Source organism: Stegodyphus dumicola, chromosome 11 (assembly GCF_044657685.1).
Source record: "Stegodyphus dumicola isolate Sdum_Otavi_A_Nest chromosome 11, ASM4465768v1".
NCBI classification, from domain to species: Eukaryota; Metazoa; Arthropoda; class Arachnida; order Araneae; family Eresidae; genus Stegodyphus; species Stegodyphus dumicola.
This window is the reverse complement of record NC_140778.1, coordinates 20,101,809-20,245,987: the sequence shown is the minus strand read 5'-3', so window position 1 is coordinate 20,245,987 and position 144,179 is coordinate 20,101,809. Positions and strand designations below refer to the sequence as shown.

The window sequence follows — 144,179 nt, the reverse complement described above, 5'->3', positions numbered from 1 at the left end:
ATTTTTAATTCGGAGATCTGGGAATTTTCGCCAGTTTTTCTTAAACATTGTAACATTTAAAGATTTCATGAAACTAATGGTAGTATAATGAAATTATAGTTCAGAAATAGTATTAAAATAAAACATGTTTAATTTTCGCCGTAATATTACAAAGTAACATTGTTTTCTATTTTACTGACTTAATATACAATATTTTGAATCTAAAAAATAAACCAGGTAATAAATTCTATGAAGCATAATTTACGAAATAATCGAAACAATTGATAACAAAAGCAAAATAGCTAATTAATTAAACGTAATTAATTAAAAATGTCTTCTTTTAAATTTTTTCATGGTAAGAGTTTTTATGATATAATTGTGTCAGAATATGCATCAGTGTAAAGATCGTGACTTGTAAAGATCATGACTTGTAAAGATCATGACTTAAAGAGAACGTGAAATATAAATAATAGGACAAGAAATTGCATTTTACAGTGTGGCAACAAGAAGAAGATTCGGAAGATTTTTATATATTTTGTTTAGAGTGTTTAAGATTTTTAATATTTTAATAGTTGTAAGAGTTTTAACTGTAGCAGTTAAGAGTTTAAAAATTTTAATAGTTAAGAGCTGATGCATTTATTTTTTTGTTCTGTTCAAAAATTCAAATAAAAGTATTTTGTTCATTCTGAAAATTTAGCTTTGTTCTTCCTACAAGGTTCAATATCCGTTATATTGAAATAAGGAAAGGATTTTTACTGGCGCAGTCGACAGGATCGGGGTTTCCTCGCATATAATAACGAACCAAAATAACTCAGGTGAGAGCTCAATTTACCTTGTAAACGTAAAATAATTAATTAAGATTAGGAAAAGTTAATTATTGTTTCCGTCATGGAATTCCTCAGCAAATTCCAAAATATCTCAAGAACAGTACACTTCAAGATACAATTTACGTTCTCAAGAAAAGACTTTCAATGTTGGGGACAAAGTCCTCGTGTTAATGCCATCATCATCACATAAATTGCTGAACACGTGGCAAGGACCAGCTACCGTGATCAAACTTACCAGGCCACACTCTGAAAAATCGAAATGGAAAACGGAAGTATTAGAGAACTCCATATAAATAAGTTAAGGCCTTATATTGCTCGTGTAGATCACGTTGGTATCATTTTTGACCAAGATGAAGAGTTTGGAGATATCCACTATGCACCAGCAGATCTTATGAATAAATCTGCTGATGACCCATTTACAAAATTTGAAAAACGACCTAAAATATTACCAACAGGAAGGATTATTTAAAGTACTAAAATCTTATGTAGATGTTTTCAGTAGCAAACCTGGTCAAGCCAATGTTGATGGTCATGACATCAAGGTTACAGAAGAATGTAATCCAAAAAGATTGAGGCCCTACCGTGTTCCTGTTTCACTTCAAGAGGAAGTCGATCGTCAAGTTAAAGAACTGTTAGAATGGGATCTTATAGAACCCAGTGACAGTGACTGGGCACATCCTATAGTATGTGTTGCAAAAAAGAATGGCGGCGTTAGACTGTGCATAGACTTCAGGCTTTTAAATAGCTTCACAATTCCGGACGCCTATCCGATGAATATTGCTAAAGATTTACTATTCGAAATAGGGAAAGCCAAATTCATAACAGTTCTCGATTTAACCAAGGGATATTGGCAAACTCCTATGAAAGAAGAAGCTAAACCCTACACAGCCTTCATCACTCATTCCGGCCATTACCAATGGAAAGTTCTCCCTTTCGGTTTGAAAAATGCTGGAAGTACCTTCCAAAAATCGATGGATAAAGTGCTTGCAAACCATAAGAACTACTGCCGTTCATATATTGATGATGTGGCAAAATTTTCTGAAACTCGGGATGGCCACCTCTATCACATCGGCCAAGTGTTTTAGACAATGAGAAACGCAGGTCTAACCTCAAATCTAGAAAAGCGTGATTTCGGAAAGAGTCACGTGAAGTTTAAGACTTCTGACTTCTTTTTTAGTGGTAGGCTTAGACAGATTTCTGATGACTTCTGCCTTCTCAGGATCTGGAGAGTGATTGCCAGAACCTATTACATGTCCTACTGAGAAGGTGAGAAGTCATCAGAAATCTGTCTAAGCCTACCACTAAAAAAGAAGTCAGAAGTCTTTTAGGGCTAGCAAGCTACTATAGGGATTATATCCCAAATTTTTCTGAGATTGTTTTACCTCTAACAAACCTTATAAAGAAGAGTGTTCCAAATAATAATCCATGGGACTCTGAAAAAGAAGCAGCTTTCAACAAACTTAAAGAAGAGTTGATTAAAATGCCATCTCTGCATACTCCGGACATCAGCAAGCCCTTTGAACTCTATACGGATGCATCTGCTTTCGCAATTGGAGCGTGTTTAACTCAAAACGACGAACATGGCAAAGAAATGCCCATAGCATTTTTCAGCAAGAAATTAACGCCCCGTCAACAACGATGGTCAACCATCAAACGAGAAGCATTTTGTGTCATCGAAGCCTTGAAAAAATTTGACACATGGATTTTCGGTGGCAAAGTGCAAATTGCGTCTGATCACAATCCCCTCACCTACTTGAACCAAAGCGCCCCTCATGGTGCTAAACTGTCTCGTTGGGCTTAGCGTTACAACGGTATAACATGACTGTGACATACCGCAAAGGAAGTTCACATGGGAATGCTGATGCTTTGTCAAGGTTAGCTGTTAACTCTCTCTCTCAATGAACTCTGAGCAGCATTGTCTCTACGGTGACGAATGTGCTTCTTGTGGGGGGACTTATAAAGATCGTGACTTAAAGAGAACGTGAAATATAAATAATAGAACAAGAACTTGCATTTTACGGTGTGGCAACAAGAAGAGAATTCGGAAGATTTTTATATATTTTGTTTAGAGAGTTTAAGATTTTAATATTTTAATAGTTATAAGAGTTTTAACTGTAGTTGTTAAGAGTTTAAAATTTTGATAGTTAAGAGCTGCAGTATTTATTTATTTATTTATTTTTTTTGGTTCTGTTTTAAAATTCAAATAAAAGTATTTTGTTCATTCTGAAAATTTAGCTTTGTTCTTCCTACAAGATTCAATATCCATTATATAGAAATAAGGAAAGGATTTTTACTGTTGGAGAACCTTCTGGAACGAATTATTAACGGTTTCGCCCAGAATGTTCCCGAACACAAGCCGAAATCTATATAAACCCTGCTGGCCTGCAGTCAGTTAGTGTGTGTCTCTCATCAAGAGTGTGTCTCGTCTAGCGAGTCAATCGAGTTGCCAGCCGGGCAGCGCGTGCCGAGTGGGTCGTCGAATTCATCGAAGGAGTCTCTTAAGGGTTTGGTCTGGACACCGGTCGAGATCGATATCGGAAAACTTAAGGCTCCTGTATATCTATTGGTAATGGCAGATATATCATTGGTAACTTCCAGAAGCATAGAAGTTTAAGGCACAGAAAATCTGTTATATATATATATATATATATATACATATATAACTGTATAAATATATCAACAAATGCAGGAAAGAAATTGCAGCACATATATATTTATACCCTTTTTAAATCGATCCCACCAGCGGCCAGTAAAATCGCTGAACACTAGAAGTTCGGTCCAAGGTTGGAATCCCGCGAACGGGCTGCTTGCATGGACGTTTTCGTGGTTTTCCCCGTGTGTTACGTGTATACGAGCTAGTTTTCCTTAGAATGTCCTCCACGAAGGCAACCCTCACTTTAGGCAGATATCCCTCGAGGCTGTGCGTAATTACATAAAACCAAAACTAAGCAAAACTGATGTAATATCTAAAAATAGACCACATTAAAAAATTTGATAACTAATTATAAATCTTGCATTATAATATTGACAAGAATTTAACCGAAAATTATACAGGAATTTAACTTGTTTTATTCAGGAGATTCTAGAAACTATTGGAAATTGACATTGATATCGGTAAAGTTAAAACTACTTATATAAATATTTTAACTCAAAGCAATTTAATGTAAATGTTGAATTTAGTATGTGCATAGTTTGAATTATATACTGCATAGTCTTTAATGCATGTCTAATGTATTAGATTTTTATATACTACAAATTCAAATAAAAGTAGAGGAAATACATTTTAATTTAAAACATAAAATTTCAAAAGTCATAAATTACTCATCAAAACATGAAATTAAGTACATTGATATACACATTAGTTTGAAAATTACAATTTTAAATTAAAAGTATGCACACCTTCTTTATATGGGAAATAGGAAAACACCAAATATATTATTTTCACTAAAATTTAATTAAGGCATTGGTAATGTAGAATAAATAAATAATGTAGAATCGTCAGCATCAAATGCGTTATTTCTATTGCGAAATACTCGAGTTTTTCACAAATCTTAAGAAATTAAAATATCTATTACGTACACTTTCAAAAACAATCCGTGACATCCGCCGTCCTCAGATTAGCTCTAAAACGACAGTCAGAAACTTAAACGGCAGCTGTCCAGCTGACGGAAAAATTTCTGACGCGTCGATCTCTGTAATGATCGAAACGATGACACAAGACTCGCTCTCTGTCGAGTAGATCGCAAAAAACGACCCATTCTTCTATCTCAATGGTGTCCAGACTAGGGCCCTTAGTGTATCGCAGTTAGTGCATCGTCGAGAGAGCATGTTGAGCTCCGAGAACGACTGAACCGAAAAGTCGGGAGCTGTTCTCCTGTGTCGTCGAGTGCATCGCGAGTTGTAGCGTGGAGAGTCTCGAGAGTACGTGGAGTTCCGAGAACGACCAAGCAAAGTCGAAAGCCGTACTCCGGAAAGCAGAGTCGGGTGCTTTGCAGGAAGCTGTCTCCACCGTGATAGCCTGATAACCTGAAGGCTGTGTCGTTGATCGTGTCAGCGTGTTTACGACTGTAATCTTTGACGACTGTAAAATGTGTTTTGGAGTTGTCCTGACAATACTGGTAAATAAAGTGTGGTTCGATACTTCACCAAGTGTTGTCGTTATTCACTCCAAATCCACACGAACCCCGTACGAACGTGAAGGAAGAAAATAATGTAACGACTGGTGTCAGAAAAGAAAAGAAAGACGCAACAATATTATTTTTAATTTATAAATTTTAAATTCATAGAGTTTTTATAGAAGAATTTATAATGATAAGCTTTTTTCTCTTTATATATGTTCACATACCTAAGGTAAATAAAATCGAAATATTTAATTTATTAATTTCTGTGCTTCAGCTGGAGAGGAATGAATTTTAGAGCAATTACAGTCGAAAGTCGTTAATCCGGACTCGTCGGGATTTCGGCGATTCCGGGTTATCGATTTTTCCGTATTATAGACCATCAGTTTAAATCTGGTAAGATGGCATGCAGAAATTATAAAATTAAAAATATGAAACCGTAATATATGAAATAAATAAAAATTATGATCTAAGGGTATCAAAATTTACAACAAAAAAAAAAAAAAAAAGCTTAATATTTACTTGTTTGCTTTATTACACATTTCTTTCAATGTAAGTTGTTTAAGATGCTTCGTTTTATGTGAAAATACTTTCTCTTTAATTCTATAAACAGACATAATTTCTTCTTCAGTTACAAAGTTCCGCTGTTCAAGTCCTATAATTGCTGTGTCGGCAATACCGACTAATTTGTCAATCGAAATTTTTTCGTTGTCAATAACCTCTGTGTCACTTTCTTCACTATCGGAAGCGGATTATAATGACGAGGAATTTGATTTAAATCATATTGTCATTTCTAAAATCCATAGTTCTATTTGGGAGAGCTTTCGATCTTTATATTCGATTCAAATCAGTACTTCAATTAAGTCTTAATGACTTTTATTTACACACATCTTTTATATTACAATATATACATAATTCGAGATTAATTTCAAATCAAAAGATGGGGATTATCCCCCCTTCGTATCAAATTCTATCAAGAGAAACAGACTGAACGACCGCTCTCTTCCAAGTTCGTTTTTTGACTCTCCGTTGCCACTGGCTGAAGAGAAACTTTCGCTCTTTTCGCGTTCGAGTTGTAACATATACATTATTCTTGATAATGAACTATATCAGTATCTCACGCAGCCAGCCATAAAATTTTGTACACATGTCTTCCTGGTTAATGTTGTATATGTGTAAAAAATGTCTAGCTGCTGTATATTTAAGGGCTATACTTAATAAACTTGTTTTTTTTGCTTAACTTTATATGCATATAGGTTTAAAATTGTATATATACCTCATTGAACTCAGTTCTGAAATTCTTCATTCTGCTTATTTAATTCTGAAATCTTTGTGCATCTAATGCTGTTACTTTCAAAACTTTGTGTGGAACTTTCTTCTGATTAATCTGCAATAAGAATGCTACATATGGATTTATGTCATGTAGGTAATGCATCAAGATGGCACTCATGTGTATGTGTGCTTAATAGTGTAAGGATCCTAAGTTTTACTAACGTTTATTTTGTTTTAAATCTTTACTATCACTTCTTATTTTCTACTTCCGGCCAGAATTGAAAGCTTTAACTTATTTATACAAATTTGTCTTGCTAACGCCAAGTACTTAAGTTGTGGCTTTTTGCCAAGCAAGAGAGAGGAAGGAGTTATTAGAAGCAGGCTGCTTGCCATAGTAGTTTTACTCGCTTGCTGGTTGCCTTCAAGGCCAGAGGTTTAGTCCTCTTGATAATTTCAAACGTATCGTAGTTTTAGCAGCTCTCTGTATTACATACGGGTTTTGTTAAATAACGGCCAATCTTGAAATTAGGCACTTGTATATTAATCCCAAGTTAGTTTTAGTTAGAGTTTTTAGTTAGTATTTTTATATTCTTACGTTCAGACCACAAATGGTTGGTCTCTGTATTCCGAAGTTCCGGAAATCGCTGTAAAGATAGAAAAATAAAGGGTTTTGTATACCCTTCCTGTGTGTATTGTCTACTTCACAATTTATTGAACATAGCTTGAGTAAGCTCCCTGTTCCGAGTCAGGACAGTTCATGTTTTCCAAGGCAAGTAAAGAGGAACGCAAGTTCTGATAGTGGCGCCCGAGGAAGAAGAATAACCATGGTTGAGTTTCAAGAAGAAACTGTAGTGTCTGCAGAAGGGGCTCAGAATCCAGAAATGCCAGCTGCCGCCCTGGAAGGATTTGGGTACATCGTCCAGACCATGCGCGCATCGATGAAACCAGAAGCAACATTTAATGGAAACTCACCAGTAACCATTTTTTTTTGGAAAAATTGGTTGACCACTTCATGCTGTATCCAGTCCATGAGTTCCAGAAAGTCACCTTAGCTACCAGCGCTTTGAGGGGCCAAGCGCTTAATTGGTTCAAATGTATAAGCAGAAACCTCTTGGGTCAAGCGGGAAGCCCCACCTATACTTAAGAAAATTTCAAGACTGCCTTAGTAAAAGTCTTCCCTGTCGTAAGAAATCGTTCAAAATTAGAAGCGGAACTCTTGAGCATATACCAGCAACGAATTGAAAATCTCTCAAGCTTTATTTTAAGAAAAAATTCACGTCTTTAAACTCTTGTATGGAAGCCGTCCGGATCCTGAGATAATCGGGCAAGGAAACCTGAGTATCCAAAAACAACCGGCGAACGTCGACAGTTCAATAGTAAGCCAGAAAAAAGTCTGAAGGCCAGCGGAAAAAGAAGGAAGGCATGGAAAGGAAGAAACAAAATTTAAACTAAAACGGATTTCTGCTGACGGGAAGGTGCGGAAATCCGAAGGCCAAGAAAACCCCTCTTCCTTCAAGTTAAATACAGTTATTGTGAAAAATTTGACTCTTCCAAAGATTGAAGTTTTGGTGAACAACATCACAGCCACCGCACTCCTGGATACAGGCGCGCAGTGTTCCTGTGTGGCAGAAAATTTTTTTAGGAAGTATTTTCGCAAATATCGCATATATAATTCGGATAGTACGACAGTGTTACCTGCGCAAGGAGAAAGATGTAAGTGTATAGGTAAATTACCGCTGTATGTCCGTATCAAGGACAAACAAGTAAAGGTTATGTTTTTCATAGTAAAGAATCTGCAAGCACATATTATCTTAGGAATAGATTTTCTTTCAGAGGCAGAAGAAACGCTGGATTTTAATGAAGCGTCCCTTAAGCTGACGATGAAACCAGTTCGAGAAGAAAAAACGGAGCCGCCGATGTTAAACCTTGACCACCTGCCTAATGAAGAGCAACGAAGAATCCGACAAGTGGTAAGTGAATTTGCTTCGTTATTTAGTGATATTCCAGGATTTACTCAGGTTACTCACCATAGTATTGACACCGGAGATTCAATGCCAGTTCGCCACAAAGCATACCGGTATGATAAGAATAAAGAAAAAATTATAGAATGGCACATTAGCGATATGTTACGTAAAAAGATCATAACGCCCATCTCAAGTAGTTATGCTAGCCCGGTGGTTTTATGTAAGAAAAACAATGACTATCCATTGACACATCCAAAAAGGTGGCGTTTCGCGATTGACTATCGTAAATTAAACTCCATAACTAAATATCCGGTATATCCGTTACCTATTATTGAAGAAATTCTAAGGAACATAACGTCTACCAAATACATGACGACTTTAGACTTAACGACTGGTTATTTTCAAATAGGGCTTAGACCGGAGGACGTGCCTAAGACTGCTTTTATAACCAAGTATGGCACTTATGCATTCCTGCGTATGCCGTTTGGCCTTTCAGGGGCACCGGCAACATTTCAGCGATGTATGGACATTGTGCTAACGCCTGTTCTAGGAAAGACCACATTTATCTATTTAGACGATATCATTATTACTAGTGATAATCTGGACCAACATGTACAAGATTTAAGACAGGTGTTTTCACTATTAAATGAGGCCGGTCTGAAAGTTAATGTCGAAAAGTGCAAATTTGTAGCCCCTGAATTAAAATATTTAGGTTACAAAATATCTCAGAAAGGAATCGAGACGGACGAATCAAAAATAATCGCTGTGCAAAAGTATCCGCCGCCAAATACGGCGAAGAAGCTCTCTTCTTTTCTAGGACTTTGTTCATATTATAGGTCCTTTATAAAAGATTTTGCAGCTATTGCTGAACCATTGTTAAAATTAAAAAGGAAAAAGGCAAGATTCTCGTGGACAGCCGAAGCCAATAGTGCTTTCGAAAAATTAAAGCAAGCATTAACGCAAGCCCCTGTTTTGAAATTTCCTGAAAACGATGAGAATTTAGAAATTTCAGCGGATGCTTCGAATTATGCGGTAGGAGCGGTACTTTCGCAAAATCAGCAGCCCGTGGCATTTTTTAGTAGAACTTTAAATCAAACACAAAGAAATTATTCCGGGACTGAGAGAGAGGCACTTGCAGTTCTGTTAGCAGTGCAAAAGTTCCTAGTCTATTTTGGAAAGGCGCCAATAACAGTGTATTCTGATCATGCGGCGGTAACTAGATTGTACTCAGGGAAAAACTTATCCCCAAGGTTAATAAGATGGGCACTCAAGCTACAAGAATATAATCTGGTAATCAAGCATACCCCGGAAAGGAAAATATCGTAGCAGATGCCCTATCCCGAATAAAAATAGATGAAAAAGGTAATACTGTAAAGGTGGCAATGCTCACAGCATGTACAATAAATTCCCGAGAAACTGTAATAACCGAACTGGGTAAGGATCCTGAGTTTGGAAGCATTTATGAGTATTTAAAGGATCCTGAAAATTTTAGCCACCAAGATATTGTGGCGATAAGAAATAGAGCGGCCCATTACGAATTAATAGATGGTCTATTATTTTATACAAAAACTACAAATTCCAACAACGAATTTCGACCTGTTATCCCAGCTAGTCTTAGATTAAATATCCTGCAAGAACTCCATGACAGCCCTTTAGCTTCTCATGCTGGTATTCGAAAAACTATCCAACGCGTACGCGAGGCAGTCTATTTTCCTGAACTGCAAATGTTAACAAGGGCGTATGTCCAGTCCTGCCCAACATGTCAAGCAGTTAATTATATTAATTTCCGCCCGGCCGGGTTTCTAAATAGTATTAAATCCGAATTTCCAAATGAAATAATTGGCATTGATTTATTGGGCCCTTTCCCAAAAATTCAGTTAAATAAAAGTCGCTATCTCCTTGTTATGGTTGATCATTTTAGTAAGTGGACCGAAATTGTTCCCTTAAAACGAGCCTCCGCGAAATTAGTTACTGATTCTATTTTAAATAAATATATTTTAAAATACGGGGCGCCCCTAAAAGTTATATCGGATAATGATCCTCAATTTGTAAGTAATATATTTGAAGACATGTGCAAAAAAATGGGCATACGTCATTTAAAAATGGTCCCGTATCGGCCGCAATCAAATATAGCGGAACGGGTCAATAGAAATATAGTGATGATCTCTGGAAGGAACCAGATTTCAAGTAAGAAACTCCTGTTTATAGATGCAGTACAGATGAAAATTACTTGTCCATGGAGTTGATAATGTAAAAACGACTTTTTAATTTCTAGTTTCTAGAGAGAAATGTTTGTAAAAGATTGGCCTCGCGTTAGATTTTAGAACTAAAAGTTTTCAACAAGGTCGTTTTAGACCTCAGTTTCAAACTAATTAACTCTGGCGGGAAGTATGCAAGGATCCTAAGTCTTACTAACGTTTATTTTGTTTTAAATCTTTACTATCACTTCTTATTTTCTACTTCCGACCAGAATTGAAAGCTTTAACTTATTTATGCAAATTTGTCTTGCTAACGCCAAGTACTTAAGTTGTGGCTTTTTGCCAAGCAAGAGAGAGGAAGGAGTTATTAGAAGCAGGCCGCTTGCCATAGCAGTTTTACTCGGTTGCTGGTTGCCTTCCAGGCCAGAGGTTTAGTCCTCTTGATAATTTCAAACGTATCGTAGTTTTAGCAGCTCTCTGTACTACATACGGATTTTGTTAAATAACAGCCAATCTTAAAGTTAGGCACTTGTATATTAATCCCAAGTTAGTTTTAGTTAGAGTTTTTAGTTAGTATTTTTATATTCTTACGTTCAGACCACAAGTGGTTGGTCTCTGTATTCCGAAGTTCCGGAAATCGCTGTAAAGATAGAAAAATAAAGGGTTTTGTGTACCCTTCCTGTGTGTATTGTCTACTTCACAATTTATTGAACATAGCTTGAGTAAGCTCCCTGTTCCGAGTCAGGACAGTTCATGTTTTCCAAGGCAAGTAAAGAGGAACACAAGTCCTGATAATAGTAATAATATTGTTTTGTGAAATTCAGTAATTTTATTTCATGTATACATTATTCTTGATAATGAGCTATATCAGTATCTCTCGCTGCCAGCCATAAAATTTTGTACACATGTCATTCTGATTAATGTTGCATGTGTGTAAAAATGCCTAGCTGCTGTACCTTTAAGGGCTATACTTAATAAGCTTGTTTTTTTGCTAACTTGAAATACATATATATATCTAAAATTGTGTATATACCTCATTCTACTTAGCATTGTGCGCATGTGGGATGGATATATTATTTATATTCAGCCATTACAAGTTTTCAAATTTTATCCTTGATATATAGAACTGAACGTTTTCTTAAGTATATATTGTGATTATGAGAGTTATTATTTTTTGTGTGCTGTTAAAATATAGTTTATGATGTCTGTGTCTGTTTTTATTTATAACAAACAGATTGATTTGATCAATAGCTTTATCAAAAATTTCATTATTTTCATTTGAAAAATTGAAGTTTCTTTAACACTGACAATGTAATTGCTGCAAAGCACTTAATTCAATTACTAGTTTCTTAATGTTAACATTAATGAAATTTAGAATACAAATGAAAGTGAAGAGAAACACACCTGTGTAATATTAAAATTAGTCAAAGAAGCAACTTTGGGTTTGAGTTTCATTCAAAATCTATGCCACAGTAAGACTTTTTTAGTCCAAAGGGATTTCAGTCCCAAAGGACTATTGCTTTCGTTTTGGCATTTTGCGTCGGAGTCATAAACGTCGGTTCACTTTTCCAACTGTTGCCACAAAATGTTAGAGTCCTGCATTATATTTGAAGAAATTAAATAATGAAAAATCTGCATAAATGATTGTCTATTTCTCGCATTGGGATAAAACAATGATACATAGAGCCATGGAATTTTGAATGACGAAATCCTACTGCGAATATGGGCATCTGAAATCCCAAATTTGGAATTTGTTTTATTATAGATTTTATATTTTGTAAAACTTTAACGAATTTTTGATTTACAAACTCAATGCTTTAAAAGCGAGAAATGGCAACGTTATATAGAAAAAAAAATACTTTTATCTCCAGCTCGCGAGACTGTGTATATCGGAAATTCTAAAGATATGCTTAATTTAACATTATTTTGCGATATTGCTATTGAACTGAATTTTATGGTTTAAGTGCAAAGAACATGATATTTAATAAATAAAGGTAACACTCAAAACGTTAAAAAAACGCCCCTTTGGACGTAATTTAAAATCTGAAAAATTTCAGATTTTATTTATTTATTTATTTATTTTTTGCCTAATAATTTTAGAATGTCTTTTAATATCTGCAATGCAAATACTGCACAGAGATTAAAATATGCATTATTTAAACTTTTATTGTTTAAGATTTTCTAAAAATAGTTATTTAATAATTTTAAAATATTCTTCAGTATGTAAAATTTAATCTCTTTAAGTAATATTTTTAGTCCTATGCCGTGGAGACAAATATAAATATTTTAGATCACGGTGTATTAATATGTTAATTACATCTTTGATAGGGGATACTAAATTATGTTTTGGCCCAGTACAGCCGATAGAAATATTTTGAAAAATTTTCACTGAAATAGTACATGATTTGAAGCTATCTGTTAACTTCTTACTATATAAATAATTAAAAAATAAGGTGTATACTCTGAATTACCTTTAAATTAGAATAAATAGTTGTAATGCGTACAATTCAGAATAGCCCATGTCTAAATGAAAGCAGGAATTAAAATCGAGATCAAATAGCTGGTGTTTATGTGCATGTGACATCCTTCCCACATAAGAATCACAACCTTAATTGACTCATTCACGCTAAACTGACTCTGCGGTTTTACCACCCGCGCTACATCTTATAACGACACTGAACTTGACACCCCCTTTTTTCGCCGCCGCTAGTGCGGACCTCACTCTCTTTCATCCGCCTTCCACACTCCTTTCACCCTACTCTTTCTCCCCCCACTCGTTCCTTACCAGAAGTCGAGTATAAAGATGTTTCTACATCTTGACACTCGAGAATAAAATACGATCTGTGTGTGTGTTTATGTGTAAAAAAAAAAAAAAAAAGGGTGAGATAGCTTAAAATTCCATGCTGTCCTTCTAATTATAATATTTTTACTAATAAGAAATCAACAATTTCTGACTACTATGGATTAATCGTTTTTAAACTTTGCATATAACAAGACAGAATTCGTTTTTGGTACTTTTCCGATTTTTGTAAACATCGCAAAGTGTAGCAGAATTGTAGCGTCATCTTGCGATCAGTAGGTATATCACGTAGGCAATCGAAAACACAAAAGAATATTGGCCTTGGGGGCGAATTCAAGTGCAACGCTCTGATAAATTGCAAATGTTAGCTCGCAAGAGGCGTTCCTGCTATCGTCTGCTAAAGTCGAATTCAAGTGCAACGCTTTACCGCTCTGGTAACTGATGACGTCAAAATTGCAATGGTCAGCTGGTTTGCTCTCGTGCCAGGAGAGCTTGTCCGATAAACTACATCAATATCCAATGAGACTGCGTGTCGATGTAAACAGAAAACATCAGTTCCTATGATTTCTCTGAGTTATGGTCAAGTGTTTGCTGCGTTGTAGTGTGGCGTAACGAATTGTTCCAGTCCTGAAAACGAAAGAAATATACAGACATGTATATTTCTTTTAATGTGTACAACATGTATTTAATGTGTACAACTTTATTTACTTTATCCTATAGAAAATTCCCTCCAAACTAATCTAGAGCAACAGGTGTGTGTAAAATATATTTTACTTTTCAAACAAAAATACTTGCTTTTTCAAATATAAACCACATTTGTTTTCCCATTTTCAAATTACAGCATTTGGTTTTAATTCTTCTAATAGTAAGTTTAATTTAAAATTCAAATTTGTGTTATATTTTTATTGTTTAATGCAGATTCTTCAGTGACAGTAGGCATGTTTACCATATGAAAATTAACTAGTTCTTGAATTATATAGTAATTAATAAGCCCATCTATCTACAAGCAGATAAGCCTGCTGAACACCGCTATCCCAGTCTCTCTTTAAATCCAGGTGAAAAAGGCTGGCTGCATGAGTGTTTTCTTCATTTTTTCAATGTATAACATGAATACTAAGTTTTCCTTAGTCTTCCATGCAGGCATTCCTTCCCTTAGACATTCATTATGTGATGAAACAGTTAAGAGCAATTTTTAGATTTATATTGTACATCGTTGGGAAAATATAAAAATGAAATTAAAGGTATTTCAATGTAATACAATAAATAAAAAATTATATGAAACCCTGATAATTCTAATGTGATATTAATGTAATATATACATCCAGAGTAAAGGTTAATTTATAAATTATGCTTTGTGTTCTGCTCATTATATTGTGCATTTACAGTACACTTTCTGCTTCTTAAGTGAAAGTTTGGACCCATTCTCATTTGATATCAGTTATGTTCAGATTTATTTATTTCATAAAATTTCAAAAAACAAATTTTGGTTATTAAAAGCTACAAGTGCAGAAACAAAAGCTTAATTTCTTTACTGTAACTGTGTCATGCTTCTCTGCTGATAATGAAAGTCGTCTTTTAATAAGATTTCTTTCATTGCATATATTAATTATATCTTTTACCATACTGGTTGCCATCTTTCATTGTGCATTCTTCAATATTTTTTTATACTTACATATTAACACAAACACCTGGATCAGTTTGGTGGTCTTTATAAATGAAAAGAGAAAAATACTTATCAGGAGAAGTACGTTGTTTTTGCAGCTTGCTTTTAGCATAACCAAACTATCAATATTTATCTAAGTTGGCAAAATGTTATCAACATATCAAAGGAAAAAAAATTTAACAAATTTTAAAATACAAATTTGAATTATTAAATAAAAATTATATGATAGTTTAAAAAAAATACATTTTCCACAAATTTTTTGTCTAATTTTTTAACACTTGTGCCAAGTGATCTGTTTTCACTTAAAAAAAAAAAATCAGAGAATTACATAAATTTGATACTGCATGCCTTGTCTATGTACCAAATTCATCTCATAGTTGTTTCCATTAGAAATTTTGGTACTAAAATGTTCTATTCCTGCAGAACTTTTAACACAGCTTCGTCTTTTGATGGTAAGCTCCACAAGCAGTATTTTAAATCTGAAATTAATCTAAAACAACTATTCGTATCTAAAATCGATTGGATCTTGAAATACAACATAAGAAACACATATGAAAATGGTGACATTGCTTGAATGAAAAATTGTCATGAGCATGTTATCTGAAAAATTTTGATGCATAATCGTTGCCAGAGTTTGGCACATTTTTAAAAATTTGGTAACCTTTATTAAGGTGGTTTCAATAATATGCAAATATCTTTTATTCTTATGATTGCTTCCTTGTATACTTTTTTTCACAATACCAAAAGTTTTCCAGCCAAATGCGGTATGCATTTCAAGTTTCTATACATTTATATAAATTTTAAGAGAGTAAAATATTGACAAAAACTGCATTAAGTTTTCAACTCTTGTTTTGTTTTTCATTAAAAATTTGCTACCATTATGTATAATTCATTTTTTTAATGTAAATGTTTTTAAGCATTTGTAGGATAAAGGCAAATTACACTTATTCATTCTTTCTTTGATATAATACATGTAGCTCTTTACCTGAAATCAATGTTTGTCAAATTATTGTGCATAAATTAGATGTATGCATGTTTAAGTCAGTTATGTTTCAGGAACTATCTTTAATGAATTGTATAGAAAATTGTGGACGAGGTGTTAGGTGTACAGGAACGTGGTATATTATAAACATGTATAGTATCTCATAGTATATAAACTCATAACTTTGATTATGCAGTATGCTTTGTATATTGTATGTATATTATTTCTAAAAGCATGTATATTTCAATCAAGATTGTTGAGTAAACTTTTCTTACTTTATGCTATCTCTGAAAGCATGTATATTTCAGTCGATTGTTGAGTAAATTATGCTTATTTTATGCTTTTTTCTTTTTTACATTAGAAAATTCCACACCTTTATCACGAGGAAATCTGCAATGGCATTTAGGAATGACAAGTTTGTATCTATTACATAAAATCTAATGTTTTCTGGATTCTTCTTTTCCTTTTTCTCCCAATAGAAAAACTTTAATGGTATAAATCAGCGGTTTTCAACCTTTTGACTGTAGTGTACCATCTAAGCAAAAACTGAAAAACATTAATACCACCACTAATTTTACAATGATTATTTTTCAATTCCTCAATAGAAATATTAAAAATATATATATATATATATATATATATAATGTTGTTGCCATTTGCACACTCTTTGTATTAAATATGTACACATAAAAAACTATTAGATTAAAAACTGATGATTACTTAATTATCAAAATTAAATTAATTATTCAGTTGATTATCAAAATTTCAGTTATAATACTTTAATATTTAATTTCTTTATGTCTGCTCTTATTTCATTTAATGGTAAATTAGGATCCACTTTTTATTTTGATGAGTATTTATATTTCAAATTTAACATGGAAAAAATCATTTTTCACACAAACAGGTTGTGCGAAAAGACAATACAAATTTGATAGCTTTATTTGAAATGCCTTTAAATTCTTTTTTTCGGTTCAGCCAAAAGTTAACAAGTGTGTCATTTTCCAAATCTTCGAGTCAATTTCGATCAAAGGAAATTTCTATTAACTATTCTTTTCTTTATGAGATTTTTGAATTTAATAGTTAAAAATACTTTGTTTCTTTGCATACCACCGGCTGAGAACCGCTGGTATAAATTAATTATAACAGATGTAAATTAATATTTCTCATACAAAAGTTATTTCAATTCTTTATTGCAAACATTATATACAGAGTATGTCTTTTATTAACAACAAGATTTTAAGAATTTAAAGTAATAATCATTAAATCCTCTTGATTTATAAACAGTCTTAAAAATTATAAAGGGAAAAAAATTGAAAGTTAAAGAAACCAATATTATGAATTGTTCCTTTTTAGAGAAGTTTCATTGTTTAATTAATTATAAAAAGTGTTTTACATTATGAAATATAAAAATTAAGAATATTTGAATTTGAATGAATATTTTAAAATTTTCCCTCAGATAGAAGCTCAACTATTCGAAGCAGGAGACCGAAGAGAAAAAAGGAAGAGAGATGATATTACAGCTGCAGAAAAGGGAATAACTGAAACGCAGAAGAATATATTAATGTACTGTGTGAAATATGTGACTTGTATAAGCAATCAGTTGCAAATCAGTCTGCTGTCATAGAAAATCAAAATATAATTATTGATTTATTAAAAAAATAAATCATGCATTTCAAATATTACAGTGTTTTCATTCTTGTATGTATTTCTGCAGTGTGGGATTCAGATTTTAATTGTAAAATTTACTACTTTCTTAATTTTATAAAATTTTGTGATTATAAAAATTATTTAAAAGAAATTCACAGATCCATTATATGACATAAACATTATAATAATTCTAATACCACTATTATAAGTCTCGTGAAAATATTTATGCATTTTACACAGCAGTTATCTTTTTCCTAGAGGAAAATGGGAATAAGACCTGTAAGAATCTTTAGTCAATGTATTACAAATTTTAATTTTCAGATATAACACGAAATGAATTAAATTGTTTTTCAATTATGTTAATAAGTTATATGAATGAGATGTGGTATTTAAAATTTCATTTCTTTTTATCATTGAAGAAATAACATTCGATATCCTACAGCTCCATAACAATGGCAGATAAAATTGACATTCTAATTTCGAAGTTCTAAAAATACAGAGATGACAACTATTAAAGTATGGCTAATGTCTAGTTTACAATAACAATGTTGAGTCGCCTACTAAAAATGAAGTGAATCAAACTGTATTAATTTTCCCCCTTCTCTTTTTTTGGCTGAAAAACAATTTATTATACACTCATGATTTTACTTAAATGTATTTCTTTTAATGGTAAACCCACTGAGGTAAGTATGCAGTAAGTTATTATAGTGAATGCGTAATGATGATATAAATCTAAATTCAGCAAACAATCTTTCCCTTACTTTAATGTTTTAAAATCTAGAATTAAAGGAAAAATGTATGTTCCTTAAATAATACAAGAGGATATGGAGGCATAAATCATAGGCTGTTTATTCTTTACATATTATGCTAATCAGGAATTGGATCAAAACCCTGCTTAATCGAAGAATACGCTCACAGGAATGGTGGAGGAAAATTGAACTGTCCAATATTTGTTTTGCCCACCCCCAAGAAGACATAAACAGTATAGAGTAAACATAATACATAAACAGTATAGAGTGAAATAATTGTTTTTAGGAAATACATTTAAATATCTTTGACAGAATACGTCAGTTTTAATTTGTACTATAATAAATAAGCATGAAGTTCTTATGCTATTAAATGTGTATTGTCATATGGAAATTTTCTATCTTGTCCCACGGAAGGGGACGAAAGGGAAACATTTGACTTTTTGGAAGAAACTGAATTTCGATGCAGTAAATCTTATTGCTAAGTTTAAGATAAATTAAGTGCAATGCTAATTTATAGTGACTTACTATTGTAAATCATGACTGGCATACCAACACTAAAATATATATATATCGAGCCTATTAAGTTATTTCTGGTAGTCAAGAGTTTTTAAACATAAATGATGGAAACAAATTCAGAGGGAAGAACAATAATGATAAAGGTTGTCAGTATGCATTTGAAACCAGGACTAATAAAATTATTTAGGATTATCATTATCAATTAAAATCATTTAGGGTTGTGCATTTAGTTACAGGTTTAAATATAAACCATGGCTTGTGGGTCCCCAAGAATATATTATGAAAGTAATTTTTTTCATAATATATTCTTTATTATCCATGAAGGGGGTTTCACCTTTGCCAGAGGTTCATTGTTGCCCACTTTGGGTTTTTATTATCAAGTTTCAAAATTTAAAGATATGCATTGTGCAATGCAATTTCAACATGCACTGACTGAAAACTTTCTGAAGGTACCAATTCATCAATTTCAAACACATCAATCTCAGGATTTTCAACACAATACCTTAAGCATATATTATGTAAAATGGCCACCAGATATGACCATTTTACATATTTTGCTTTGTGAATACAATAGTGTTCCACCAGTATCGGGCAGTACCCTAAATCTTGATTTGATCTCTATAGCTGCACGAACTTTTCTGTGCTTCTCATTATAGAGATACTCCCGTGATAAAATGGGAATATAATCCACTATCTCCCAAAGATATGCACGATGCGACAAAATACTTTCTAGATTTTGTTTCAGTCCACTCCATATAAATGCATCATGAGTATTTCCTGGCCATTGTCCTATAGCATATAGAACCCTCAGACCAGCATCCCATACCTAGAAAAACATAAATCCTAAGTCAAAAGAAAGTTTCATCTGAAATTTTAATACACAGATTTTTAACATTAAATATAGTTGATATATTAATAAATCAGTCTTTTTAAGGAGTTTATTTTCCATTTTTAACAAAAATATGTCACTGTAAGTTAATGTAATATGTTTTTTCATTATTAAAAAATATGCAATAAAACATTAAAACAAACACACACACACACACACACACATACAAAAAAAAAAAAAAAAAAAATTACAGCTATCCTTTTTTTTATTAAATTGTAGTAATTATAGTAAATAGGTGATTCTAAAATTTATTTAATATTTTGTATTATTTAATATCTATACTTCACTATAATTATAGTATAGATAGCTTTTTGTTATTATTATTTGAATAATAATGAAACATTCTTGCAGTAATTTGAAATGACTATAATATTATACTTATTATCATATATTTCTTACCTTTTCACCATTAATGGAAAATTTATTTTTCTGGTTAATGAAGACAAAACAAAAATTAATATCACCACATTTGCAACATCTGCGGTTTCATTTGTATGTAACCCAAAATAATTCTTGGTAAGCTAGGTAGAATCACATTTGTGATTGCACTCCAGTTCTTTTACAGCTGGTCGAGAGAATTAACATCTACTGTATGTGGAAATAGCGAACAAAACAGTAAGAAATTGGAACAATTACCTGTAGACAACTTGTATTCATAGCATTCTAAAATGAGCTTTTGGTAAAATTTCACCGCAAATAAAACGGTACTAATGAACGAATGTTTTTCACGAAGTGGGTCCAATACTTTCACAGCAGGGTTATTTCATGTATTCTGCAGAGAAACTGATGTATGGTTTGTTATAACTGCTGTATACAAATGTCTGGCTCAGAATTCCACAGCAGTAATTAGCACAACTTTCATAGTTGATGGTATAATATGGAGGTACCAAAAATTAGTATTATCACAGTAACTGCAAGATGGCTTATATTTCTAAAACTCAGTTAACACATTTCATGCAGAAAGAAAATATTATCCAGTTTCATACTTAAATCAAGGTCACTGAAATGTGGTAAAAGCAATCTGCTTAAGAAAACAGATGCCTCTGTAGAAGAGTTTCTATGGAAAACTGGCTTTCATTCCCATTATACATGGGCAAAACCAATGTCGTGTAATATAATAATCTATTAGTACAGTAAATACATTTAATTTCTTTGTATTTATTTATGTCATGCTGCTTTTCGTGTAATTTAGTATGATAACCTTATAAGTTTATTTAATTCTGATCATGGTCTATGGAAGTAAGGTAAGTCACCTGTTGCGAGAATATCAAGTTATTAATATTTATGTGAAAGTCTGCAATAACTTTTCATATCATAAGAGATTTACGAATGTGTATATAACTTACACATTATGCAAGATCTATAGAAAGTATCCAAAATTACCATGACATTAATCACACTGTACGAACAGGCAAGACATTATACATTAGGAGAAAATTAACTAATATTTTGGGGGATGAAATACTATTTTACACATGGGAACTGTTTAAACAGCTGAGAAAAAGTCATGCTTTTTCCCCCTACAGTTACAGAATATATATATATTGTTTCATAAGAATAAAAAGTAAAGTTAAATTTAAATAATTCTCATGCGCCATTGCTGCAAAGAATGAAATTTAAATTTAACAAATATTCTCTATTCATATAAATTTAAATTATGAAATTTTAATTGCATACATATCAAAAATTAATTATTGTTGCAAACTAATTTACTATATCACTGAAATTCTGAGAGCATATGTAAATTAAATGCACGTATCTAAAACCATGAAAAAATATATAATATTCCAAAAAACTAATCCCAAATATATACATATATATAAATATCTCAAAGACAGGCATATGCATGTTATATATGTAACTGTAACTGTATCTATTATTATCTTAACCATAACTGTAATATAGAATAGTTGATGAGTAATGTAGAATAAACGATGTTTGTGTTAACTTGTAATCATCACTGAGCAGTACCCAACACATATAAAATACAACACATGGCGCAGCCCGTGGTTGATTAAAAAAAGAAAATCTTTTTTCAAGAACCATGCAGCCTCGGTAAAGATGTTCTAAACAAAAACATCATGGGAAGTTGTTTACTGTGAAATCGAAACTTATATCGCTGGTAAGTGAGTTGTTTATTTTTATTGGAAGTGGCTAAAAATACGTATATATAAACTATTTAATGTCCTAAATTAAATATGGATGGATTAAAGCCACCAAGTAATCTAAGTTTCGAAGGAAATTTAGGCGAAAATTGGAAGAAATGGAAACAAAAATTCCAAATTTATATGTTAGCGTCTGGTGGTATTACTAAATCACCTGAAATTAAAGTAGCTATTTTATTGCATATAATTGGTGAAGAAGCACTTGAAAAATGTAATACTTTTAATTTAAGTGAAGAAGATAAGAAGGATGTTGACAAAGTAATTGAAGCTTTCGAACATTTTTGCATACCGAAAGCAAACGAAAGTGTTGATAGACATATATTTTTCTGTCGAACACAACATGTAGGTGAATCGTTTGATGATTTCTTAACCGATTTAAAGAAATTAAGTAGCAACTGTGGATTTGCAGAATTAAAAGATAGTTTAATAAGGGATAGAATAGTAAGTGGAATTCTAAATAAAAATCTCAAAGACAGATTATTAAGGGAAGATCAGTTAACATTGGAGAAATGTATTAAAATGTGTAAAGCTTCTGAATTAGCAGAACTTCAGCTGAAAACTTTAACTGAAGAAAATAAAATAGAAGCTATCAAACGTAATAAATTTCGACCTTCAGAAGAAAAAAGTCAGCCTTGTAAGAAAGACTATCATGTAAAACAAAGTACTAAATCTTCTTCAAACTATCAAGGAAATAAGTACAATAATCCAAAACCATGTAGAAAATGTGGAACTTTTCATAAGTTATACAACTGTCCTGCTTATAATAAGATTTGCTTGTACTGTAAAAAGAAAAATCACTTTTCTAAAATGTGCACTTTTAAAAATGTTAATGTTGTACAGAATAATTTAGAGCATGAGTTATATAATAATGGTAATGAATATATTTTAGGGTCAGTAGAAGATATAAATCCATTTTCTAAAAATAAAACCGAATGGTTTGAAAAACTAAAAGTAAACATATCTAAATATTTATTTGTTAAGTTGGATACTGGAGCTCAGTGTAATGTGCTACCATTGCCTAAATTTAAACAATTAAATTTAAGAGAGAAATGTTTGACTAAATCAAAAGTCACTTTAAATAATTACAATGGTACTACAATTGATGTAGTTGGAAAATGTAAATTATTATGTGAAACATCAAAAGGGAACAAGGATGAAATAGAATTTCAAGTCGTAGCATGTGATAAAAATGTTCCAGCTATTTTAGGGTTACCTACATTGCAAAAATTAAACCTAATACAAAGGATTTGTACAGTAAATCCTGATTCTAACGAAAAGTTACCAGAACTTTTAAAAGGATATCAAGATTTGTTTAAAGGAACTGGGAATTTAACTGGATATACATATCATATTAAATTAAAACCAGGAGCTGTTGGTAAAATAGAACCCTGTAGGAAAATTCCACTTAGTTTATTAAATCCATTAAAAAAGGAATTAGCAAGAATGGAAAAAGATGGTATTATAAAGAAAATTAACCAACCAACAGAATTCGTGAATTCATTAGTGGTAGTAAGGAAAAAGGATGGAAATTTAAGAGTGTGTTTAGATCCTCAGCACCTTAACCAAAATATACTGAGAGAACATTATCACATACCAACCTTTGAAGAAATTTCATCTCAAATGACAAATGCAAAGGTCTTTAGTATTTTAGATGCAAACAAAGCATTTTGGCAAATTAAACTGTCAGATTCAAGTTGTGAATTTACTACATTTAACACTCCGTTTGGTAGATATTGTTTTTTAAGGTTGCCATATGGACTGAGTTCATCACCAGAAGTTTTCCACAGAAGTTTTTCTGAAATTTTTAGTGATTTAGAAGGAGTTCAAATATATATAGATGACTTATTAGTTTGGGGTAAAGATAAAAAAGAACATGATTCAAGATTAAAGAAGTTGTTGGACAGAGCCAGAGAAAAGAATGTTAAATTTAATTTAAATAAATGTAAATTTGGGCTGAATGAAGTGAAATATATGGGACATATATTTTCTAAAGATGGTTTAAAACCAGATGAAGACAAAATTAAGGCTATTCTAGATATAAAACCACCAAACAATGTGAAAGAATTAAAAACTTTCCTAGGAATGATTACATATGTTTCTAGATTTATACCTAATGTATCAGAATTGACATCATGTTTAAGAGATTTGTTGAAAAAACAAGTTATCTGGAACTGGAATGCAACACATGAAAAAGCATTTAGAAGACTAAAAGATGTCTTGGTAAATAAACCAGTTTTACAGTATTATGATATAAACATGCCAGTAGTTTTATCTGTAGATGCATCTCAAGAAGGACTAGGAGCAGTCTTACTGCAGAATAATTTACCAGTGGCATATGCATCTAAGGCATTAACAGATACACAGAAGAATTATGCTCAAATTGAAAAGGAAACATTAGCTATTGTATTTGCGTGTGAGAAATTTCACCAGTATATATTTGGAAAAAATATTACTGTGGAAAGTGATCATAAACCACTGGAATCAATTTTTAAAAAGCCATTAAATAAATGCCCTGTAAGACTACAAAGAATGCGTATAAGATTACAGCCATATCAGTTTGAGATAAAATATAAACCAGGAAAAGAACTTTTTATAGCAGATGCATTATCAAGATCATTCACTGATAAAGGATCTGATTTCTTTGAAGGAGAAATAGAAGCTCATGTTGGATTAGTTGTAGAATGTATACCAATGTCTAATGGTAAAATGGAAGTTTTTCAACTGGAAACAGAAAAAGATGAAGAACTACAAGTTTTAAGAAAATTAATTAAAACTGGATGGCCAGATGAAAAATGTATGGTTCCAGAACTGGCAAAACCATATTTTAACTTCAGAGAAGAACTATCAGAAGCAAATGGATTAATATTTAAAAATTCCTGTGTTGTTGTACCAAGAAGTTTACGAAAAGATATGTTAAACAGAATTCATTATGGTCATTTAGGAGTAGTAAAATGCAAGATCAAAGCAAGAGAAATATTATATTGGCCAGGAATGTCCAAAGAAATTGAAGATTTGGTACTGAATTGTCAAACATGTTTAAGTTTACAAAAAGCTAATACTAAAGAACCAATGATATCTAAAGAAATACCTAATGGTCCATGGGAAGTATTGGGAACAGACCTCTTTTACTTTCAAGGAAGGGATTATCTAATAGTTATAGATTATTTTAGCAAATATGTTGAAATTGGACATTTGGAAGATTTGTCAAGTGTAGCAGTGATAAAGCAATTGAAATCAATTTTTGCAAGACATGGTATTCCGAAAAATATATGGGACATATATTTTCTAAAGATGGTTTAAAACCAGATGAAGACAAAATTAAGGCTATTCTAGATATAAAACCACCAAACAATGTGAAAGAATTAAAAACTTTCCTAGGAATGATTACATATGTTTCTAGATTTATACCTAATGTATCAGAATTGACATCATGTTTAAGAGATTTGTTGAAAAAACAAGTTATCTGGAACTGGAATGCAACACATGAAAAAGCATTTAGAAGACTAAAAGATGTCTTGGTAAATAAACCAGTTTTACAGTATTATGATATAAACATGCCAGTAGTTTTATCTGTAGATGCATCTCAAGAAGGACTAGGAGCAGTCTTACTGCAGAATAATTTACCAGTGGCATATGCATCTAAGGCATTAACAGATACACAGAAGAATTATGCTCAAATTGAAAAGGAAACATTAGCTATTGTATTTGCGTGTGAGAAATTTCACCAGTATATATTTGGAAAAAATATTACTGTGGAAAGTGATCATAAACCACTGGAATCAATTTTTAAAAAGCCATTAAATAAATGCCCTGTAAGACTACAAAGAATGCGTATAAGATTACAGCCATATCAGTTTGAGATAAAATATAAACCAGGAAAAGAACTTTTTATAGCAGATGCATTATCAAGATCATTCACTGATAAAGGATCTGATTTCTTTGAAGGAGAAATAGAAGCTCATGTTGGATTAGTTGTAGAATGTATACCAATGTCTAATGGTAAAATGGAAGTTTTTCAACTGGAAACAGAAAAAGATGAAGAACTACAATATTCGGATAATGGTCCACAATATAATTGCAGGAAATATAAAGATTTTGCAAGAAGATGGAATTTTGAAACCAGAACTTCAAGTCCAAAATACCCACAGTCTAATGGAATGGTTGAAAGACATATTCAAACTGTCAAGCGAATGTTAGAAAAAGCTGTAGTTGACAACAAGGATCCATATTTAGTTTTACTGGAATATCGTAACTCTCCTATTTCAGATGAAATTAAGTCACCTTCAGAATTGATGTTTGGAAGAAAAGTAAATGGATTGATGCCTATAAAAGAGAATTTTGTCCAAGCTAAACGATATGAAGACCATAAACAACATTTACTGAAGAGACAAATCTTACAAAAAAGTTATTATGGTAGGAATGCAAGACCATTAAAACGACTGAAAACAGGAGATCATGTTTACATAAAAGAGAAAGGGAAAAAACTAAATGAAAGAGGGAAAATTATAGAAGAAGCAGAAAGACCACGTTCATATAGGATTATAAGAACAGATGGAAGAATTGTAGAAAGGAACAGAAGAGACCGTCTTAAAGGAACTAATCAGGAAGAGTTTGCAATACAAAACAACTATGAGAATGAAGTTATAGATGAAACCGAGATACATGAAAATAGTAGGAGCACTTCAAATTTAGATGTGCCTGTAAGTCCTTCAAAATCTAACAGAAGTGTTGTGTCACCAAATAGCAAAAGAAGTATAGTATCATCAAATTTTTCAAATGGACATAACTACGTCACTCGATCTGGTAGGACTGTTAAGAAACCTTATTATTTAAAAGAATATGTTTAATTTTACTACTATTATTATTTTTTATAAAAAAGGGAGATGTTATATATGTAACTGTAACTGTATCTATTATTATCTTAACCATAACTGTAATATAGAATAGTTGATGAGTAATGTAGAATAAACAATGTTTGTGTTAACTTGTAATCATCACTGAGCAGTACCCAACACATATAAAATACAACACAATGCATAATTTCTGTTAGAAAAACAATTTCTCCGAGATTACGTTTTAGAGTAATTAAAACAATAAATTAATGGTGATATTATTACTGCATTCCAAAATTCGCAGTAATTAACGATTTCGATCATTACTACGAAAAAAAAACGGGATGAAAAAGAAAGAATCCTGATACAATAACATTAAAAATTTGTGTGTTTACGTATAAAAATATATAATATTCTCAAATAGGTCATTTAAGCATAGTCTTTGATTCGGAAACATTTCCAGAAGTATTTCAGTTTTCATAATCTGAAGTAAAAACAAACCTGCTTTTGCAGAGAATATCCATTGGTTCAGAAAAGGTTTCAATTCATTGAAGCAAACCGATTTAATCTGAACCAACTGATGAATTCACGCTCCGACATTTCAAAAGCATTACGACTGTCTCTTAAATGCCAAGGAATTCGATCAGCATTTCTCCGATTTCTTAAACGTCTGAGCAAAATCACTTCAGCCATCTTGTTTACAGTCGCTGTTAAGAGTTTGCGGCAGGTCAGGAGTAGCCGCAAAATTCCTCTATGGTAGTGACGTATTTTCAGTAGGCGTGTCCGAAAAGCGTTGCACAATCCATAGTTATTTTCGAATCCTTTAAAACACGACATCTACGTATTTGGCGCCAGTGTTCAGTTTGGCGTGAAAATCACAACACTCCAACCAGTCAATCACGACAAAGTATACTTTCCCGTACAAATCTCGCGTTTGCTGTACATAATTGTGCAAACTGGCAAACTCCGAGATGCTAGTGTGTTTTGTTACTATAACTCAGAGAAATCTCGTAGCGTGAGTATCGAACTTATCTTTACGTGAACGAAGCGAGGATGGAGTTTTTATTTTTCTATCTGTCTGTCTGACATATGAAGAAATAAATAAGCTGTATATGCTGCAAATTAAAATGAAATGTTTTAATCCTAGTATCCGGTGCACACGGGATTTGGCTACTTCTGGCGACTTTTATGATAAGCAGTAAAAACGAAACATGTACGACAAGTAGAAACGGGTATTCAAAGAATATATATAGTTATACATAGTACATACTGTGTATATAGTAATAGTATATAGTGTACTTTAAGTATATATATAGACGTTCTTTGGGTCTATATATATATACTTAAAGTACACTGAAATTGTATATATGTAAAATTTTTTAGTATATATATAGACGTTCTTTGGGTCATTTTTGGGTGTTGGCGATACTTTTCAAAATCGCGCCAAGGCTGCACCGTATACTAGGATTTTACCAATGAAAGTTTTGTTTCTCTATAATCATCCACTTTGCAATGCAAAGAAATGTGATCATTATTTAGCATGTATAAGCAAGTGTTAAGCACTAGCTAAAAATTCTATAAGAGTCAAAACTTTATGTAATAATAATAATAATGAAGCATATATGATGAATTGCGTATATTAACACCAAATTATGTAAATATGCTTGAACGAGAAATGAAATTTCTCCCTAATGTAACAAATTGAATTGAAGTGTCCCTGGAAATAAAGCCAATCTTATGCAATACATTAGATAAATCTGGTGAACAATATGTAATAATATTTAATCCAGATAACCTCACATGTATGAACTAAGTATGAAGACATTTAGTGTAAAGGATAATTGAAACAAGCATATGCTTATTCACTCAGGAGAGAAATCTAGTTTATGTGAAGTATTTAAGAAATCATTTAATCAAAAAACTCATTTTAACATGGATATGTGTATTCACACAGCAGAGAAACTTTATATATGTGAAGTATGCCAGAAATCATTTAATCGAAAACATAATTTAAACGTGCATATGCGCATTCACTCAGGGGAGAAACCTTATATGTGTGAAGTATGTAAAAAGACGTTTAGTGAAAAGGGTAGTTTAAAGAAGCACATGCTTATTCATACAGGAGAGAAACCTTATATGTGTGAAGTATGTAAGAAGACATTTAGAGAAAAGGGTAATTTAAACCAGCATATGCGTATTCACACTGGAGAAAAACATTATATATGTGAAGTATGTAAGAAGACATTTAATGTAAAGAGTAATTTAAATAAGCATCTGCTTATTCACACAGGAGAGAAACCTTATGTGTGTGAAGTATGTAACAAGACGTTTAATGGAAAGAGTAAATTAAATAGGCATATGCGTATTCACACTGGAGAAAAACATTATATATGTGAAGTATGTAAGAAGGCATTTAATTTAAAGAGTAATTTAAATAAGCATCTGCTTATTCACACAGGAGAGAAACCTCACATGTGTGAAGTATGTAAGAAGGCATTTATTGCAAAGGATAGGTTAAACAAGCATATGCTTATTCACAGAGGAGGAAAACCTCACATGTGTGAAGTATGTGAGAAGACATTTGGTTTAAAGGGTAATTTAAATGTGCATATGCGTATTCACACAGGAGAGACACCTTATGTGTGTGAAGTATGTAAGAAATCATTTAAAAGTAAATCCGCTTTAAACGCGCATATGCATCTACGCAAAAGAAAAAAAAAAATTTGTATATGTGAAGTATGTAAAAAATCATTTAATCAAAAAATTCATTTAAACAGGCATATGCATATTCACACAGGAGAGAAACCTTATATGTGTGATATATGTAAGAAGCTATTTAGTCAAAAGCATAGTTTAAACAGTCATATGCTCATTCACACAGGAGAGAAACCGGCTTACATGTGTGAAGTATGTAAGAAATCGTTTAGTGAAAAGCGTAGTTTAAACAGTCATATTCTTATTCACACAGGAGAGAAACCGTATATGTGTGAAGTATGTAAGAAGAAGTTTAGTCAAAAGGGTAATTTAAACCAGCATATGCGTATTCACACAGGTGAGAAACCTTATAAGTGTGAAGTATGTAAGAAGACTTTTAGTCAAAAGAAAAGTTTAAAAAAGCACTTGTTAGTCCACACTGGTCAGAAACCTTATATATGTGAAGTATGTAACAAGATGTTTAGTGAAAAGTGTAATTTAACCAATCATATGCGTATTCACACAGGAAAGAAACCTTATATATGTGAAGTATGTAAGAAATCATTTAAGCAAAAAGGTCAGTTAGATATGCATATGCGTATTCACACAATATAGAAACCTTATATGTGTGAAGTATCTAAGAAGATGTTTAGTGAAAAGGGTAGTTTGAACAAGCATATGCTTTTCGACGTAGGAGAGAAGCCTTATACAGTCAAAAGTCTTTAATCAAGACTTCTGCGATTCCGGATTATCGGTTTTTCCAGATTATAGATCATCAGTTTAAATCTGGTAAGATGGCATGCAGAAATTATAAAATTAAAAATATGAAACCGTAATTTATGAAATAAAGAGCAATTATGATCTAAAAAGTATCAAAATTTACAAAAAAAAGCTCAATATTTATTTGTTTACTTTATTAAACATTTCTTTCAACGTGCGCATGCGTAAAGCATACATTACTCATAGTCGAAATTAGAAAATTGTAACCAGAAAACTATTTGATGTGTATTCGTGATATTTATAATGACGAGGAATTTGATTTAAATTATATTCAAGACGGAGTACATCGAGATGAAATACTACATTTAGTAAGGAATTATAAGCTGAATAAAATAAAAACATCTGTTCTGAAGATAAGTATAATGCTGACAGATCAACTTCCGGTTCATTGCGCGCTGCGACGTCCCGCCCCCACCATAGAGCAGCATGAAATTGATAAACAGATTTTGGAATGGTTAGAGAAACAAAGGATATGCCTTTATCCATTTTTTGCAGCAATTCCACTTTTTGTTTGATGGACATCGAAACATGCTTTGTAGATCCTTTGGCAGCTCCAGAATCAGAAATTCTTTTTGACATAATCGAAAGTTCAAGCTTACTTTTATAAAATTGCTCTAACAGTCTGCAAAAAATAATAAGCCGGATCCAATTAAAAGATTAAGGAACAACGCAATCTGAAACATTAACTGAAATCGATAATTAGATAATTTTAGCTTAGCTTATACCGTCCGTTATACATTAACCGCGCATGTGTAAACGCATTATGCTTTTACGCATGTGAAAAAGTTTGTAGCTTTGAGGTCTGGATTATAGATTATTCCGGATTATGGACGTCCGGATTAAAGACTTTTGACTGTATGTGTGAAATCCACCTAATCAAAAAAGTCATTTAAACATTCATAATACACATTGAATGTTTCATATTCGTATTCACACTTTAGAGAAAATCTTTGTGTGTGTTACATAAATAATCATTCATTTTCATAAAGAGGATTTAAATATGGATGGAAACATAGGAGAGAACTGTTATGAGTTACTTATGTAACAATCCATTTAGAGTGATGAAGAAAATGTATGGTTGATCTACACAGAAAAGAAGTCTCCAGTATTTTCAGCATATGTTAGAAACAACTTTTACTTACTTTTGGAGTAAGTACTTCTCTGTGCAGCTAGAAAATGTCATTTGAGGCCATGTCTGTATTTTCTAACCAGCTGACAGAGCCAATAATTTAGATATAGCAAATTTCTTAGAACCTTGTCTGTGCAGCTAGAAAATGTCGAGGTCATTTCTGTATTTTTCTCACCAGCTGGCAGAATAATTTGTATACAGCAAATTTCTTAGAATTTAGAAAGGCAAGTCTGAATAGCATAAACCCTACTTGTTACTCTGTGGAAGGAACATAGATTCTCATTTGATGAAAATAAATTATAAACCATTTATTTGTTTCTAAAAGATGAAATCTTTTTCAAGATATTTTTACATGATAATAAGTGTTTATAACTGCTGCATAATAAATTCTGGATAAGAACTTCAAAAACTGAAATTCTAAAAGGTGCCTAAATGTTTCATGCAATACATATGCTGTAAATCATATGTATTTTGCATTAAACTTAACTGTTTCTGAATTTCACACACAAATTACAGCTGTTATGATACAGATAGCAATACCATTCTTGGTGCTTGTCAAGAAAACTGTATTAGGTATTTCTACTCGTCATGAACAAGTATGGAGGCTATGCATATTTGGCTCCAGAATCAAATGTGGCAGTGTATAAAATTTGCAAAATCAGTACACCATAGCAATACTAGAAAGGCGAAATGAAATTGAAAATCCCAAGTGTGTATATTGTATAAGAAGGAATTTGGGAAACATCATTTCTCTGCAGGTAAGAAATCTGTGTATAATTGATATTTATTTTGAAAACTTTTATATTTTCTCACGTAATAGTGAAAGAGGGGTAAAATAATTCATTTGTATTTTCTGCCATATAAGATGAAATTGTTTTCCATTTTGGAAACTTACGAATATTTTGGCTCTAAAAAATAAAATAAAATAATAACTGTTTAAAGCAAATATTTAAAAAAATAAACAAGTTAATAAATGATAGTACTCAGTAGCTTTTTTGCTAGTTTTTTTGGATGTACTGAGCAAATGCAAAAATGTTACTTTAATTATTTTAAGATTAGTTTCATTTCTCTTCTTTAATATTTTTTCATGGTAACTATATACTGTGTAACTGTTTCTGTATATTTAAATGTGTATGAGTTCTCTCTGTAAAATTCAGTTTACACTTTTCTGATTTCTTTTTTTTCGAAATTCACAAGTTTTGTGTCTGTTTGCTCGCAGAATATTTGTAGGGATGTCTTTTCAGTTTTAGAACTTGCTCATTCAGGATTTAAAGGCATGATTCCTAGAAAATGTGACAAAATGATTAATTCTTCTTGATGTTATCATTTAATGGGCGGATTTTGTGAGAAATTTGTGATGAATAATTTATTTTTTCGAGAACTTTTGGAAGAACGTTGAAAACAGAACTATTTGAATTTTCTACTTTTGATTCTGACAGTTGGTCTCTTAACATGTTTATATTCTCTTTACTTTCTCTTCATTACACACAAGTACGGAAAGTTGCAAAAATAGTTCTAATTTTATTACATGGACAATTTTTTCTGCTAATAAAGTTATGTCAGTTTATAGTTGTCTCAGTGCCAACACAAGGTGTTTTTCCTCCTGGTACATCCGAGTTCCTATTCTAAATTCTAAAATTTTATCATCCCAGAATTTTCTTGTTTGCTGCTTTTCTAAATTCTAAAAATTCTCCTGCTGGCAGAAAAAAATAGTCTCTTTGATATATTCTAAATACATGTAGCATTTTAGAGTAACAGCTCTTTTAATTAAGTCTAAAAATTCTAAAATGAAGAAAAAAGAAAATAATTACTTAAAAAGGAAGAGCATTGTTCTTCAAAGTCACATTGTTAGAACATTAACAAATTAGGAGATGAAGAAGAAACTGATAGGAACACTCAATTTATTTATAGAGACAAACTTTAAAAATGTGCTAAAAAGAAGGGAACTCTAAATTAGATAAAATATTTGGAAAATTTTCAGATTAAAAAAGCATGTAAATATTTTACTGCGTTGTCTTGCTACAGAATACATGTTTTGTATAGCTTTTAATGTATAAGTATCGTAATATCATTCTAGAATCAATCTCATAAATTATGTGTAATGGTCTATTATTGTGTCCATTACTTTTGAATTGAATATAGTTTTAGGATCCTGACCTTGAGTTTCATCACATACTGTGTAACGTAGGTTTCGGATGTTGCAAGGGAGGAGACAAAGCGTAATGTAAAACAAACAGAGCTTATCTGTTTAACTCGCCACAAAATATAAACGTTTGTGTTTCTGATATCCTTTTTAATCCTTTTTTGTTATTCTTTTCCTACGCACTAGACTGAAACCACGAATGAAAAACATCCTTTTCCGAGAGAAATAATTTTATTGGCATAGGCTTTATTTTGCAGAAATTGATGTTCTACATATATATGTTTATAAATAACAAAAAATAATATGCATATGTTTATAAAAAACAAATGCATTTCACTTTTTGATCATAATGCAAAGCAGAAAAATTTCAGTAACAATATTAAGCTATTGTCCTCGGATAGGATTCCGAAAATATTGTTCATTTTCTTCTGGTTCATTTACATCATATAATAATTTAGATTCATGGCCTAAAATTTTAAAATGATGGTTATTCATTTTTAGAGAGTGATTTTTACAAAATTCTTAAAACTTTTTTTTTTTTTTTTTTTTTCCAGTTTTAAAACTTCTACTCATTTTTAAAAACAAAGTAAGCATCTAAAAATAACACAAAATGTAGGCACATACTCTTTGCACTTTTTTTTTTTTTTTTTCTGTTTAAGAACAAACGCATGTCAATGAATAAAACCGAGATATTTTACTAAATTTCAGGAATCATTATAGGAGCCCCAATCAGCTCTTAGGGATAAACTAAGAGGGGTCCATCCAATTTAATCATGAGAAAGTGATAAGTAACGGATCGGATTTAACATCTTCAAAAGTTACTGTGTTTTCCTAGAAATTTTGCTGTGTGTTGTGTAATTGGAAGTAATGCTTGAATTTGAGTTAATATAAATTGCATAATACAGAAAACCTAGAGAAAAAAAGCATGAATTAAAAAAAGTGTAAAAATATTCAGTGCTTCTTTTCTACAAAAAACTTGTACATTTTCTAACGAAGTGAACTCTACTGGAAACATTTCTGTTTAGGGAAAAAAAAAATAAGCAATCTTTCCTACTCATTTGTAAGTTCTCGCTATTCTATAATTATAGCTATTTTAATAACAAATAAAAGAATAATAAATAAAATAGCTTTTCTTGCCATTAAGTGGTAAATTTGTTCAATTATTATTACCTGTGGTTATGAAATGTACTCAAAACATTGGTTTCATTTACAAAAATCTTAATTTTATTTAATTATAATATTCAGAAATATTATCTTGCAGATAGTTAATGCTTCCTGTAAAAGTGCAGAATAGGTTGCATCAACAAAGTTTAGTATGCGGAGCTGTGTGACGTCCATAAATGGGTGGGACTAAGCTTATGACGTCACGATGTAAGTCTCGCATTTACACTACGCCTACTCTCTATTTTCTCTTAAAAACAATAATAATAAATTGTTTATTTTTGTAAATGAATATCAAATTCTTTACTTTTAATTTACATTTATAACATTTAAGCTTAGGCGTTACTGATAATAAATATAATAAATTGTTTATATTTAAAATTACCATGATACAGTGAGCGAATTCTACCAATTATTAAAACAATAAACAACGTCGCAGTCTCTAATACTTGTAGAGCTTCAATATTTTCAGAGATTTTTATTAAAGCATTTATACAAATAAAAAAAAATTGTTTAATTTAAATTCATATTGTGGAACATTTCAATTTTACCATTTTTACAAATTACCTTCTTGCTACGTAACGACATAATTCCTGACATACCAATAATTAGACAATTTTCATTATTTTCTAAAAATTTTAAACTATGTATTAATAAAAAAAGAAGAATATTTTTATTGCATATGAACATCATTACACAGCTTTCATATCAGTTACTAAAATTCCTAAATCGCGCCATATTCTGTGTAGGCATACTAGAATTCTACGCATTGATAAATAAAAAAATCTAATTTCTCAAAATGAAAGAAAATAATATAATAAAATAAATACTACAATCTTGGAAGCAATACTTCACATACGCAAACGTACACATATTATCAATGAGCTCATAATATCAAGTGGAATTACGATACCAAACACTACGTATTAAAATATGAGGTAAAACGTTATTTAAAGGGTTAAAGTTTACAGTTTTGCCATTGTTGAGTAGATCGTCGGGCTATCGATATATGTCGTAAGTTGGAAAGCGTTAAAAACATATCAAAGCCAAAAAATTAAAAATACAATTTAAATGAAAAATAACGTCTTAAATATAATTCACAATTAAAACAACAATACAAATTTAAAATACACTAACGATATGTTAAACATTGCACATAATAAAGTTACATTACTGCTCGGCATCACACACAACCTCGTTTTCTCTTCTACACAATGATCAGTATTCACTCGAAAAACATCAAAGAATTCCAGAAACTCGATGTCCATGTGTTCATTCATCTATTTTCACTTAAAGAAAAATCAGAGAATTGCTCAAACTCGGCATTGCGCACCACATTGGCTTTCCCATGTTGATGCTAAAGTAAAGTTTAAAGTTTAAAGAAATTTAACATTTAGCAGTAGTAGCAATAAAAGCTCCCTGAGATATCATGTTGTGCAGACATTGAAGACAATAAAAGATTTTGAACTTAACCAATTTATTAACAATAAAATAAAAATAAAAACACAAATAAATTTCAACAATATCAGAGTCTTAGGAAAAATATAATATAACCATCATTCATCAAATAATATTTTTACCTGGTCTCCAAAACACTGGCATTCAATACAAACAAAAATGTCCTAAACATTAATTATGCGGCCTAAAAATGAAGTTGGCTACACATTCAAAACGTCCGTGATCGATGGTCGAGAAAAACACCTGAAATTTAAATCAAGTTCTTGAAAACACTTAAAACCGGCCTAACTCCGTTTGCACGAGGAATCGCCGCTCACGTGTTTTAAATGCCGCCTTCATTGAAGAACATGGATGCCGCCCACAGCAGTCACTCATATGGTAGCCTCTGGAACCAAGGAACTTTATTCTGGAACAACCATCTTATGGATATGAACCAAGGAACTCATTCCGAAACAATCATCCCGCGGACAGGCACCAAGGAACTTGCTATTTATGGCAACCCTAAATTTGCTTTGCGGGGAAGCCATCTTACCGTGCCTGTACATTTCGTAACACTGCCCCCTCCTAAGGACTGCACGTCTCAGGCAGTACAACTCTGGGTAAGAAGCCAAATTCAATACAATCAAATCGCTTTAAAACATACAGATAACATGACTAAAGAAACAAATATTTACACTATGTACAAGTAATATACACAAATTAAACACATAACAGTTTTAAATTATACAAAGTTCAGAATGGATCTCATTCTTTTCATTATTTATACCTGGGTAAAATACTTTTCCACTGCAGTTCTCAGATGCATTTCTGTGTTGCATATAACAGTGTGAAGAGTCAGTTCTTTCAGGCTTTTCATCCACAGAAAAATCTAAAACAGTTTGTACACCACTCTGTAGTTTATTCCCATCATGTGTACAATTCTTCTCAGTAACTTTAGCAGTTAGTACTTACTTATTTACTTCTATTTCCTGAAAGCCAGTTCCGATGTTTGCACGAGGATCGTGAATAGAATCCGATCCCTTTATAAGCAGAAGTATCCAGGTTTAGAATCAAGTCCTTGTCTACAAAATCTGCACTATGAGACGCACACCCAGTTTGCGAAGTGGGTGAATTTTCTTGCAGTACTGGAGCGCACTGCTTTAGCTGCACATCAGCTTCTCCCATCTCTGCATCACATGCACTTTCAGATGGTTCAACACCTGCTGCCTGCGACTTTGTAACTTCACTATCAGTTTTGACGAACTTCACTGTCAGTTTTGACGTTAACAGTCACATTTTCATTTTCTTCCTCTTTAGGTACTTGAGAATCAAAAGCTTCTTTGCTGTCTTTTATTTCTTCATGTTTTAGTTCTTTTTCTTTAATCCCGTTAGATGTTCATCCTTCATTTCTTGATCTTTCTCAGGCAATTCATTAGCTACTTCCTTCTTTTCTTCATCCTTTGATTCTTCAGATGCCACTTCTCTTATTTCCACATCATCTTTTATGCCTCCAGTTTCTTCTGTAAGCTCCAATTTCAGCTGTTGGAGTTGCTCTCGCAAATTTTCTTGGCCGCCATTTATCTCTTCTCATCGCCCTTTCTTCTCTTCTAGTCAGGCCTTTAATCTCTTTATATCCAGTTTATATCTCTTTATATCTAGCTTTTATCTCAGCATATCCGGCTTTCAACTTCTCGCTGTCTGGCTTTCATCTTTTCTTGGAATTCAGCAAAGGCAGTTGCGAGCTGTCTTAATAGATCTTCTGTTGGTCTTGTCACTGGCATTCACCCTCAAACCCCACTCCTGACACCAGTTGTTACGTTATTTTCTTCCTTCACGTTCGTATGGGGTTCATGTCGATTTGGTGTGAATAACGACGACACTTGGTGAAGTATTGAAACACAATTTATTTACCATTATTAATCAGGACAGTTCCGAAATATGTTTTTACAGTCGTCCATGAACTACTATAAACACGCTGACACGATCAGCGTCACAGCCTCCAGGTTATCAGGCTATCATGGTGGAGACAGCTTCATGGCAAAGCACTAGAGTACAGCTCCCGACTGCTTCGTCGTTCTCGGAACTCCGCGTACTCTCGAGACTCTCCACGCTACAACTCACGATGCACTCGATGACACACAGAGCACAGCTCCGGACATTTGGGTTCAGTCGTTCCCAGAGCTCAACACGCTCTCTCGATGATGCACTACAGAAATACCGAGATACTACCGCAGGGATTGACTCACGAGACACCAATGCGATACTAACTATCTCGCACACTATACGAGGCACTCACTTTCGCCCTTTCAAAGAGGAACACTAACTATCTCGCACTCTAGACGAGGCACGCACTAGCTGCGGATCAGCAAGGTTTATATAGCTTTTGGCTTGCATTCCAGAACATTCTGGGCTAAACTGGTAAGAATTCGTTCCAGAAGGTTCTCTATCTGTCCATGGCATATCGCCAAGTTTATCGCCAAATGGGCTATTTACTGCCAAATGTGGCAACCCTGCTGTCTCTTGCCATTTTATGGCAACCCTAAAACTGCTTTGCGGGGAAGCTATCCCACTGCACCTGTACATTTCTTAAAAACATGTTTGTAATGTAATAATTAAAAATACAATATTTAAATGCAGTTATCCATAATTATGTTACATAATTTTAGTATTGATAAAATTTATACAACAATTCTTATATTAAGATAGTTATCATTAGGATAATATATTCATCATGTAGTAATTATCTATGTACTTGAAAATATTGTAATAGGTAAAAGAATAGTATAGCCATTGGAGTGGTAGTGTCCACCCCAGCCGTATTTTGAGATGGCTGCACCCATGCAGTATCATTTACAAAATCTGCTTCTTGTATATGGAAGGAAATTTCTGATATATTTCTCTTATTCAATATATTTAACACATCTGAATCATGTTAGTCTGTGATGTGAATATAAAGGTTACCATGCACTTTTGAGTTCAGTTATACTAAAAAATTTTTTAGACATCACTATATGGACATTTCCTTATGCTGACGTGTGTTAATTGTCGTGTGGTTATGAAAGCAAAAAATAATGAATAATGATGGCTCAGCTTGGCATCAGTGCCAGTGTGAAATTAGGAATTACTCACATGTTTTATTATGAAAAAATACCAAATCAGAAGAAAAACAAATTCTTAAAAAAAAAAAAAAAAAAAAAAAAAAAAAGGCGGGAGCAGAAAACTGTTAATTATCCAGAAATTTGGATTTTGGATCATTCCGGGTATAGGATGTGTAGATTTTGAACTGTGTAGAGTATGCTCAACAGCACTAAAATATTTAGTGTAATCTGCAAGATGAGGTAACTGTAAAAGTACAATTGACTCATTGTTAATTATGAATTTCATTATTTTTGTAAGAACTTAGCTGATATTAAATTACTACTTATAAAATGAAGGTACATATAAATTATTTTATCTTGTCGATTAATATTTAAAAAAGATCTATACTTTAATTGACAAGATAAAATTTCTTTTAAAAAGATAAAAAAAAAATTTCTAAGTAATTATGTAACTTTTTACCCCTTGTTATGTGCAGAAATTGATTTTGCTGTAAATTAAGAACAAATCCTGAAGTACAATGAAATAAAAACTATTTTACAAGTATATTTACATGCAGAATTATAAATCCAAATGCAAACATGTGTAACAAAGAAATATAATATAGGATTTAGAATATAATATAGTAATATAATAAAAATTAATATAGAAATATAATATAGGACATGTTAGATGAGAAGCTTGACTAATTACAGACTTAAAAGCAGGGCTGTAGAGTCGTAATTGGGCAGATTTTGGGATAAAAGGAGTCGGAGCTGGAGTCGTTAAAAACAGGTCAACTCCAGTTTTCGTTGAACAGTTTGAATTTGAAATAAAATTAAAAAGAATTGAAAAAAAATAATGGCAAGCTGAGTTATTATTTTTATTTATGAATTCTTTACATTAATAAATAGTTATTTTCTATTTTATTGACCTATTAATAAATAAATATAAGGGAGGAGGATGGATGTGATATTTGCCATTAGTGATTAAACTGATTCATTTAGTTACAAATCTCATTGGTAAATTTAGGTGAGCAGCAATAGCAGCAAGAACTCCTAAAATTGATGCCATTCTTAGAAAGCGAGCAGGAAAAGGAGCAATTATTGATCAAGCAATGCGATAAGGAACTACATAAATTATGATAAAGAGGTTTTTAGGAGATGTAGATAACCCTAATGTTTCACTAACAGAAAGACTGTGAAATGATCTTGCAGAATTAGAAACTCTTCTTTCTATACCGTATATAGCCACAAAAAAGCTGCAATCTGAAGAATTGACAGGAGGTGAGAATGGGATGTTTGTTCTTTCTGAAATGAAGGGTTATTGCAGAAGGAATCATTTCTTCAATGAAGAAAAGAGAAACTAGTTTGCTAGATAATGAGATCTGGTAGGGTTAAATATATGGAGATCCGAAACTAGTTTGCTAGACAATGAGATCTCGCTGGGTTCAATATGGAGATCCGAAACACTGAAATTTCTTGGATGATGAGCAAATTAAAAAGGCAAAGTCATCTATGAACTTTCATTAAGAATGAAATTATTCTCAGAACAATTGGAGAATTCAAATCAGGACAGTCAAACTGCAGACATTGCAATTGAGTCTCTATCATCCTTTTCCATTGATGAATTAGATTTTGAGAAATATTTTTGGATAATATTGAAAAGTCTAAGGCAAAACGAATGAAAATAAAAAACAAGAGCCTTTAGATATAAAAATGAAAAAATACAAACAAAATTTCTACAAGGCCTTTGAAGAAATATAGAAATGTTATTGCTCTTGCAAGACCCCTCTTTTAGAACTTATAAAAATCTATCCTGAAAAGTTAAAAGTAGTAGCCCTAACAGTAATAGCTCTTCCTCCTACTCAAGTTAGTGTGTAAAGACTTTTCTCAGCTCTGAAGTTTATCAAAAACGGATCTATGGCCCTCCAATAAAGAAAATTTTGCCGAAGCTATACTGTTTCTTAGAAATAACTAATGCCAGTTTTTCCATTTCGTAATAAATGCTAATTAATATAAATAATTTGATATGCCATCAATTTTTTTTTTTTCTGTAGCATCTATTACTTTTTTGTATTAAAAAAATAAGCTGTAACCCATGTGTATATGTTTACATTTATATATATATACACGGGAGTCGGAGTCATTAAAATTCCAGGAGTCTGAGTTGGTCATTTTCCAACTCAGACTCCTGCTTAAAAGTTATTAGTGGTGTTGTGTTTCTGTCACACTTAGAAACGTGGCAAAATATTCATCATAGTAAGATTTTCTATGCTACAATGGGAACTAACATTCTAACTTGTAGAGAGAAAAATGAAGCTAGTGTGAAGCTAAAAATAGTGTTCCTTATTCTTGGTTTTAATAACATGCTGAAAAAGTCTGAGGAGATAACCTTTCAATATCATTGATGGCTATATGTTAAGATATAAGTTAATTAGGTTAAATATAAGGTATTTAAGTATTAATGCAACCAGTCTGGGGCAATCTTCCGATTGTTTTACAAATCAAAAGATAAAAGTCACTTATCGGGTGCACGTTAGTCATTTTCAGAAATTTTTTACAAAAGTACCAAAAATAATGCTATCTGATATGTATATTTCATTTTACATTATAAATCATATTTAAATAAGTAATAGGATGGGGTATATGAGTTTAGGTAAATCAGTCTAATTTGATTTTAAATGAATTACACAATTTTTTTTTTAAAATTTCATTTAATTAAATGAAACTCTAGAGTTATTCAAAATGTTATTCATCAGTCCTTTTTAAATGTTCTGTTTCAGCTTCTTTTTCTTGTTCTATTTATTTTTTATCTATTTAGAAATCTGTATTCTTAATTTCCACCCAAATTCCACTTATTATTTAGGTAAATATCCATAAAGTGCATAATTTCATACTTTCTAGTGAACCTTAATAAAGTTTTATTACAATTTTGTGTTTCTGGCAAGTTTAATTCAGAATTCTATTGTGTTGTGTTCCAGGTTAAAAAAATTAATTAAAAATATGTCTACACCAATTTGGATAATTTCTTGACTTTGTTTGTTTTACGTTGTGTTCAATTTTAAAAATTCAATTAAAACGTTAAAAGTAAGTTTATTTTGTAATTCCAGATATTTTCTTATTTGTATTTACAGTTTGAAAGAAATGGCATTGTGGTGATTAGTATAAAAGCGTAGTTCAGCTAAAGTTTCACAAGAACAAAAGTCATGCAGTGTGAAACATTTGAAGATTATATATGAGAATCTCCTTGCAAAAGCAGCATTTTTTAATACGCTCCTTAGATAATTCACGCATGCATGCAAATTATTTATTCCATGTAACATTTTCATGAGAGTAAATAAGCACATGTATTGCTAAATGACCTTTGAATTTAAATGAACTGCTATATTTAGCAGATGTTTATAATTTATCACCAGTGTGGGTAAAAATGTGTTTGATTCTAACACACATTTAACTGTAAATATGTAGTTACAAATATCACATTCATGTCATTTTTCATTGTTATTGGATAAGTATTTGTCTCTTTAATGCACTTGTTTGTGCGGATGATTTACAAACATTGCATTAATGTAGTTTGTCTGCAGTGTGTGTAAACAATTTTATTTTAATGATGCCTGCATGCAAATAATTTATCACATATAACTTGTTCGTGTGTGATTAAGATGTATATTTAAATATGACTTTTGAGTAGAAATGGCATGAGCACACTGATGTTGTGTCTTACTTGTGTGGAAAGCAATATGTGGCTTTAACACACTTGCATGTGCAAATAATTTACTATATATACCAATCTTATGATTTCTTATCTCATTTCTTATGCATGTCTTTCTGGAGTGCATTCCAATGAAACTGGCATTTATGTATATAAGTAAAGTTCAGATTTATTGCATAAAAATGCAAACCTGAAAAAACAACTTTACTATCCAAATAAAAATTAGGACCACATTGTTTAGAATTTGAAGATTTGGTAGAAAAATGTTCATAAAAAAATTATTTTGGAATTTTTTTTGATAAACTTATTCCTATTTATCTCAAATCCACAACCAAAACAAACAAAAATTAAATAACCTTAGTAAATATCAGTGTGTTGAAATATAAAAAATTGACTGTGTTTTTGGAATGTGAGGCATCCAGTTTATACACTTGGTATTTGAAGAAGTCATCCAGCTGTATTCAAGCATTTTGCATTGAATGATCAATATAAGTGTTCTTTTAATTAACTTGTAAATTGGAATTTTTAAGACTGAGCATTGATGATTATTTTCAAACATCACTTATCTCTAGTATTTTGTGATTTGTTTTAATTTAAAAATGTTTTCTTCTATTACATACACTTTTTTTTTTTTTTTTTCTGTTGCTGTGAAAAGTAAAACATATCATTAGAAAAGACATTTTGTCTTTATAGGATAATTTGTGAATCCTTTTTTCAAATCTTCATAGCTCTCTACTGGATGGGTAATTTTTGACATGAATTAAACATAGGCCTTTTCACTCATACTGACGGTTCTCTCTTTTGTATTTAATACAAATAACTTCAAATGTATATCTTTTCTTTCTAATAGGAGCTTAAAATATGCCCCGTTAAACAAATAACTTGCATTTCTCACATGTAATTTTTTTTTATGTGAAGGGGAGGTCCAAATTGAAATACAGATCACCTAGGTAGTGACCAGGTTACATAAAGCTATACTGTATTTACTTGCATGTTCTCCCCCCCTCCCCAGGTTTTATTTTTTCAGAATATGATTTAAAGACTTCTGATTGATAGTAACAATGTAAAATGACATAAAAGACTCGTGTTCAAAAAAAATAAGCAACAGACTCCAAAAGAAAAGGTACGAATGTAAAGAGGGAAATTAAAATATACAGTTCACACATGAGGTAAACATTGCATCACAGGAGGCAAATAGAACAACCAAAATTAGCATAAAACGCAATTCTGGGGTCATACCAAAATTACTAAAAAAGAGGAGGTATTCTGGACCTATGCGTCAGCTTGCAAGCGGTGATACCATTACCATTATCTTAGCTGCATGTCCAGCTTCAGCCTTGCGGCTTTAATGTGATCATCTTGAAAAATTGAGTCGCAGGTACTTTGGATAAAAAGGACGAAGCACAGAGCCACCTAAAAGCCGAAGATTAATCATAAAAAATCATTATGAGATGATAAGTAGTCATTGCTTAAATTTAAAATTGCAGTTGAGAATGATATATAAAATCTCCGATAGTAAGACTTTGCATTATTTACAAAAACATAAGGCAGAAATAAAAGAATCTTGGATAGTTAGTTGTACAAATAAGCTTGTTTAAATATGCATAAATAAAAATATGATACAAATCAGAGAAAAAGTGGGACCTCAAACTCTGGATCTGACAATTCGGAGGTGAGAACTTAATGTGCTGTGCTAAGAGAGTGTGGAGGAAAATTGAAAATTCAGGGTAGTCATTCGGACTTTAGGTTCAGTTACAATGTACAGTGAGAGGTCGTTTCTACCTCTGCATATCTGTGTGGTCGTAATTTAACCCCTTCGAGCCGGGTAGCGAAAACGCACGCTTATCGCGGAGGCCGGCAGTGTCTTCCGCGAGCGTCTCTCCAGGGCCGGGGTTTTTTTGCTACTAAACCTAAATCCATGAAATTTCCGAAGTATCAACGCATTGTTTAATAATGCTCTATAGAGTATTTAAACGGCTTATGCTTTATAGATATTTTTATATATATACTTTAATTACCTTATTTCTTATTTAAATGCATATTTTACACATTTTATTTTAATTACTCACCATTTTATGACTTTTAACATTATACATCTGAAAACTAAATATATTACTTAAAATTCTCTTTTCGTATGAAAAATTTTAAAACAGGGATATACACACAGTCCTACGTTACATTCCTTGAACTCGTAATAACTCATTTGCCGTTTTGGACGATTTTTCTGGGAATGTGAACAAACGAAGCATCGTCGTCTCATTTTCTTATCAGTCTCTTCTGAACAAAGTTTTGGAAAATGTCTTTCAGTTAATCCTTCAGAATCAATATCAGAATATCAGAATCAATATCTGAAATATTTTGCATCATTTCTGCTATTTCATGCTCTGTTAAACATTTTCGACGCTTTGACATTGAAATGGTAAAAACAGAAAGAATTCACGTCTAACAAGATCTAATTATTTTCTAAAAACTGAACTGTAAACCGAAATACTCAACGCTTTAGCACATATAAAACTTCTACTTACAATAAACAACTACCACGTGCGAATAAAGTGCGATCTAAAGAGACGTCATAAATCACGCCATTCGGAAACATTTAGTTCCCCGTTTGTTTATATAATCAAAAACACGTGTATGTGAGTCATGCTTCTCTCATTTCGAGTATAAAGTCTAATGTACATGTATCTGAAACCATATGGGCATACAGTGCCATCTTGTGGCAGAAATTATAGTTTGAAAAACGTTCCAAGGTACTGGCACAAATACGTGACAGTCGGTAGAGAATGCAACAATGCTCTGGCACGCCTGCGTGTCGGCCGGTAGATAAGTGTGTTCGTTGCTGGCACGTATACATGACAGTCGGCGCGAAGGGGTTAAAATCTCCAAAATTTCAGCTAAGTTAGACGTTTGCGAGACAATTTTTTAAAAGTCTAAAGCTCGTCTTCAGTGGGGGTGAGTTTGATGTCAGCATGGATGACACTGTGTTGTAGAAACTATATGGGGCGTGAAAGATGATGTGGAGAAACTTATTATATTGTAACTTCGTTTGGTTTTGGTTTGGACTCCCAACTCTTTCTGGGGCTGCATACAGAATGACGGTCCATCACACTTAGAGAAACAACACTTTTTATTTTCAATGCTTAGGTGAGAGTTTATTTTTAGCAGAGGCTATACTGCCATGAAAGCTGTGATGTGCTTTGATTCAGATGTTATTTACATGCTCGTCGAATTTTAATTTATTGTCTAGATACACTCCCAGATATTTTACTGAATTGTAGAGCGGGACTTTGATATTTTCGATTTGTAAATTGTAGCGTTTTTTCATATGAAAAAGAATTGCAACAGATTCAGGAAGGCTGATTTTAATGCACCAGTTATCAATCTCATTATGTTTATTCTCAATAATATGAAAAGCAATGTCTGGCCTGCATGACCTGCACCATTAATAAAAATATTAAAGAGAGAAGTTGAAAGAACAAAGCTTTGTGAAACATTAGCTTGAATTGACTAGAAAGAGTTCCTGAATATACTAATGAGTTTTCTATTTTGGAGGGAACTATTGATGATTTTCATGAGGTGAGTAAGAAAATTATAATTTATCATTTTGTGGATAATTACAGGATGCCATACTTTTACAGAGGCCTTTTTCAATGTCAAGGAAGCAGCCAGCGACACATTCGTTATTATTAAAACTTATACTGATGTGTTCGATAATGCAAAGCATTTGATGAGTAGTAGAATGTCTTTCATGGAATCCAAATTAGGTAGGAGAAATGGTAGAGTTAGTATTTATCAACTTTTGAAGTCTGGTAAAGATGATAGATAAGCAAGGAGATAGTTCTGCGTAATTCGAGATGCATGTTCCTAACATATACTCACATTACCCCTGTGGAGAAAGTGCTGAATCGCTATTGGCTGAATGACTGGTACGTAATAGCATTACTTGTTTGGTCACATTACAAGACAATTGCATGTGAGATGAAAATATATTGTAAATGTTAATTTATTTGTTGCAGAATAAAATGAAATAAATTTTATATCTATATACAATTCCAAACTAATAATAAACCATTAAAATATATAGCTGGCAAAGAATGTAGAACGCGGAGCTCTTCAGACATAAACACTTGAAGTATTTTATTTCGACAACTGATGTTTGCTAGGAAGAAAAATTTCGTTGAACATAATTTATAATGATATACAGGAAATTTCATTACCAGAACATAAGTATTTATAATTGGACTTCAGAATACTGCCGAATGTTTCTCATAAAATATCAGAAATGGTGAAATCACAGAGGAGATTTTATTCAGTTTTTTGAGAGTGGGAGTTTTAGATGAAGAGATGTTTTTTATTTACTTTGTTTTTTATTTACTTTTGTCAGAAGAAGGGGTTAATGTTTTAATATTTCATTGGTATGTCTATATTTTCTGAAATTATAAAATGCAATAGTGTTAACATTTATATCAATAACTGAAATTCTGAAAAAGAATATTGTTTTTTATTGTTTGAAAATATAAAGCAACTTGTAATGATGTCTATCTTTTGAAAAGGTATGTGAAAACAAACTGGAACATTATTTTGTGACCCGTAAAGTATCGAAAACTAATGAATGTTTGTTTTGGATGTGGGCATTCATTCGGCTGCATGCTAAGTTATGCAAATAACAGGAAAAATATAAAGCATCCAAAAACTTGGAAATGATTATTATAATATTTTTAGACAAAGTTGACATGATAAATTAATAATTTCAATTATTGTTTAATTTACGTTAAATAGTTATTGAATAATAATACATCTGCATGGAAGAATTTATATTATATATTAACATTTATCTAAGAGATTTTAGAAAAGATTCTTTACATAGTTCAAAGTTCATAACACACTAGAATTTTACTGTATAAAAATATAAATGCAGTATTTATTAGCTTTAATATATGATAGATAATTCTTAAAAATTTAAAAACATAGTGCGTTGACCACTCATTCATTGCATAATTTTTATTTATACTTTCCCCACATACCAGTAGATTGAAACTTAAAATAATGTGGCTTATGACTACAAAATAGCTGATTATCCTGACATAAACATAGCAATATATCCAAAGCAAAAATAATTCTTTTTATGTGAAATATGTACATGACACTTTACATAATTTTATTTTATATTTCCCCCCACACCGACAGATTGCAATTAAAAAAGAACATGCTTACAATTACAAAATAGCTATACACTCCTGATGTAAACATTAACAATACATACAAATCTAAAATAATTATATATATGCATGAAACTTTGTTAACCTCAATATGCTACTTATAAATACCAGACTGTCTTGGATCAAGTTAATAAGTAGTTTAACAGATGGAAAATTTAGCTTCACAGTATGTTAAGCAACTGCTGTTTTTCACCATCATAGTAGTAGGAATAGTTAATGACATAGTAGTAGGAATAGTTGAAGACATAGTTAATGACATCATGTATATAGGTTACAATAAGGTGAAGATCTGAATCCAAGATATGAATCTTCCAAACCCTTTGAAATAATGCCTATTTCTAATATAAAAAGAGGTAAAATTCTGAGAAAAAAATCTAAATGCGTGTTATAGAAAAAATAATAATAAACACCAAGCAGCAACAATAGTTTTCAGGAAATGACAAATAAAGTGAAAGAAAAAAGTATTAATTAGGAAATATGCAAAATGACATGAAAATATATGTGTGTCACAAAAATGCATATAAAACCTAACAAGTTAGGTAAACTGTTTCATCAAAGAATAGAAATTTCTATTAATGATTTACTACAAATGAATTGATAGTATTTATGTGTACATTTGAGAAGTGTGTTCAAAACATTCATTCAGCACACGTTTTAGTGATATCAACACTTAATGCATGTACCATATGACTATTAATATACACAGTGTAAGAATTACACTGCAGAATGAAGTGGATGTATTTGAACAGCAAAGAGACTTTTATTTAGATCAAATATTAAAAGAAAACTACAAATTGGAGAAAATGCAATTAGCATTATCTACAGTCATTTCAATTTTTTTCCAGTTAGCATTACTATCTGTTGTAATGATAATACACCAACAGAACATTGTAGAATATAGCAGATATCAAAGCCATATTTAATACACAAATAACTTTTAATACATGGGTAAATTGTACAGGAGTAAATAAACCAGTTATAGTACATGGTTTAAAAAATCTCAAGGCTCGTTACCACTGGGGTTTATCTGAGATAACAGAGAACGTAATGGCAGACCACACATTGAGTTGAAGAGTGTTAAGCGAATTTTGCTTACTGTGCATGCTTGATGGTGTACCTTTGGCGCGGGGAGAAATATTGGCGACTAAGCAACCCTACGCTAGCTTATTCGTGATATCCATGGCTGCCGAGTGATGTTTACAATTACAGTGTTGTGGAACTTTATTAGCTATTTTAACGTTATTACCGATTGCACTTGCTTATTTTTCTAATATATGTTTCATTTTAATTTGTGAATAACAGTGCATTTAATATTTGTTAGCATACGTTGTGCATAATAATTCGTTATTTAGATGTAATTTGTTTACATCTTATAATTCAGTAATGTAAACTGGATTTTTCTCGCTTAGTTTGTTAACGTATATTCGCGCTTTTATTTCTTATTTAAAAGAATTAAATAAGCAGCATTTTTGAATTGTAAAATTTCTTCAATGTTATTTACAAACACTTGCTATATTTCTCCATGTTTCTTTACGTATGTAGAATAGTACTTATGGTAAATCCTGAATTGTTTTTATCCCTTAAAAGTATAATGAATAAATTTTCAACTAATATATCCTAAATTTCAGTCTTATTCTGAACAAAAATTCGTACAGTTCCAAAGGAAAGTGCAGAATTTCATGAGTCATCTTACATTTTGAACGCAAACACTGCTTCACATTATTTCGTAATAATTATTTACATCTCCTCCCTCTATGCCTGTATCAATGTTTTCATCGGGTTATTTATCAATAATTTCCTATATCATCTGCAAGGAACAGAAAATTAAAGCGATGAATTATTGAAATGAATTTTAGTCAGTATTTCAAGTTATTTAGAATTCTTCTGCAGTGGGAAATATGTTATTTAGATTTCTGTTGCATTAAAAATTCTTTAAAAGCTGTGTAGAAATATTGTTTTGAAATGTAAAGATTTTAAGTAGCAAAATTAAAGGTAGCTATTGTCATTGATCATAGATTTGTCAAGGGAAACAAACCAAGACTACAGTACGTAAACAATATATTTTTTATTCGGGGGGGGGGTAAACATTGTTATTAATGGTGGTATAATCAAATAACATAGGATCTTTGCAAGTGAAACATATTTTACCATTTCTTTGAATTTAGATATTCTTCGGAATATTCCAAGCATTTGAAAGAAATATATTTCACAATATTTTACATAATTATGTAACTGTGGATGTATCTGTATTTAAGTTCTGAATATCTGCAGAAACACATATTTTGATCAGATTTAGCTGGCTTAGTATGTTGAGAAATAAATTTTTCTTTAATATTTTGGAATTATTAACAAATGATTTTATATTAATTAGAAATTGATACATTTGTAATTCCCCCAAAAATTCTTTAAGACTGGCAAATACTTACATAAATTTGATTCCCCCCACCAAGTACGTGTGACGAGTACGTTCCATTAAACTTTGTGATTACTTTGTAACAGCTCTACTTATTGCCAAATTTGGTCTTTATGCATATATATAAGGCATACAACATGCATGCAAAGTTATGAGAACTGTTAATTTATCATAATTGACCAAACATTACGAATACTGTTTCTCTTTCAAGATATGTATACTTTCAGTTGTTTTCATAACAACTTCTGTATATATTTAGAAAAAATTCTGCTTATAAAATACTGCACACTGAAATATTTTTTAAATGGTGTTTAAAAATGCTGATGATTTTACAGAGACGCAGTAACAATTTAACTGCTTATAACCTTAACAGAACAGAGATGTCGAACAGAAAAAGGAATGCCATTAGAAATGCTCAAATGCCAAATTAAAATATTTAATCATAAAACATGTGTAATTACAGTTAACTGTTTTTTGAACCTGAAGACTGATTATCAAGTGTAAGTTAATGTTTAATAAAAGAATTTCATGAAAACTACCTAAATTTGAAGTACAATGAAAATAGTAGATTTTATTTTATCAAAATAGCTTAGTACAATGATTTTGTCAATGTATTCTTTATGTTTATTTATGGGAAATTAATAGAATGTAACCTATATTATAAATATAAAGGTGCATTTTTTTTTAAATTTTTTTTTATTTTTAACTATCGCTAATTAAATATAAAACATTTACAAAACTTTGAATATTTGGTGTAAAATTCGATTTTTCATTATTAAGATTAAAAGCCCTTTCCACCGATTACTTTTCTTGATTTAATGAATCTCCTTTTGGTGTTTCTTACACCTTATGAGAGTTTCACCCACTTTGGTAATATAAACTGTGCGAGAACTCTGGAAAACTTAAGCGACTTCTCGGTATGTTTTGGAAATTACAACCGGTCTGGAATAGGTGTAAAAAAAAAAAAAAAAAAAAAAAAAACCACTTTTATAAACTCAGACAAATTAACAGAATGCACAGCTTAATCATACAGAATCAGCCAGCATTTATGGCGTAAATCAAAAGTAACGAAATGAATTCAACTAAGTAAATTTTAGTTAGCCCGAAGGTTACACAGACTGTTGCAACTCACAGGGCTACAACTTGCAGGTTACAGATTAAATAATCACAGCAGGGATTATTAATATAAAGATTTAATATGGATATCTCACACAAGCTGAAAACGTTACATTACTTTAACTAGTGCATACATATAATTGAGTGAAAAGGGAATTTCCCCGCTTAGTTCGCAATTAAAGGAAAAAAAGGAAGAATAAAAATAGTCCTATCAGATGCGGCGCTCCGTCCGTTGACCTTCGCCGAGCCGTTATGTAATCGTCTGTCTGCAGCGGCCGTCTCCAACACAGACAGAAAATGCACAAATTGTCTCAGATCTAATATTATCGTGATAAGCTAATGGCGAGAAAAATGCAATGCGGCAGATAATCTGCTCCCAAGAAAACCAACTAGTAACGTGGTCTTCAAGTAGATTCTTCGTTCTGATTCTACCATTTAAACTTCTTCCTTTAAAGACGGCTGCTTTCTACCTCATTCGAATACACTCAAAATTAGCATTCTCACAGGAAAATGGAAAGTGAGAAAGAAAAGCTAATTATAAAATAACTGGTTAATAAAAATAAATTAATACTTTACAACCTCAATTCACTATATTAATTTAGCCTTTATATCGAAGTATACATTTGTTGCGGTGAAAATAAACTTAATTCTTTTATTTTTTACCCGATTACATAACATTTACATGCAACAGGTGTAAATATGAAGAACACATGCATATATTCAGCAGTATGTTAATTTCTTTTGAATATATTGTGTCTGTCATCTACAAAAGAAAAGTAAAAATATAAAATGTGAACATAGGTCTCCTGTTGGATAATATAAGAAAGTCACACTTTCTGATATTATTTTTTATTATTTGTAAGACCTAAGGTCCTACAAATAATAATTAAAACCAAACACTGTGTAACGCAGAAACTTAATGAAAAATTAACATTAAATTTACACTTTGCCCTAGTGCTATGGTCAGAATCCCATTCTGTATGATAATACAGTCAAAAGTCGTTAATCCGGACTCCCATAATCCAAAATGATCTATAATCCGCACCTCAAAGCTACAAACTTTCTGCGCATGCGTCAACGTATAATGCGTTCACGCATGCGCATTTTATGTATTACAGATGGTATAAGCTGAGCTAAAATTATCTATTTCAGTTAATGTTTCAGATTGCGTTGTTCCTTAATCTTCGAATTGGATCCGGTTTATTTTTTGCAGACTGTTAGAGCAATTTTTTAAAAGTAAGCTTGAACTTTCGATTATGTCAAATAGAATTTCCGATGCTGGAGCTGCCAAAGGATCTACAAAGAGAAAGTACGTTTCGATGTCCATCAAACAAAAAGTGGAATTGCTGAAAAAAATAAATAAAGGCATGTCCTTTGTTTCTCTAACCATTCCGAAATCTGTTTATCAATTTCACGCTGCTCTGCGGGCGGGGAGGGGGGAAACGTCGCGGCGCGCAGTGAACTAGAAGTTGATCTGTCAGCACTATCCTTATCTTCAGGGCACATGTTTTTATTATATTTGGCTTATAATTCCTTACTAAATGCAGTATTTCATCTCGATGTACTCCGTCTTTGATATGATTTAAATCAAATTCCTCGTCATTATAATTCGCTTCTGATAGTGAAGAAAGTGACACAGAGTTTATTGAAAACGAAAAAAAATTTCGATCGACAAATTAGTCGGTATTCTCGACACAGCAATTTGAACAGCGGAACTTTGTAATTGAACAAGAAATTATGTCTATAGAAAAAATTAAAGAGAAAGTATTATCACATAAAACGAAGCAACTTTTAAACAACTTACATTGAAAGAACTGTTTAATAAAGTAAACAAATAAATATTAGGCTATTTTTTGTTGTAAATTTTGGTACCCTTTAGATCATAATTGTTCTTTATTTCACAAATTACGGTTTCATATTTTTAATTTTATAATTTCTGTATGCCATCTTACCAGATTTAAATTGATGATCTATAATCCGGAAAAACCCCTAATCCGGAATCGCCGAAGTCCCGACGAGTCCGGATTAAAGACTTTGTACTGTATAAGATGACTCCTGACGTTAACTGTCTGGACGTGGGATTACGGAAGACTAAGGTAGAGGGTGTGACAAAGAAGCCACATGGCCGGAGAGAGCACTGAGAATCTGAGAGGCGGAGCCTAAGGCGGTTGATGCGAAAAGATCAGGGGAGAAAATCCTAAGATAACAGTTCCTAATAAGTGCACAGCTGAGATAAAATATGTTAAGATACAAAACACTGATACAATGAGTTACAAATTAAGTACGAAGGTATTAAATAAGGAAATACAGTACTACTTTTAACATTACATACATAAGGATACAATACAAATTTAAATTAAAAGGGTGTGCTTTATACATATGTACAGACGGAAAGCATGCTACGTCGGAAAGTTAAGAGTCCCGGGACAGGTGGGCGGCCAATGGTCTGAGTTCACGGTCCTCTTCTAGGACGATATAATCAAGAACTTTAAGATTCAGGAGGTGTGGGCAATTAATTGCTTTCTAAAGAAATTATCGTTCATCCGGTGCAGAAAATTTAGGGCAGGCTCGATTTTAAGATCCGAGTGTAATTTTTTGTTTGAGACGTAATAATGTGCATGAGTCATAGTACGCTGCAGCTTGTTCTGCATGATTTGCAGTTTATCCAAATCCCTAGTCGTTGTAGAGATGCCTCTTTCTTCGTAAGTCTAATTTTGAATCGTAACTGAGTAGACGGGGTGAGACTTTAAATCACGCCGATAGTTTTCCCCGAACGTGCATAATGTGGTCCTTCCAGTTGAACTTGGTGTTGAGTACAATACCTAAATACTTTTCCTTGTTAACACGGGGGACCTCAGTGTTGAAGAGATAAGTTTTTCAGTGATATTAGTCCGCGAGTGCTTCCTCCTTATAATCAGTAATTGGGACTTATCCGCATTGATACATATCCGCCATTTGCGACATCAGTGCTCAATTTGCGGTATAATGCTCTGCAGCTTGCGGATCTCAAAGTTGGGGTTTGCCGACTTCACTGCTAGTGCAGTGCCGTCAGCGTAGCATCCAAGAAAATAAATATAATCCAGGTTGGCCCTTGGTAGATATGCGACATAAAATAAGTGCACGACAGGACCTAGTCGGCCCTAATTCTCTTAAAGTTCGAGCAGTCCTTTCCTATAGAAACGTGAAATTTACGCCCGCACAAAAAGGAGTGAATAATTCTGATAGGAACAGGCGAAAAGCCGTGGTTAATAAGCTTGAAAATAAGCCCCTCATCCCAGACACAGTCGAAGGCTTCCGCCACGTCCAGCATGAGTAAGGCGACAGTCTAATGATTATGTAGAGAGCTGCCAATGTATTCAGCGAGCCTAACAAGCTGCTTGGTGGTGGATAGCGAGCGACGGAAGCCAAATTGCTCAATAGAAAGCTTCTCCAGATAAGGCTCCATGCGTTTCAGAATAATCCGCTGAAGTATTTTCCCAAAACCCGGGAGAAGGCTAATAGGGATGATGCCACAGCATTTAATAATCGCTTATATACGTAATTTTTTAATTGACTACAATCTGCAATATATAAACATTGTTAAATCACTCATTAGAAATACTAACTATCAAAAATAAATTACGTGTACACTCATTAATTTTCCGCTTCTCATCGATTTCTATCGAAATACAAGAATAATGAAAACAAAAACACCATTTCGAAGCATATTACTTAGTGCTCACGTTGCCCAGGAGAAAAATTACGATAATACCACCATGCACTCAGTCTGTTCGCCTGGTTTTAAACCTAGATCGAACTTCCAGTACTCAGATCGCTTCCTCACTCTGCCACTAGTGGGACACTCCGAAGTCTTCTGTTAGAGATAGAGGAATTAAGAAATAAAAGTAGTTTTACTTTCTCAAAATTTAAAAATAATATGCGCAGTAGAGGGCTTGCCAGTGAATATTTTGGCATCATCATCAGCATTAGATTTGGCTCACAGGATGGTTGTTCCGAACATCCCCTTAAATTTGCTCTATCTTTATCCTGCGGGTGAGTAAGCTTCCTTTCTGATTATCAAGGACACTTCAGAAAGCAGTTCACAATATGTGCATATGATGTTTATAGTGTTCGTGCGACTGAACAAATATTACGCACATTTTTCTGAGAGAACTGCTGTATCGTTTCTACAATGCAAATGTAGGAAGAATGGATTGGCTTGGTTTATTTAATTACGACAGAGCACTCGAGGGCTATCTGCCTAAGAGTTGGGAAGCTTTCGTGGAAGACTTTCTAAGGAAACAGGCTCATATGCACGTTAAACATGGAGAAAACCACGAAAACGCCCATGCAGCCAGCCAGTTCACTGGGATTTGAACCTTCAAACGATCTACTAGACTAAATACTGACTATTTTCATGCCATTTTAAGTGTTACTGCAATGTATTAACTATGTACTAGCATGGAGCTTTTGAAATTTTTCTGATCACGAGACCTGTACATACTAAGTGAGACCTGATTAGACATCTACACCATCTTCAATGTCATGCTTCCACATTATTCTTTTGATATTACATGCCATTTTGTTAGTAATTTTGCATGTAAAAGTTTATTTTAAATAATTCGTCTTGGATAGCCAACCCGATGCCTTGCCGCGTCACACGTGACTATTGGTCACGCCCGTTTGTCCTCCGGACCCACCCTGAGCATTCAACTCACTGCATCGCTCGTAGTAGCAACTTATGTGACGACAGCTGGAACAAAGCGAGCAAATTTGCAAGCTACTCACGGCTTAACACTGGAACTGGTGAACACTGTCCAAAACTCCTCAAGGAAAGACTTTCAACGTTTTATTTATCACCCCAGCAGACAATTGGTTGGATCTAATGGTAATTAACGCAGTGTTGTGTTACCTTTTTTTATTAAATATTCTTCGCATTTAAAACATAAAATTCACTTCAACAGCAGTATCGCAAAATAATTTGAAAATGATCACATCTTTAGAATTTCCGATACGCAATCTTGCGCGCTGGAGATAAAAATGTTTTGTTTTGTGTATAGTGTTGCCACTGCTCGCTTTGAAATCGTAGAGTTTGTTAATCAATAATTCGTTCAAGTTTTACAAAATCTGAAGTAGATAACAAAACAAATTCCAAATTTGGGCTTCCAGATGCTCGTAATCGGTTCAAGACATACGTTATTCAAAACTGGATGGCTCTAGGTACCGTTATTTTATCTTAGTGTAAGAAATTTACATACATTTATGCAGATTCTTCATTTTTAAATTTTTTTAAATATAATACAGGGCGATAATATTGGATGGCAACAATTTGAAAAGTGAATCAACGTTTATAGTGAATCAACGCAATTTTCGAAAACGAAATTAACAGTCCTTCTGGGCAAATTGCTCCTTTGGACTAAAAATAGCAATCATAATAATTAAAAAAATAATAATTTAAATACAGGCAATGTGATAAGATTTAAGAAATACATCTCCAGTATATTATGCTTGAAATTCGGTCGAATGTCTATACACAGTCAGTAAAATAAAATAAACTCATTATGTACAATACGTAAGTTATGCTGCAAATGTGTTTGAAACATGCTTCCATATGCTACTACGCATTTATTCCTGCACCGTAACTGATTGCTTTTTCTACTTTTCTTCGTACCGCCTTTATTTTTGTTATGTTGTCGGCACATTGTGGCTAGTACTGATTAGCAAGGGTACGTAGATGTTGATTTAAGTATGCCATTGCACTTGAAGAGGTAGTGGTTTGAGTTGAACCGAACTACTATTTTTGAGCCATTTTACTTCTCGGCGACTTGTGGGCAGTGTTGCAAGATTGAGTCAGCACTTTACCAAAAAGATATTGAATAAAACAAAACCTAAGAAATCACCATGGAAAGCCAGCTTGAGCTTTAGACCTTGAAATACCGCTATAGTAACATTATATTCACCATAAAAAGTTTGACAGTAAATATTATAGGGAACAGTTTTAGGGATTTTTCCCCTTTTGTGACAATATTTTCATAGCAAAGTACAATCTTTGCGTTTCTAGTGCTGTGAATATTCGGCATTTGCTCCGCCGCTACTCCTGGCTACCAGAGACTATCCAAACTCAGTGTTTTGGATTGTTTCGCCCTTAAAAGAGCAGTTTCAAATTTTGTTGCTGTACATAGGTTTTCCATGTAATAATGATATAGTAAAAAAAAAAAAGAAGAAGATACAGATTCATATAATAAACTATCTCAAGGAACTATTGTGAACCGTTATAAATTATGACCGTTAGCCTATTATTATACCTATTATAACTTCTATAATATCTAATAGATATGATATCAATCAAAATATCTCTATACTATTTATACTGTTATGTTATACTATGTACTATTTTTAATATTAATTTTAAAAATAAACCGAAGTGTAGTGGGACTATACCTACATTACTTATCGTAAACATTGTGTGTCCCACTACATTTCCACCTGAACCTGTACATAGGTTTTCCCATATTATTTCTCCCTGTTATTTACTCGAGAAGCAATCACTTTCAATTAACAGCAGTTTTGTCAGAACAGATGTTATTTTACATTGTACATAGAATTATTTCTTTAACTCTTTCGCCGTCCTCTCCTGCGCAGTGGCTAACCGCACCGACGGTGCGAATAGCTAACAGGTTATTCACACCACCTACGTTCCCGCATGCGCACAAGCAGCCCATGTACAAGGCAGGCGGTAGTGAGAGCGAAGGTTGTTAACTTTAACTCAGCAATAGAAAGGGTTGTTTATAGTTCACCAGCAAGAGAATAATTTGTAAGTAATAATTATCAGTTACAAAGACGAAGTCAATCTATATACATGCTAATGTTCAGGAAATGATTAGATAAAATAGGGATTTAATGATGGTTTTAATTGCAAGCGAGGACGAGTAATAGTTTAAAAAAACTTTAGTGTATTGACAAAAAGGCTACAGAAATTAATTAAATTCTTTTATTTAACAGAGGAATTTTTATGCAAACTTAGACCCTAGTCTTACAGCATTGGACTGTCAGAATTTATTATTCAATAAGAAAACTTAATTATAATATTCTTATATATTCATCACTTTTTCAGTATCCACTCATGTTTATAGGTTAAAATGCCATATTCAATATTAAAGTTATTTATGAAATAAAAACCTAATAAAATCTGATAAATCATTTGTGTGTGCAAATTTTTAAATCTAAATCTCTTACATTAAATTATTTCTGTCTTTTAAATTGCATCCCATTATTTATTTCAATTTAGTTGATTAATGCGTTTCTACTAATATTTCAAAGTTCTTTCAAGCACTTTTTCTGTCCTGAAAATGCCAAGTATTTCTATAAAAAAAATTAAGCAGGCATACAGAATAATTCATTTAATAGTTCATATAATCTCTTTTAACTGATTTCATGTCTAAATTTTCTACACAGAAATCCGCTGTCTAATTTTTAGTATCTTTTATCGGACGAAATTTTTCAAATGAATTAAAGGCTTGATTGAGCAAAACACATCTTTAAAGCTAAATGTATTCTAAGAAATACAAAAAATGTCAACACGATTTTGCCCCCATTCAAAGCAGTCATTTAAACTATTCAAACCGTTCAGGAAAAGGATAAACATTGCTAACATAAAAATCTGCCCTTTTTTATATATACTTTAATAAAAGGAAATGTGTTCCTTTTTTTTTATAAGAAAAGGAACCCATTTTCCTTTCTAAGCTTTCGAAAGTCGCCAACGCTTAAAAAATGATAAACTACCCCAAGGTAGAAACCCGCCTTTGACAACTCAATGCGCATGCGTGGTTAATGTTGGTGCGAATAGCTTAAGCGGCTAATCGCACCGATGGTGCGAATAGCATCGGCCCCTCTCCTGTCCGCGAAAATTTCTCCCCAGCAACCGTCTGTTTTTCGTACCACGTAATGTTGTTTTCTCTGTACATCATAACTTTCCATACACAACTTTCGTACTGAATGAATGTCAATGAATATTAAGTAAAATTATAAGGAAATAAAGCATAATGGAAAAATAATATCTCTGCTTATTTCTAACAGCAGGCTAATTTGATAACATCTGTTCCAGGCGGTCCACTCTTCCCATTTTGTTGTTGTAATCTCTTTTGTTGTTTTTTCTCTTTTTCTGCTGAGTAGACGTTGAAGCCATCTCTCACTGTCTTGTATCTTATGTAAAATGGCGCGAATATTCATAAAACTCGGGGCAAATTCAATTAGAAATAGAATGCCTGATTACTGCTGCCCTCTAGGTATTAGAACAAACAAAAATATAAACTCAAACAAGTAAACATTTAGAAAGCATATTAAACGTTTAAAATTTTTAAAATGTAGAAGAACACTTGTAGCGCGTTACGGCCGCCCTGTGGAAATTTCACTTCAAAGCGCTAGACGCGTTACGGACGACGAAGAGGTTAATGTTTCTGCATAGATGTATTGTTTTTCGTATTATATAGTAATATGCAAGCTCACCAAATTTCGGATGTTACAAACCTCTTTACGTGTTTCCGATCAGCTTTTCGCACCTCCTTGGCCTTCTGCAGCTGCCCCAGACATGGCTTGCTGGTCACCGAAGCTCAGGGCTTCACTTCTCTTTTTCTTTTACAAGGCTATCTCAAGTGCAGAAGCTTCATCTTTGGACTTTTACATATGTCAGGACTCTAAGAGAACCCATTCAGGAATCTGGAAAGAGCTGGAGTAGTGCATTTCCCGCTGCCAGGACCCTAAGGGAACTCATTCAGGAATTTGGAAAGTGCTCGAGTAGTGCACCTCCCGCTGCATGTCAGAATAACCAACAAAGTATCAAAGTTTATTTTAGCATACGACAAGGTATGTATCGGTTAGAGAGGAATTCATACGTGTTATAACGTACTCTGGCAAAGCCAGATTTATGAATTTGCACATGTGACCCTCCATTCAATCACCATCAAAGGCCTCTTTCTAGCAGGATAAAAAAAATAGGCAGCAATAAGCTTTTGTTGAAACCTTTGAGAATCTTTACAAATGATCACTAAATCGATCAACAATTACGCTGTGAAGTGCTTTCAACAAGATTTTGTATTATGATAGCAAGATATTTTCTTCCTAAAAAAAGCTTAAGCCAACCAGCGGCCTAGCAGTAAAGATACTAACACCGAGTGTTCGATGTAGGTTCCATTCCAAGAAAATGGTTTGGCTTCATGGGAATTTTCGTGCTTTTGACCCATGTGCCTCATATATGCGAACCAGATTCCCTTAGAAAGTCTTTCACAACGATATCCGTTCCCTTAAATGGGATTTGCTTCCTTCACCGTGATCGAATAAACCAAACCTTAGCTTAGGGTGTTCTTGGGAATAAATAAGTCTGCAGTTTTGCTCAGTGTGGAGGAACAGCTGATTGGCCGAGATGATCCTGTTTCCCGACCTTCTCTTTGGTTGCATATAACAAATGGAAAGTATTTAGTTCTTAAGATCTTTACTAGTTGAAATAACATGATTTTCCTTAAGTTTCCAATCAGCTTAAACCTTTAAGGGCATTTTTCGTATTGGTTTTTGTGTTTATGCTATTGCAGGCTATCAAATGGTTCAGCTGAAATTATATCTTCATGTTTAAAAAGCATTTTCAGTTACGTTTATGAATGATACGTTGTGCAGAACCCATTCAAACACAAAAGATGTTGGAGTGGCACCTTTTGTATTTGGAAACTTTTCCATGCAGAGCTATCTTGTGCATGACACTGATACTTGATCGGTATACTGACCTGCAGCATGTGCTTAGTGTTCCCTACTCTTGAAAGTTATCGAAAGAGTCATTAGGGCCTGACTTGTGAAGAATAGTTTTCAAAAGAGATAAGTAACTGACGGGTAGAGAATAAATTGAAGCGCTTTGCCTTCTAAATTTGAAGACCGGGGTAGGGTTTGGAGACTGGTTGCTGTCGATGCTGGTAGTATCCCAAAATTCACGCATTTGGCAATGACACATAATCAAACTGAATAGTAAAAGCACTAGGGATTTTTGCTTTCTGGTCGGTCATCTTAATTGTTCAGTGCAGTACGCAACAAATGAGCAGCGTATAGCTTAAAAAACTACCTTCCTCAAGAATGTCGTACTCTGCGTATTTCTGCGAAGTTCGCTTATAAAATCTTCCGTTAATCAGTGCAGTGAAATTTTTGATTCTATTTTTAGATCCGAGCGTAGACTTCTGTTCCTTATAAAGTACGGGGCACCTGTGATAATTCTAAGAGCCTATTTTGCAACACTTGTTTTTTGTAGTCTTTCTCAGTGGCAGTAGTCCAGGCAGGACACGCATACGTAATAAGCCTAATAGATGCGATATGGATTCTCCACTTCACTTTGATAGAAAGCTGATCATTTTTAAGCAGTGGTATATTGAACACTATTCCATATACTTTTCCATACACTTTGGCCATATGAGTGGACCAGGTGAATAACCAATTAAAGGTAACCCCCAAATAACTGGCGTAGCCCACTTTGGGAACCAGGGTACCGAACAGCCTTACATCGTTCACGATAGCTGCCATTTAGAGATTTCTTAACCAGTGTGCATGATATTTTGAGCTTAGTGTTTTTATACGATAAACCTGAAAAAGGCCCCCACTTCATAGGTCTCTCATTCGAGCGTTTCTTTAAATCTTCTTCCAGAAATATGCAACGTTACTTCTATTGCATAATGATCTCAGGATTGCAATTTTTTGCAATCTGAAACTAATATTAACATCAAAGCATTCTGCATGTTTTTCGTAAAGTAATATTATTGCATCGATCTCGTACGTAGATTGGGGTTGTTGCAATAATGTACAGAGTTGTTTAGACCTTTGGTAAAACTTACCGAGTTAGAAACGAATTGTGTTATGTGCGACTAATTCCAACGTCCACGACTACAGGCTATGTTAATCGATTAATCTTTTGACTACTAATGGGACATGTATGTCCCACTAAAAGTTTAAAAATTCCTGCTGGGTTAAAAAGTACTTACAATCTCCTGAATGTTCGGTATCATCTTCCAATACTTGGAAAATGAAGACGCCGCTGTGCTCGTTATACACAGATGAACATAAAACAAGTAAGAGTTGCTCAACCTGTAATGTTGGGTTATGCAAAGAATGCTTTACCCTGTACCATACGATACAAAATCTATTTCATATAATAAAATTTTCCAAAAATTAAACACTACCAGGATTATATTCCAATTTTTAAAGAACTACAGTGATAGCCTAGACTATAACTTGTTAAGTTAAACAACAAGAATCAGCGTATGTTTGTAAATTTTGCAGGGCTAATTACGATGGTTAAAATGCTGAACCATCTTCAACTGCCTAAGTGCAAATAAAGGAGATAGAATATGGCCATAAGATAAGAATATTGGAAAGAAGTCAGGCACTGGCGCCATCTATTGATGAAACAAGAAAACTAAAGCATAATTTTACCTTAAAGGTTGAGGGTAAAGACTGATTAAAATTAGAATCATTAACTAGAACTGGAAGTGTTTTTTGAATGTGAAACACCTCTAGAAAATTTAATTCACCAATGGAAGATTTTTTTAAAAAATTTTGGCTGCTGGTAAAAGACTATTTACTCCTATTTTAAATACATCTTTAAGTATGAAAATGGTTTTTTATTTGCGCCCTGACCTATTATGATTATTTGGACCACTTGAGACATTGAAGTTTGACATGCTCGATGTACAGCAAATAATGATGTGTACAACTGCATTTCATACCAAATATTTCGCAGATTTTAGCAAACAAAAATGATTCCTTGTAGGGGATAGTGCGACTGTTGCGTTTTCACAATGTCAAAACTGCTATTATTTATGCTTTTATGCAACTAGAAATGTTATTTGGATCTAGAATAAAGTACAATCTTAAATTTCGTGCTGACATTTTCTGACATATGAAATGGGTTGAAAATTTTGTGTTTGAATTTGACACCTCACATTTTGTGATAGCTTCCTTTAAGCGTTTCTAGTAGGGGGACTGGAAAGTAATGTCGCTTTCTTACATTAAATTTAAACGAATACATTTTTAACAAGTTTTTATTTATAATCAATAATATATAATCACCCTTGTTATCAACCTTTTGCCATCTAATGTGCAGATTTTCAATCCCGGTCCGATAAAATGGTTGAGTAAAATATCTCGAGGGGACATTTTGGACATCATCCAAATTTTCAAATTTTTTGCCACTAAGAAAATGTTGTAGGGATCCGAATAAATGGAAATCCAATGCTGCGATATCGGCCGAGTATGGTGGATGAGTATGGAAGGACCTCCCACCCCAATTCATTCATTTTTTCCAGTGTTCGTCTTGCACAGTGCGGTCTTGCATTGTCGTGTTGCAGAATGACGCCTTTTCTGTTGACAATTGATATTTTTCGATTAAAGATTGGTTCACTTTATCCAATTGTATACAATCAAGGTCTGCATTAACAGTTTGCCCAGGTTTCAGCAGTTCAAAATGAATAATTCCGCGAATACTCCATCAAACACTTAGAAGCGCCTTTTCGGGATGTAAACCCTTTGTAACCCCTATTAACACTGCCTTTTGTGTTTTGGTTTATCATATAAGACCAATTTTTTGTCGCCACTAATCAAACGATAAAAAAAAAACGGTTCTGTATGGTGCCGTTGAAGCAATACGTTGCATGTGATGGATAGGTTGTTCTTTTCGGACAGATTATAGGGGACTCGAACACTTGCTTTGCTTATGTTTCCATTCTGCTTTAAATGTTCTTGGATGGTCGACCAAGGTTGGTTAAGAGTGTTTGACATGGATTTGCTTCCACTTCTACCCTTAGCATGTTGTTCTACCCTTAGCATGTTGTTGTCGACATGCGCAGAAACGGCATTACTTTCCGATCCCCCTATTACTTAGAAATAAATACATAATTATTTTGTTATATAGATTCGAATTGCAAGCATTACATTTTCATCTTCCAGGCTAATCTAAAAACGAATCACAAAATACTAATTTGAATCAGTAAGAATACAATTTAAAAAATATTTCTTTATTACAATTTTGGGAACAAAAGCTAAAATATTCGCACAATTTAAAAAAAAAATGCTTAAAGAAGTTTTTGAAAACAATGCGCATTACCTCACTGCCTCTTAGATGACATCTATAAAGTATCGATTCTTCCCATATACATTATCATATCGTTATTGTAATCTTGAATTACAAACATGAAGGGCCGATCTACTTTAAAGAGAGGAAACGAGGGTTCCTCGATAAACGATATTTTGAAAATAGGAACTTGTGTTGCTGCATCTGCTTCAGCTCCTTTTTCCGATATTTCAAGGAATGTCTTATGCAAAACTCGATTAATGGTGGCTGAGCCATTGTTAATCATTCCAGAGAAATCTGCATCTGGCTGAAAGATGTTTTCGACTCCTAGGAGTGAGATTAAGTCCTTGGAATAAAGTAGTTTAAACTTTGGTATTTGAATATTGAGATCAGCGCCATACATGATATCTATGAGTCTCGATAACTTTTCTGGCGTCATCTTTCTTTCCAACTTAGCGAGACCATCTATAGCTTTCGGCATCAAGATTATCATGGTGACATTGTCACCTTCAAAAGGGACCTCTAAAGCACTGTACGACTTCCCCGACCAGTACATGAAATTACCAGTCATATGCATCATTGGTACCTCCCTGTTAGAAAAGAATATGAATGAAAATTGCAATCAAACAAATAATGTAATACTTAAGAAATGATAATAGACCCTTGTACAAGTTGGGCAATAAAAATACAGTTTCTGCATACTGCCTCCGGAAATGCAGGTATGTATCAACTCCCCAAGTGGAACTTGCAACAGTCAGGTATTAACCAAAAGTCTATTGATTATATAAACAGCAGAACTTATTAGACAAAGTATTCTTTCAATAAAGTTAGCTTAGTAAATGTTGATTAGAAAATATAAAAAGAAATTTTAGCGCTTCACAATCGCAGAACTTTTCTGTAAAAATAACTCGCAATTCTGAATAATTTACAGGATGAGGCAGTGAATCGGACGATTTTAGAAATGTTAATAAGTGCGAATGATTAGCTTTATTTACTTAAAATATGCAAGAACATGCAGGAAAAGTACCTGTGATGCTTTTAAGTTAATACCGATGGTTTAAAAAGTTAAAACATTAATAGATTTAGAACTCACGTAGCCAAAAATTCACAGGAAGAAAAAGATTTACACTCAAAAATAGAGAGGTAAACTAACTTTAACAGTGTAAGCCTGATGTCATAACCAGTCGTTGCTAGATCATAAATTCGTAATTGTTGAACCTAATTCTTTAGCCCACTGCGTGAAGGTAAGAATTTTCCAGTCCTGCTGCCAGGATCATTTCATAAAATGATAGAAAGCCGGCACCTTTATGGAAGTAGGCAACTATTTACCAATATGCTTTCACATAGGTGTCCCGGCAGCCCTGATGCGGGTTCCTTTTCTCATGAAAGCAAACTTCATAAAGCTGCCGGCACTGTGCCTTTATGTCAAGGCACCTTGGTGCCTCGTCAAGCTATCGTTCCCTTGGTAAAGATGCCGGCATCTTTCCGCGAGTAAATCGCTGTTCGCAGAGATTACGACCTTCAGTTGGGGCGTCCCGTTAACGTTGAAGGCAGCTTTTCTGAAAATTAAAACTCTCTCTTGACTTCATAATGGTAGCTGTACCTTGTGCCTTTATGCTATGGAACTCGTGTGCCTTTACGAAGGATGGGGGATGGGTTAATCTAAAAGATGCCAGAACGTTTTACGAATATCTCTGGTCAAGCTAGTCCCACTCACCCCTGAAGAAAATGCAACTATCATAAAGAAATAGTATTCCCAGTCCTCTGCCCTCTACAAAATTACCGAACATTAAAGACAGAGCAATATAAAATATAAAACTCTCGCAAAATTAACATACACATAATGCGTTTCGGTATTTTAACAGTGACAAGAAAAATGCCATGTATGTTGTACTTAAGAGATGACAAGTGATTATAGTACATTAAAACATGCTAAGCGATATACGACAGGCTATAATTAGGAAGTGAAAGGAAAGCTCAACCGCTATCCGATCGTTGTTCGTAACTATTGGTCACTGCATAAAATTTCTGTAGCTAATCTACTGGTGAAACATTGAGATTTGTTTTGGTTTGCCTGATGAAGATTTGAAATACGACGGAATGCTGAAGCATACGATGATTCCCACCCCATGTGTAAATTCCTACCAGTATTCAAAGCATACTATAAGCTGTACTGAGAGATGAGCGTCTTTCACAAAATTTTACTTCTCCAAGCCGCTGTTCTAGAGAATTGTGCGATGCTGCGTCTCTTCAGTTTGGCTTTCTTAAGCGAAAACAGATCGCTGTGCGCTTGGGAAAAATAACACTAACAATTTGAAGAAACATTTGGAGAATGTAAGTGTCTTGTTTTAATGAATCACGTTAACTTTAATAATTAAAATTTACATTCTAAATCGCTAAAGCGTGTTTTCCTTCCATGCTCATAATGCTTGCTGACTTACAATAATTATCAATACTTCAAAAATCTCTTAAAATTCGAAAACCACGAACCTGCATCCGAAAAGTAACTTACCTTTGGTACTTGTACACACACGAAGGCATCCTAACACATTAGAATATACAAAAGTTTACGACAAGATACGTTTGAATCTTGCAACAAATTTTATGCATAAATTTGGCAAGATTTACTCTTCCTAATATTGTGAGAAAGTAATAGAAATCACCTTTCAGCTGGTTAAATTACAGCTGTATCTGGCAATAACATTTTGAAACAACCGAAATGTAAAAAGACAAATTTTAAAAGAAATTATACTCACTTCGCCTTTCGAAAATAGCCCTTATCGTAGAAAATCTGCTTATCGGTAGAATTGAGTTTAAATTTATTAAGCCATTTTCCCTCGAAATGAGCAGCACTCACAAGAGCAATCTGAGTATCTGGCTGGAAATCTCTTACAATGCGAAGGATCTTACCACTGGTTTTGTTCTTTGCCCAGTGATTTATTTCTTCCGCAATCTCAGATCCTTCTTCCGAGAAATCAACCTCTTGCACGGATCCACCGTACAACTCTTGGGCTTTGGTTTGATACTCTGTAAGAAGACCTAATTTCTTATCGATTAAAAGGGCGTTGGCAATATCTAATTTATAATCAGGTGGGTTTGGTTGGATTTCTTCTAGAAGATCTTTGAAAGTTGAATGTATTTCGATGCCAGTTAGATTTTCCTTATCGTAGCCCAACATGCTCCACAATTCCTACATAATAAAAGAATAGTTTGCATTTAGTTAGCATATTATATTAATACAGAGTTGCCCCAAACAGTATCAGTAAAACTGAGGAAATTAAACATGTTATAAAGCAATTATTAAATTTTAAAGGCAGTAAACAGAGCTTTAGTTTTATTTGGTTTAAGATTATAAGTTGGCGAGACTACCAACTTTAAAGATGGAAAATGCTTGTAGCAGTTTTGCGATCGTGGAGGTACAGGTATACACATTAGCACTTACTGTAGTCTACAATACGGACAAAAATGTCTGATACTGATTTTCTGTAAGAAGACCTAATTTCTTATCGATTAAAAGGGCGTTGGCAATGTCTAATTTATAATCAGGTGGTTTGGTTGGATATCTTCGAGAATATCTTTGAAAGTTGGACGTATTTCGATGCCAGTTAGATTTTCTTTATCGTAGCCCAACAGGTAGTTAGCCTTAAATTCGATGTTCTGTCTTGCTGCTTAGGTGTATAACTTCGAACACAGTCGAACTGGCCTACGATCCAATTACATGATAGAATAGCTCTACATAGATGAATTGTGCACGTACATACTGACAAGGTTGAGAACTTAAATTAGTAGATATCCTTTATATATGGTGGCCATACTGTATTTCGAAACATCGGTTACAAACTTCCAGGAGAGGGAGTACACCTTTACGATGTCAAATCATTTGGCAATGCATTATCGGAAACGTCTTCTTGCCGCGGCAGAGACGACAAATATACAAAAACGAAGGACACCAACAGGATGACAAAAAATGTTTACTACGTTTACACAAACCAACAAATAAGAACAAAAACAGACAAAGACCGTTATTAAAGAAGGTGTTCGAAATTACGACTCAGGATCGTGATGCAGCCCTCACATTTCCAGCGCATGGAAGATCTGCATCACTCATGCAAGATCGCATGGCACATGCGTTTCCTGCATCATGGTTCCGGTCGTTATTTCGAGCATCTTCTTTTTGTTGACAATAGTTGGCTGTTTTTGTTCTTATTTTCTGGTTTTCGCTGCACTAAGAATAATAAAAATTATTCTCACCCCGTTTGTGTTCTTTCTTACTTACGTTTTATGTCGTCAATACCGAGACAGGAAATGGTTTCCGACCATGCATTGCTTAGTGTTTGCTCATCATCCAGGTGTACATTATCTCTCCTAAAAGTTTGTAATCGATTTGCCGAAACAACCTGTACATGCACAATTCACCATGAAATTTGCGAACGTAGTAGAATGTTGTTAGGGTGTACTTTAATACGAGAATTAAAAGTCCGATTTAAATGCTTTGTTTTTTCATTTGGCAGAAAATCAAAACTGGATTTTTATTTATTGGATTATGACAAAATGTATTGAGTTGTTCGGAAAGTAATTTCTTTTCCCAACGGACGGCTTAAGTGTAATTTTTCACAGTTAAGCCGTATAATCATATATTTTGAAAGACGATATAGCAAGCCTTACTTGTGAAAAAAATCGATTGATTCTACGCAGTAGATTTTGGTTTGTGTCCTTTCAAATATGGAAAGTGAAAAGCAGAATTTTCTGCATATATTACTTTTTTACTATCGAAAAGGTAAAAATGCTGTTCAAGCTAGAAGAAAGTTATCCGATATGGTTGGAGAATGCGTATGGAGAGAACGCCAGGGCCAAATATGGTTTGGAAAATTTCGATCCGGCAATTTTGATCTTGAAGATGCACAACGTATCATCACTGGGGACGAGAAGTGGGTTTGTTTAAAAGAATGTTAAACGCAAGAGATCACGGAGGAAAAAACTGCGAACCAGCTCAAAGCGCCCTTTGGTAGGATTTCAAAGGAAATTTTTTGAGCTTCTACCTGACAACCAACGATCAGTTCTGAAGTGTACTGGTACTGTCATCAGCTGAACAAATTGAATAATTAACTTAAACAGAAAAGTCCAGAATTGATCAACAGAAAAGGTGCGTGTTCCACCAAGATAATGCTAGACCTCGTACAAGTTTGGCAACTCGCCGAAAGCTTTAATAGCTTTGGATGAGATATAACGCTTTACTCACACCATATTCTCCAATATGGAACCTTCCGATTCTTCTTTATTTCGCTTTCTACAAAATTCCTTAAACGGTAAATCCTTTAACTTCGAATGAAGAGGTCAAAAATCACCTGGATCAGTTTTTTGCTAAGAAAGAAAAACGTTTTATGAGCGTGGAATCATGCTACTGTCAGGAAAATGTCAAAAAGCATTGGACCAGAATGGGAAATATATAATTCAATAAAATACTTATTCACTATAAGAAAATCTTTCATTTTCATGGAAAAAAGAACGAAATTACTTTCCGACAACCTAACAGCGTCTGCTTAGGAGAAGAAATCCCATCGCAGAGAAATTTTGAATGAAATGATTCGTATTCCTGTTACCCAAGGTTTTAATTTATTATGGTCAAGAAGACTAACGCTATCTAGCCTATCGGAGTGATGCCCTCGTGGAGAACTTTCCAAGCATGTTACACAAGGAGAAAAGTACTGAAACGCCCGTACGGCAAGTTTGTTCACCGAGATTCACACCCGGCTTTTTTTACTTATTATTTGTTCCGCCCTAAGGCAGTACACGGAAAGGAAGGGATGCCACGTGGAGGTCTTTTTAAGGGAAACTGGCTCGTATCCACGTTACATATAAGGAAACAGCGAAAAAACCCATGCAGCCAGCCCGTTCGCCGGGTCTCTAACCCCGGACTGGTGTATGGTGTATTAGATTATGGCAAAGCACTCGAGGGCTATCTGCCTTAAGGGGGGATGCCTTCGTGGAGGACTTTTTAAGGGAAACTGGCTCGTACACATGTTACACATGGGGAAAACCACGAAAACACCCATGCAGCCAGCCCGTTCGCGGGATTCGAACCTCCTAGCCCCGGACTGAAAGCTGCTGTTATGCCGCTCGGCCAGTAGTAGGCCTTTTTGTACCCGGTTTGAACGTCCAATTTCAGCGACTTTATTAGTGAAATAGTATTATAGAAAACCAATTTGTGTTTATCCGGTTGAAACCGTCATAATCACTTATTTAAAAGTATAGTATCAGTTAGACCTTAGCTCATTGAAATGCGAAACAATTTCGAGTTTGAACACTTCACTTGGCCATGCACTTATATTTTCATAGGCGCCTTTGGATCCACTTAATATCTAAGCAGTAAAACCGTTGACAACTTGCAGTTCTACCAGTCTTTAATCCCGGTGAACGTACTGGCTGCAGGGGGAAGAGGTATTCGTGGTTTTTCACATCTGTAACTCGAAAGAGCCAATTTTCTTTAAAAATCTCCCCACTAAGGGGTCTCTCGTTAGACAAAAACTATGGCAAAGCATGCAACTATTACAGTTCTAGGTTGTTCTTCTGTAATCTGTTCCTTCAGTTTCAGTGTCCTACTACTAAGACATCGCCAAAAGATTGCTTTTACCTTTAGTTGGTTAGTTGATTTTTTAAATGGCACAAAACCTCGATGGTTATTATGCGCCAGACAAATGGTGAATTGATGAAATGAACCTGAAATGCTGATGAAGGCATGGAGAAATGACTTTAAAATGTCCAGGCACTCTAGCAAAAGGTAGATCAGGATAAAAGGGAGATAACTTCAAACCATATGGTAAAAAGGGATGTCTTTTGAAAAACTTATGAGGTTGATGTGAGAGTAAACCATTATGTTCCAAAGTTAACATTTCCCAGAATTACAGTTTTAACCGATATTCACTCACGTTGGAAAGAGGAAGTATCGGAAAATCCTGTATCCTGGGAAAAAAAAAAAATAATTTCAGCCGGCAATGAAAAATCTACAGTCGGGCTCCTGTACTTTTCTATCTAAGCTATGCTACACTACCAGAGATGCTACACAAATTTCCGCTTAGCTGTTTTGCCTGAACACCGTTCGGGGACCACGAAAAGGGAATTTTTTTATTTGCCCGTACACCACTCGGGTAGTGTATTTTCCTACATCAATCCACTGATTTTCCATGCTTTTCCCCCATTTACTTTTCAGCGCTTCTAATAGATGTCTAGTAGTCCATGAGAGACTGGATTGCAAAATCATATCAAGGATAGGTTTTACCGCTTTTTATTAGGCGAAGAAATTCAATGAGTTTATTTGCACGTGTACAATGTATTAGGCTTTACGAATAGTATCTCTTCCAAATGTTGGTATGAAAAAAAAAAAAAAAAGCGATGGGCAACAGTAAATGGCTCACAAAATACGATTTTGTTATTGGATCAGATAGTGAATCTGAATTTTCTTTAAATGATTCTGATAGCCCTGAAAGTTCTTTGTTTCCTCGTCATTACTAAAGAATTTCAATAAAGTTTAGATCATCCAATTCCGGTTCGGAAGTTTTGTTAAATGGATACTAATAAATCCACCTCCACCACCGCTGAAAATTAAATTCTTTCACATATACAGGGGTTGGACAAAAATATAGAAACACGTTTAAAAAAACATGTTTCTTTGCTTAATATGGTGTAGGAAACCCGTTGGCATCCAAAACAGCTTGCAGTCTTCTCGGAATCGATAAATACAGTTCCTGTATGTTTGCCAAGGGAATATTATACCATTCTTCCTGCAAAACGGTGGCAAGTTCAGATACAATGTTGGCGGTGGATAACGAGAACGCACTTTCCGTTCCAATGTAGACCACAAAGGTTCGATAATATTCAGGTCTGGTGACTGTGGTGGCCAGGGGAGATGGAACAACTCATCCTCGTGCTCAGAAAACCAGTCCTGGACAATGTGAGCTGTGTGAACAGGGGCTTTGTCGTCTTGTAAGACACCATCACCATCGGGGAACAAAGTTTGTACCATGGGATGAACTTGATCGGCCAAAATGTTCACATAAGTCTTGGCAATCATGTGCCCTGACACAGTTATCATGGGGCTAGCATAGAACCACGATATGGCTGCCCAAACCATAACAGAACCCCCGCCATGTTTCACTCTTGGCAACAAGCAGTCTGTATGTTGTTGAGATGGCGTTCTCCAGACGTAAACTCGGCCAGAAGTGGAAAACAATGTGAAAGAAGACTCGTCAGACCATATTACTCGCTTCCACTGCTCTATAGACTTTATGACTTAAACACTACCTTTTCCTGTTACGGGCATTAGCATCACTGATGAGAGTGGCTTCTCAATTGCAGCACAGCCAGCAATTCCCTGTTTATGAAGCTCCCTTCTAATTGTTTTGGTACTCACAGGGTTCGGTAACACAACATTCATTTCAGCAGTAACTTTTGCAGCTGTGGTCTTATTATTTTTCGTCACAGTTGCCCTTAATGATCGTCTGTCACGATCACTCAGGACACACTTTCGTCCGCGCTGTGATTTAGCAGATGATGTTTTTCCGCTTTTCAAATATGCGGAATAAATCTTCTGATACAGTACCTCTTGAACCACTAAACACCTCTACCTTGCTTACGGAAGCACCTACCATACGTGCTCCAACAATTTGCCCACGTTCGAGGTCTGTTAACTCTGACATAATACAATGCAACCTCACATAACAGTACTCCGACAACAACTGAACTGTTTAGCACATTTACGAAGTTGTATAGGTGGCGTCAGTAGTCAAAAACACCAGCGCCACCTACGTATTTCATTAAAATCAATCTTTCTTTTCAAACATGCATTTCACAAGGTGTTTCCATATTTTTGTCCATCCACTGTATCTCCACACTTTAATCTTTCACATTAAAGTGTTCTTTCCAGTTCCTCAGTTCCATAAGAGAAAAAACCAACTTTAAGTAAAAATGCTTTAATTTCGCCGTAATTAATTATCTTAAATTAATAAATACAATACATGTAACTGTTTTGACCGCTGATTTGAGTTCATGTAATCGATTGGAATACAAAATTAGTTATAAAAAATATGCTTATTTTTGGTCACAATATGGCAGGAAAGTTAAACTGTTAAGTGGTGAACAGCCTAAGGGATGTTGAAAGCATTTTAAATTGTGGTAGCATGAGTCATGTTACATTAAATGTGTGTAGTACGAGCTGATAGTTACCGTTGCTTATCCGAAATGAGTTAAATTCTTCCATCTCAATTAGTTCGGATAAATAGGATTCTATTTTGTCTCATTTATTCCTTTAAATTTACGAAATATGAAAGTCGGCCAAATGCATTAATCTCAGTTAAGTTCAAATACCTAAATCTGGTTAAAATGAGAATGGCCAAACGATCGAATTTGTGAAAGGTGGGATTGAAAGAAACCGATATTTAAAAATGGGAGGGTTAAAATACGATTTTTAAATGCAAGTTCTAAGCATTCCAATCTCCGTCACGGGTACAAAAGGGCAATTGTTTAACTGAGTTAAAATTTATCCTAGACCAAGCTTTCTTAACCAAGGGAGAATTTCTCATAGGAAGAATTTCATAATCTAAGGTGGAATTAGGTCAGTTTTTTATTTATCTGTTAAATATTTAAATTCATCTATGAATGTGAAAAACAAGTCTTATTGAAGTTTACGTATTAATGTTAAATGTATTTTTTCTTGTTGACGTTTTGAAACAATTTGAAAATAATGTAAATTTAAATGAATGTTTATGTATTTGTTTTGAGAAATTTTGAGAAGGAAGATGAATAATAGTCCACCAGTGATGAAAGGTGTGTATGGGGCAAAAAAGCTTGAAAATGAATGTCGTAGACTACTGCTGTCTAGCTAAATTTTTAAATCTACTTTTTCCTCTTGAATAATAAGTACCAGGAACTAATTTCACGGACAAGATTGGGGAAGGATGTAACACGTTAGCGCTGATTCTTCAGAGGTTTACATTTAAGCATTTTTTTAACATTAATAGCTTTAGAGAATCTAAAGAAATTTGCAAGTAATTTCATTTAGAAATGGAGAAGGTATAAAAGATGAACAATCCCCAACTAGAATTCATATTGGAAAACTTACTGCATTTTTCCTGCTACAGCAATTACTTGCATTAACAATACCTGCTGATCACCGTTAAATCTTTCGAAAGAGCGTTAGAAAGTCGTCCGGGAAGGCATCCCTTCCCATAGGAGATAGCCCTGGTAAGCTTTGCCATAATTAAGTAAACCAAACTTATTAAAAGATTTAATGTGTTCGTTCTATTTCATTCTTTATTTATTGAAATACAAGTCAGGTACATAATAGCCCACCAGCGGCCAAGCGGTAAAGTCGCTGAAAACTGGTAGTTCGGTCCGAGGTTCGAATCCCGCGAACGGGCTGGCTGCATGGGTGTTTTCGTGGTTTTCCCCATGTGTAACGTGTATACGAGCCAGTTTCCCTTAGAAAGTCCTCCACGAAGGCATCCCTCATCTTAGGCAGATAGCCCTAGTGTGCTTTGCCATAATTAAGTGCACACACATAGGTACATAATGTTTTACGTTTAGAAAAATATTGCTTTATAACTGAGTTGATGTAAATATATTTTCTGTTTGGGAGTATTAAACTGGCACATGCTTCTATTGAAATGTGGATTGTTCTGTGATATAGAAAAGATTAAATTTATTTAAATAATCTTGATTCGATCCTAGGTTCGTTTTAAGGGTTACTACCCCCCCCAGGAAGTCGTGCATTGTGCTGGCAGATATCTCTTCCGGCAGCTTTGGAGCCTGGTTCTTTCCCGTAAACTGTGGCGTTCTTCACCGTAACCCAATTATTCTCCCACAAGCTAAAGTGGCACCACGGACCACCAGCAACCCAAGCTGCTAGTGCTCCGTGGTGATCCGTGGCCTTCGAGATTAGATGGCCTGGTCAGCTGCAGAGTCACGTGATTTGACGTCACGTAAGGCGTCTGAACTTTCACCCTTCGCCCTACATTGTGTGGACACTGCAAGCGAAGACTTCTTATTACGTTGATCGCGTGCTGTATTGTTTTATTATTCGTGTCTTTTTTATTGCTAAATTTAAGTAATGTTGTTAAGGATATTTTCGTTTTTAGATTGAGATTACTAGTTAACTTATTTGTTAACAAGAATAACGATCGACGTCTATGTAGAGCTGTCTTCATCATGCCTGCAAGATGTTGCGTTCCAGCATGCAAATCCAATTACGATGGCACCAACGAATATGTATCAGTATTCAAATTTCCAAAAGATACAGTAAAACGGGATTTATGGATCAAAAGAATTTTAAGGAAAGATTTTATTCCAAGTGATCGCAGCGTTGTGTGTGAAAAATATTTTCGAAAAGATGATATTATTCGCTATGATTATTTACCAACAAACGAAGGTACTTTTATTCAGATGTGTAGAGGGCATTCTAAATTAAATAACGATGCTTACCCATGCATTTTTTCTGGTTGTCCAAAATACTTATCTGAAATTCCAACCCCTCAGAGGATGAGCAAGAAGGAAAAAAGAGCTAAGATGGAGAAGCATATTTTTAATGAATTTTTGAGAAAGAACAAAACTTAAAAGGAAACTTAAAAAAGTCAAGAATACGTGATGGAAAAGATATGAGTATGTAAATGACATTGTTTCATTTTTTAAAAATAGTGTACTAAATATGATGCAGTTCAAATATATTTTCAATAATGTACCTTTTACATTTAAATTTATTAATGCTTTTGCTGTTTCCTTATTATTTGATAATACTTCATAATTTTCAAAATAAATTATCAATTGCAATTAATTATTGCTTCAGTATACTAGTACAACTTGCACAGTATTTGCTAATTAGACAGAAATGATGGTTTGTTCTATGTATAGTTGTTTTGAGATTTTCGTTGGCAAATTTATTGATTTTACGCTTTTGTGGAACATTTTATGGATGGCTTTTATTTGCAAATATATTATTTATTATGCATCTACATATAAGTAATAATGTAAATAGTATTAAATGACGTAAATATTATTATAATTATTGCTATAGATAACATATAAATATGTGAAAATTATTCGTTTTCTGTAATGTTGCAGGAAAATTGTAATTTATTTAATTTACAAAGTTTTGAGGTTTAAATTTTTTCTGTGGCTTTTGAACTGCTTTTCATTTTATTAGATAGTAATTTAAATGAATTAAAAATATATTTGCATAGTGTTTGGAAGCCCTGAAATATAGTTTCAAGGAAAAATAATTTTTTATGTCTTTTAATTTGCTAAATTATATTTACTTTTGTTAGTTTCTAAATCTTTATATTTCTAAATCTTTTCATTCCTCTCCTTCTCCAACTGTAAAGACATTTTTATGTTAATAAATAACAGCCTTTTTATTTCCTTATTTCAAAACTTTCTTTTTTGAGTGTATCCTAACAAATTATTACAATACAGTGTAAAAAAAATGCACAAGATAACCTAAAACATGGCATAGAAAATTTCGTGAATATTTCTTAAAAAATAATATTTATTAAGTTATTAATCTTAACTGCAAATGAATATACGACCTTTTATATACGTTTTCCCGTCAAGTCTCTGGAAATTTAATCATTATGCATTATTAAAAACAAAACACTCTAAACATCGAACGAAACGCTCGCATTCAATTCTGAAGCAAAGAAAGTCACGGAAGGATCGGACGCCTTTCGTGACGTCACTCGCAGCTAACCAGGCCATGTTATCTCGAAGGCCACGGGTGATCCCCTCACACGGAATTTTGACTTAATTCTCCAGTGCGGGGTAGCAAGGGAGAGCTACAAAATATTCTTCAAGGTGACGGCTGCCTGAGAGACCCACTTTTAGCTTGTTGTGGAGAATATAAGTTGGGGTCGGGCCGTTTAGTACAATATTTTGTGGCGGAAAATATTTAAAATCATTAAAATCAGAAGGGTGACTACTTTGTTTGCGTATCAGGGCGGTAGTCGTACAGTCAGTAAAAGGATAGTGCAACGTTCGCTTCACCATACCATACAAGCTTCGGAAACTGTAGACTTACGAGAGTACCTTTACACAAAGCATGCCATCTAGCTGCACTTTTGACTGGGCAAGAGAATACAGAAAATACTATAGTGGACTTGCAATGAGCAGCAAGGAGTGATGAGTCTCGATTCCGACTAATTAATACCGATGGGAGGCTGAGAGTATGGCGTCAAGCCATGAACCCTGTATGACAGATTTGAACTTTCTAATGTAATATTGTTTTTAACTTAGGATTATGTTCCTCCATAATGGTTTGATGTATGAGCAAAAATTAAGGAATTAGTTGAGGCGCGGGCGAATGCTTATATCTTCGAAATTACAGATGCTACAATTAATCTAAATACATCATTAAGTAGCTGAAAGCACATAAACAAACTTTTTTTTTTAATTGGACAAAGAGTATATGCACAATAACGTGTCAAATACAGCGAAATTTTGGTGAAGTCAAAGCTACTTGCGCATGCGCGACCGCGTGGCAAGGTTATATGGTAGACAATGTGTTCAGGTGGTGTGTGCTATATTTCACATGAAATGAAAATGCATTTCTTTTCAGGAAACATTTTAATATTAACCCTTAGCTCTTCGTTGGCTCCGCTACGGGGTGTCCGCCGATAACATCGCGGACGAAAACGTCGCGGAAAAAACAACGCAATGCGAAAACGTCGTGCTACAAAACATCGTGGGAGAAAACATCGCAAAGAGAAAACATCGCAGTTCTAAAACATCGCGGTACAAAATATCGTCGTCGAAAATAAAGCAGTTCAAAAACTTCGCAGTTTAAAAACATCGTCGTCGAAAATATCGTGGTAAAAAATAAAGTATCTACAAATCATCGCATGACGATAACATCGCAAATATGCTTTTTTCAGGTTTTAATAATTGTAAATGGATATTCCCATAATTATTTGTGAGCGCAAGATGTAAAGAAGGATAATTTTTACTTTCACATTTTTTATTAACTAATAAATTTTTGCTGAAAAAGTAAGAAGAAACATAGAAAACTAAATGCAACTTATAGATTATACTTTTCATGAAAAATTACCAGTGAAAACTTTACAAAAACTGATTTATTAATGGCCTTTGTTAGTTAACTATGTCGGTTTAAAATTCTATTCAATGCTATAAGTTGCATTAATTTTCTATGCTTAAGTTTTTTTTATTTTCTCAGCAAAAATTTATTGATTAATAAAAAATATGAAAGTAAAAATTATCCTTCTTTCCATCTTGTGCTCACAAATCATTACGGGAATATCCATGTATAGTTATTAAAGCCTGAAAAAAGCATGTTTGCGATGTTATCGTCATGCGATAATTTGTAGATACTTTATTTTTTACCACGATATTTTCGACGGCGATGTTTTGTACCGCGATGTTTTAGAACTGCGATGTTTTCTCCCACGATGTTTTGTAGCACAACGTTTTCGCCTTGCGTTGTTTTCTCCGCGACGTTTTCGTCTGCGATGTTTTTGCCGCGATGTTTTCGGCTGTAACCCCGCTACGGAGCCGTCAGTCATTTGTTCCGTAACTCCGTAGGCTCCGTTGCGGAGCCCAATGTTTTTAGCATGATTAGGCTTAAGATGTTACTAGCATGATTAAGCTTAAGATGTTACGGAATCGTCGGCGTTGGCAATTGTTATCTGTAGTTAAAACGTGCTCAGTCTCGCTACTGTTACGATTGAAACATTATTTGACCCATTTTACGGTTAGCAACATGGAGAAAGAGGGTGAAGATGTGTTTGATTTTTCATTGTTAGAAGATATTGTGGAAGACAATGTTGATTATAATTCTGACACTTCAAGTAGTGGTTCCGAAATGATACTACCAAAGAGACGACGAATGGTAGTTATTGAAAGTGAAAGCGAAGAGTCGCCGGAAGACTTAGATGAATGTCACGGAAGAATTACATATTTCGGATAGAATACATTTTAGTGTATCACCAAAGGTAAATTACAAAATTTAAAATTTGATTTACAAGAAGGGGCATATGTATAAAATAAATAAAATCAAAAACATTCACAAGCACGTGCATTTCTTCTCACTTAGATTAAGATCTTTCTTCACACTCGTTCCGCTGCGAAAATGTGCCGAAGTTGCTGGTAGGCAGTAATAAAAACGTACGGAGCGCTAAGGGTTAATATGGTGTCAAGTAATTATCCAAGAACACTTAGCAATTCAATTTCAGATTTAACACTTACTAAGAATATAACTGCAGTCATCTTAAATTATGCAGCAGTTTCTCATATCATGGACCAATTACCTAGGTTTATTCTCAACGAATAAATGTAATTAAAAAATAAAATGTGTGTGTGCAAAATCCCCTCTTATTTATTCTATAATATCCTCAAACTTCCGTTAGTAATCATACGCATTAAACACCAGCAACTGTTTAAACTAAAAGCCTACCGTCACCTTTCTTTTTCTTCTATTTTCGCAATTTGTAAGCAAAAGTTATGAACGAAAATAATTTTACCTTAGGGTTTAATTTCTAACGGACAGAAAAATGACAGGATCTACTTAAGGGGACGGTGGACTTTAAAATAGCTAAAAATCAACCAAAATATTGAATTTGTGTTTTTACTCTCATAATATTCCATATACATAACTACATCGTATGTAAAAAATAGAGTTCAAATATTATAATTTTTAAAGAAATTACAAGCATTTAAAATGTATCAAAAACGTAAACTTTGGAGAAAAATCTAAAAAAAATGTATTTCAACAGTTATTTACTAATGTAATAATTTATATATTTGCCCCAAAAAAGTGCTTATTTCTGAAAAAAAGGCTAAAAATGTCTTTATTGACAATTATTAATGAACTTAACTTTGGTTATGTGAATGTTATACGCCTAGAACAGGAAGAAAATCTCGTTTTCTCTACTCATTGCAAAAAAGCGTGATCAACGTCGCTTGAACCAAAGCAAAAAGAGAACTTTACCTGCTTGGAAAAAACAGAAATAGTAAAAACTATTGTAAAGCATTAAAAAATAATGTAAATGTAACAAATGAAGGTAAAACATATGATGCGAATGAATTTTAAAAGTTTCATTGGATATAATGCATAAATTGCTTCTCCCTGTAACTTTGAATCGCATACCAATTAGCGATTTGTTTATATTTGTTGTATTTAATATTATGAGATTAAAAATAGTTAAATGATACGAAAATGTTATATAGTGTCTACATATTCATATTTAATGTTAATTTGCTGTTTCTCATGGCCATGTATTAACGGTAAGTTTGAAGAAAAACTTTAAACTCGGTATTTTTCAAAATAACATTTTTCGCAGTTTGTATGTCTTGAAAATGATCCATGCGTCTCATTTTTAGTTAAAAATGAATGATATTTGGAAGAAACTATCTTGTTATATGTTGCAATAGATATGTGTATGCGTTTTGGGATATGAGGTTTTTAAGAAATTTAAACTTGTGATAATACTTAACAAAAGGTGATATTTTTCCGAAAACTGGGTCTAAGTTCACAAAAATCCTTTTTAAAAATTTCTGATCTATCATATTCAATAACGGATACACAAAAACTTTTGTCAAGTCTTGATAACAAACTTAAAGGAAAAATATAGAAAATTAGCGCGCAAGGAGCATTTTAAATCTTTAATTAAAATAATTAATTTGTTTAAAATTTTTTTTATTTAAAATAAATTAAAAGTTTGAACATATATTTTAAAAAACTGATGTTATAATACGTATATGTATAAAATTCCTTGTTGAAAACACAAAAGCTTAAAAAACTAATTTTGAAAGTCCACCGTCCCCTTAAATCGTTTATGTAGATCCTGCAATTTTGTAACACGTAAGGCAGGGGTTCCCAACCGTTTTGTGCCTAAGAGCACATTCTAGAGCAGTGGTTCTCAATGTTTTGACTACCGCGTACCATCTAAACAAAAACTGAAAATCTTTAGAACCAAAAGCTTAAGAACTACTACCACCAAAAACAAATCTCTTGAAGAAAGCTCAGATCGCATAAATTTACGAGTGTTAGAGAGAAAATTCAATCAGGATGTTGGAGTTTTAATTTTTGAATTTAATAGTTAAAAATACTATGCTTCTTTGCGTACCACCAGTTGAGAACCTTTATTCTAGAGCATCTGTTGGACTGCGGAGACCATTTAATTTTTCAAGGTGAGTTCATAGTTGGATAGAGTGTAATAATGCATGCACATAAAAAGAAGAGATCGGTCGCATTTCGCTTTGTTCTGGTACCTGTGTGGAAGCAATTTCTGTTTCATTAAAAATGAGAAAACTTTCACATAGTTGAAAACTAAAGCATTTTTATTATCACATGGTTATTATCACATGGTTGAAAACTAAAGCATTTTTATTGTGATCGCACAGCGGTGGGTATCCGCGAGGATAGGGTTGGGAATCCCTGCGTTAAGGAATCACTCTTTAAAATACATCCAAGCTAAAAGATACAGTAAACATTAAGCCATTAAGATTGGTCGGAAATTCTGTGTTTAATATATATTTCATTTAAATTTTGTTAACTCATCTGTTAGAGATTATTGAAGGTGCTAAGACTATTAATTACACGTTCCCAGATGATTGGCTATGACGCCATTAGATCTCTAGCCGTCCAATATATCTGAACTTTAATCAGAGCACGAGTCAAGATGGGTAAAGTCAAAAATTTGGTGTTGACCGCACGAAGGACATAAGGGAGAATCACAACGCCCAAGCCAATACAAGTATGCTTTGCAAACAGTCATGGCCTGTGCAGCTGTGGCACTTGTAGAAAAATAAGGTATCAACTGTGTATTCTCAAGCAATGAGTGCCATGGCTCTCTGCTTAATCCTGGAGGCATAAGGTGCTAAGACTACAAGAATCAATGTAATATTCATAAATTTGCCAATAAAAGTATGCTCGCAAACAGTCATAGCCTGTACAGCTGTGGCACGTTTAGAAAAATATGGTATCAAATGTGTATTCTCAAGCAATGATGGCCATGTCTGTTTTATTCTGGACGTAAAAGGTGCTAAGACTACAAGAATAAGTGTAATATTCATAAATTTGCCAATACAAGTATGTGGGCAAACAGTCATGGCCTGTGCAGCTGTGGCACTTCTAGGAAAATATGGGAAAAACTGTGCATTTTCAAGCAATGAAGGCCATGGCTCTCTGCTTTATCCTGAAGGCATAAGGTGCTAACACAACAAGAATCAATGTAATATTCATAAATTTGCCAATACAAGTATGCGGGTAAACAGTCATGGCCTGTGCAGCTGTGGAACTTCTAGGAAAATATAAGATCAACTGTGCATTCTCAATCAGTGAGGCCTATGGCTCTCTGCTTTATCCTAGAGGCATAAGGTGCTAAGACTACAAGAAACAATGTTATGTTCATAAATTTTCAGGACAAGAAAATCCCGCAGAAACTTGTTGCATTAGCGCGTCAAAACATCATTATTCGGCGTGTGACTAAATCAAATAAGTGAGTTATATTAAAGAACATGGAATTTACTTATTTCGAACTTAAGATCCAGGTTTCAAAAATCTCGTCCTAAACCTTAGGTGGCGGTTACTTTTTTAATAACGGATGGTGCTTAGTGCCCAATATGAAAAAAATACCAAAATATAGAAGAGTTCGTACTATGTTATAGCAGCCCCTTCCCCGAGATTGAATCTCCAACCAACTGATATATCTTGACAAAATCTGCGTGTCCTTATACCTCGCCATGTAAATCTACATTAGCACCGTGTTACATTTTTCGTGTTACAAATTGCGAAAAGGGCCTCCGTGTAGGAAATTGGTTCAGCCAGTTCCAGAGTATCGTTAGTCACTGCGCTATTATATGTATGTATTCACGGCCAGAGGAGATGACGTCTATGAAATAGAGTAACGGCTTAATATGTGTGAAAGTGCTTCAGTTGACTGGGACAATTACATGGGATAGAATAATAAAGTTATGGAATTGTGGTGATGGCGATAAGGAGCGCGCCTTGCGCCCTCCGATAAGTGTGGCAACCCTAGAGGAGAAATTTCTTACGAGTAGCGAGCAGAGCGAAACAGGCAGGCTGTCGGGCAGTGTGCGCGAAGTTCCGAAATAAAGCTTAATTTTTATTGTGCACTATGTCTCGTTAATATTTATATCAATGCAGTAGGAACATAATCTGTGATATGGAATTCGAGGATTGGTGGTAAAAACATAACCGGAAGTTACCATAATGGTAACCCGGACTGTGTTAAATCGTATGAACAGTTCTCAAGCACTTTCGGTTTTGACTACAAGCCATCACTCAAGATCTCCAAACCAGAAGTAATGGATTACATCGGTTTTCATCCTCCGAATCACAGATGAGTACTAATTATATATCATTTTATAATTCTGTTTTCTACTTATCATTTAATTTTCTTTAGTTAAATTTTTGCTTTTATTTTGGCTTAAAAACCTTGCACAATGTCTTATGATTATGCCGTCCAAATTCCGGTTTATAACCGATCAGACCCATCTTTATGGTTTATTATGTGTGAAAGTACTTTTGCTCTTGCCACCCCCAAACCTATCACAGAATCCATTACTAAATATAATTATGTAGTTGCTCATCTTCCTCCAGATATTGCATCAGTAGTGCGGGATTTACTTATGAAACCAGACCCTATTGATCCATATGCAAAGCTTAAAACTGAGTTAATAAATCGTTCGGGAGAATCTTCTCAGCAAGAAATTCGCCAATTATTATCTGGAGAAGAATTAGGTTCTCGAAAACCTTCCGATTTGCTTAGAAATATGAAACGTCGAGCAGAATCTTTAAATGTTCCTGATAACTTAATGTTAGAATTATTCCTTCAACGTTTGCCTTCGACTGTTCAGTCTATTTTGGCAGCGGTGTCCAATTTAACTGTAGATAAAGCTGCAGAAATTGCCGACAGAATTTTAGAAGTAAATCCAACCCCAGGGACTTGTGCCGTTTCTCGCACAGTCGATCAGTCTCTTGAGGATAAATTATTTAAACAAATAGAAAAATTAAACAAACGTATTGATCGCATTTCTCTTTCTCGTGGTCGCTCGCCAAATCGCGGAGATCGCAATAAGGAAAGAAGCAATTCCAAAAGGAGAGATTATTCTGTTTGCTGGTATCATAGACGTTTTGGGAAAAAGTGTAGAGATGACAAATGTACAAAACCTTGTTCATGGCAGAGAAACGAAACCAGCAAAGAATAGAGGCGACTTATTCTTTGCCTCAAGTTTCACGTCGCCTGTTCGTTCGTGACCGTAGAACAAACCTTTCATTCTTGGTCGATACCGGCTCTGACGTGTCCTTACTTCCAGCAAATAATTCTCAAAAACGGAATTCGTCCCAACAAACACTTTTCGCTGCTAATTCTTCTACTATTCATGTTTATGGTCAAAAAACACTTTCTTTGGATTTCAAATTAAGACGACAGTTTACATGGACTTTTCTTATAGCAAATGTTAGTACACCCATTCTTGGAGCAGATTTTCTCCATTTCTTTGAATTGGTCCCTGATCTCAGAAACAAATGTCTCAAAGATTTAAAAACGCATTTTAAAACCGTCGGTTGCGTGAAAAATACAAGCATTTATTCAGTAAAAACTGTATTTAGTGATACACCATATCACAAAATTTTAAAAGAATTTCGTTCAGTTACTAGATTACCAGATCCTAACCAACCTGTTAAACATAACACCGTTCATTATATCATAACTAAAGGTCCACCTGTGGTTGCAAAACCTCGTCGGTTAGCTCCAGATCGCTTAAAAATAGCAAAACAAGAATTTCAAACTATGATGCAATTGGGGCATTTGAGACCTTCGAGCAGCAATTATGCATCCCCACTTCACATGGTTCCAAAAAAGGGAAGTCTGGAATGGAGACCTGTAGGAGATTATCGAGCATTGAACGCTCAAACAATAAAAGACAAATACCCTATTCCATGTTTAGCCGATTTTACTGCTGCATTGCACGGTACTAAAATTTTTAGTCATGTCGACCTGATTAAGGCATACCATCAAATACCAATTAACCCAGCCGACATCCACAAAACCGCCATATGCACACCATTCGGTTTATTCGAAAGTATCCGTATGCAATTCGGCTTATGCAATGCATCTGCGACTTTTCAACGTTTTATAGATGAAGTCACGCGGGATTTAGAAGGCGTTTACGCTTTTGTCGATGACTTGCTCATAGCCTCTAAAGATTCTGAGGAACATTGCAGGCATTTGAAAGCTTTATTTTCCAAACTTCAGGAATATGGACTTTGCATAAATGTTTCAAAATGCACCTTTGGTCAAACATCTATTGATTTCTTAGGTTTTCACCTTAGTGAAAACGGAATTGAACCTCTTCCTGACAAAGTCAAATGTATTTTAGATTTTCCTCAACCTACCACTCTCACTCAGCTTCGCCGATTTTTAGGCATGTTTAACTTTTATAGATGTTTCATACCTAAAGCAGCACATATTCTTTCTCCTTTAATAAAATTGTTAGGCTATATTAATAAAAATAAATCTCGTTCTCGTGTTCAGGATTCATCCCCACAATTAAATTGGAACGAGAATGCTGAACAAGCCTTTATTGCTGCCAAAAATGCCATTGCTCAGGCTACCCTTTTGAGACACCCTATTCCAGGAGCCCAGCTAAGCATCTGGGTAGATGCCTCAGACGTCGCAATAGGCGGCACACTTATGCAGTTGTCTCAACAAACATGGGAACCTATAGCATTTTTCTCTATGAAACTCAATAAAAGTCAACAGAAATGGTCCGCGTACGATAGGGAATTATTTTCTATTTATTCTGCAATTAAGAAATTCCGACACATGTTAGAGGGCAGAAATTTTATAATTTATACGGATCAAAAACCGTTAATATACGCTTTTAAACAGAACCCTCATAAATGTTCACCTCGACAATTGCGACATTTAGATTTTATTTCTCAGTACTCTACTGATATTAGGCATGTGCAAGGTTCAAAAAACGTCGTTGCTGACGCTCTTTCAAGAATCGAAATTGATTCCATAACAAAATCTCCATTTTTGGATTTTAAAAAATTTTCGGAAGCTCAACGGCATGATCCGGAGGTACAAGACCTTCTCAAAAACAACACATCATCTTTGAAACTGGAATTTAAACCGTGCCAATATTCTGATGGTAATATTCTTTGTGACATATCAACAGACATTCCTCGTCCATTTGTTCCGAATTCCTTTCGCAGACTCATCTTTAATCATCTGCATAATCTGTCACATCCAGGAATTGCAGCTACTACGAAGCTTATTTGTTCTCGTTATGTATGGCCCGATATGAAACGTCATATCAAAAATTGGGTGAAATCCTGTGAATCTTGGCAAAAATCGAAAATTACTAGGCATACTAAAGCACCACTGGGCACATTCTCTCTTCCTGATGCACGTTTTTCAGAAATCCATATGGATATCGTCGGACCGTTACCTCCATCAGAAGGCAACGTGTACCTTTTGACTCTAATAGATAGATTCTCCAGATGGCCTGAAGCCATTCCCATCCCGGATATGAAAACGGAAATCATTTGCAGAGCCATCTTCAACTGTTGGATATCTCGTTTTGGCTGCCCATCGATCATAACAACAGACCAAGGTTCTCAAATGAGATCCGCACTTTTTGCAGAATTTACGCGCATTTTGGGTACGAACAGAATCACAACAACAGCCTATCATCCAATGTCCAACGGCATTGTTGAACGATTTCATCGACATTTAAAATCTTCTCTCAAGGCTCACGAGACCAATAACTGGACTGAAACACTACCAGTTGTTATGCTTGGTATTCGGACAGCCGTAAAGGAGGATCTACAGTCATCTTGTGCTGAACTGGTGTACGGCACAACTCTCAAGCTGCCTAGTGATATGATAACGTCATCTAAGATATCTCCGTATGACACACAATTTATCACGAATCTTAGGCATAGAATGCAACAATTGAATCCAATAGCAACATCTGCACATTGCCAAGAAAAATGTTACGTAAGTGCTACCTTAAAGTCGTGTACGCATGTATACTTACGTGTCGATCGAGTAAAGCCACCTCTGTGCCAACCATATACAGGTCCGCATAAAGTTCTTTCTAGAACGAACAAAACTTTCACAATTGATATTAACGGTCTGAAATCTACTGTGTCTATAGACCGTGTGAAACCAGCCTATTTGCTTTCGGATTCTAATTTGCCTGAACTGAAAACAAATAAAGACTTAAAGACAGTTCAGCAGAATAAATCTGCAAACGAACTCTCTAAGACACAAACTGTCACCAGATCGGGAAGACATGTTCACTTCCCTAAGAAACTTGCTTCTTACATAACAATTTAAAACATTTTTTTAAAATTCATATCTTAACATATTTCTTGTTATTTCATGTTTATTATATGTGTCAATACCTTGTTATATATTGAATTGCATTTTGATCTTTTCTAATTTTATATTCTAATTTTGTAATCATAAAAAAAATACCCGACAGCACGGATACTCTGAGATAATTTCATAACCTATGTCGTTCCTTTGAATAGCCATTAAAGGAACTGGGGGGAAACTCTGTGGTGATGGCGATAAGGAGCGCGCCTTGCGCCCTCCGATAAGTGTGGCAACCCTAGAGGAGAAATTTCTTACGAGTAGCGAGCAGAGCGAAACAGGCAGGCTGTCGGGCAGTGTGCGCGAAGTTCCGAAATAAAGCTTAATTTTTATTGTGCACTATGTCTCGTTAATATTTATATCAATGCAGTAGGAACATAATCTGTGATATGGAATTCGAGGATTGGTGGTAAAAACATAACCGGAAATTTCCATAGAATAATGCTTAAAAATATTCTTAGGAAACGGTATGAGAGTATTATTATTACATATTGTGTTTAGTTTTAAATTCGTACTTCATGAGCTTGGCAAAATTACAGCCGAGATTTTGGCGCAAATTAGAAATCGCCAAATATGGTTGGGGGCCGCTGTAAGAAATACCGAATAATCTTCACCAGATTAATTTGAAATTAACTGACGATTTCATTCAATTTTGCCGAAAACATTTGACTCCTTACGAAATCGGTGCTGCAAAAATTCGATGAAGTCGGAATCTGGATGTTGGTGATCAAATTAAGACAACAAGGTCGGGTTGCCTTGACCTTTGAAGGCAATAAGCACTTAAAATTTTAGTTTCTCAACAAACGTCTATGCCTCTTTTCCCCCATTCTTTCTCTGTATTAGTTTAGTTGCATCGTAGTTTCCGTCAGGGCTTGATTTCTGAAAGTAGAAGCGCCAGAGCCCTGTGGAAGACCATCAGGAAAGCGGAACAAAAACAGTAAATAATAAATAAATTAAATGACTTAAAATCATTAATAATTTTAAAATGAAATAGTTAATGAGCATCAAATTAATTATTTAAATGATTTGCTAATTATTTAATTGTAATTATTATTTAATTCATGATTTATTGTTATTAAAATAGTTGAAAATTAATAAAATTGTAAGATAAAATAAAATTTAATAAGCAATTTTATTGCTAAAAATAAAATTTTCGAGATCAAATTTCTACTGAAATAATTGTTCAGTTACATAAAAGAAAGCTTTCTTAATTTAGTGCTTCAGTGCATATCGGCTAGAATTAGAATTTATCCCAAAAACTGAGAGGTACCAGAGCCTGGGCTCTGGTACCTCTCAGGCGCGTGCTTAACCTCTCAGGCGCGTGCTCTTAGGCGCGTGCTTATTTTGCTTTGGTTAATCAAACTGTGGCCAAACTGATGTGTATTTCGCAGTTATGTACACAGCGTAACAATCTGTAATTATTTTGATTTAAAAAAATTACTAACCCATGAAAGCAAGTTGGAAGTGGCATAAAAAATTATAAATTTTGAAATTAATTTCTTTTCCAATTTTTGTTTCATGGGAATGAAATTTTTCTGCTTTATTTTTTACAATGAGCATAGCATTTTCGTAAGCAATAAGGACTGAAGAAAAGTTGCAAGGAGTTACATTTTGCAATTTTTAAAAAACTGGTTTCTTTAAATTTAAAAGTATCAAAACATGAATATTTACATAATTTGAAATATTTTTGTAATTTGAAATATATGCCTGACACCAATGGTTATTATCATAAAGGCCACCTAATGCAGAAGAGTACATTATTACACATTTGGAAAGCTTTAACTAAATTAAAGTGTTCTCATTTGCTCAAAATTTGAATTGGATTATTTAATTATGGCAAAGCACACGAGGGCTATCTGCCTAAAGGGAGGGTTGCCTTCGTGGAGGACTTTCTAAGGGAAACTCAAAATTTGAATTATGACGAGTCAAACATTCATTGTTTGGTATGGTTGTCTATTGAAATCTGATCATGTATGTTATCAGAATCTGCCAGTTTTCAAATTTTCTCCTATACAAAGATTCTGAACCATCAATTCAGTTAGATATTGATGTTTTATTTCTCCTTTAATATATAATTCGAGAAAGTAGCTTATTTTCCTGTTTTTGATCAGTAATAGTTCAATAATGTTTTATTTTTGATGAACGTGTAGATGTTCTTATCCAGCAGCTGCGGATTAATCCGCCTAAGTAACAGGAAATCTGGAAAGAAAAAGCCACCGGACGCTTATTCACTATTACGTCATTGCACGGTAACTCACTATGTAATACAAAGAAACTACTATTTGGCGTTCTGGCAGACAATTACGACTGGAGCTCTATCAACAGAAAGGAGTCCCCAAATCGCTCAAACATAAATAATCGTAATATGTTTTTGATTTAGCTTTCAATCAAATTTAAATCTCAAACATAAATAATAATAGATTTTTGATTTCGCTTTCATTCAAATTTAAATCTCAAACATAATGGTAATAGATTTTTGATTTAGCTTTCATTCAAATTAAATCTCAGACATAAATAATGGAAATAGATTTTTGATCTAGCTTTCAATCAAATTTAAATCTCAGACATAAATAATGGAAATAGATTTTTGATCTAGCTTTCAATCAAATTTAAATCTCAGACATAAATAATGGTGATAGAATTTTAATCTAGCTTTCATTCAAATTTAAATCTCAGACATAAATAATGGTGATAGAATTTTAATCTAGCTTTCATTCAAATTTAAATCTCAAACATAAATAATGGTGATAGAATTTTAATCTAGCTTTCATTCAAATTTAAATCTCAAACATAAATAATGGTGATAGAATTTTAATCTAGCTTTCATTCAAATTTAAATCTCAAACATAAATAATGGTGATAGAATTTTAATCTAGCTTTCATTCAAATTTAAATCTCAAACATAATGGTAATAGAATTTTAATCTAGCTTTCATTCAAATTTAAATCTCAAACATAATGGTAATAGAATTTTAATCTAGCTTTCATTCAAATTTAAATCTCAAACATAAATAATGGTAATACATTTTTGATGTAGCTTTCATTCAAATTTAAATCTCAAACATAAATAATGGAAATACATTTTTGATCTAGCTTTCAATCAAATTTAAATCTCAAACATAAATAATGGAAATAGATTTTTGATCTAGCTTTCATTCAAATTTAAATCTCAAACATAAATAATGGAAATAGATTTTTGATCTAGCTTTCATTCAAATTTAAATCAAGCATAAATAATCGCAACAGATTTTTGAATCAGCTTTCAATCAAATTTAAATCTCAAACATAAATAATCGTAATAGATTTTTGATTTAGCTTTCAATCAAATTTAAATCCCAAACATAAATAATCGTAATAGATTTTTGATTTAGCTTTCAATCAAATTTAAATCCCAAACATAAATAATCGTAATAGATTTTTGATTTAGCTTTCAAATTTAAATCCCAAACATAAATAATCGTATTAGATTTTTGATTTAGCTTTCATTCAAATTTAAATCTCAAACAAATAATGGTAACAGATTTTTTATTAAGCTTTCATTCAAATTTAAATCTCAAACATAAATAATTGTAACAGATTTTAATGTCTTACCTGTTCTGTTTGCCCTCTAGACCCGTAGTGAAGCATCCCGAAAAGGCTCGAGAGAGACAAGGGTGAAAGGAAAACATTTTCACCTTCTTTACCGGCGAGTTGCTTAAACACATCGAAAGCGAAATGGTTAAGTGCTAGAACCAGTTTTTCTGTATCTTGAAATATACCTTCTCTAGAGACTGTGTCTCCGGTGGTATTTGTAGAAACTATAGCATCTGTAGTAACTGCAGCTTCCGTAGTATCTTCAGTAATTATACCTTCCGTAGTTGCTAAATCTTCGGCAGTACAAACTTCTTTGCTTTCATCGGCAAAAAAAGCGGCTATTAATGCGAAGAACACGCACAACATATACAACGCCATTTCCAAGTTGCTTAGAAGATGCTGAGCTAAAAGAAATATTTATTAAAAATGAGAAACGCTTCAAATATCATAATTACCAGTGATGGGACAAAGTATATGGCAACTTATACTTTGCTAATGAACTTAAAAATAGATTAAAACAGTGACGCCTGTCTGAAAATTAAATAACCAACTTTGGCTTGGGTTATTTGAGCCTGTCCAAATTCAAATAACCCAAGCCAACCCTGGGAAAGGTTGGCTTAGGTTATTTGAAATTGGACAGGCACACGAGGGCTTATCGACCCTATGGGGAGGGATACATTAGTAGTTTTTTTTTGCTTATTACGTGCTCCGCCCTTGGGCACTACACGGAAAGGGACGGATGCCTCCTGGAGGTCTTTTTAAGGGAAACTGGCTCGTATCCACGTTACACATGGGGAAAACCAGGAAAACGCCCATGCAGTCAGCCCGTTCGCCGGGACTTGAACCTCGGACCGAACTACCAGTGTTCAGCGGCTTTTCACCGCTCGGCCGCTGATGGGCACAACATTAGTAGTTGGAGTTATTAGAACAAACTATCTTGTATCCATATTACACACTGGGGGGGGGGAAGAAACCATGCAGCTACCGTTTGTCTTGAGTTCGAACCCGAGTCGAGTTCAGTATTCAGCGACTTAACCAGCTTTAACTTCTGGTGGGGCCTAATGAGGGTTAATGAACAGGCCAAAATTAAATTGATTTAATCATTTAGATTCTAACCTCTTACGCGGAGAACCGCTTAAGATAGGTATATGAAGAAAAAATGTATGAGGAATTTAATGAATTAGTGCAAATTCATTGGCTACAGCTATTTCATAAAAGTGCTTAATGATCTTCTAACGGAAAAGGCGAAGATATAATGTATGTGATGTGAACATATTTACCTCAGTAATGCTTTTTATCCTAAACATTATGTACAGCGAAGTTGATTAATTTCATGAGTTCATTTTGTTAAGTCCACTGCTCATTGTTGGGCAAGCTTTGAGCTACGTTATAAAACATAACAGTAAAATAATTGATACAGCTTTGCTTAAAAGGTTGCCTACTACGCGCGTTTTACTGGCTAGGATCTGTACCTAGGCAGTCTCGGCCACGGGGGTATAAAATTTTATGAACTTGGTGGTTCTGAAGGCTCTGGGAAAGGTCACTTATTGGCCGGCCTCGGATTCTGGCAAGTCCTAGCGCGGCGTGGTTCTAGTAACCCGGGGGTCTCCCCCGGTGTCGCTGGGTAATGTCCCGCTGCGACGGGCTCGCCCAAGTGATTGGTAGGAGCATTAGACGACCGGTGCTGCCTGGTGTCGTATGCAGGTGGTGCGCTGCTCTCCTGGAGGGTAATAGTGGAAGTTGAACTTCCACGATGTGCCCAAAGGGGGAGTGGACCTGCAGTGAGATTGAGTTCTCGGAGCAGGGAAGCCAAAACTCTTATCTTACTACGCGCGTTTGTAAGAATTTCTCTTTAATACTTTTGTAACATATGGTTAAGAGTAGGTTTGCAATATATGGTCCACAGTAGAAGATTCCTTTTCTGCTCTTCCCAGTTCCTTAACGAGTCTCAAACGAGTCTGGCGGAGGCGAAAAACATCAGCGACATTTTCTCCAGGAGAGGCAGAAAAGATGGAGCAAAGAGTGTGAAGCACCTTGCTTCTTTTAGAGAAGATGCCTGACTGTCTCTGTGTTTAAGTACTGAATGAGTAGAAAATGAAATCTACGATTGAGGGAAGTCTGTTCATGAGGTTCCGCTTTCTGCTTGGTTGGCCTGGTCACGAAGATCATAATGCAAAACATGTGCAGCTAACGGTCTGATTTTCTTATCCTCTTGTAAAATTTCGTAGAACTCTCCTTTAGGCCACGAGCGCTGTTATATACCAAGCGTCAACTGTTTCCGATTTTATGTTGAGTTTGGTTTATTTAATTATGCGAGGGCTATGTGTCTAAGAAGAGGGAGGCTTTCGTGACTCGTATGCACATTACACACAGGAAAAACAATGGAAACGCCCGCACAGCCAGCCCGTTCGCCTGGAATCGATCACAGGTCGGAACTAAGTCTTTAGTGGCCTCACCGCTCGTGGGCTCCCAATTGTAGGAGTTTAGAACGTTTGGTTAGGTTTGGTTTATTTAGTTACAGCAAAGCCTTGAGGGTTATCTGTCTAAAGGGAGGGACTTTTTCGTAGAGGACTTTCTCTAAGGGAAACTAGCTCGTATACACATTACACATGACGAAAACTGCGAAAACGCCCAGGGCCCACCAGCGGAACTGGTAGTTCGGTCCGAAATTCGAATCCCGCGAACGGGCTGGCTGCATGGGCGTTTTCGTGGTTTTCCCCATGTGTAACGTGTATACGAGCCAGTTTCCCTTAAAAAGACCTCCACGAAGGCATCCCTATCCCCTTAGGCAGATAGCTCTCGAGGCTTTGCCATAATCACACACCCGCGCGAAAACGCCCATGGAACCAGCATGTTCAAGGGATTCGAACCTCGGACCGAAGTACCACTGTTCAGCGACTTTACCGCTCGGCCGCTGGTGGATCCGATTTTCAGAACGAAACATTTTGGAACATGCATTCCGTTTAAAATTTATCCTCAAGAACTATGTATGCAAGAAAGCGTGCGAGATTCGAAAATTATTTCTTCTTTTTCCAAATATTTTTTATGTAGTGAAAAATGGTTGAAATTTTCTTGGGCTAAACATGCTGCTTTAATTTTTTTGCAGCGTCTGAAAGGAATATTAAAGAATTTTTAAGCGAGTCATTTAGCAGTGAAGAATAAATCTGCAACTAGCCTCACACACACACACACACACACACACACACAAAAAAAAAAAAAAAAAAAAAAAAAAAAAAAAAAAAAAAAAAAAACGAATAGTAGCGATGATAAACAGTCGAGATTTTTCGGAAAGATAATTACAAACAAACCTATATCTTCAGACTTTGATTCGAATATTGATATAAGCAGTGATAATAAATGTTGTGTAGATACTACTGATCATATTTTACAAGAACTGGTTGTTTAGAAAGAAACTAAAAGTTGATACCCTAAGGAAGTACAATTCACTTTAGTGAACGGAATGGACCTATCGACAAGAATCCTATTCCTTCCTTCCTTTCAACAATCTCTTTCAAATGCCTGCTTTACCTTGTCAATATTCAAAGACCTGTAACCCGAATATGGATAGCGCAGGCTGATGGGAATTTTTCCCGCGCGCATGAACACGGGTGATGCTGCAGTCAAAGTGTTAATGTTTAATGTCACTTAATTTCTTTTAATCTTGCTTCCAAGTTTATAATGTATATGCAAATTTAAAGCTCATTTATTCTCTGAAGCTGGATTGGGCATCCGCATTAAAGCTAAGAACCTGCTCACTATACAAACCTACTTGCCTTAACTATCACCAGTGTGCACCGTACAACAACTACGGACGCTATAAATGATCTAGCAAACATAATTCTGCTCACAATACGAAGGAAAAGGAAGCTATAATCTCCAACGCACAGCACTTGAGAGTCAGGACATTAATTAAAAAGTCTACAATTTTAAAGCTAGACACTTGGGGGGGGAGGTACTATTCGGGTTTGAGGGCCGTAAAAATCGCCAAACTATTGTTGATGCCAGTGCTGCCAAAAATAATTGCGGCAACCCTTAAGCAAGAAAGGAAGTATAATAGTAAATTACTATCCAAGATTGATGTTTTAATTTAGATGAAAGGTTTATTTCATATAATACTTTTTTATTATTATAATTTACATATAAAAGGCTAAACATGACTGAATGGAAGCATAAGAGTAAATAACTAATCAGATCATTATTATAATTTAGTATATAAAAATTGCTAAACATAACTGAATGGATGCCTGCATCGCTATTTCGCTACCGAGTTATCGCTCAAGCATAATGTCATCTCGTTGGTTGTTCAAACAATTTTCTATAATGAATGATGCCTTTTCTTTGAAAACATTCTTGGTAAAGTGCAGAATCGCCCACTTATTTGTTTGCCGCTTTTTACAAGGGTAAAAACAATTGGAATTTTGTCAATTTTCTTTTACTTTTTAAGTGACAATAGGTCGATGTCTACATAGATAAAGTCAAGGGTGTGCGCAGTGCGATTTTTGTGCAATTCCGGGATTTTTTTTTAAGTGAAAATAAGTCGATGTGTACATGGATACAGAGTATGTGCAGTTCTTAAAAACGCGTCATGCAGTGGGTGATTCTGCACTTTACCCAAAATTCTATCGCAGACTTTTCGTCATGGGCAAGTCCCAAATTGTTAAATCCATAGGATATAAAAAAATGATTTAAAATAAAAAAGATTTAAAAATTAAACTAGCATTTAAATGGCGTCTTAAGAAATATAGAACTATATAAACTTACGCAATCTGAAATCTGCGCGTATGCTAGATTTGGCTCTTTTGCGCATATTTTCGCTGCAATTTTTTACGGCCCTCAAAACGGAATAGTACCAAAAAAAATATTGTACCTCATATACATCCAGAAACAGAAACATGTAAAAATCTTTATAAATTTTACGGATAAAAATACGAAGCCAGACATAGTTACTTATACAGACTGATCCGAAACGTATTTAGGTTTGGAAGTACATTAGTACACATGAAAAAATCGAAGACAATCCATCACACTAGGGCCCACCAGCGGCTGAGCAGTAAAAGCCGCTGATCACTGGTAGTTCGGTTCGGGGTTCGAGTGATGGCGAACGAGCTGGCTGCATGGGCGTTTTCTCCCCAAGTGTAACGTGGATAGGATCCAGTTTTCCTTAAAATGATTTCCACGGAGCATACCTCCCTACAAAAAATTCATCACTCGAAAAGCCACTTGAAGAACCAAAGCCAAAGCAACCCATCACCTATATAATAAAGAACCAAAATAATGTAACTGTAATTACAGATAACCTGAACATTACATGCAATACGCAATCCGTGTTGTACATCACTTGTAATTGCAAAATCACAAAGACTTCTAAGAAATAACTTGGAACAAAATATCAAATTACGTCGGATAAAAGCGCATGCTGGGCAAAGATGTTACACATGTCGGCACCACGAAAATGCCCATAAAGCCAGCCAGTTTGCACAGAATCGAAGCCACGTCACTTGCTAATAAAGGTTCTAGTAATGTGGGAGCTTTTCTTTCCAGCGCCCCCATCGCGCGTTAAGCAAATATTCAAAACAACTTCCATTTTAGCAAATGCAAAATGCATTGGACAATCCTGCCGCACATCGTTGTTTTTTCGACGCGAAAACAGGCTTTCTTCAACGCCGACAATATTACGGTTAATCTTCGGATTATGGTAACTTGGCGACTAAAATTTGGCGACTAATCCTGCTACAGCAACCTGCTAGTTTTGTTTTGGACGCCATTTTGTTTTCACGAAGTAAAGCCATTTTTTTTTTACTCAACATTTTTTCCAACAATCTGCTAGCCAAATTACGCTTATACTAGAACTTTTATGGAACAAAAATGTTTAATCATGACGAAGATTAGGTGCGAAATTGGGAGAAAGTGCAGAATCGCAAACTGCTTCCCGCGTTTTTAAGAATTGCACATACACGGTATCCATGTACACGTCGACCTATTTTCACTTAAAAAACATCCCAGAATTGCACAAAAATGGCACTGCGCACTCTTGACTTTATCCATGTACACTACTAAAGTCCTAGCTAGTAACCTTTATCGCCTTACCAAAATGTCGCCAAACTACCTATTACCATATTCCAAAGATTAGCCAATATTACCAAAGCCGCCTATTTAACTGACGCTCGAGACATTGATGCATGGCCATAGACTTTCCTCAGAATTTTTGCAATCAACAACAGTGTAGCGATTCATAGCAAGAAAATAACGACAAAATTCAAGGGAAGTTAATTTTAAACACCATGAATAAATGAAACGAACTGCTGTAGGAAATATTCTAGATCCTTCATCAAATCAGTTTTGAGAACGATCTTTTTCTTGCCGTGTCATATCTTCACATTTCCATTTCGGGCTTCCTTTGAAATGAAGTGCAGCTCTATTGTGTGGTTTTTCGATTACGTTCCAGACAGAATATTCCCCCTTCCTGCAGAAATTCTATGATTGGCACTTACCTAATGATGTTCCATGGTAAATAGAACAACAATTATAAAAAGAGAAGTGACCGCTACATCTTTAGAACTCGTTTTCTCGTTGCCAGTTTGAAAAGGCACGTCAAAACACTATAACGACTTGTAAATATTGTAGACTTTATCTGAACCAATTCCTTGGCGAGTTTATCAAAACATTTGGCGACTACTCCAGTCAGGACAGCAGAACAATATCAAATTAACTTTATAAGATTTTTGTCTACATGTTTACAACCCCACCCTTAATTGCATTTTTCATTAGGTTCTAAAGTATTCAAATTAAACCAAATCAAACTGCGATTTGATCTACCACATTCTTCAACAGTCAGATGTTAAAGAATTGTATTCATTAAAATATATTAGAATATTGTACAGAAAAAAACATCCAACAGTAAGATTGAATTTGTATTCATGTACGGAAAGATGAGTACGGAACATGCAAAGCAATGGGTGTTAAAGTCTCTATAGCTAACTTAAATTCAGTTCCGATGCATTGTTGGAAATACAGTAATTATCCACGATTTAAAATTTCATTCTGTCATTAAGTATAATATATAAAAAGGAAATCTGAAAGGTTTCAGATTTTAAATTACGTCCAAAGGGGCTATTTTTAACATTTTGTGTGTTACCTTTATTAAATATCATGTTCTTCGCACTTAAACCATAAAATTCAGTTCAAGAGCAATGTCGCAAAATAATTTTAAATTGAACCAATGGTATCTTAAGAATTTCCGATACGCAGTCTAACGCGCTGGAAATGAAAATGTTTTTCTGCACAACGTTGCCACTCCTCGCTTTGAAAACCTTGAGTTTTTTTAACTAAAAATTTGTTAAAGTTTTACAAAATATTAAATCTATAATAAAACAAATTCTAAATTTCAAATTTGGACTTTTAGATGCCCATATTCGCAATAAAATTAAGGCATTCGAAATTGGATGGCTCTAGGTACCGTTGTTTTATCACAATGCGAAAAACACACATACATTTATGCAGATTCTTCATTATTTAATTTCTTCAAATATAATACAGGGAGTAAATATTTTGTGGCAACAGTTGGAAAAGTCATACAGACATTTATAGTGTTTTGACGCAAAATCGCAGAACGAAAACAATAATCCCTGAAGGGCAAAGCCCCTTTGGACTAAGAATTATTTAAGTTGATGTACCTCATTTCAAGAAAGTTTAGAACCCGCGCGTATGTTGGGAGGGGGCGATTTCGCAGACCTCCATAAAAGGGTAATGTTTCAATTAAAGGATTATTCACTATCTCCTCGTTTCTTCAGTAGTTTTTGTATACCTTGATTTTAAATTGACTCAAATTTCTAGTTTCTTCATTTTCTAAATAACTTCATCATTTTGGGTCATTCCGTAACATTTTATACATAAACGGATTTTTTATAATATATATTCATTGAAATTTTTCTATTTAATCTCAGTTTTTGTATTAAATTTGATGAAAGTTACAAAATTACTTAGAAGATATACGAGTGGAAAATACATCAAATCATTTATATACAAGATTATGCATATTAGTAACAGATTCTTTTAGTGAAAAGAAAATATTTAGTCATAAAATAAACTAGCAATAATTATATTTTACCACAGAAAAAGAAAATCATTTAAAATTGTCCATTATAGTAAAATTGACATGTTTACATTTAATATAAAATATAATTTAAGCAATTTGATAGCGGTATGAATATATTTGATGATTTGAGAATATGGAATGTAAAAAATATATCCTATGTAGCTATACTCTAAAAAAAATCTATATCAGGCAGTAATAATTTAAGAAAAATCTGAAAGCTTTCAAATTTTGGTACTTTTCCGTTTTGCCGGCGCAAGCGATAAAGACGCCAATAATGGTACAACCGATGCCAAACGGAATATTCTCGCTGGTAACCTTTTACGCCTCATTCAAATAGTTCAGTTTTATGTTTAAGGCCATTTTCGGCAATTAAATCAATTAGGATGCAATCACAGCGCTTACCCGAAGCCGAGAATATAGAAAAAGTAAAGTCAAGTATTAAATTCATCAATTCTAATGAGAATGCATTAGCGAAGTAAAGCACTGCAGTTTTACATAATTTCTGAGTAAGCTATTCGTACGAACTGAAGTATTTCTTGCATTTAAACTTGTGTTCCAAATTAAGATTTAACTTGAAATTAATGTAGATAATTACTGAGAGCATTATATTTTTGTAGAGTAGTATACGTGAGATGAGATCGCTTGGGATCACGTGATATGAACCGGCGAAACAGGATGTTGAACCATGAAAGCATAGTAAATTCTTAATGTCTTTTTATAAATTTATTGTCTTTATTTATTGGCTTTTTATAAAATTTTAAAGCGATATTAAAATGTTTATGCCTTCAAAAAAAGAATTCTGAGGACTAACATTTTTTTAATATTTTTTGTGTGTATAATGTATGTTGTCGCCAATAAAGTCTGCTTGGCGAGATTTGCGCCGGCGAAACGGAAAAGTACCCAAATTTTATATTATGCCGAAATTGACGTCTTTTTAACGTTTTGTGTGCTATCTTTATTGATTAAATATTATGTTCTTCGCAATTAAACACATAAAATTCAATTCAACAGCAATATCACAAAATATTTAAAATTAGCAAAAACGTAGAATTTCCGATACACAGTCTGGCACGCTGGAGATAAAAATGTTTCATTCGGTACACTTTTGCCATTGCTCGCTTTTGAAATCTTAGGGTTTCGTAATGAAAAATTAGTTAAACATTTTAGAAAATTTTAAATGCATAATAAAACAATTTCAAATTTTGAGGTTCCAAGTGTCCATATTCGGTTCCTAGGACTACGTTATTCAAAATTGGATGGCTCTAGGTAACGATGTTTCTTCACATTGAGAGAAACATTCATACATTCAGGCAGATTCTTCATTATTTAGTACCTTTAAATGTAATACAGGGATATAATATTTGCTGGAAACAGTTTGAAAAGTGAATCGACGCAAAATACCGTTTTGAAATTAATAGCCCTTCTGGGCTAACGCCTTTTGGGCTAAAAATGCATTGCCATTTCACCACATCTTATGGTTGGGTCAAATCGATCCTTGCGTGTTCTTATATATGAGAATAGAGAGCGCGTTCTCTCGGTTTTACGAAATCTGAAATGTCAAGGCGGCTTAACAAAACCAAAGGATCACGTATCGTATTCAGGATTGGATTATTTATTTATGGCAAAGCACACGAGGGCTATCTGCCTAAAGGGAGAGGTGCCTTCGTGGAGGACTTTCCAAGAGGAACTGGCTCGTATACATGTTACACATGGGGAAAACCACGAAAACGCCCATGCAGCCAGCCCGTTCGCGGGATTCGAACCTCGGACCGAACTACCAGTGTTCAGCGTCTTTACCGCTCGGCCGCTGGGTGGGCTCGTATCGTATTCAGAGTTTTTTTATTTGTACATCCAATTTAGAGCAGAAATTAATTTGTCTCGAATATGAACTTCGAAATAAAGAGTACAAATAAGAAATGCATAAATTGTTTGTTTGATTATGGCAAAGCACGCGTGGGCTATCTGCTTAAGAGAAAGGGTGCGTTCGTGGAGGATTTTCTGAGGGACACGTTGCACATGGGGATGGATTGGATTATTCAATTATGGCAAAGCACACCATCTGCCTTCATGGAGGACTTTCTAAGGGAACTAGCTCATATACACGTTACACATGGGGAAAAACCACGAAATGCAGCCAGCCTGTTCGCGAGATTCGAACCTCGGACCGAACTACCAGTGCTCAGCGTCTTTACCGCTTCGCCGCTGGAAAAGAACGAAATTACTTTCCGACTACCCAACAGCATCTGCTTAGGAGAAAAAATCCCATCGAAGAGAAACTTTGAATAAAATGATTCATATTCATGTTACGCAAGGTTTTAATTTATTATGGCAAAGAACACTAACGCTATCTAGCCTATCAGAGGGATGCCTTCGTGGAGGACTTTCTAAGCATGGTACACAAGCAGAAAAGCACTGAAACGCCCATACGGCAAGTTTGTTCACCGAGATTCACACCCGGCTTTTTTTAATTGTTCCGCCCTAAGGCACTACACGGAAAGGGAGGGAATGGCCCGTGGAGGTCTTTTTAAAGGAAACTGGCTCGTATCCATGTTACACATGAGGAAACGACGGAAACGCCCGTACAGCCAGCTCGTTCTCCGAGATTCAAATCCCTGAATTAACTACTAGTATTCAACAACTTTATCGCTTAGACGCTGGTGGAGAGAAATACATAAATGAATGGAAAAAGTTAATGCTGAGTGCTTGGTAATTACGTTTTTAAACAGGAGTTTCTAATGAGATACTTAAACGAAAGTTATTTTTAACTCAAAAATGGAAAATGTAAAAAAAATACCTTTTATTGTGTTTATTTTGGCGCCAGGGTATCTCGGCTGGCAACTATCATTATGGAGTCTTATCTTTTGAGCTGTTAGATAATTTATTCTGAACAGACTAACAGGTCATGGTTATGGTTATTTTTAATTACGGCAAAGCCTCGAGGACTATCTACCTAAAGGGAGGAATGCCTTCGTGGAGGACTTTCTAATCGAAACTGGCTCGTATAAACGTTACACATGGGGAAAACTACGAAAACATCGAAGCAGCCAGCCCGTTCACGGGATTCGAATCTCGGACCGAACTACCAGTGTTTAGCAACTTTACAGCTCGGCCGCTGGTCGACGACTAACAATTAATGAGTAAGGCAGTTAAACTCGAGGAATAAGCTGAAGACTTTTGAAAGTTAATTTTAGGAAGTAATGTAAAATAAACGATGTTCACATGTTAACTTAGAAGCGTTGGCCAACTTTGGCGGTAATTTGATAACAATTAGTTTTTCTTTATTTCAGTTGAAAAATATTTGGCAATCGCTTCTAAACTAGCTTTGAATAGTCCCCCCGCCTCTCCTGAACTACAACTTTGTAAGGTCACCTTGAACTCCACTATGTTCGACTTCACATATGGTATCTTCTTGTTGTTGCAACATCTCCATAAGCTCTTCAATTGACTCGGAATAAAACTTCCTTTTGTGCAAATTGGAACACCGACAGTTACTCGGTAATAAATTAAACTTTTGTATGAAAGTAATAACGGCAGCTTCAATGTTCAGCAGATCCATGATCGAACTATAACCCCCCCCGGCCGAAAAAAAAACCCTCCATTTATAAAACTTATTTATAGGCAGTTAATTAAAAATTTGGCAGCTAATGGCTTAAAACAGGGTTTCTTTTTTAGCAATTTTGATCTTTAACTTATAATAATTTTACAATTACCAAATATTTTTACACAATTTCTCTGAAAATAGATAAGACAATACAGATAAGGGAACAAAACGAAAACGTTTCGACGCATTTTTTTATAATATAAACGTTCATTTTTCTTGCTTTGCATGTGACGCTGTCCTTTCCTCTGTTTATTTATAATTCACATGTTGTTCTATGTCTTAAAATTAGAAATTAAAATTAATGACCTAAAACTGCAGTTGTATATTACAGTACAAGTGAAAAAACTGGCAGTTTCACTCCCGCGTGTGTCGAATTTGTGCAATACTTAAGGGATCCCACAAAATTTTTGTAAATATTATGGGGTCTTGGGGGGGGGTCGCGAAAAAATCTCAGTGATAAAAAGGGGTCGCGACTGAAAAAAGTTTAAGAAACCCTGGCGGCTTAAAATATACTTTTTCAAAAACTTATTTGTAGACTTTGTAGCTAATAGACCATGAGTTCAGGTTAATGATGTTTAAATAAATTATGCTTAGGAATTGTTCAAAGTCAGGCCTTCAAGAATGCCGTGGAACATTGGCAGTTACTTGCATTATGCATAATTATAAGCACCGCTCAGACAGTAAGAATTGAAGGCTTCCTTCAGCCCACCCAGACACAAGTGTCCCCATAGCTCAAAGGAAGGGGCCCCGTAACTCCACAAACGAGGGCAGCCAGTAACCCAGCCATCCCCAAACAACAAACAAAATAATACTAAATCAAAAATAATTAAGCACATCTAACACAAAATTACAGACCAACAAACAAACAAAAAAAATCCATAAACACAAATTCGCAACATAGAAGACCACAGATATCCAAAACCCATATAAAATACAAAATTCAATTTTAACAGAAGAAAGGGTGAATCTTTACATTACGGTAACTTGGCGATTTTTTGGCGAAACTTTGGCGACCAACCCTGCTACAGCAACCAGCTAGCTTTTTTTTGGACGCCATTTTGTTTTCACAAAGTAAAGGCATTTTTTTTTTTTTTACTCAACATTTTTTCCAACAATCTGCTAGCCGAATTACGCTTATGCTAGAACTTATGGAACAAAAGTGCTGAATCAAGGCGAAGATAAGGTGCGAAATTGGGAGAAAGTGTAGAATCGCCCACTGCTTGCCGCGTTTTTAAGAATTGCATATACACGGTATCCATGTACACGTCGACCCTTTTTCATTAAAAAAAGATCCCAGAATTGCACAAAAATGACATTGCGCACAATCTTGACTTTATCCATGTACACATAGACTTATTTTCACTTAAAAGGCCAAAGAAAATTGAGAAAAATCCAATTCTTCTTACTCTTGTAAAAAGCGCGAAACAAATAAGTAGGCGATTCTGCACTTCAGCAGCGAAATTGTTTCTAAGTGCTTATTAGCTAAAATTCCCATTGTAATTTTCCGGAAAATGTCACATGATATGTCTCATGATCTCTGATTTCTCCGAGACAAAATAATCTGTGATTCGAACTGTGTACTTCTCAGATTATTTCTAAAGTCCTAGCTAGTAACCTTTATCGCCTTACCAAAAGGTCGCCAAACTACCTGTTACCATATTCTAAAAATTTGCCGAAGATTCCTACCAGCGCCCTGTTTTCATTGATAAACTTTATTAGAGCAATATAGAATATGATTTAAAAACTTTAAAATTAATGACACTCGCATTAAAATCAGTAATGTTAAAAATCTGTCTAATAGGGACTGTTAAACTACAATCAACCACGAAATGACTAACATCACTATCAACCTGACAACTATAACAATTTATTTTCCTGCAGATTATATCGGTAGAACAGAAACCTACCATGTCCAGTTAAAACCTGATTAACATCAATATTGTTCATACATTTCATTTTATTCGTGATTTTAATTAGTTCCACAAATCCTTTGTTTTTATGTGAAGAGATCCACTGTATTTTCCATTTGCTAACGTAAAATTTTTTCATTCTTCGAAGAGCAATTCTCTTCGAACCTGTTACTTCAATATCCATTGCACCGACATTTGAAACCGCCTGCTTGGCCAGGCTGTCGGCCCTTGGAAATTGGGTTAAAGCCCATATAAGCTTTATTGGTAATGAAAGCTTATATGGGCTTTAACCCAATTTAGCTTAATATTTAAATATTAACTCAAAGTTTCTAAATGACTCTTAATTTCGACAATTAATGGATTGAAATTGTCGGGGCGGGAGAGCGCATGGAGAAGTAACAGGCAGTCAGTGTAAATATTTACAGACGTGGGTATAAACAAGGTATTTTTAATCCATAATAAGGCTTGTTTGAACGCTTCAATTTCTGCTTGGAAAACTGAATTACATATGTTCAACTTGGAACTTGGGTTCAGTTGGAACCCCAAAATCTTCAAAAAATTGTGATTTCGGATTTTTGCATTTTCAAATTCTCTACACTTATCTTTCTAAAAATACCATTCTTTAATCTCTATGAAAATTAGAACTGTAAAAAAAAATCTAGTTTTAATTTGTCATCTACTGCTTAGATCAATGATGATTTTTACATAAAAACGCGTTTTTCTCCAAACGTGATTTTTTTATACTCGATGTACCTTTTCTCAGGAACTACTGCTCACAGGTGCCTAAACTTTTTATGGATTATTTATTAGGTTCCATAATATTTACTGAAATGAGCTTTTTGTAATAAACTTAGAAAAAAATTTTAATTTTTTTTTGTGTGAGAAAAGTGCTAAATTTTACTATGCCTAACAAAATGTCCTGTAATTTACTCTAAAATTAAAAATGTTTCAAAAGCTCATTTCAGTATAATCAGATAGGTACGCTTTAATTACAGAAAAAGTTTCAAGCTTGTATCTACAGCAGATTTTGAAAAAATGTACATCATAAATGGCCAATTTAACATTGTCGGTATAGGGGTTTCTGATACCCCTTAAACATTCTATAATTCACTTTAGTTCCATAGTAAAAAGCAACAAAGGCAGCTCCTACGCTCCCTCTGACCCCAGAACCATCTGTATAAATATCAAACACATCAACAGTTGGATTACTTTTATCAAAAACAAAACCAAATCTTTTGGAAGGATTTATTAAATGAATATTAAAGTTTTCAAAAACATTCCTTGTAATTAAATAATTTTCATACATTTTCAATTCCATTCGTCCAGTTCTAAATAACCATTTCGGTTTTGAGGGCCGTAAAAAATCGCCGAACTATTGTTGATGCCAAGTGCTGCCAAAAATAATTGCGACAACCCTAACGCAAGAAAAGAAGTATAATAGTAAATAACTATCTAAAGATTGATATTTTAATTTAGGTGAAATGTTACTTTCATATAATACTTTTTAATTATAATAATTTATATAAAAAAGTCTAAACATGACTGCGTAAGAGTAAATAACTATTTCAGATCATTATTAGGATTTATATATAAAAACTGCTAAACATAACTGAATGGATGCCTGCATCGCTATTTCGCTACCGAGTTATCGCTAAAGCATAATTTCATCTTGTTGGTTGTTCAAATAAAATTTTTTATAATGAATGATGTTTTTTCTTCTCTCAAAAATTCTCGGTAAAGTGCAAAATCGCCTACTTGTTTGGCGCTTTTTTAGAAAGGTAAACACAATTGGATTTTTTTTTTTTTTTTTTTTTTTTTTACTTTTTAAGTGAAAATAGGTCGATGTGTACATAGATAAAGGTCAAGGGTGTGCGCAGTGCCATTTTTGTGCAATTCTGGGAATTTTTTTACGTGAAAATAGATCGATGTGTACATGGATACCGAGTATGTGCAATTCTTAAAAACGCGTCAAACAGTGAATAATTCTGCACCTTGCTCAAAATTCTATTGCAGACTTTTCGCCATGGGCAATTCCCAAATTGTTAAATCCATAGGATATCAAAAAAGGATTTAAAAATTAAACTAGTATTTCAATGGCTTCTTAAGAAATATAGAACTATATAAACTTACGCAATCTGAAATCAGCGCGTACGCTACATTTGGCGCGTTGTTAAATGGGCGCGTTTGCTACATTTGGCGCTTTTGCGCATACATTTTTACTGCAATATTTTTACGGTCCTCGAAACGGAATAGTACCAAAATTTCTCATAATAAAATTCGTATAAAATTGAGAGAGGAGGCAGCCCAGCCAACACAGAGACGGCCTCGGTAGGCACCGTTCTAAAACATCGGGTTAAAGCTAAACCCCAAGCTCTCTGAATACTGTCCAACTTCATCCGTAATCTAACCAGTTCCACTATACCGCTCAGATGGTATAGTGGTTTGGGGAGTTTACTGCGATACCGAAGGGCCCAGATTGGATTCCCGCAGAAGGCATGGATGTTTGTAAATGTATAGGGTCAGTGGGGTATGGAGGCAATTTAAATATGCGGCGTGACGAATGTCCTCTCCAGACGCTGGTAGTAGGGGAAGAGGGGTTCGAGACCCTCAAGACTCGTCCCCCCCGGGTTGATCTTCATCAAAATTGGGGGCGGAACTGATCGAAATCTTACTATCAGCTGCATGAAGCTCAAGGCTCTTGCCAAAAATCTTGCACTCGTTGCCACGATCAATTTCGTGGGCCTGTTCTGATGTTACTAGTGAAGAGCGAGACAAGTCACAACATCAACATAATTATAGACGGGAAACTAGGAAAAGTATCCATATCATAAACTTGTATCATATGGAGTATATGGTGCTCTGCAGTCTCAATCACAAATTGATCAAAAGACCATAAAAATATCTTGTAATTTTAACTTAACTGCAGCGTTAGCAAGACTAATGTTTCGGTATTTAACTGAAAGAATTTTCAGAAAATTATTTGTGTTCTGGAACTAGCTGATAAATGTCCACACAATACGAGTGTCTTACGGTATATATGTCCTGCAGTACGAGTTTTGGTAAAATCCTAGTATACGGTGCAGCCTTAGCGCTTTTTTGAAAATTATCGCCAACACCAAAAATGACCCCAAGAACGTCTATGTATATACTATACACTATATACTATCACTATACATAGTATATGCTATGTATATAATGACATACATAGTATATACTATGTATAACTATATATATTCATTGAATGACCGGTTTACTACTCATCGTATATGTCCTGTTTTTACTGCTCATTATAGAAGTCGCCAAAAGTAGCCAAATCCCGTGTGCACCGGATACCAGGATTAAACCCGAGTTTTGTCACGGGATAATTTTTAGTACAGACTTTCGAGTTACTACTAACACTTTACTAATATAAACTGCGCTACTATTCCGTTTTCAGGACCGTAAAAAATCGCCAAACTATCGTTGATGCCAGTGCTGCCAAAAATAATTGCGGCAACCCTAACGCAAGAAAGGAGTATAATGGTAAATAACTATCTAAGATGATTGTTTTAATTTAGATAAAAGGTTAATTTCATATACTTTTTTATTATTCTAATTTATATAAAAAGATAAACATAACTGAATGGAAGCATAAGAGTAAATAACTATTTCAGATCATTATTATAATTTATATATAAAAAAGGCTAAACATAACTGAGTGGCTACCGAGTTATCGCTAAAAAGCATTGTTTCATCTCGTTGGTTGTTCAAACATAATTTTCTATAATGAATGATGCCTTTTCTTTGAAAAAATTCTATTGCAGACTTTCCGTCACTGGGCAATTCCCAAATTGTCAAAATCCACAGCGTTATCAAAAAAGGATTTAAAAATTAAACTAGTATTTCAATGGCGTCTTAAGAAATATAGAACTATCTAAACTCACGTAATTTGAAATCAGCGCGTACGTTAGATTTAGTGCGGTGTTAAATGGGCGCGTTTGCTAGATTTGGCGCTTTTGCGCATACATTTTCGCTGAAATTTTTTTACGGTTCTCAAAACGAAATAGTACCTAAACTGTGGTAGGGTACGAACTGCGCCGAATTTGATCGAAAATCCCCGTCCCCCTCTTTTCTAATGCACGTACTGCGCGACGTTTCCTGTCCCCCATTTCTTTCCAGGAAGATTGGGTGCTACAAAAAGTCGTTTATCGCCATTAATGGGGCATTCTGTTGAGACTGCAAGCCTTTATTTTCGTTTATCAATATTGTAAAAACTGTGCATGCAAAACAAATATTAATTTAAAATCTGGCGTGTGCTAAAGTAAAAATAAATTTCTTTTACACTCATTTTAATGTTTTATGATGCTTAAAGGAATGATGAGCCAGATCTCTTTTATTCTCTGTAAGAATTAAAAACTTTCCAAGTTGTAGATTTTAGTCGCTGATATATATATATATATATATCAGTTTTGAATAATAAAATTGATAGATTAATGATATACACAAAACTGATACATAATCAACGTATCAAATATCGGATTTGTAGCTCACCTTAAATAAGTTTGTCTAGATAAATATTAACAAATCTTTTTAGATAGCAGAATGGTTTTAACTTTCAAATTTACCATTTTAGGTAAACAGTTCTAATTTAATTATAAAAATTCTTTATTAAATCTTAAAATTGGACTTCTTAAGTCGTTCTAAATTCACCTAATATTATTGCAATATATTCCCGTATTAAACTTTCCATTTTTAATTATTGAAGTTATTTTAAGGTTTGTTACAAATTCCATATTTTAATACTAGAAACGTTTAAATATTCTGTTTTTCCACCTGGCATACATTTAATTTCTAATACACATTTAATTAATAAATTAATAATTATGAGCGTCAGCAGAATTTTAATAATTAACAAAAAAAATTTTAAAAATAAACTCCCTTATATTCATATCCTGGGATTTTCAGTTCCCTTTTAATCCATTCCTTTTTCACATATTGTTGCACTGTACTCAAGTTTTCATGCATGTAGAATTTATATACTTTTGTACTTATGCCAATTTGTATTTAAATGATAATTTTTACAAATTCTTGCATCACAACTCTAGTTAACAAAAGATGTTTCTAATACCTTGGACAAAGCTTAATCTTCAGCATGTAGCTTTTTTTCCAACCTAGTTTCAGGCTGAATTATTTGTAAAATTAATTACTTGAAATTATTTGTTAACAAAGATGGTCGCTAAATCACGCTAATAATATTTCTAACTGTTGTAATTTATAATACAACGAGTTCATGTGATTTATAATGTAATTCATTTACAATTTTTTCAGCAGTATTGAAATTAATAGCAGATACTCATAATAATATACATTTAGATTACAATGATTTAAATTACCATTGCCTTCTTCACTCATGCTTTTATGCTACATTCCTAAAATTTCATAATGGCATACAGGTAAGTTTAACTCATTCACCAAACATGTAAATCTCTAATTCAGCCCACTTTTGTTCTTACGTGTGCTGTATCTTCTATTTTCTTTGATATATTGTTCAGCCTAATTTCAAAAGGTCTTGTGGAAAAGTCACTAAACATTGGTAGTTCGATCCGAGTTTCTAGTCCCAGTGATCCCCCAGCTCTTTCTTTTTTTGTATTTATTTATTGTATAAAAATGTAGCGTAAAAATTTCAGTTCATGAAGTAAAAATACTTCAATTTATTCTTTAAAAGTATTGCAAAAATTTTTACCTTTATCTTAGCATATCTTTTTACAAATCCCTCTAATAAGAAAAAATAAGGAAAGAAATTAACTCAGTTTCGGTGATTGATACCTCGGTGGAAATTATATGTAACATTTTTCCAAAAGCGTAGAGTTTATATGAATATCAATAAATTAAAGATTATTTCTCCATATAATTTTCTTAACATGTTTATTCCAGAATTTTCTTTTCACACTGTAGCGCTTAACTTTATGAGTTTTCTATAATCATTCAATTAATGTAGCCATGGCAACTTTGCATGCCTTCTGACAAGTTGTTATATTTTTAACCACTGTATTTTAATTCCTGTTGGCTATCAGTACATTATTCACTTGTTTCACAAGTGCAACTTTTATTTTATACGCAAATCTACGTAAAATAGCATTAAAACTTCAGTTATGTGGAGCTCCTGATCGATTGCTTGTTTTAGATTGAATGAAATTAAGCTTAATGTTACTGTTAATTGGTTTGTTATTAATTTAATTGTATGTTTCGAACTAATTATAAGTTCAGACATTTCCAAGTATATTACACAAACTTTTGCATCCTAATTTTTAGTTTTTGGTTAAAAAAAATAAGCTTTTATTTATTGAGAGGCCTGATTGATTATATTAATTTGCAGTACTGTTTATCTAATTCTTTTCTTCTAGATAAATTTTAGAAATACTTCTTAGCATAATAATTTAAATTTATTTACAATTTATACGTCAGTGATCCAAACGCATAGTAATGTTGTTATAGATTTCATGCTAAGCATTTTTTTAAATTTAACTATTAATTTCTGCAAACATTAACATGATTGCTTTAATTAACGAAAAATATTTCTAGCACACTTTAACACACTTTGATATGGAATAATTTTTTGCACTCTATTAAATTTTCCAGTCTAGTTCAGACATCTTGACTATTATTGATGTAATTTATTAAAAATATAATTTGTATGCTTTATAATTATTTGAATTATATTATTATCATAAATGAAAGATGTTTGTAATGCTAATATGTATCTTTACCAATAAATACCTTTTATTTTCTTTGTTAGCTCTAGCATTTATTACTGTTATTCAAATAATTAGCCTGCTTGTTAGATATTTTTTACTTGTTCTTGTGATATGTAATTCTATTTATTTTTATTTTCCTCTTGGCTACAATTGGCACGAAAAGTTAAATTGTAACCCTGTAGGCAGCAGGGGGGAAGAAATTGTGATTGGCGCAGTTGGACTATAGCTCGACCCGGGGGGATTTTCATTAGCGCAGTTGGAGTACACCCCTAAACTGTATATGAGCTCAGCCGTTGATGGGCCTAAATGCATAAATTAATGGAAAAAGCGCTTGGTAATTACTTCTTTTAAGAGAAGTTTGGTTGACAACATTTAAAGGAAAGTTACTTTCAGCTCACAAATGAAAACATTACGAAAATACCCGGTTTTCTGTTTGTTTTGGCGCCAGGTTATCTCTGCTCGCAACTTTTAATTTTAAAGTTTTATTTCTGAGAAGCTAAATGGTTTATTTTGAAGGGATTATATTTCGAAACTATTTTGTAAGCGGGAATTAACCTAGAAAAATCGCGAACGCATCATAAGCAAACTAAACTCGAGGAACACGTAGAAGCTGAAACACTTTTGCAATTTAGTTTTAGTGTAAAATAAAAGATGCTCATACCTTAACGGATAAGCAGTGCCTAACTTTGGCGACAATTAGATAATTAGTTTTTTTGTATTTCAGAGGGATGTTTTACTACGTTGTAAAAACTGCTGCTTATACGCGTTCTTAAAACTGGCGATGTTGTGTGTTTCCTCTAGCGATTCATTTGGGTTACGGTGCCAAAGTTAGCAACTATTTCCTTCTTTTTGGCGAAATTTTAGCTTTTACTTCGTTAACATACAAATACCAAGTTAACTTTTCACTTTATTTTTTAATTAAAATGTTATAAAACACAATTTTTCAGAATCATATTTATTTGTAGACCTTGTAATTAGTATACCACGAGTTCAGACTAATCACGCTTAGGTTCGGTTTATGAAATTTGAAAATTAAATTATGAGAAAATTTGCAGAAGCCTCCAGGGCTATCTGCCTAAGGAAAGGATGCCCTCGTGGAGAAATTTCTAAGGGCAACTGGCTCCTAAGCACGTTACACATGGGAAAAACCAAGCAAACGCCCATCCATCCAGGCCGTTTTCGAATCTCGGACCGAACTACTATTGTTCAGCGACTTTGCCATTCAGCCGCTCGTGCGTCCAATTATCCTTAGGACTCATGCCGAAAGGCATGCCTTCGAGACTGCGGCGGAAAATTCGCGTTACCTGCATTAAAAATAATTATGGGGGTGCTGGTACTTAGGAAAAGCACCCATACAACCAACCTGTAAGAATTGGAGGCTCCCTTCAGCCCACCTGGACACGAGTGTCCCCATAGCTCAAAAGAAGGGGCCCCGTATCTCTACAAACGAGGGCAGCCAGTAACCGAGCCACCCCCAAACAACAAACAAAAATACTAAATCAAAAATAAGTAAGTACATCTAATACAAAATTACAGACCAACAAACAAAAATCCATAAACACAAATTCACAATATAGAACACCACAGATATCTAAAACCCATATAAATACAAAATTCAATTTTGACAGGAGATTCCTACCAGCGCCCTATTTTCATTGATAAACTTCTTTAGAGCAATAGAATATGATTTAAAAACTGTAAAATTAATTACACTTGCATTAAACTCAGTAATGTTAAAAATCAACCAACCTGTATCATATAGGGCAGGGGTTCGTAACCTTATTCTCCGTCTGGACACATCTGACAAACAGGAAATGCGCAGTAAAAAAAGTATAACGATTCTTAATATTTCTTTATTTTATTGCAATCATAAGCATCATAAACAATACCCTACATTAAAAAGGTAACAAAAATTCAAAATAGTTGCATTTAATGCAATTTTTGACGTGCACATAGCGGACAGTCGCGGACGCACAAAAATAGCTTGACGGGGTTAAGAACCCGTTATAGTGTGTGTGTATTTAATTATGGCAAAGCACACTAGGGCTATCTGCCTAAGGGGAGGGATGCCTTCGTGGAGGACTTTCTAAGGGAAACCGGCTCGTATACACGTTACACATGAGGAAAACCACGAAAACACCCATGCAGCCAGCCCGTTCGCGGGCTTCGAACCTCGGACTGAACTACCAGTGTTCAGCGACTTTACCGCTCGGCCGCTGGTGGGCCCCGTTATAGTATGCTCTATAGTTTCAATCACAGGTTGATCAATAGACCACTAAAATATCTTGCAATTTTAACTTAACTACAGCATTAGAATCAGTACCGTGTCGGTATTTAATTCAAAGAATTTTAAGAAAATTATTTCTGTTCTGGAACTAGCGGATAAATGTCCATATAGTTCGAGTGGTTTATGGTACACATGGCTTATAGTACGAGTTTTGCTCCGGAATAGTTTTTACTAGTGCCTACGTTTGAGTTACTACTACTGTTATTGTACTAATATAGATTTACTAATATAGACTGCATATGAAACCATTAGGGGGTTTGAATTGGTTTATGTGATTACGACAAAGCCTCGATGGCTATCTGCCTAAGGAATGGGTTGCCCTCGTGGAGGACTTTCTAAAGGAAACCGGCTCCTATACACATTACACATGAGGAAAACCACGAAAACGCTCATGCAGCCAACGGTTTCCGGGATTCAAACCTCGCACCGAACTACCAGTGTTCAGTAACTTTACCGCTCGGCCGCTGATGGGCGAAACCATTCGAGTTTCCTTTGATAATATAGATGAAATTTTTTCCCTAACTTACTTAGATCTCTTATTTCAATGTTAGGCTAATGTGTTAAGAAGATAGACCAGATTAAACACGATCATCTTTTCGTCCCCCCTACCGACTATCCAACCTTTTCAAAAGCTTTTCACTCAGGGGCCACCCCCACAAGTTGTTAAACAAAAGCTCCCCACCACCAAGCCTTCAACTTTATGTGCACACGTCAATCTTCTTTAGAACTTACCTTACCGGTGTGCTAGCAGAGTACCAACTGTGTCAACTCAAAGTGCCTTCGAATGCCTACATCACCTTCCAACCTATTGCAATGAATGGTTGCACGTAATAATTGCACCGCACGTATACATCATGCACCAACTCCGACTATACCTAAGCACTAGTGCACACATCAGTGAAGATCAGTACCTACACCGTACTTGTTCACAGTCATAGTAACTGTGCAAACATTGCGACTGTGTACTGAAATTACTGTGCCTAACATAGTGTCTGCGCTGTAGTGACTGTACCAACCTATAGCAATTGCATTAAAACTTAGTGACTGTGCCAAACTCCAAATTTAGTGCTATTAGTACCACAGTGTACACTAAACTTTAGTGTAGCCTGAACTCTTGCAAATTTGAACTATAGTGCAGACTGTACTTTCAGCGAACTCTAACTCCTGGCACCATAACTCGACATCCGGTACTAATAGCTTCATCTCTGTGTTTAAGTGCTCACAGCACATTTGCAACCCCAAGGATACCAGCAATACACATATGACTTTATAAGTATTTATTACTCTTGTTTTTACTCTTGTATCTTACATATGTGTCTCTCTTCATATTTATCTTAATATCAATGCATCCTTATGTTCGTATCTGTTAGAATTTGTTTGTTTTTGCCTGTATATGTATCTATTCTTGTATTTGTTTCGTATATTTTTATGTATCTGTGTTATTCCAACAGCCATGCACACCCACAAAGTTATTGTCACGCAACCATTGTCAAACAATAATCCTCAGGCCCTGTTTGGTCATGTATTGATCTTTAGATCTGTATTATAAACTCCCGAGGCAGCCTCACGGGGCCCCAGGGAGTTGTTATTCCTAGATAGGGGAGGGCGTGGGACACACGCCTGTTTACCTATGTTAAACACCAGGCGTCCCCGTCCTCCGTCACCTGTCACCTGTGTTAAGAAGATAAGTGTTAATTATACCTTTCTACTACGCACATATGACCGACAGAACTGGTATCAGTAGGTAATTCAGCGAAGTTAAACTTTTTTTAAATATTCTGTGAAATTAGGCGTGAAAAAATCAGTCAAGGAAATTTGGGCGCTACAGGTCTAATAGCTCTGCAGAAACGGCGGACAGACATTTACACGAATGAAAAATAATTGTTCCTAACAGCTTAAGGATATAATTAAGTATGAATTTCAATAATGGAAGTTACAATTTTGGAAATATATACGAGTGAACATTCGCACTATAGTGCTTAAGCATTACGAAATGAAATGACAGCATTTTAAAATCTAATTCAAAATTATTTTGAAACAATACTTAACGTAAATTAAACTCATAAAATGAAATTACGGTATTCTTAAAATCATCACCCGTACAGTACTACTACAGCATTACAGTATTACAAACTCGTACAGCACTACAAAATAAATTTATAACAGTAATTTCAAATCTATTCCAAAATTACTGAGAAGGGATCTTTAACATAGAAGAATAAATATTTAAAATGAAACTGAATTACCTTTTTCCGCAGAAGTACTACATAAGAATTAATACTATTTAATTGGCTCCTTGAGAAGCCGGAACGTACGATTATGTCGGCAAATATCTGCACAACGTGAACGAGAAAAGATTAAATATTTAGTGATGCGCTGCTGAGCCGATTCGCTGCGGGTAAAGTTAAAAAAATTTGCATGTAGTTTGAGAAATTAAAAATAAGTTAATTTAAGTGACAAAATTTGCTAAAGATTTATTTTAATATTAATAATATGCGTGCTTAGAGGAAGTAATTTTAAGCACATTTCAGCATATTTATTTTAGATAGAGACAGATTTCATAGCGCCAGGTATAATCATATATTTTTAGAATATTGTACGCAATTTAATATTTTTTTTTAATATTTTTCATGGAAAGAATTTTAACTATGTTTTGCAATAAAACTGCAGTATATATAAAATATAGTACAATGTTAATATAGGAAAAACAACACTTCAAAAAATTATCGACTAGAAATATTTGTTACTGTAACATATTAAGGGTCGTCCCCACTGGGTTTTATCTGAGCTAACGTAAACTGACGTAGCCGACCCATCTCCAAAACCAGTTTTTCCCATAGGGTAGCAAATTGAAAAATCTGCACTGTATGCATAACGGAGCTAGTCGACACATGGAACTGACTCCTTTAGCTCAGATAAACCCCAGTGGGAACGGCCCTTTAAAGATGGAAATATCATGAAGACATTTTTAATTTCTTAAATTTTTCTGTATGTTTTAGAGAGAACTATTTCTTTTTATCCCAGAGATTTTATTACAGTATCTTAAATGTTAATTGTGCATTAGAATTAATCTAACTTATTTCTGATTGAAAGAATAATACAGGGTGTCCACAAAGTAACAACTTGTTGCTTGGGAATGGAATAACTTCCACTGAAGAGCCAAAACATAATGATCACCGATTCAAAACCGTGCTGATCGATTGTTACATGCAAAATAGCTGCAACTCGCCTTGGAAAGGATGCCACAAGTTCCTGGTGGATGACTAGAGACAGGTTGTACCAAATGTTTACGCGGCGGTCAGTCAAAGTCGAGATTTTCCGACATGGTGGTGTCTGAGTTGCCTTTCCATGACATCCCAAATGCGCTCGATAGGGTTAAGATCCAGGGAGTTAGGTGGTCAAGACACTAATTGAAATTTGTCCATATGCTCCTCGAACCATTCGATCACAATTCGGACTTTGTGACCTGAGGCATTGTCCTGCTGGATGATTCCATTTCCAGTTGAGATGACAGACGTCATGTAAGAGGGGGCAACTGATCCGCAATTATGTTCAGATAGCCTGTAGATTTCTTTGTATGTTCTACCAAAACTAAGGGTCTCAGATTCGTACCCCAAAGAACAATACCACCACTATCAGCCAGCGTATGATCTACTGTACAGGGGGGAGCAACTGTTCGCCTGTAAGACGACGCACCCTGACACGACCATCGAGGTGATTGAATGAGAAATCGTGATTTATCAGACCACGCAACTATCTTCCACTTATCGATGGTCCAGTCTCGATGTTCTCGGGCCCCTTATTAGCGTAGTTGACAATTACGCTTTGCCAGCAGAGGCACACGAGTGGAACGTCTGATGTACAGTCCCATACATAACACTGTCCGGTGAACAGTGTTCCGAAACACTTGCACTTGAACCTGCATTCTATTGGGCTGTTAGCTGAGCCACTGTCTGTCACCGATTTTGCTGTACCATGCGGGATGTTCTCGGACGTTCGTTTTCTTTGATGACGCTTGGACGTCCAACACCTTGGCGTGTACTACCTGTTTTACCGTCATTTAACCGCTTTGCATAAATACTAACAACGGCAGATCGTGAGCAACCTACCAGTCGTGCTGCTTCAGAGATACTCGTTCCGAGTCTTCGAGTCATATCTCCTCTATCAAATCCGCTTAGATCAGCAGTCTCTACCATCACTCCCAAAAGTTAAGTGCAAGAATGATTCTTCGCTGACTGACCGACTGATATGATATGACCGGGTACCACACAAAGTACAGTTTCTCCAGCTCGATGAATGTTTCCCTCATGGGCGCATCACATGAATCAGTCTGCGCATGGCATCCCGGAGGGAACGGAGGAGGTTAGGTAGAACAGGGATAAAGACATCGCGCGATCAACAATCAAGAGCTATCATGGACAGTAAAGTCGAGGTGAATGTATCATCCTAACATGCGAAAGTTCAAAGACAAATGCAATAATTTTATTTTAATATTCAGTACAAGGGAATAGCAAATTAAATATAATACAAATACATAAACAGATAAAAATACAATTTAGGTACAATATTTAGAATATATACAATATGTACAAGATATTGCACGTCCTGGGAGTCAAGTAGGGAAATTCGAGTCATTTGTGAGGTGGGCCGCAAGAGATCTTTTGTCACTATCTTCGTCCAAAATAATATAATTTATTGAGATTTGAGAGGTGCGAGCATTTAACTGCTTTGTCAAAGAAGGTTTTATTTAAGCTGTGCAGATGCTCCTCCAAGGTGGTGACTCTTAAATCTTTATGCAACATGGCGTTACTAACGCAAAAAATGTGCATTAATTTATCATCCTTAGGACCCTATTCTATATAAGCTGCAGCTTCTGTAATTCTTTCTTTTTAATAGTACACCATGTTGGTGAGGCATAATTCATGACTGGTCATTATGTAGACAAGTCTTTTTCTCCTGAGATCTAAGTTAAAAAATTTGTTCAGTAGGGGCTTTAAACTGTTGATTATACAAAATGATTTTTTCCGCACATTAATTATATGATCTTTCCATGTGAGGTTTCCGTTTAGGACTACTCCAAGATATTTTGCCTTGGTAACCTGAGGGACAGCTTCGTAAAACAAGTATAGTTTTTTTTAAGTGGTGTCTGTGTGTACTTTCTGTGAGTTATTAACAACTGGGATCCAATTGTCAAATCCACGTGGTGACGAATTATTGTCCACCACCTTTTAGTTTGGACGCCACCGTAGAGACATTAGGATTTTTTAAAGCAGAGAACATGAAAAATGTACAATGCCCTCTCCAGGACTCGAACCTGGGCCTCTGGAAAACGCGCCGAGTGTGCAACCGCTACACCACGAAGGCATGCTGTAAGGAGGGGAATATAGCTTAAACTTAAAATAGCATTGTACTCTGTATAAATGTAAAGGAATCGTGATATTATAATCGTCGAATGAATGACTATTCTCTTTTATCGGAAACTTCAAATTTATATACTTTTCTTTCCACTGGAGCATCAATTTGGGAACACACCAGAAAGAAAGAAACTGCCTTTCTTGGATACTTAAAGTTTTCAGTGCCTAAACAGAATATCAAAACACTAAAATTATTAGAAACAAAATATTAAATTTAAGTTACAGGCTTTTGAGGTAACCGCAAGGATAAAAGTCAAGCTACAAATCTTGTAATTGGATGGCCAAAACAGTAACGAGTGGTGTAATTGTGATGACAAAAGTTTCCCAAAAGATGGCAGATAATTTGGGAAAAGAAGCAGCAAATGGTACTATAACAGCAATAACCTATTTACCAAATCCAATATCACTTTTAAAATCAAGACTTGATTTTACAATGGAAACTCATGTGGTCACAAGATAATACGGGCAGGCGAACTTTTATGTTTCTACCAAAACCAACACGAAATTTAGTTACAGCAAATAATGCAATAACATATCTTCTAACAGCACATGGACACTTCATTTCATATCTTTTCCGTTTCGGCTTGTATCATACAGACAACTGCATATGCTTAGCTTTCCTTTAATATTCTTCACGAGCTGCACTGCACGAGGAATAAACAATTTAAATTACAATTCTACTAACATCAGCTATTTAAATGCCAAATCCGTAACAATATTAATTACTTTGTATGTCACTGATTTTAATTATTTAATGTTTTTAATTATTAACTATTATTTTTAATTATTTTAGTATAGTAATTTAATGAAAAACTTTTACATAATTGTACGATTTTTAAAAATACCTCCACGAGCGGGATCTCTTGCATGGGGAAGAAAGAGCGTTACCTCTAAGCTACCCCTTAGTCTTATCAAACTTATTATTTCACCTTGTCCTCCCTCTTTGTGCATTTCACAATGTGCACAATGATGTCACTACGAAGGATTGCGCATGCGCAAACATGCTTTGACATGACAACTGTTTCACATCATTTCAGATCCGCGATAGCGATTAAGGATCAAGGAAGTTCAAGTTACGGAGTTCTTGGGCATGAGCGCCTTTACCTCCACATCATCAAAAGAGGGGATTTTCTAATACAGTAAAAATTTTGATAAGCCGGAAAAACCTTTCCTAAGTGGCTTCACACTGAGAAAAAAGTTAAAAACTCAGAAGGTCTAATTTTGCCCCAAAATAAAAGCCAGAATAATTTAGATAGGGGCAGTCACCACTCACAAAAAATGTTGACTAGAAAGTAAAAACAGGTGTTTCCTTGATGCTTGATCTTTCTTTGCGAGCGTCAACATCCCGGAGGCGTAATGGCGGACCGCACATTGAGTTGAACAGTGTTAAACGAATGTCGCATACTGCGCATGCCCAGAAAACAATTTGGCGTAATTACTATGTTGGCACGATTTGAAAAGAAGATAAATACGGTATATGGTAAATGTATCGCCATCTAATTGTAAACAAATCTGGCGTTTAAATCTTCGTAGAGTATAATGTAAATGTAAATTAATTACTGTGTTAAAATACTATTTTTTGCTATACTGCTCAAACCACTAGAAAGCTGAAATTATTGCGAAGTAATGTGAAGCAGTGTTTACATTCAAAATGTAAAATATAATACTTATGAAATTCTGCACATTCCTTTGGAACTGTACAAATTTTCGTTCAGAAAAGGACTGAAATTTAGGATATATTAGTTGAAAATTTATTCATTATACTTTTAAGCAATAAAAACAATTCAGGATTTACCATACGTTCCATTCATGCATACATAAAGAAACACTGAGGAATATAACAAGTGCTTGCAAATAACACTGAAGAAATTTTACAATTCTTTAATGTTAGTTATTAATTTCTTTGAAATGAGAAAATAAAAGCGCGAATATACGCTTACAACTACTGAATTGTAATATGTAAACAAATTACACTTAAATAACGAATTATTACGAACATATGTTAACAAATATTAAATGCACTGTTATTGACAAATTAAAATGAAACATATATTAGAAAAATAAGCAAGTGCAATCGGCATGGACGATAGAATAACTAATAAGCAAAGTTCCACAACATTGCAGTTTTAAACATCACTCGAACACACTCGACAACCATGGAGATCACGAATAAGCTAACGTAGGGTTGCTTAGTCGCCAATATTTCTCCCCGCGCCAAAGGTTACACCATCAAGCATGCGCAGTAAGCGAAATTCGCTTAACACTGTTCAACTCAATGTGCGGTCTGCCATTACGCATCCCGGAGAGTGAAGAATACGTACGGGAAAAGTCAATGATCTTGCCCTGCGGGCGCTTCTAAGGAGGAATTAGGAGGGGAACGCGCTTACGCGTCGAAAACGTTGTAGTATCAGTTGGTCAGCTGACGAGGAAGAAGGAGCATTTTTCGCCCGCTATTCTTGCGGTCTTTAAAGCCAAAGGACTGACACTTAAGGGGTGTTAAAAGCAAGTAAAAGTCCCTTTCAAAAGGGCTGAAAGAGCTATTGAGAGTAAAGAAATAGTCAATTTACTATAGATTAAAAAAGTTAGATGCAGTCGCATGAGACTGTGAAGTTTCTTCTTAAGGCAGCAAGAAAATGTTCCTCCGGTCAATGACCTAAGCATTCAAGACTCGAGAGGCGGGAAGGGAAAGGAACGAGAGCTAATTATTCCCATGGGTATCCGTGAGTACATACCTCGCCCGTTTAAAGGGATTTGCAGCATAATCCGGTTTGAGAACCGATCTCGGTCTCTTCCTAGATGAGGCGACTGCAGGATCATATACAGGTAGCATATGCAGCACAGGATTGGCAACATGTTGAATACTTTTGAAAGAGTTTTCCGATAGTCGCTGTGTAAAGCGATTGATGGGCATAATTTTGAGATCATTATGAATTTCTTCGTTCCTTATATACCACGGAGCTTTAAGTATTTGCCAAAGCATTTTAGATTGAAAGATTTGGACATGTTTTCTGTTAGTCAGCGCTGAGGGGCATCAAATAGGGCATGCATAAGTCAGAACAGGCCTTATAATAGACTTGTAGAGCAAAATGTTGTCGTCAGTTGACAGGTCGCTATTTAAAGCGAAGACGTGGGATACTTCGTGACGTGTGATATCTAAACGTGGGATATTTCTTTGGATGAACAGAGTGGCAGCATATTTTGCGACATTGATTTTGATTTCATACAAACCGAGCCAGAGTTCTAAGGCTGAAAGGTAACTCTGTAATGCAGAGATTACCCTGGAGGTGATGGAATGTTGTGCGATGATGTCTGTATCGTCCGCATATAATGCTAGATAGATACCAGGAACATTAGGAATGTCATTAACGAAAAGATTGAAGACTGAGGGCCCAATGAGGCTGCCCTGAGGACATCCAGCATAGATCGGGCGGGGAGTGGAGAATTCGTGGTTAATTCTTACGCGGAAATTTCGTCCGGTCAAGTACGAATTAATAATTTTAATGAAATGAGCCGAAAAACCAAGCCGCATGAGCTTGTAAATAAGTCCGTCATGCCAAACCCTATCAAAGGCTTTGGCCACGTCAAGATAAACGATACCAGTTTTCTTTCGCTTACGAAAGCCTTCGTGAATGAACTCCACTACACGTAACAACTGGTATACAGTGGACTGTTTAGGTCGAAAGCCGAATTGCCCGGGGATGATTAAATTTTGAGTTCGACAGAATTCATTCAGGCGATTAAGTAAGACAAATTCATATATCTTTGAGAGAGATGAAAGCAGACTAATTGGTCTGTAGTTGACGGGTAAATTTAGATTTTGCCCCGGTTTTGGAATGGGGACGACTGCTGCAGTTTTCCAACAGTCGGGAAAATAGCTTCTCCTGAACATTAAATTAATAAGGACCGTAATCCAGACAATAAACATTACGGGGAACTTTTGATCATGCGGTTCGAAATAGAATCTATGCCGGAAGCCTTGTCAGGTTTAATTTTGTCAATATAAACCATGACTTCAGTTGGATCAGTTGGCCTGAGTTCAGGCGTGAAAGGGTGTGATAAAAGTCTTCAACCCGTGAATGGATGCACCTCTGTGTAACCGGGAGGTAACAGTAGGAGTCGTTGTTGGGTGTGAATTGAGTAACAAGGCTGTCAGCAATAGCTTCGGCCTTTTCTGAATCTGTATAGGCCATCTGTGCGCCATCGGTCGTTTCAAAGGGCGGAATGAGCTTGTAACGTTTGCGTAGTCGGGCGGCTGCACGCCAAATCGATTTGTTTTCGGTCGTTAAGGTCTCAATGTGATTTTTCCACTCCGCTTGTTTTAATAAGCGGGTTTCAGTCCTTATCTCGTTTTGTATCTTGCGAAATTGGGCGTGGAGACTGAGATCGCGTGACTTTTGCCAAATTCTTCGCAAGTAGTTTCGCTGCTTAATTTTGAATTTAGTCTCAGGTAGGAGTCTGGCACCAGGATGTTGAAAAGATTTTGAAGCCGCAGCTCTTCCTTCTTTGAGTAAAAACTCCGGATTTTTAATCTGCCTGTCAAAGTCCGCATTGCTGGAAATTTGGATGGAGGGAGTGCAGTTTTTTCCAAAATAAATCGAAAATCGTCCCAATTTGTTGAGACACGCTCCTGTAATTTTGAGAAACGATTTTGAACATCTAAGGTTATCAAAATAAAGTAGTAATTAGAGTCTAAGTCTTGTATCACTTGAATTTCGTGTCTAAAGAAAATATTATAGAAAACAGCCAGATTCAAGTACTGCGGGGGACCCTCTTACAGGGTAGGAGGGTAGGAGCTATGATCTGTACATGGTTACTCTGTCACCATGAGTTTAGACTAATGCCATACCTGTTCCTGTCAGAACAAAACCATGCGGCATGACGTGAATTTAGATAGCCAGCAATGACCAAGTGATTTGAAATATTGAAAAGTTTGTCAAAGTCACTGACAGGGAAAGAAGGCCTTCCACGTGCAGTTGATTGTGGAGGTAAATAGGCTGAAGCAATTGTCAGTGGGGGAGAATTTTGAAGGAAAATTTGGATCCTAGTAGCTTCCAAAATATTTAAATCAGGGGACGGTATCATGTGATGTTTGATCGAATGTTTCACATAGATACAAGTGCCACCACTCGGAGTTCTGCCTTGTGACACCCTGCCCGTCGAGTAAATGTCATAATTCCCAATTTTGAGAGTATTCCCCGATTTAAAGTGGACTAAAATACGTCAAGATCGTGCTCTACCACAAAGTCTCTTACTTCGTGGATCTTATTTCGAAGTCCATTAGCATTCCAGGAGCCAATGGTTGGTTCTGAGTTGGTAATTGAACTATTTCTGACACAATTGAATGTTAGGCAGTTATAAACGTTTCCTGACTGAAAAACAGAAGACATGGAACTAATGAAGGTAGAAATCTGATGAGGGCATTTTATTTATATGAGAGCTCATTAGAGCGTTTGCCTGCCTAAGCTTTGACATAGCTCGTTTGAAGGCTTGGAGCAGAATATGCTTATCTACCGTGGAATCACGACAGCATTTTGAGCGATTGTGAGTTCTTGGAAGAAATTTCTTTTTTTCTCTCTCTCCTTCTGAAACCGGGCAATGATCAAAAGTGATTCTTGGGGGTCTAGACGCTTGTCCTATTGCAACGATAAGAACTCGGGATAGTAAACTAAGATTAAACCTAAATGTAAAAAATTAAAAATGTACACATGTAAAAAATTAAAAATTCAACTTAAAACCTACATATTTTGTTTCGTTCATTTGTATTTAATAATAAAATAAAAAACCTGTTATGATTTTTTTTGCAATTTTTTCAAAAAAATTTGGAACGGACCGTAAACCAGACAAGGAATAAGGACCGTAAACCAGACAATAAACATTACGGTTTATTGTCTGGTTTACGGTCCTTATTCCTTGTCTGGTTTACGGTGAACTACATTACCTAATGTTTTTGATTTAGTAATTAAACAAAAGCTTATTTAATATAATAAATTTATGAATTTTCGACAATTTCGGATTCTTTGGCATTCTAAATTTCTAACTACTACGTTTTCTGTACTATTTAAGAATTTCAGAAATTCTTTTCATGTATGTTTTAAAATATTACACAATATTACACAATATTTTAAACAATATAAATCTAAAAACAGATTACTTAAATTATTATTCTTAGTCGTAATTCTCAAAAGATTGCAAATAATTATTTTATTTACAAATTATGTGGCATAATGAAGTAAGTGCATAACAATGTATGCAATGTTCTTTACAGCTTTCTTTTAGAAATAACTAAAAGTTATGTAAGAAACAGAATGCCTAGCGTTGGAGGGAGACTCGATCATATGGGTTTAATCTAAACAAAAATGCAAATTTTTCAGCGAACAAAACGTTAAGACACAATAACGTACAAACAGACTTATATTTAAACTTAACCATTTAACAATATTACACAAAGCAAATATATCCATAACAGCAAAGTGAAAACAATATTTAAAACTTATCGTATGATAGATTCATCATTTCACAATTTTAACTCAATATAAGAAATAATATTTTTAATTTAAAACAATAATTTGAATTTAAATAAAAATAGATTTCAGGCAATGTTTTATCTGCAAAGATAAGAGTTAACGATTGATAAACTATAGAATGCGATTTTGCGCTTTTTATGTTTTTGTCGATACCCTGAGGAATTCATTAATTTGAATATAAAGTCCGAAATCCGGACGTCCATTACCCGGAATGATCTAAAATCCGGACCTCAAAGCCACAATTTTTTTAGCTATGCTTTACGGATGCGCATTGATTTTTCTTTCCATAATAAAACGCGTGGAGATTTCACTTAGAAATTCCGATTCTGAATTTCACTTAGGCACTAAATAAAATACATCGTTGTGAAAAAACAATAATGTAAGCATAAATTTGTAAGATTAATAATTTATCTCCCCAGCTGAGTGTCTGCTTGGCATTACATCTAAAAACGAAACATTCATCTATTTTATAACTCTGACGCTGACCTAGCGAGTCATTATTTATTATATTTTGCTTTCAACACCACATGTTTATCAATATATGACAGCTTCAGTAATAACTCATGCAGTGATGTCTAAACTCTTTTTTATACACTGACTACCAATAAGTATTTGGACACCTGTGATAGAAAAGAAAAACTAACTTTATTCAAAATCAATAGTTGGTAGAGCCTCCACGAGAGGTAATTACAGCGTGAACCCTCCGGGGCATACTTTCCACAAGTCTTTGTATGACAGCTAGTGGTATTTTCCTCCACTCGGCTCGGTCCAGGTTGGAATGCGATTTTTAATAACATATTTTCATTAATAAAATACTGGTAATGACTAATTTAATGAAATAATAATAATAATATTTATTACCATTAGATGATTAGAATGAGATTCAATACAATTAGATTTTGAGATGAACTTACAGCAATAATAAAGCTTTACATAATAATAACAGAGATTTAAATCTGCTTTTTTCGATAATTTTGTTATTATAATATAAAAATCAAAATCCGAGATACATTGGTTGCGTTTAATCATTTAACTTTAACAAATATTAAATTGGACTATCAGGCAAAGAAGGTATATCTTTAACGAGAATTTTTCTTTGTAAAATTGGCTTTTGTTTATGTTAGCAGAGATGCAATCATCAAAAGAATTTTGAGAACATTTTTCTTTTCATAAGTAGAAATTTCGTCTAAAACCATCGTTATATCCAAAGGTTGAAGTCTATTTCATTTTCAACGAATATTCTATTTGCACATAATATATTTTCTAATTTATTTTAGAAAGAGTAATCTTTCACGTTTTCAAAAGAATAAGAAAATCCTCAAGTGCGGAAAAGAAATATACGGACACCAGGACAAGCTTCAGGTGGAACAATATGTTTCTAACCAAAAGTTACTTTACGTTTGGACTTAGAAGAACGGAAAAGGAAGAAGTACATATTTATCAAACAACTGCAGGACCTATGGTATATTATGAACTATGCCCTTCTCCCAACAATTCCTCTATGTTAGATAGAACATTTAGGCCTGTAGACAAACTTAAATTTAAAAGGTACATTTTTCAACCGAATAGGCTATACCTTATCCCATCAGATAGGGTATATACAATTTTGACTACTCAGAAAACATTGTTCGCGGTGGACAGGTGTGCTGCTGCTTTAGCAGTACAGATAAAAAAGAAGCTGAACATAAAATTCAAAAACCCGCGCAGTTACATGAAATTTGAGCTCTCAAAGGATCAGCCTATCGACCCCTATGAGAAACCACCTGCGACTCCCTATTTAGACGAAGTGGCAAAGTGGATGTCAACCTCGGTCCCCAAAAAGAGGAAGAGTGAACAAGCGGAATCAAAAGCGAAAATTGCAGAGTTGTTTGATAAAGCAGAATCCGAATTCTATCAGTACTTATCAGATGAAGAAACGGAGAGCAACAAGAGGTCGGAAGAAGGAGAAAAGATGGCCGGAGAAGGAGAAAACAAAGCGAAGAAGAAGTATTTAAACAGCCACTTCCACCCCCTCCTGCTGTTGTCAAGAAACCAGCCTGTACTGAAGCATCTTCAACTACTATTTTGCTACCGGAGCATTTCATAACACCCATGAACGGTACCATAATACTTAATCTAGAGGAACAAACATGGGCAAAAGATACCATGTCTAATTATACGGACTCCGAAATTCCCCAAACAGAACTTTTGTGTTTAGAAAAAAACCAAGATACCTCACTGCAAGTAGAGGTAAGTGGTAATCCTACCACGAGTTTTAGTAATGTTCAGCCTGAAAACATTACATCAAGTGACTGTGCATTAGTTTCAACCGAAACGACTAATGACTGGGACTTTTTTGTGAGTGCTCTAAATTATTATAATAATACGGACGTTGAATCGTACAACTACTCATCACCACAACTAGTACAGACTGTTGTACAAGAATCGTCTTTTCAGCAGACTTTATGTTTTAAACAAACCCAATGTACCTCATTGCAAGCAGGGGTAAGCGACAATTCTACAGCAAGTTATAATGACGTTCAGTCTCAAATCATATTTAATGAAAAAAAAATGTATGTATATCTTCCCATTTATTGGAACTCAATAATACTGGTTTTTTTTACGGAAAATTTGTGTTGTTATTTTGTCTTTTTGTTTAACTTTTAAAAAGTTTTTAAATATCGAATCATTAACGAAAAAGAAACAAATTACACTCACTTGGTATTTACCAATAAATTATTATTTGTAGTAACTTAAAATAATCAATATATACATACATAAAATATTTAGAAAAAATAATTTAACACTAGTGGAACTGGCCAACTTTAGTCTAATTTCTCTTGTAATCTGTGTGGGGGAGAAAAAATTAAGCAATTCCCTCACTGGACTTTTTTAAATTTGCCACAAGTGTGTTATCTAGTTACAGCATTGTTAAGTTAGGGATATGAAAACAAAACAGATATTACATTAACTTTTGTTTTATACAGTTAGGGCTTTAAAAAAAAGTTAAACAGCTTTTAGTGATTTTTGAGCTTTCAAGATGGGTACCGGTGTTCAAATACTTTTTTGACAGACTGTACAAGTGGTAGCAGTGGTCCCCCCGTTTGGTTACGTCATTCAGAAAGTCTACAGATCTGCAGAAGGAAGTCACTAGCACGGAACGTGCACGACCAGGGTGTCACTTTTAGTTCTTTGAGGAATACAAAATTTAAAAATTTTCCAGGTGACAGCTGCATAGGTTGTAAGTTGAGATTGGTGGAAGATTATCTTTTCAAGAGGGTTTGTAGTTCTGAATACCGGTGTTGTTCATCCGCAAGGGCAGCAAAGTTTATTGGCAAAGGAACGGCTAGTTGTTCAATACGAGACAAGGTGTCTGCAACAATATTCTGCGAACCCTCAATATAACGGATATCTGTTGAATATTGCCCCTAGCATATGTCCAAAATATTTGACAGCTTCATAAATTCCTAATAATTCGCGATTGTGAGTGCTGTATCTGGTTTGTGCTGGTGAGAGTTTTTTAGAAAAATATGAAAGTGGTCTCCATAATTCTTGATCTTTCTGTTGTAAAACTGCTCCTATACCTGTTGTTGATGCGTCAACGTGTAGAGATATTAGGTTATTTTTTGGAAGCAGAAGAGATGAAAAATATGCAACGCCTTCGCCGGGATTCAAACCGTGGACCTCTGGAGTACCTGCCCAGCGTACAGAACCACTACACCACGAAGGCACGCTAGGAAAGCGGGAGAAATACCTTGTAAACGTAGAGTGAATGGTTTAGATGCGGAAGGATACTGAAAATTTGTTGCCGAAATTAAATCCGTTTTGCATTTTTGGAATGCTTCGCGAGATTCTATGGTCCAGGTTTATAACACGTTTATAGTTTTCTTGCTTCCAATGAAAAAAGAATTTAGAGGTGCTTGTGTGGTCACTGCATGAGGTAAGAAATGTCGATAAAAATTGAGAATAGCAAGATTTTTAAGTCCTTCACTGAAGATGTTTCGGGTATATCGCAGATAGCGGTGACTCTACCTGGAAGGGGTCAAACGCCGTCAGTGGAAATTTCATGACCAAGAAAGAATACTCTTGGTTGGCCGAAAACGCATTTGGAAGGATTAAGACTGACACCGTACCTTTGCAAACGTTGAAAAACTGTTTTTAAATGTGATAGGTGTTCTTGCTCTGAAGAGGAGGCGATTAAGACGTCATCAAAACAAGTTACACAAAACGTCGAGGCAGATTAACACCTTATTCATGAAGCGTTGGGACGTTTGAGCAGCATTGCATAAGCCAAAAGTCATGCCCGGAAACTCAAATGGTCCAAAAGGCGTAATAACCGCAGTTTCTGGAATATCAGCTGGGTTAACGGGCACTTGGTGATACGCCCGCTCAAGATCAAGGGTCATAAAAATAGCTTTTCCCTCTGAAACTTGCATACAGTCTTGAATGTGCAGGACTGGGTAACGATCAGGAACTGTAGCTGCATTTAACCGACACCGACGATAATAGCCACACGGGCGCCAGTTACCATTTCGTTTCCGAACTAGATGGAGCGGACTGGCCCATGAACGTTTTGAACGACGGCAAATTCCCTGTTCCACAATGTATTGAAATTCCTCTTTCGTGGCTTTAAGCTTGTTCGGAGGTAAGCGTCTTGGTTTAGCTGCAATTGGAGGTCCGGTAGTTTCAATATAATGTAGCACATCGTGCTTGGGTTCGGAAATATTCATAACTGGGCGAGTGTTTGTAGGGATTAATGCTCAAATCTTGACTATGCGAATTACTCCCGGATAAGTTGAGTTGGTTGTGGAATCTATCATACGGCGATTCTTAAGATCGACAAGCAAAGAAAATTTTTGAAAAAAGTCAGCGCCTCTAATAGGACTTGAAACAATAGCAATAATGAATGGCCATAGGATGTAGCGGCGCAATCCTAAATCAACAGATATCAGGCGTTCACCAAAATTTTGAATAGGAGTTCCATTTTCTACATAAAGTTGTAACTTGTTAAGTCGCTTTTGTTCGTGAAAATGTGGTGGAATGACAGAAACATCAGCCCCGGTGTCTACAAGAAACCTTAAGCCCGAATTCCTTTCGATGACGAAAAAAGGCGTGCAAAATTCCGGCCGCTGTCGTTCACAACTTCAAGCAATGGCCCTGGGCGGCATTTGTTTGCCTTGTTTCCAAATTTGTGATGGCAAAAACAAATAGCCGGGTTATGAATACCCGGCTTTCATAACATTTCCTCAGTGGGCTACGACGTGTATTTCGACCACGTGATGTGGAGCGGTTGCGCTGAAAAGTTTCAGCTTGGATGGCTACTAACTGAGCAACCTGTTTGGACAAATCATCAATTGGAGCCTGTAACGCCACAATAACAGGAGCCTGCCCTGTGCGTATTTGCGCTGGAATGGCAAGCTCGTGAATTTTATCAGTGATTTCGGGAAGATTTTTAAGTGGCTCCCTACTGGCCACTAAAATGGTTTGCATGTTAGATGGGAGTCTATTCATCCATATTGTTTTAAGAATGTTATCCGTTAGGTTACCGGCGGCTAAGTCTGACCTTTTAGACAGCACTTGAGAATGCCTCATATCACCAAACCGTAAATCGTGCAACAACTACTTGATTCTGTCTCAGATTCTTCACAAACAGAAATTTGTCCGCCGCCGGTGAATTCAAAATTATTTCACGAGCTAATTGCAGTACCTCTGATTCTAACGCGGCGATCTCTGTATAAAATTGAATTTCGTCCGCAGTAATGTGGCTCAACTGCGCATCCAATTGAATGAACCATAACGATAGGTCTCGGCGACAAAAAGGTGGTGGATTAACTGCCACTCGTGCCAATTGTGAAGCAGCATCGTTGTCAACCACTTTAGATCAATCAAATATGCACAATAATAATATGTATAGAAAATAATCAATAGTATATAGTGACACAGTTTCTTGGTATTTGAAATCAGAGAAATTGGCTGCTCAAATGCAATAGACGATACATATATCCACTGAAATTATGACAGAAATATGTTGACTCAGCGGAATGCGGCACAATGCTTGAAATGACAGGTTAAATGTCTTACTTGCATCTCATCACACTGAATAACTTACTGAATACATTGAATGTTGCTATTCATAATAAGTACTTGTCACCAATTATGGTAGTACAATTTTTTTGAGACAGATCATTAAATAATTATAACAATTGAATAGAATAAATAGTATTTTGTTTTTGGTTGCTATGGGTTACCAGACTGGCAGAGTTGAGTTGTAGTAGGGAAGTTGCTACATATCTATTTATCTATAATGTACTATATTAACCTTTTAATTGTTTAAAAACTATACTTTTTAAAAACACTTATATAAATATGTAAAATAAATAACACCTTTTTAACTAATTCTAGATCATAGTATGTCTGATTTTTCCGCCGACACAGATGCATTTCTGTATCCAAGGCTAGTGTTGTTAGATAGTGACTATTCTTAATATATTTTTGAGTATTTTATGGCAGATTCAGCATTTTATTATTATTTGCATTATTTTCTTATTACGAATATATTCTATACATTATATACTGAAAGTTTTTATTGTGTGTGGGGGGGGGCGCCAAAGAGGTATTTTGCCCGGGGCGCCAGTACAAGCGTCTAGACCACAAACCTCACTTTTGCTCATCGCACGGGTTTCGGAATGAGAAAGGGAAAAAGGGAATTTCGCCTAAGCTCTCACAAATGCTCTTGTTGGATTTCATCCAAGCGCTCACAATTGCTCATCAGGGGGGGCCCAAGAGCGATGCGCAGTGCAGGGAGAAAGTTATGGCACATGCGCATGACGTCATGTGGGTGACAGCGTTAGTTCTTGGCGTTTGTTTACTTTCGTTGCATCAACAGTTTGATTTGATTTGTGTTGTTAATTTGCTATTATACCTAGGCGGAAGTGGCAAATTGTGCTATAGCGTTGTGTCAGAATTATACACGTTAATACGTTTTTTGGCGGAAAACACTCTTTACAACCAAATAAAATAACTATTTTTTTTAATGAATTTATGTAATTTTCATACATAAATGTGATGTAATTTTACATTTATTTTTCATTTTACTGCTATTTTACATTTAAATTGAAAAATTTTTCATTTTAAATCATTTTTTATCATAATCTTCATTTTGTGTATGAGACTTACATCGTAGTGAGATATTTAAACTCAGTGTCATGTTTACCAATACTGAGTACCTGAATGATTAGTTAATAAATTCGCGTATCCAACTTCATTCACATGTTTTGGTTACTTTCTTTACATCCCAAACGTAATTCTATGTATTGAAGCAGCGTCTGGGTTAAGCTTTGCGAACTAAGTAAACTGATACATGCCTCACCGTGAGGAAAGAACAATTTCTCGACCACACTATGATGCAAACATCGAATGAGTGAGTGACAGTCCTTCAGTGTTATTTAACTGATGCATACAGGTATGTGTGATGTAATTTAATTGATATAACTTACACATGCTTGAACCTGAAGGAAAACAAATCTGTGTATAATGCCAGAATACAAATAGCGAAAGAGTAAGTAAGATATTCGGTTCAGTTTTATTTAACTGCTGCATATGTTTTAATTTTAATTCCATATAACTTGTTTTTAATTATAAGAGAAAGAAAAATAATTCAATATTGAACACATATTTCGAGTATAACAAAAGTATTTTAAGAAATAACCTGATAAAAATACATTAGTAATTAAAAATATTTAATTTGTGTACAGGCTGAATTGAAATTAAGATGTGGTGGTGTATTTAATTATGGCAAAGCACACTAGGGCTATCTGCATAATAGGTGTGATGCCTTCGTGGAGGACCTTCTCAGGGAAACTGGCTCGTATACACGTTACGCATGAGGAAAACCACGAAAACACCCATGCAGCCAGCCCGTTCGCGGGATTCGGACTGAACTACCAGTGTTCAGCGACTTTACCGCTCGGCCGCTGGTGGGCCGAAACTAAGATGTAGGGCAAGTTTATTATTATTATAATTGTGCGTATATGTGTAAGAAAATGTATTTTAATTGTTCCATTTTTAATGTATGGAAGGAAGAATAGGATGCCAATATCGAAGATTATTTACTATAGCAAATAATCACGTCAGGATAAATGTTATATAGAAATCTTGTTGAGTGTAAGGGATTATAAGAGTACTTTTAGATTATACTGAAAATATACGCACTTCTAAAATCTGAAGTGAATCAGTATGAAGTGACTTTTCACTTTAAAAAGAATGAGATAAGTATACTATTTAAAAGTATAATGACGGATATTAAGAAATTTGTAGAATTTTATAGTATTTAAATATGAATTTGTTAAGTCAAATCTTTTTATATATATTTTTGCTTGAGATATGTAATTTAAACTGAAATCACGATCATATATTTCTCATGGAATGTCAAAGTTCATTTGTATTAAAAAAAGTGCATGAGCAATGAAAATAAATAGAATAATACTTTTTGATTATGTTTTTACCATGGTCTTAGCAATTATGCCATCATGTGTTCTGTTCAACAAGATTTATTTAGTGCAAACAATACTACGAAAAAATATTGAAAAATACCTTGTTTTACAATATTTATTTCCCTTAATTAACTTAAATATCGTTTTTCATTTTCTAATGCTTTCCTTTACGAAAAGAATTTAATGTTTACAATTATTTTCAGCATTCGTACGAATTCTGTGCATAAAATAAACATTTTCTCAGGTGTTCAGGTTCTTCAGGTGTATCTACCACATATAAAATGATCATTTTGCTTTAGTTTACATTTTTTCCATTACCAAAATCATGTAGCAGACGCGTCGGCCGATGCGTCTTGTCTCCCGGGTGACGTCACTACCAGCAACCAATGGCACGCTTTTTCCGTTCCTGGCCTAACCTTAGTATATTAAAGAACCTTGATTGCTCATGGTCGAAGATGGCGTGCGTATGTTACTAGCGCTTGAAATGCTAACGAATATGAGTGATACTATATTTACTTAGCGTAATTACATTCAGTCTATTGTGTAAGATTAATTGTGTGTAAAATTTCCGTTTGTAAATTGTGCAACATTTTGTCTGAATGCAAATATTTCGCATATTTATATTATCAATATGAGCAGGCGATCTTATGAGCAGGTGACTGCATTTTAGCTAATTAATTGTTAATTGCATTAATTTAAATCTCATCTCTATATATAAGGGCATTATCGGACTTTTGTATGAGGAAAATAAAAAGTTTTCCTTTTCATTAGCAGCTTTGATTTATGAATGTAAAAACCCTTCTTTGTATGAGATTGAAACTTTTCAAAGCATTATTTTATTTAATATTTTTCTTATCTTACGCTTATTATCTTCTGATTCATTCAACTAATTGACGACTTTGTAAATTAGCAAAAATTGTGTGACTCATAGGTATTATGGCTCATAGGTAATATTCTGTTCTTAAATAAACAGGAAATTGAATGAGAAAAAAGAACAACCTTTATGGTTGTTATTTACATTTTAAGAGCAAGTAGGTACTTTTCTGCGAAATATACAGTTAAATAAAGCATGTTATTTAATTCCAGAAACACATGTGTGGTACATGCAAGCACGGATCGGCTGCTGTCGTCTTTATGCACAAAAAATGATTTAAAAATTGAAACTGATTGTTAAATAAGCAGATATTTGGGTCCAGTGCAGAATTGGATTTTTGTCAATTTTCTTTGACTTTTTAAGTGAAAATAGGTCGATGTGTACATAGATAAAGTCAAGGGAGTGCGCAATGCCATTTCTGTGCAATTCTGGGATGTTTTCTGTAAGTGAAAATAGGTCGATGTGTACATGGATACCGAGTATATGCAATTCTTAAAAAAATGGGTGATCCTGCACTTCCCCTGATTTTTTTTAAAAGGAGGCATAATAGGCTATATTGTAAATTATTTTTCCTCTTATCTTTGGTTTGGTTTGGCAAATTTAATAATGAATTTCAGGCATTCTGCAAAAATAAAACTCTCATAAAAATTTGCTAGAATGCTTCATATTTTTTTAACTATTAAGTGCATACACATATTGGAGAAATTTATCTGATAGTTCTTCCCTACCCTGAACATCTTTTAATGTTAAATATGTAATTGATTGTATCCCTCCCAAAATTTAAGATTATTTAGTACTATTCCATGTATATAAACCACATGACTGTTTACTCATTACTGAAAGGGGGGGGGAATATTTAAACTAAGAGTAGTGAAATTGGTCCACTGAAGCATGCATTATACAAATTATGTTATTTTAATACATGTACATATCAAAAGAAAAATAGGGTAAGTTGCAGAATCGGCCACTGCTTAGCACGTTTTTAAGAATGGCACATACTTAGTATCCATGTACACGTCGACCTATTTTCACTTAAAAATACATCTCAGAATTGCACAAAAATGGCATTGCGCACACTTTTGACTTTATCCATGTACACTGCTAAAGTCCTAGCTAGTAACCTTTATCGCCTTACCAAAATAATGCCAAACTACCTGTTACCATATTCCAAAGATTAGCCAAAACATCTCAGAATTGCACAAAAATGGCATTGCGCGCTTTCCTGACTTTATCCACGTACACGGCGACCTATTTTTCACTTACAAAAAATCCCAGAATTGCACAAAAATGGCATTGCACACTCTCTTGACTCTCTCTACCCATGTACATGTCGACCTATTTTTACCTAAAAAGTCAAAGAAAATTGACAAAAATCCAATTCTTCTTAGTCTTGTAAAAAGCGCCAAACAAATAAGTGGGCGATTCTGTACTTTAGCTGAAAAATAAATGACTAAGTGTATTCATATATTGCTACAGCAGTACCTAAAGTTAGAACTGGAGAAGATGTTATAAGAATTACACTGCTGCATTAAAAGTAACCAAAGAAACAAATACCATATGTATTACGTTATTGATGAGGATAGAAAAGGCAACAAAGGAATAAAATGTTATTATCACAAATATTTATGTTGCAGTCTTTCTAGCTGTTAGATTCCATTATGCTACCAGGACATTTATAATCCAAAGTTAATAGAATGGCAACACTTGCCATGACATCTTTAGTTTATCATCTATGCTACTTTGGAAAATAACATTCTTACAGACATTTATTCATTATAATGCATCTTAAATTAAAATTATACATTGCTTATTTATTTGATTTAATATAATAATCAGATTTCTTGACAATTAATATTGAAGTTGGTCCATGATTTGTGTGTAACATCAATTCCATAGTGCTCCGTTTAATTTTTTATATTATTTTCACTCATCTGTTAAAAAATAATATCTAATCAATGTTATTTATAATCCATATTTGTAAAAAATATATAGCTTTTATATGGTGTACAAAAGACCTAGGTGATATATTTTATAAAAATTCCAAGTTCTTTGTGTGCAAGATTTTTCATGTTATGTTCACAATATTCATTAAATATTGTAAAAAAGTGTTTAGAATTTCATAGTTTCTGGAAGTTTAATAATATGGAAAGAGAACTCGGTTGTAGCTTCTTCCATTTATAGGTTTTAGTCCAGTTAATAGCTATGTTTTAAACATGGGATATCAAGAATTTTTTAAATACTTAATGAAATTTTGGTGGCATCTTGTGACAGCACATGCAATATGTAATTTCCTTGTTAATTTAGAAATGAAAATTGTCTCAAGATAAATGGACCACTCAACCCAGGAAAAGATTATTTTATACATTTTGAAGTGCTATCAATTTTCTTTTTCCTTGTGAAGAGTTCAACATCAATTTTTTTTTTTTACATAAAATATAATTTTTTATTTGTTGTGTAGCTTCTGATATATAAATGTGTATTTGCAATTTGTATGAATAGACTAAATGATAATTTTTATGTGAGAAAATCACATTTTTTCATCTGCAGAAATGGCTATATAAATATATTATCACGATAATAAGATTGTGTAGACAGCGCAAATTTTTTTATTTTGGCATAATATAAAACAATTGCACTAAAAATGTTTTGATTGATCTTCGATACTGATGGTCGACTGGTTGGAAAACATACTGTCTGTAACTTCTTGTTGAAAGGAGAAAAATCTTGTGGCAGTGCTAAAACGCATAGAAAAATTGATTAAAAACATTAATTATCCCAATTAAACTTGTGTGTAACCTTTAGATGTCTAAAATATCATTCCTCCAAACAACAATTAACAAGAGCCTGTAAACTACTTAAGGGGAATGTCTGCTTGTTCGGATGGTATGGCATTACAAACTTAGGAGATAGGACTGAATTATATTTTTGATACATTTTGTAAAGCCTAGGCATTTAACAAAACTCTTGAGACCTTGACTATATCAAAGATGAGTGCATATATAATTGATAAATAGGCAAATTGAGAATTTGGATCTGAACCTAAATTGATGTGAGGTTATATTTTAGTCATTTCAGAATAGCTTTAGCAATCTTTCTCAGCAACGATAATAGACTAAAAAGGACTGCACATTTATTACATCAAAGCTTGTGAATTATCTTATAAACATTTTCATTCACTGAGCATGTATTTTGTACAAGATTACCATTTTTATGAAAGTGCAAATATGATAAACAGTGTTTGATGCATCTTTATGAATGAAAATTGACTTTAGCCCATTGCTTGGTATGATAATGTTTATATTTCAAGACTGTGAGCTTCTGATGCTCAGAGTTGGCACTTCTAGTCCCTAAATAAAAGTTCACTGGTAAAAAATGTTCTAAACTGCATTCCAGACATTTGAGTCTATTAATAAATTTGTATGTACAGTTAAACTTCCGAAAGATATAGCTCGGCCGTCTCAAGTGCAACTCTGGTTGGCATTCTGCTAAAACACATAGACTCGTCCAAAAGGGGCGGTATTACTTGCTGTGACATGAAAGGTATTCTCTTCTCTGGAAAGAGCTATGCTGGAGGAAAAAAAAAGTCCCCAATCCTTCCACCCTATTTTGAGAATAATTCGGTCCGAATGGTGCATGCGTGTTTGTGCTCATGGTCGCGGATGAGGCGGTCGAACTATACCACGAAAACTAAAATTTTCAAGGGAAAAGATGTAGTTGGTGCAACACCAGAATACCTGATCTATCAAAAAGGTAGTTTTTCCACTGGCCCAAAAAGGCATAAAAAAAATAAATAAAAAATAAATAAGCACATGGTTGAGCTGATAAGTCCAAACATTGAAAAAAAGGTTCTCATAAATACTAGTTCACAAAGCCTGCCTGTGTGTTTCCCACGAGGGATTTTTTTGCAAATTACAATATTCTCAACATATATTTCTTTATATACAAAAAATGAAAACTATGCACCACTTTATATAAAAAAAAAAAAAAAAAAATTATTTAAAATCATAAATCAATCTATTTATAACAGCTACATAAAATGTTTTATTTAAAATATAACAATAAAATCAAATGAATTATAGCAAATTACATAAAAATAAAATAAATAACAAATATGTAAAGAATAGAATAAGTTACCTTAAAACTACAGAAAAGTTGCAAAACAGTAGGAAATGATTTGTAAATTTCTTGGACAGTACAATGCAATTAACCATATAATCAGTAACATTATTATTTTTAAATAGCTTACCATATTTTACAATATAATTAACTATGAATTAATTATCTTTTGCATAGAAAGGAGTCACTATTCAGTATGTGAACATAGTGTAGATAAATAATACATGGAAAGAGGATAAACATCTGAATAAACCGCATGTGCAGCATCTTGATAAGTTAAGATAGGATGACAAAGGCGTAGCTAGGGTTTTCAGCGCCCGGGAACAACTGAAGATCTTGCACCCCTTTCTATGTGCCAAGAATGAAAAATTTTTCGTTCTAAAATTTTGTAACATCAATTTGGTGCCCCTCGATGCTGCACACGGGGACAGATGTCCCCCCTTGCCCTAGCCAAGCTATGCCATTGTGTGATGGTATGCTTTGCTAAAAGAAAAGACGGTTGATCTTTACAATATGGTAACTGGTAGTTTGGCGACATTTTGGAGGCGATAAAGGTTACTACATGGGACTTTGGTAATAATGTGAGCAGTACTCAGTTCCGATTACGCATTATTTTGTGTGAGGGTAATGAGAGATCATGGGATACGTCATGTGATATTAATGGACAAATTACATTTCTTTAATCGGAAAAGGGGGGAAATCGGGAAAAAATCTGGAAATTTTGTATTTGGCTTTATTCTGTGTTGTGTGAAACAGTGTTCGTGAATTTTTGGATCCCATGGCCGTAACTAAAGTGAATTCGAAATGGGTATTTATGTATGTATTAATTTAATGTATGTGCTCATTTATATTTTAAGTAGTGTTTTTGAATTTAATTATATTTTAATTAAATGATAGTTATTTTGTGAATTTTATGTTTGTAGGAATTTGGTATACGTTTTAGTTGAAATAAACGTGCATGGAAATAATTTAAATATCTGATACTAAGTATTTGTAATGGTTGCGGTATGAATTCGTTGGTGATGTGTATAATGTAATAGATGATTTAGAGGTAAAAGTTTTTGGATATTTTATTTATTTTATATGTGGAAATGTTCATATTTGGAAAGGGTAAATACTTTTTCGCGATCAGGTAATTTCATATATGTTCTTTTTACCGGGTTTAAAGATTGAGAAAATTGTCATGTATTTTCGTGAAATTTTTCTAATTTATGAGAAAAAAGCAGTGTACATGGATATAGTGAAGAGTGTGCGCAATGCCATTTTTGTGCAATTCTGGGATGTATTTTTAAGTAAAAATAAGTCGACGTGTACATGGTTTAGTGATATTTTAATTAAATGATAGTTATTTTGTGAATTTTATGTTTGTAGGAATTTAGTACACGTTTAAGTTGAAGTAAACGTGCATGGAAATAATTTAAATTTTTGATACTAAGTATTTGTAATGCTTGCGGTACGAATTCGTTGGTGACGTGTATAATGTAATAGATGATTTAGAGGTAAAAGTTTTTGGATATTTTATTTATTTTATATGTGGAAATGTTCATATTTGGAAAGGGTATATACTTTTTCGCGATCAGGTAATTTCATATATGTTCTTTTTACCGGGTTTAAAGATTGAGAAAATTGTCATGTATTTTCGTGAAATTTTTCTAATTTATGAGAAAAAAGCAGTGTACATGGATATAGTGAAGAGTGTGAGCAATGCCATTTTTGTGCAATTCTGGGATTTTTTTTAAGTAAAAATAAGTCGGCGTGTACATGGTTTATGTGTATGTGTTATTTTGAAAAATGCGTAAGGAGTATAGTATTGTGCACTTTTTCCCAATTTTGCAGTGAATATTTGTCATGATTAAGCAGTTTTGTTAGATAAAATTTCTAGCATAAGTGTAATTCAGCTAGTAGATTGTTGGAAGAAGTGTTCAGTAGATAAAAAGAAAAGAAACATGTCTTTACTTCGTGAAGACAAAATGGCGGCAGGAAAAAAAAATAGAGGGTTGCTGTAGGAGAGTTGGTCGCCAAAAAAACGCCAAGTTACCATAATGTAAAGATGAACCGAAAAGACAAATACTCAAACAGTTACATAACATAGTGACATACTTACGTATGCAAATCTGTGGGAAAATAACATTGCATAATGCATTATAAGGAAAACACAAGCATGGCAAATTGAAGAACAAATTGTTACTCAGAACAGTTCAGATGTCACGTGGTGTAGCTTATATTTGGCAGTAGGTTTTGATATGTGAAAATAAAGCAAAAACGCTGTTTTCTAGCATCAAGATTTTAATCACTGATATGTTGATAAACTAATAATAATAGTATAATAATAGTAAAAAGATGGTACTAAGAAATGATTATCTGCCCAACTATGAATGAATTCACCAAACACTGTTCTATATTGCCAAAATGTATTTGCCAAGGTATATGTGCATGTGCAGCATAAGGAATTCTAATGAGACTGTAGAGTTTGCTGGCTAATCCAAAGAAAACTGATGCATTTCTTCTGAAGTATGGTACTTTGTCCATCAGTTAGAGAATGCAAGAATAACGTTCCATTCCATAAATAAATAAAATTTCTAAAATTTTATGTTTTTTTAAGCAAAAACAGACTGCTATGTACATGGAAAGAACACCATAATAATAATAATAATAATAATAATAAAAAAGTTACTTCTTTTGTTATGGATGTTTCTTGCTTTTTAAAATTTTAATTCGTTGATGTTTAAAGGAATGTTTAGGTTGCTGCCTTTTCTGAAAGTGGCTTTTGTCTTTTGCATCTTAGCTTGAAGAAAAGTAGTTGCCATTGGTGATCGATGCTTTTCAGGGTTTGATGGATAATCACAAAAGGAATTATATCTAAAAATTTGTTATTTTTTAAACTAAAATGATGACTTAAAACATTTGTATTAATTATCATTATTTTATTAAGTATTATACATTAAAATAAGAGTACTGTTCTGTTATTGGGACCAGATTTAGAAAAATATGTATGTATGCATGTGTGTATGGATACGCACGCATACATTTGTATAGACATATATACATGAATACATTCATCTATACATGCATGCATTTCTGAATCTGGTTCCAATAACAGGACATTACCAAACCAAGTATTACATTCTTATATTTAATATAAGTATGAGAAATAAATTAACTTACCTTTGATTGGACTTGCACAATATGTATATACTATAATAACAAAATACAATGATTAATGGATGGATAATATTTATAGCAATAACATTATGATCAATTTTGGACATCAATCTTGGTCATGTGCTGTTTGCTACTCTGGTCCTTAAATCATTCAAGTTAACTGTCAAATTCACCAAGTAGCACTCCAACTGTGACTTTCCAAAGGGGTTAGACAAATGAAGCAAACTGAATTCTCGAGCTGGGCAAAAAATATTATGGGGCTGTTACTTTTATCATAAAAGATAAGGGCAATTTATCAAATGGTGTAACTGGAAGCAGGTTCAGTTAGCAGTTGGAAAGTCTGAGTTCAACTGCAACGAGAGTATGGCTGAATTTTTATGTTTCCTGCTTCAAAATAAACCTAATCACTAAACAAGGAAGAAGAAAAGTCCTTACAGTTTCCATGTAAACAACATTTTGTGAAGACGAAAACAATGCAATCACCTTCCTGCATAACTGATGATGGAATTCTTCCATCATAAGTCAGCAAGTCATGGAGAACAGAGCTTCCAATCTCATAGACCAGGAGCCAGTAATCTTTTACTGTGTTGAAATATTCTCCATTGATCTGAAGAACTGTTATGTGTGTCAACAGACAGTTATTGTTTCTATGAAAAATAACAACAATGAATAATTAATATTTTTAATAAGATTAGAAAATCTGCAGGTAAGAAGCATGTAGAATAGTTCATTTAATGATGCATGTAGAATAGTTCACTATTGGTGGAATTTTGTCTTTTTTAGGTTGTGAATTCTTGACTGTGGTCGGGATGCCATTTTCAAAGATGTTATCTATGCCATTGAGAGGTAGTGAAGCAAATTTATTAGATTGATCAGTTGGAATAACAATCTCAGAGTGCTTTCATTTTGCAGTTTTCCTGGAGGTTATCCACTCATCAGCAGCAGTATCTCTGAGAATTTCGTTCGGATTAACTTAAGGTTTTTGTTTTTGCACGAGTGCATAATCGATAGTAAGGGAGTAAATTTCTCGATTTATTAGCCGCAAAATCTCTAGGGTTGACAGGTTTTCACCATTTTCTTTTAAGCTTTGTTCTAAATTTGATAGGTAGAAATCTGATTGCTAGTCTCAATACTAAGAGTAGGCACAACGTTAATCACTTTGGCTACTTTCCTCGGAGAGATGAACTCATTAGTTAGGTTTAACTCTAGAGATCTTCCATCAGGGAAGGTGTTCTCCTACATCTTGAAAACGGTTTTCAGTTCCATCAGATTTAGAAGAGTTTCGTAAAGCTTCTTGATTGTAGCACTGGCAGTAAGTAGGTAGTCACAAGCTTCTTCGATCAGTGGAAGAGCATGAATAGTGGCATCATCGTTCACGACGTTGCAAATTTTGGAGGTGCGACGAGGCAGGAGAGGTAATTCACAAACAAGTAATTAAGTCGTAATGCTGCCTA

The 144,179-nt window shown here is 34.2% G+C and overlaps 2 protein-coding genes and 1 long non-coding RNA gene across 3 annotated transcripts; 2 read left to right on the top strand and 1 right to left on the bottom strand.

Annotated features, from left to right (window-relative positions):
- Window positions 1-13,708: 13,708 nt before the first annotated feature.
- Window positions 13,709-17,480, top strand: LOC118202881 (uncharacterized). The gene is made up of 3 exons (XR_015043906.1): window positions 13,709-13,910; window positions 16,165-16,218; window positions 17,260-17,480. It is a non-coding gene; the product is annotated as an uncharacterized LOC118202881 (long non-coding RNA).
- A 10,129-nt stretch (window positions 17,481-27,609) lies between these two features.
- On the top strand, window positions 27,610-41,117 carry LOC118202876 (uncharacterized). The gene is made up of 2 exons (XM_085826554.1): window positions 27,610-31,962; window positions 40,053-41,117. The coding sequence occupies exon 1, from the start codon at window positions 28,456-28,458 to the stop codon at window positions 29,908-29,910; it is 1,455 nt and encodes a 484-aa protein (XP_085682680.1). The 5' UTR covers window positions 27,610-28,455; the 3' UTR covers window positions 29,911-31,962; window positions 40,053-41,117.
- Window positions 41,118-64,480: 23,363 nt separating this feature from the next.
- Window positions 64,481-116,523, bottom strand: LOC118202887 (iripin-8-like). Its single transcript, XM_035375106.2, has 4 exons — window positions 116,411-116,523; window positions 91,556-91,941; window positions 67,314-67,747; window positions 64,481-65,147 (listed from the first exon to the last, which is right to left on the bottom strand). Exons 2-4 carry the CDS (start codon window positions 91,913-91,915, stop codon window positions 64,613-64,615), a joined length of 1,329 nt encoding a protein of 442 aa, XP_035230997.1. The 5' UTR covers window positions 91,916-91,941; window positions 116,411-116,523; the 3' UTR covers window positions 64,481-64,612.
- Between the last annotated feature and the right edge of the window lie 27,656 nt (window positions 116,524-144,179).

Coding starts and splice junctions, on each gene's coding strand:
- LOC118202876 (XM_085826554.1), top strand. CDS start 28,456: ATGCTTATTCACTCAGGAGAGAAATCTAGTTTATGTGAAGTATTTAAG.
- LOC118202887 (XM_035375106.2), bottom strand. CDS start 91,915: ATGGCGTTGTATATGTTGTGCGTGTTCTTCGCATTAATAGCCGCTTTT. Junction 67,748..91,555: donor CTAGAGGGCAAACAGAACAG/GTAAGACATTAA, acceptor TTTATTATGTAG/GAATTGTGGAGCATGTTGGG. Junction 65,148..67,313: donor GGCTATTTTCGAAAGGCGAA/GTGAGTATAATT, acceptor CTTTTCTAACAG/GGAGGTACCAATGATGCATA.